The following is a 131,661-nucleotide window of genomic DNA, read 5'->3' on the forward strand; positions in this document are numbered from 1 at the left end:
TCTGCTGCTGCTGGGGAAGCTGGAGTGGGTGGACGCCCGTCCGGCGGTGTTGGCTGCGGCCATGACGGCGGCCTGGGCGGCTATCTGGGCGGCGCTCATGCTGGTGGCCGTGGCCTGGCCCTTGTACGCCGGGCTGGAGTTTATCCCAGGGCTGTGCTGGCCGAAGGAGTTGACTGGCGGAGCCTGGCTGGACCCGGTGTTGGGGATACTGCTCGCGCCCTGCGGCGGCATCCCGTACCCTCCCCCGGCGAAGTTCCCACCGCTCGACGGCGGCACTCGGTTCATCCCCATGTTGTACTGGGGCCCGGGACCGTGCATGCCGCTCCCGCCGCTACTGCTCCCCTGCATGTGGGGAGTCTGCATGCCCATTCCGGGGTTGTAGCCTGAGCTGTTGGGCATGTTTCCATACCCCTGCATGCCCTGCGACCTGGAATAGTTACCTGTGATGAAGAAGAAAAATAATCATTACAGAAACCGGAACTGTCAGATGTCTCTACTTCTTCAGTAATGCACGTAGACAGAATGTACTGCATCTGTGCAAAACCCATAATGTATTGTGCATAGCACTTCAGCAGAATGTCTTAACATTGTATTCATGTACTTAACGAAAACATGTCCACAGTTTTCAAATGCATCAGAAAGAAAAATATTTTTTGCAATAGCCAAAAGTCTGATGCAATGTTGAATAGAAACCACGAAAAATCACACAGGTGCAGTACATTCTGCCAATGTGCTGTTCAGTGACATTCAAACATGCATCAGTAACAACATTCAAAACAATTTGCCTGATAATTGACAGAAAAGCCTGTCAGAAAACAATGAAACACTACAGCAGTGATGTGGCGAATACTAACACATCACGTAGGTTCCTAGACACTGCCTTTTATGACCCTACTTCAAGGTCTGATACACAAAACGTATGGTGTCGCTTAGCAACAAAATGCGCTGCAGGACATATCATACATCAATAAATCATACATGTATGCCTTGTGTTACTCACTTGACTGGGGGTACTGCCCGTAACCCTGGCTGGGGGGACCCCCCTGCTGGTAGGGGGGCATCTGGTGACCCCCTCCGCCCATCCCAGGATGCATCTGTCCGGATGGCCTGGGAGACATGGGTGACATCTGTGCCTTCCCCTGTTGGGGGCCATAGGGTGACATGGGAGAACCCATCTGGTGCCCCCCTTGCATTCCAGGAGGGGGCATCTGCTGGTGGTACCCCCCTGTAACAGAGATGACAAGCATAAACATCAAGTATTACTCAACTGAATGGCACCATAGTGGCAATGATATAATATTTTAACTAAAACAAGAAAACTATTACAATGTTTCATCTTACAACTTGAAGCATTGTGGACCTCTAAAACTGTGTCTTAACTGGTCTAAAACATCAAAATAATTATCAAATTTCTTCCTAATTATCTAGCATTTTATTGTCTTGGTAAGTTAGTTCATCATAATTTCAACAGTACTGTTGCAATGCCACATTACTATGGTACAGTGTACAGACACAGTTGTTCTAATGCTTCAAACTGAAGGTACACCCGGGCCTTCCATGCTCCTAACAATGCTCTTATTTCACATCTCTGACCGGAGTCCTGACACGTTGGCACTAGTAACCTCAGGGGGACACTCGACCCCATATAGCAGCCCTCCTGTCAAACCACGATTTATAACCTGCCGTAAAATATGGCCTCTCCACAGCCCAAGATTACTTTCCAATACAGGAGCGGACCCGGCCATATTTCACGACAAGTCCGTCCCTACGTCTTTATACATTTCCCCACACTCGCCCTAACCCCGCGGTCCTTGTATTGAAGTGGAAATTAATAGCTGCCACAGTGCATTATTGCTTTATTTCACCTCGGTAACGTGTTGCCAATTTACGGGGCCGTACCGTCGTAGGTACACGCCGTAAATGGCTCCGGGCGTAATACACAGCCTCAGAAGGGATTCTAAAACGCAGGGGTGAAAATGAATGACATTCTTACGCGAAATTGGGTCACGTCGGTAATTATGTTCCCCGCATGCCACTTTGATATGGTGAGACTGATGCACGCCGCCTTGTTGCCACGGTGATATGTATATCAAAATGGCTGCCCACATTCACGGATGTCAAACTTTGGGAAAAGGGATTACTGTGCACTTCTGCGGCACTGCTTGTTTTATTGAATCAAAAACCCGGTCTTGCAGGTTGACCGTAGTCCATGAATGTCAAATTTAACCTACACACTGAATTTGATCATGATTTAAGGTACCAGTGCAGTTTTTAGGCTTGGAAACCAGATTTTTCAAAGACAGTATTCTAGTCACTTATCTACATAGTAATACTCAGTTGAAACAACACTATGCCAATGTATATCGACATCTACAGAGCAAAAGTGACAAATAGTGTGACAGAAAACGGTGACTGATTTTTTAGGGTCCCACCCAGAAAGTAAAGGACTCATCTTGTGGCTTGTTTCTGCACTGTTTTAAATCCCCTAAGTATGAAATTCTGATGCAAATGTGCTAACATTACCGGAAATAAGCACACAGTGCATCTACTGCAAATAGTCTTTAACAGGATGCTTGAATGCATAAATTGAGACACAGGATAAACAATGAAGCTGTATGTAGTGTACGTTATGTTGATTTTAACCCCCGGCTGTAATGGAGAGGTCGAAATAACTACCTCGTAAGGAGAAGGGCTTTGATTCGGCGACCAATTTGCCAGGTCCAGCTTTCATTTGCCAGCGAGGGTTCAGGCAGTGAGATTGGAATAACGAATTGCGCGGGAGGTTATTGAGATGCGACACGCGGGCCGACCTCTCTTATCACGCCGGCCTTGCCGTTATTGACGATATTGGATTTTCTGTCAGTATGTCACGTCCCTTCTCTCCTTCGGCGTCGCCCTGCAACCCGGGCCATATACGAGGAACGATTGACCAAGTGTTGTCCCTCCCAACCCCAATAAATGCCGGCCCATCTGATCCAATCTCCATCCGACAGGGCTCTTCCGCGCTGATAATTCTCTATATTTTGGCACCGACGGAGTCCCCCGCCAGCGGTAATGGGCACTTTTATCTCTGCGCCGGGGAAACGCAATGAAGCCGTCAGCCAACCGAATCTCGTTCTGGGGAAATTCTCCCTGAATGATGCATTACAGAGAACTGGTGATTTCCCCAGGGCCGCCCGGGCTTGCCTAATAAAAGCATATGGAGAGTCAGCAGAGGAAAGGGCAGGCTTGGCAGAGTGGCTGCATGCATAATGAAGGCTCCCTTCGATTCTGCTTTAATCAGGGATGGTCTCAAACCTGCCTTGTTTCCCCTAGACAATATCTTATTGTATAGTGTCAACATAAGAGCTTTATGGAATGAACAGGAAAGAGAGGTAAAGGTGGTCTTCTGAGAATCATGTAAACAACGAGCAAGTCTAATTATTTAGTGCCTAATGAACGACCAATCACGTACCTCGTTCCTGAGGCCCCATTGGTGACTGGTTCATTTGGTTATGTGACATGCTGTCTGATTGGCTGGTTGGTGGTGGCATTTGTGACGTTCCTGGATGATGAAAAAACAAACAACAGAATTGTCAGTTAAAAATATTCACATCAAGTTAATGAACAGTTTCCTTGGTCTTTAACAAATAAAATGCATAAAACAAGCTTAAGTACACAGTACCAAAGGTAAATGGTTTTTTTGCATTACAATTAAAATTCATCTGACATGTTCTATTCTGTTTGTTTATGGTGTTAATAGTTATGCTAATATATCAGATACAAGTATTCAAGACTAAGGGGTCCCAATGGGTTAGTTACATTTGCTTGTCTTTCCCTTGTCAAAGAGTCAAATAGTGGAACTGGAACAGCCAAACACAAGGTCAAGGGAGACAACCAGCCCTTCATAATAATCAGTGCTGAACACACTATTCCTAAACCTGCGCCCTTTCTGAATGCCAGAGGCGAATCACTCATAACAACCATAACACACTCAACACACTCATCCTGTACAGCACATCAGTGACCTATAACAAGCATTTAATGGTCCTCCACCGACTTACAAATTGCTTTTATACACAGTTGTGTAAAGATACCATGAAAATTGCATAACACGCAGGCATAGTAATCTGCCTTGCCTGCGCGGGATTCTAAACCGGAGTTTATTACATGTAACAGTTAATTCATCACAATCATCGTAACTTCATTGTTGTGTGTCACTGCATTATTCTAACCATAGATTCATCTTAACATTTTGCGTCACTTATGGCAACCTTGTTTGCTTAGCAACACAAGTAAGAGATCATCAAAATGTTCTTCATATTTACTGCTAATGTGTTATGTCCTAACCTCTTTAAACTATCCTTGTTTTTTTAAAAATCAGACACAAGTTTTCTTGTTCTTTCATCTAGGCCCTTGGTTACTTTTCATACAGTGTTTTATAATATGGTGTGGCAAGCTTTAGAAACAGCGTTAACCCCAGGGGCTCTTGTATAATTTGCTGCGGACATTTGCATAACGCGGCTGGCGGGAGATAGAAGGGCTGTAACTAAGATAACACAGAAACTGGGTAGAGGTTGGGACTGTAATCATCATTTATCAGCAGCTGGGCCCGACGGAGGCCTTCTGAAAGCCGTTACGTGTTTCTAGGACTCCTTTAAAGGCATCCAGTGCAGTTTTTAGGGCTTGGAAACCCCGACTTTTCAAAGTCAATATTCTAGTCATTTATCTACATACTGAGCTGATACCACACTATCCTAATGCATATTGACCCTCATGGAGCAAAAATGTCCCAACATTCTGACATTCTGAAAATGGTTACTGGGCCCTGGGCTGATTCTAGGGTACCACCCAGAAAATAAAGGACTCATCTTAGGGCTTTTTTAAATGCCCTAAGTATGAAATGCTGATTTAAATGTGCTAATGTGAAGCAGTATGTATCAATATCACAAAGATTGCCTTTTTTACCAGTAGAACATTCCGGTTCTGCTGCCCTGAAATCGCACTGGATGCCTTTAAACATTACTGACTTTTAGGGTACCACACAGAAAAAAAGGACTCATTTTAGAGCTTATTTCGGCACTGTTTTAAACGCCAAAAGTGTGAAATTCTGATGCAAATGCAACAACATTGCTGGCATTAAGCACATAGAATCATTAAGCACTGGTTTCATGTAAGCAACGCAGCATAATGTTATAAAATCTCTACCCATACTTGTTATCATTGTGACTTGATTGATAAGAAAGTCTCTGTTCGTAGGAGGCTTGCTAATACTTTGCAATAGCAAAAAATCATTTAGAAATTTTCTAAATCATCCATTGGATAAAGATTTTTTTGAAAAATTTCAGAACGATTTTCAGATAAAACTGACCCCGCATAAAAAGAAGGACGAAAAATAAAATCAATTTTAAAACCAACCAACAAATACGCTGGTAAAAACAGAATGCCCTTGGCAAAGGTAATAACATCACAGCTGAAGGCGTGATTTATGTATCTGATTCGAGCACGTTCGCTGCCTCATGATTCAAACATGAAGGTTATACTGTAAAGCTCACTATTTCAGGGCACCAAATATTACCTGAACTCCCGCCTTGGGCTATTCTAGCATTATGTAATATTTCATCAATACAGCTTTAAAGATTATGAAGGATTAACCAAAATATACGCCTATCGGATGGCAACTAGGAGAATTTATTAATAGTTTGGCAGTGATTCACAGTTCTACAGTATTGATTCTCTGCATAGCACGCACTTAATATGAGCTTATCACTTACTATAGGGAGGAAATACACGGGTTATAAAAGTCTATTACTTTCATTCATCTTCTGGTAGGAAAACGTAGCTGGAAACTACACTGTTGGAATAGGGAATATTTAACATTGTGAGCTCGTCTATGTTGCCTAATAGCTTTTTTTTGGTGTAAAGAAAATTAGGGTTTAATCAATGGATCTGATTTTGACCAAAGTCATTTTTTTTAATTCTCAGATTTGAATGGTTCTAATATATTGAATTGTTTCCTTACACAGGGCTTACATACCTCTTACAAACAACTCACAATTGGGTAGGTTTTGCATTGTAGTGCAATGTAGAAAACTCACTGCCCTGAATACAAAATCATTTGCTACGACACAGTTAAGCAAAATAAATTTAGCAAGTTTGTGGTTAGACAATATTTTGGAAATCATTCAGAAACTGCAGAGCGTAGGAAAACTTATTGATGTACGACAAAGCAGGCCGATTTACACAGAAGAAAAATTCAACACGTGCAGTTTTCTAAACGTCAGTTTTTTTCCCATTGTGTAAATAGGGTCTTACTCTTAGCAGGGCTCGAAATACTGGGTGCATGTGCACCTTAGTGCGCCCATATTTGGAGCTGTGCACCCAATTTTTTTCTGTGGGTGCACTAGTGCACCCAAATACTTTTGCAGGTATTTTTGTACATATCAAATGTGTAATAGTATACAGGATATTCCAGGCATCTAAGTGTCAGAAAAATAATAAAAACTTTGTTGTAATACTTAAGACTTTGAAGTTAGCTCCCATTTCAGATTTAAGCTCAGCAGATGAGCAGTAAGATAATTGTAATTATAGGTTTTACTTCATATGGTGCACCCAAAAAAATTTAGTGCACCTAATTTTGTAGATTGGGTGCACCAGGTATATATTGCCAAAAGTGAATTTTGAGCCCTGCACACTCAGGCCCTTTGTCCCCACACACTAACACCTGTAACCTTGTCAGACCAAGTGGCCCTTTTGTTTGCCTGAGGGCAGGGTCAAGGGCTTCACAAAGAGCTTTTCATGTGTAAATAATGTGTAAACTGGCAGAGACACCCCCTCTCACATGGCCCACTCTAGCAACTACTTTTCTCACTATTGCAAAACCCTGTAGAAAATTGAGAGAATGACAGGGAAACCAGGAATGGTTTCTTTCTAATACTCCTGGCCAAAAACATGATTACCCTCGGATGCATATGAATTATAATATATAATGTTCACAGACAAAAGGCTGGAGCAGGAAAAGCATTGCTTTGTTTAAAAGTTTTCTTTTTTTGGTCACAGCACAATAAAAGTTGTGTGGGGAAAAGTCCTTCTAAGGCCACACCAATTTATTTCCTTGGTTAACGGATTCGCCGCTTCGTTTTTTTGCCAAAATGAAATAAAAATAAAAACAGAACAAAAATCCATACTCTCGGGTCCCGAATTGGGGCCCCAAAATCCACCCCGTACGTTGTAATTTTTCAAAATTTGGGCATAGTTAACAGCGTTAAAAATACATTGCTTCAAGGCAGAAACATTTTTCTGAGTGCAATTTGTTCGGAAAGCCAGGTTGCCTCTTCAAAAGTTCGTCAAAAAAAATTCTTTTGATATAGAACTCGCCCCCCACCCCCTTTGCACATGTCACCATTCATGGGACAAAACTTCACTGACGACAGTCCAACGTACGGCAGATTTACTAAGTCACCTGTAACAACATATCATCTCCCTTTTAGATATATTATATTTCATTTAGAAACACGTATTGTGTCGGAAACATGTGCTAGTAACGGGCGTTAAAAGAGTAATCGGCCGAACGTATAAATTCGGCCTGGGCGGCACATGCACACACACCTTCAAAACGATCTTTTTTCCAGGGAATATGTAAAAATAACACGGCATAACAATGTATTCTGGCATCACAAACTGTATTACTCTCAAAAAGTACAAAATCCTACCACAAACATGGGAATTTGGCAAAGTAAAAAGTCCTCCATGCACGTAAGTCCATTCACTAAAGCAACTTCCTCACGGTCGGAAGAGTCCACTTCGAGTAGGGGGAAATAGGATCTTTTAATTATAGAAATTACTCTGTGAAAAGCACTACATGTGCATGTGGCATTCTAACAAAGTTACATCTTAATTAGATACCTATAAACAGGAGTACAATTGCAAATAATGCATCAATTATTACATCTAAATTTTTTAATAAAATGGTTCCCCCTACAAATAAAAATCCCCATACATCAAAGACTTTATAGTGAAACCCTAGACCATTGAATTTGTGGCAACTTGAAGAGTGTGTCAATGTGGCTATTTGTTTGAATGATGGCTATGTATAATGTAAATGGGAAATATAAAATGTATTTGGGAATTGGGGAAAGAAATAAAATATCTGTAAAAGTAGTTAATTCTTTTTCCAATAACTTTTACACATTCCTGGAAATTTGTCTAAAGCATATATTTAGGATATTGTAAATTTCAAGCTCTAAATAGCTTCCATATCAGCCAGACACAACAGAATGCCCAGCCCAGTGGTAAGCTGTGTGCCCTGAACTAAGAAAACAATGGGATCTGAACAGAGCACCCTGATTTAAACCACTCTTTGGAACTTTGAAAGATGAATAAAAGTGAAACCAGTTGGATGGGTGTCTTGTCAACTGACAGTTTGTTGTTCATACAGTAAAGATGTGTATCTTGCAAAATAATACAAATAGTTGTAAAGGGATGTAAGAGAAGTTGCTCATACATGTAGTAATGGTCCTTTCAGTTCAATAAGTGTCTAATATAATGTCTTATATCATTTTGTAACTTAACTTACTGGATTGCTTACTACATGGCTGTATGGCAGGTGGTCTCAAATTTTTATTTTTATTTTTTTTTCGCCCGCCCGCTCCATTTTTTTTCTAGAAAAATCCGTTAACCAAGAAATTAAATTGGTGTGGCCTAAGTAAAGATATTCCAGACTGTAGTCTGTTTTATGTAAGTAATGCTAACACACTGACCTGAATAAAGCCATCCCCTTGAATGATAACACAAATACAGATGTTATGGAAATGAGCCATCTGTTACATAACTACATATAAATACTGTTAATCCCTCTGTGTCTTCTTTGCAACCTAACCCAAATGATGACATCCCAAATCTGGAGTTTGATACACTCCAAGCAGAGATTTGGCCTTCGGTTTATTTTTGACAAGTTTAGCCGTTTTTATCAGCCTTTCTCTCTTGTACTGGTATCTTTTATTATGCCAGCCCGGTGGCAAATGATAACTACCTGGCAAATGGATACTGCCACGCCAATTTGAGACTGTCTTTGTAGCCACCAAGAGATCTGCTTGGAGATTTGAACGGTCTGATCACTTAACAGTTTGACACATGATACAGGTTGTGGCATTCTAAAGAGCACATTTACTACTCGGTGGGTTCAATGTTATACCGCTCAATTTCAATTCTAATCCCTTTATGCCACTTGCGACAAGCTTTTCATTGCAGTTGGAATACTGGGGAACATCAAAATAATGGAGAGAGAGAAAAGGTACCAAAGGGCCACTACAGATTGAAGTTTATGAGCTGTGGTGCCATTTATGCCTGCCAGGGAGCAGCAACAACCAAATGTAATGTTAGTTGCAATGACACAGGATAGTAACTTTTATGCTGCATTATGTAACATATACGTATATGTACATTTTTAGTTTTAGGTAGAGATAGAAAATTAGATAAGTAGAATGTAGAACTTCATGTTAGTATATATGTTTTTATTTTACATTGCTCAATACATTCTGTACTCATTGTTCTTGTCAATGTCTGTTTGCAATTAACCTTGGGCATGAACTTGCAAGAAAGCTGTTACTTATTCAGAATTCTTATGTAACATATAAAAAAAGCCAATTTAGAAAGGAAGTTGAATCAACCTTACTCCAAGGTAATAAAGTGGCTTTCAGGAGGTGGTGGTGCCAAAATATTACACTGTACGAGTGTGTTTAAAAGCTAGAAACGTGCTGTCAGTCAAGATTGTTTACATTCTGGTATTTTGTGGTGGTGACACAAACTGAGTGTGCCTCCTGTCGGCTGTTTTACTGCCAACCATAAATGTCAGAAATTTGAAATACAAATGTATTTTAGCACAAATATGTTGAAAAGTTGAAGTAAATGACAATCAAATGAAGATTTCTTAAAATAAAATGTAGTTCAATTTTTGGTGCAAAAATGTTACATAATGCTCCTTTAAGACATTTTGGATGCGACCCCTCTACTACAAATGTATTTCATTGGTACAGTAATACCAGTGATGAGCCAAGTCTTTGGTCTGGGGCACGTCTTGACCCAGAGTAGAAGACGTTCTCCCTTCTTGAAGTAAACAGTCTTGACACTTCCGTGTGCCACTTATCCCACAATACTCTGGGAGTCCCTTTTACAAGCACATGGCTCCAGGCTTTAAACAAGCTCCGCCTCCGCAATTAGCACCCCTCTAAGAACCAAGTGTGACCCTTCCAACAGCACATGTCGCCCCTCTGGGGTGAACCGAGGTCAGACTGGGAGACTGATAGATCCCAGTCAAACCAGAGGTTTCATCCACAGTTCCAGGTAATAAATGAGATGTGGCAGCATAGAACGATGTGCCAACTTACAAGGCCCAATCCCATAACTTCACACTTCTAACTCACCCCGGGGGCATTAAATCTTACATTGGAGTGTCAATATGGGTAAAGATGGATTTCTTTTGAAAGTAGCACATGGCAATTGGTAGACATTAACTGCTGAGAGAGCTGTCTGTTGGAAGAACAAGGTAGGCAATGCTGTATCTTATGTTGTAACAAGGGTACAGTAAAAATTTCCCAAGACCACTGAAGGGACTGATATATATAATCTGGTCTATGTGGACAGGTGGTCACTATATAGGGGATTCTTAATGCTTGTGTCAATGGGAAAGATTATCTAAGGGATCACCAAAAAGTGGCCACGAGGTCCTTTTGTAGAGGTGGTCACTTGTACAGGTTTGACTGTAGTACTTGAAGCTCAGTGTATAAAAAAGGAAAATTAATTTTTCTTCGCAAATGTCAATGGCAATTTTAGCCTCTTTACAAACGGAAAACTGAAATAGTTTCTTTTCTCAATTTTTCCTTACAATACTAGAGGGTACAATGCCCTTTTCTTTTGATGTAGACAGGCTAGGCAGACACAACAAGTTTTTCTTGTACAATCCATTCCACAAGTCTCAAGTTTCCACCTATGAAAATACAGGATCTACAGTTGAACGATTGTCGATAGATCTGTTTTTCTTTAATCACTAGTTACCTAGGCATGATATTAGTCCCATCAGGGAATGTATGTTATGTCCTTGTAAGTTTCCTATCCTATTTTAAGTTGGTATACACCACAACCATATTTGCTAAGGTTAAGTAACCAGAATCTAGTCTGTGAGAATCTTCAAACTTGCAGAAAATATGTCTTAGTTTCCTTAGGATATTTCTTCTTCTGTGTTAACTTCAAGTTAAAATAAGAATGGTACGTTCTGAAGCCTGTGCAATACAGTTTTTCACAGCAATGGTTTTCACTTCACAGCTTTTATCAAGAACCTCCTCCTCAAACTGCTAGCTAGTTTGTTTGGTGGGGACACCTATCAGTTCTTCACTGAACAGCAGTTTATTTTAGACCCCTAATGTACCCAGTCCATATATTTCCCCATTCAGTATTTTTAGGAGGTAAACATTTACACCAACATTACTGTTGTCAATATCAGTAAATATAAACACAAACCTCAGTTGAAGTTTATGCATGTATTATTTATCATTTTACAAGTATGCAAATTTCATAAAAGCTATTTATGAGGTTCATAAACCAAATCAAGCCACAGAAAAAACATAAACCTTCATAAACTCAATTACATTTGTACAACCTTTGATGTAAAAACCACTGATGTTCCCACATGGAGAGATACTATCAATATTACAAAAGAAAAATTGAGCAACCTGTAATTTTGCACACTGAAAAAACAGGCAAGAGATTCAATGGTGGCTATTCAATGGTGTCGGCCTATGTGGATATGAGGCACAGTTTTGCCCAGACGTGCCATGCAAGCAACCTTTATCGTTGGACTCGAATCTGAACCTGAACTGGAATGCAAGTTTAACAACACTTCTCTTGTTGATAATAATGTTGATGTTGATAATATATAGGCATTATTAGGTTGAGAAGGTTGAGGTGGCTTTTGTATATGCAAATTGCAGAACAAACCTTGCACTGTGTAAATAGTGTAGTCTAAATCGCAATTTTTTGCAATAAATGTACTTTAATATTCGCAGTTTTCGTGGTCACTTCTGTACTGCAAACTTATCATTACTGTTAACAAATAATTTGCCGACTTTGTATTTCCTGCAACTGCTACCACCTTGAGCATATAGTTCAGTGAACACCTCAATTTTTCTCAGACCGTAAACATTTGATACCGTGAACAAGAAGTGAATTACAGTATATCTAGTAAATTCTTCCAAGTGAACCAAGTTAAACTCAGTTCTTATCACATACCTGGTCCACTGGCAGGTGACATGGGCGACCTGCTCTGTGCACTCAGGTGTCCAGGGGACCCCACCGGTGAGGGTGACGGTCTCAGCCCGGCCACACCAGGGTGGGGGTGGGGGGAAGCCACCCCGGGGTGGGGAGACGCCACCCCAGGGTGTGGGGAGGTCACCCCAGGGTGTGGGGAGAGCTGTGCTTCGGGAGGCTGATTGTATTTGTCGTTCTGGTTGTTGAGTTGTGGGGTGGAGTTGTTCTGTGTTCCCTCATTGCCAGTTGGCAGGTCGTCAATTGCACCAGAAAGATCCTGGAATAAAAACGTTATCATTAGAATAATGAACTACCAAGTCATCAGGCTACTTATATGTACATACACATTGTATAACCACACTCCCAAAAAGAGGAGGAGTAACCAAGCATTTCACATAATTTTTCTGATGGAGACCAAACATTTATTTTCTGGAACATAAGATGTATGATCTGGGATAGAATTTATTAACAGTAATATCATATCACTGTAGTTCTGTCAGGTTATTAAAATGAAATGCAGTAGAACAAAAATCATATAACCTTTCAGAAATTTACTCAGAGATAGCTTGCAAACATTTTGATATAGACAGGCATCTTCAGTTTTTCTTCTGCATTTTTTTTCATAAGAATCAAGATTGTCATAATTTGGACAAAACATTGCATCATATAACGTAAACCAACAGACGTAAAAATTCAACAGTGAATATTCTCAAAGAATCACAGAGGAAGCAGCTGAGGTTTTAAGAGCACATGTCCTGTCTTCTGAATAAATCAATACTATAAATAAACCCATGGTAAAACCCCCCCAACCTCCAAAGCCAAATCCATAATTGGGGTCGTGACCTCGACATTCTTGACCCATGAGGCAATGGCAGTTTCATCACCCCTGGCAACCACATCAAACAAAAACAGGAAGTACACCTGGGTAGAATAGAGAAGCAGCCCCACACAGAAATAAAAATCCATACAACGTTCGCCTTTGTTGATTAAACCCTCGACGCTGATGGTATGTTTGAAATTCTGTTGCCAATAGCGATGGTTATGCCTGAAGGCTGGTTGGATGATTATAATGTGTAGAGTCATGCATATTAACTGATCTTCAATGTTGTCAGCTGTCTTTTGATATGAGGTTTCAAAGCTACCTTGCTTGGACCACGTGTAAGACTCTCAGCAGATGCATGTGGTACAAACTACATTTGTGGTTTTCCTTACCATTGTATTTGCCAGAATTTGCTTGGGTTCACAAAAGAAACTACATTTGAACTGTCAATGTATAATTTACTACCGTATTTCTGGATTTTGAAACTAGGGGTGAGTGGTTAAGTACCCTGGCTCTCGGGAATCGAACCCAGGCCACCAGTTTGCGCACTGTTTCAATATATATTGTGCCAAAAGGATAGAAAGGAAACATCCAAATTCAAAAGAATTGCGGCAGCATTATGTCTGTTGAATGATTAATCTTCAGTTTAAAAAAAAAATACCCTAAGTACGACAAAAAACCTTAAAACCCTAAGTATGACAAAAAATAAGAAGCTTTTTGGAATATGCTGAGGAAATCTGACAAGTGTTATCACCCTGGATTCACTGACATTAGCCAGCTTGACAACACAATTATGCAAGGATCAACACAAGAATGTGATCAAAGATAAGGTCTGAAGAAATATGTTTACACTTATTTTCTTTTTATTCAAATTACTACAGAAACATTTACACATATTTCCTCTATTTTGTTTCCATTATTCTAAGACAGGTAACATTTTTTAATTGCAGTTTTCTTGCCTTCTGACAACCTTTGTTAATCTTGAAGTTGAAGAGATAAAAGATGTTTTATTCATTTTGTTTTTAAAAAGATTATGATGAAACAACTACAGAAAACCCAACTACGTTCTAGTCGAATAGAACGCAGCAAAATAAAATATAATGTGTAATAACTAAATTCTGTCATCGCTAGTATAATAAATAGACTCAAATGTTTCATAAACAAATGTCACAACCTTTAACTTTCTACTAATTCTAGCTGTCTGGACTTCCATATTGTATTACTGAGTCAAAAACATACAGTCATTTAGACAATGTTGTCATTTTAATTTCTGAAATATCACACAATTAAAAATAGCTCTAGTATGCTACACATATCTAACGTTTGTGAGAACATCCACTTGTTATTCTGCACATGTACTAGGAAAGAAAAATGCAGCACGCAAAATAAAAATTTAAAAACAATCATTTGATATCATCAACTGCAGTGTAGTTCACATACATTTGGTGATTCTGGAAGGATAACATATTATCAACATAGCTTTATTTGCAGAACACATTTTCTTTGACTGGATTAATTACGTATGTTTGTTAGGATTAATTCTTGTGATTAAAACTAAAATAACAAACAGCCAAAATGTTTCCCACTTCTCAAAATGTTTTATTTTCAAACCTGACGGCAAGAAATACATTCTCGTATAAACAGAGGGCCGATTCTAGATCAGAACTGCGAACGCAGCTTTTATCTGGACCTATAAAGTTGCCCAGCTCGCCAGCCTGGCTACTCCCAGTCACAGCCTCTATATTAAACCTCATTTGCAACGAAACTCAATACACCAGAGCCTCTCGCCTCTGACCCAATACACAGGATCCAATAAACGAAGCCCCTTCCCCCAGTTTCTTCCAGGGTAATAAACACTACTGCTTTTGCTGGCATCTTACCGTGAAAATATTTTGGAATAATAAATATGTATGAAAGAAAATGTTTGTGAAAATCCGAGCAGTGATGTATTTGTGTGTGGTGTTTAATCACGACTCGAGTATGCAAAAAAACTGGCAGTATCGATCGCCGCTCTGTATTCTGTGTTGTAAAGGGCATTTGCGTTCTATCCCAGAACTCCCAGCTCCAATTTGTCACTTTTGCCTCGGAAAATGGGACAACATCCGCGGTAATTAAAACCGAAGATGAGAAGCGGGGAGCCTCCGTCCCTGCTTCCCTTTGTCCGCCCGAGGATTGGTTCAATCCGACGGTAGAGCGTGCGCGGACCAGCGCACAGGACGCCCGTCCAGAGGTCGCCACATTATTTAACAAACCAATCTCGCCCTGCGCCTGCCAGCGGCACCATTAATTCAAGAGCGGGGTCCAGAGGATAATATATTCAAGCACCACTGAGCAGGAGCCGGCAAGCCAAGTGCGGCAAAATTAAAAAGAAAACGGATGCATGTCAGGCGTGCCTCAGGTGGCACACACCAGTGTGGCTGGGCACTGTCATGCCAACAATAAAACACACCAGCACGACTTGACTAGGAAAAAAAAGCCCCCTTTCTAGCCCCCCATGTTGACTGCTTTCTTCCAAACCTACACGTTCGCACAGCAATCGAACCTGGCAAAAAATGGCATAAGAACAGGACACAATGTGTATGATTTCAGGACAGATATCCCTATCTGACACGGTTCTGGATAAAGGACAGGTTGTGCTAGTTGGCCTCCTAGACAAAAAGAGGGTTTCAAGTCTAAAAAAAAAACCCAGTCAACCTTGCATGAAAAATTCAGTCTGAAAGATTTCTCCTACACCTTCAAAAAGTCCTGTTTTTTAACTGTTGAATTGAGAAACTACTATGTTTTACAAAGATAAGAATCTGGTGGAAAGAAAGCCCAGAAACTCCATGTGAACACTGTATACACATGGGGCCCCAATTTGCATACTGCCTGCCCTCATTTACCGGGCTGACACAATGCGTTTGGGTTTTCTTTCCCACATCTGCTGGGAGGGGCGAACGTTCCCTTGGCCTGCCAACAACTGGCTCAGCCCCTTTTCCCTTTTAACCATCCACCAATGACATGGAACCCTCCTCATGTTTACATCTTTTTCTGACAAAATTTGTCAATTTTCAGGTTTCAGGGATCAACAACAACTACTGAAAGTGCCCTGTTATCATGCACACCATTGTTCCCTGCCATTAGGCTGAAAGCATAATGGTTTATTTATAAGTCTCCTCATTTGCATGAAAAGTAGTCCCGGGTATGGCCTTTGTAGAACAGAAGGGCAAACGGCTGCCTATCAATTCCACTCTGGCTGCCGACAATTTTCGCTCCCAGATGAAAAACGGTGATGAAATGACGACAAAGGAGACCAAGTTTAAGATCCTTGGTATTTCCTGGACACGATGACAACAATTTGGGGGAGAATTATCCGGTTTAGAAGGAGTTAGAATTTTGGGCAAATAATGTGTCCTTCACTGGCAGACATGTATGCATGCTATCAGCAGTGGCAGACTGGGGGAGGGCCATTGACACACGAGTATGGGGTGCACAGGCCAGGATTAGAACCAACTAAACTTTAGTCCAGCCATACACGGAAACATTTACCACAGCTAACATTGAAATTAAACATTTTTTCGTCCAATTTGTGAGGCAAACTCAACAAAATGGGCTGAAAATTTCAAATCATGTGACCAGCATCTCATGTGTGCTTGCATGTGACATGGGCCCCATGACTATAAGGCAGTGCTGCACTACTGATGCAGAAAATAACCTAAAATTCCCCTTTCTCTCACAAAATTACCACTATCCTGCTACTTCTACAACAAAATTTGACCTACATATCCTTTCCCCCTGATATTTTCACATCATTTGTTTCAATTAGTTGCAAAATTATAAATTCAACTGACATAAAAAACATCACTTTTGTAACAGATGTGTCATAAATCAGATAAAACAACAGGAAGAAAATAAGCTGTGGCAATCGGGCTCTAGTATAATGAACGCGTGTGGACTACTTTTCGCGGGCTGGTCTGTGAACGTGACAGCTGGGTTGCGTGGAATTATCCGCGTGTGAATCAGGTGGATGTAGAATTGAATAGCCAGCCCCCAGGACATTTTACTTCCCTCTGCACCATGTGTCTGTGGCGTTCTTAACCCCAGGGGAGCCAATCACCACAAACAAAGAACATATCCTTCCACACCAAAACTTGGGCTGTTATCTGAGAGTCAACTTCTAATTCTGATGTCACAATAGAAAGTGGCTACAAAATATACACGTGAAGCAACTAGATTTTTCAGTGAAGTTAAAAATTAATATTTGCTACAGGCACCCAAAGCTATGTATTTACTTGATACAGTGGTCGAAATACTTTTTTTCAGTGCTCTGCAATATTGCAGAAGAGTCAAAATTTCGTCCTGCAATTTGGAAATACTTTCTGCAAATACACAAGCCCCCATATTACAACCTTCTGAAACCAATAATGCCTATTTTTGCATCATATATATATATAGCTTTGTAAATCTGTAGCATAACTGAAATTCTTACAAAATATCACTATTTTAAATATGTTTGGACCGTAAAAATTTTATCGGTCCGGTCCAAAAAAACCGAAACGTCGGTGGACCGTTTTTTTGGGCCGGAACAAAAATCCATACTTGTTGTTACTGATGGTCACTACATGCAAGGAAGCCTGCCAGGAAAATCAAAATCCAGCCTTCAAATAAACGAAGTTTACCTTAGTCTCCGTCTCTCTCATTTTGCAACAATATTATCCCGTTTTTTCGGTACCGATAGTCATCTAGAAATCACAAAGCACAAGTTTACGGGCCGTGTTTGGTTCGGATCGAGCCGAAAATCACTGATATTTTACACCACATGGTCACAAATTGTGACGCACGTAAATTTTCACTCCAAATGAGAAATTACCGCCCAACAAAACGGACCATTAGGTTCCCAATGCTGTATTTCTCTTTTGTTCATGTGATCAACTTGTTTTCTTTCCTTGAATCATGCAAAATACCAAGGAAAAACATCGAAACTTCGGCAAATTATCGCCGAGGCGAGTGTGCTTCTTCGGAGAAGCCATGTTTCCTTTGCCGTGTTGCCTGCTGGGAAATGCTCGGCGGAAACTGCCGAAAATTGCCGAGGCAGTTGTCGGGTCCTCCCGGGTGACGAAATCTAACATCGGAAAATGCCGAGGGCCCATATTTGGTTATCGTCGCCTTTCGTCGCCTTGTCGAAATCGTTCAACTTTGACCCCAAATTCCCTTATATGGGACCATTACAGTCTGCTGGAAAACGCCGGCGGCAGGTTCGTGCGGCGCAGGTTTTCAATCTATTCACAGCGCCGCTACTTTGCTAATATTGAAATCTATTGAATCCGGAGCCTATATTTTTTCCTTCTGCAAAATTGCAGATTGTAAGATTTTTTCTTCTGCAATCTTGAAAGTCTATCTGCAAATTGCAGACTGCAGACGGGTATTTCGAACACTGTGATATCTATCATTTAAATACGAGTATTAATGGCATTTTACGTGGTCTAAAATGCAGAAAATTATACTTTGTTTGTGCAGTGTGAACACACAAACACCATCAGCTTTGTGGGGATTCAAGCATTAAACTCATTCCCTTTCCAAAGAGTGCAATAAACGTGACAGATTACTGTTTTACCTGGTACGAAGAAAATTTCCAAAACATAAAAACAGAAGAAACATGTAATATAGAAAATATGAAGCAAAATGTGCCATTTTCTTCAGAGAAGTGTGTTTCTGATTAATTTAAACAAAGGATCAGTGTTCTAGCCAGCACCCATCTTTCCGTTACTAGATGAAATTTTGCTGCTCACGACAGTCAAAAATTTGCTAATCTGTCATCTCTGAATGGATTTAAAAATCTACATCTTCAGATTTGAAAAGAGATGTCATTAAACTAAGGTTAGGCCCCCCAAAATGCAAAAATAGTGTTTCCCAGGGTCAAGATTTCAACGTTTTCCTGGGGGAGCACGCCTCCGGACCCCCTAGGATCGTCGTGCCTCCGTAGTGACATTTCGTGCCTACAGCGCTCAACATGATGTTACATCAAACAAAATTGAGATGACAGGGAAAAAAATCCAGGCTGGCTCGAACACTGACCAACACAAAGGATGGAAAAACAGTGTGAATGGGAAGAGTGAGAGATAGCGGTGGTAAAACGAAAGAGGTACGAAAAATAAATGAAATGGACGAACCGGCAGACTGGGAGGGCGCGTGATCTGGCTAGCGAGGACGCCCTCGTCGGGAGCGGGCACCGGTTTGGGGACAACGGTCGGGGGAGACCGCACTCCGGGAAAACCCTGGTGACAACCAAAAACGCACCAAACGTAAAGAAAACAGTTCAAAATGGTTCGATGGCAACAAAACGTAACAAACAGAGAAATGATGTGTACAGTTAATGGTGAGAACAAAACATGGTAATAATTATTTCCATGGCAATAAAATAATTATGAAAACAATTGTTTTATTTCATTAGGTGTTATAATAATAAATATACAAACAGAGACAGTCAGGTCTCACAACCAAACATGAAATAATATGTTTTTCTTATGATGATAACAACGAAAATTGTTTCCATAACTGAATTGTTGTGATTGCCAAATAGGAGAAATGTCTTTTTGCTCTTTGCTTCGATGACAACCAAATGTGAAAAAAAAACAGTTCTCACGCTCGGTTGTGATGACATCTAAACATAAAGAAATTGTTAGCATGGTTATGTTCAAAATGGCCGTTAGTTTGTTTATAAACACAGAAGACAGCACAAAAAAGGGAACATTCAATAAACAAATGTTGCCAGGTATTCTATTCTTATTAAGGCCAGTATCAAAATGCCAATTATAGAACTGTAGAATGTACTCCTCTTCAGTTATTTCATTAAACCTATATGCAATAAATCATCATATAACAGTCATTTTGTTGCTTTAGGGCATGCTTTGAAGTTCACCATGCCTATCAAATATCATATTACTAAAGTAAACATGAAAAACCGGTCCCTTTTTCACAATCGTCGGCACACGATAACAGCAATTTCCCAATGATACTTTTAAGCTCTTGATGCTGTTGTTAGGGTATGAGTACATGAGGAAATAGCTGCATATATAACGCCCACACAGGCCATGCTTTAGTACAGAGTTCACGGTAAGCAGGGCAACGGTTTTGGGGCTAGCATTATACCTTGTTTTGCATCAGAGTTGACATATCCCCCTTATCACCAAGAAGCTGAAATATCAGAAATTGTGTTCATCGTCAATACATGGAGGAAGTCTAGTACTTGAATAAAACATAAAACTGCCATGCGGCTAACGAACTTCCTTATTTTTCTTCGGTCAAAAAAAGAGGAACAAAGGGACCGATCACAAAATACTCATGGGTGATGACAATGTATTCACCACCTTACAGCAATCTTTTTTTGCCCCAATTGTTTGCAATTGTGACAGCATTTTTATCCTTTATCATTACTACATTTGGTCTTTCCATTATGACAATTTCCTGATTTATTCCCCCCTCCCCCTACCTGAAACTACCATTGAACCATAATAATGCTATATAGCAAGCATAATGCTCTTTTCTATCTCTCCCGTTCTTGGAACAATTCTTAACAGAAATAAAGTAGAATTCTAGACGACAGCGCAAAGAAGCAGGGCAGGAATGAACAGTACCAGAGATTCATGTGTCACTTGGGGCCTAGGAAAAAAAAAATTTGTGTTTCCTGTTTCAGTGCTGAAAAAAGTAGGGTCGGTAGGTCGGGATTATCTTTTTTTTTTTCTTTGTTCTTTTTATTAGACTTTGGCAATCTCTAGTGATATGATCCAACTTGTACAATACAGTTTATCTAAGTAAAACTTGCATGAGCACACTTCTACTTTCAATGTCAATGTTGGAAAACCGATTGTACAATGTATTTTGTCACTCTCACTCAGGTGTAAGATCATGGTCCATGGAGCTATAGAAATGGTAGAACTATGTGTCCCTTGAAAAGGCTTGAGTAGGCAGTTTTTCTAGGGTCGGTCGGGAAACAGGAAACACAACATTATTTTTCCACGGCCTTACATATACCACTGCCATTGTACCAATGACATTTAGATGCCAGACATGGGGTGACTTTTGACTGACCTTTCCATGTATGCTTCACATCATAATAGCTGATAAAGGCACTTATTTGTAAGGGGATTTTTCCTCCAATTTGGAACAATCGTGAATGTCACTAAACCTAACAAAACCCATACTTAATTCAAGAGTCGTGTTGATCAAGTAGGTGAATGGATATAGATAAGGCTTTCATGTTCTAACACATTATCATGGCTTGTATGTTTTTGCAAAAGTGTTTGAGCACTTGATTATGTATCCACTATATGCAGGACAAGTTCAACTTTCTTTTCTGTCTCTTTGTGTGTTTGTCACCTATTTCATGTGCTGAAATGGATTGAAGACAGAAATATCATTTTTCTAGCTTTCAGAGGTAGTGTGACAAAAAATGTCTGTGCATATAACACACTCTAGCCAGGGCTTGAAATACTTATTCTGCATTGGTGCTGGTAACATTTAAAATTACCTGCACCAGACAAATTTTACCTGCATCACTCATTCAAGAGGTTGTTCAAAAACCATTGCCAATATTTCTTTCAAACTTAAAAGGTGGCAACAATTAATGAAGCAACTAAAAATCCACATACACCTACATTCATATATAAACCAAGAACATGGTCCAAGTGCAGGTTAGGTGCAGGTGAACATCAGAAATCCATGCAGAGCTCCAATTTTACCTGCATACACCCAGTACATGGACCAGTGCAGGTTAGGTGCAGGTAGACATCAGAAATACCTGCACAGCTCCAATTTCACCTGCAGTTACCTGCATATGCAGGTGGTATTTTCTGCCCTGAATATTGGCTATTTTCTGTCCGAATCATTGCAGACCGAGTATTTTTGAACCAGAATGAAAATCTAAATATACTTCAATAATATATCAGGTACACTTGAACGAACCGAACAGTACTAGCCTTGTTAAACTTTCCCTTGCTGCGAGAGCAATGCCACTTAAATCCTCCCACGTTCTAGCCATTTATCTATGTAGTGCCTACCACTATCCTGTCCAGAGTGCCCTCCACAGTAATGCTACAGAAGGATCCGCATGTGTACCATACTATCAGCCATGTGGAGTTTGTGGAACATTACAGTGGTAAGGGCACTTCAGAGAGGATAGTAGTGGGCACTACATAGATTAATGTGTTAGATGGGGTGAGATGCACTGCTTGGCTGTATAGACAAGTGATCCTTTTTTTACATTTAAAGGTTAACCAAAAAAGAACTGTTTTTGTTGAAGCACGCAGAAAAGGCAGGTACATTGTATATCTATAAACTTTCAAGGCATCAAATGCAATTTCAGGACAGCAATGCAAAAATTTTGGATGACATTGACTGCCATTTTCTTAACACATTTTTGTCATCATTTTGTGCTTAAATAAAAGATATCCGAATTTGTTGAAGCACACAGAAAAGGCAGGTATATTGTATATCTACAAACTTTGAAAGCATCAAATGCAATTTCAGGGCAGCAATGAGAAAAATTCTGGATGATATTGACAGTAAGTGCCATTTTTTTTGCACATTTTTGTAATCATTTCATGCTTGAATCTTTTCAAACTGCCACAAAACAAGCTAAGTGAGGGGTACCTTTATTTTTTGGTGCCACCAATAAATAGCTAGAAAACTAAGATACAAAACAAGCAACCGTTTTTCCGTCAGTGACATCACATTTTTGTCATATCAATATGCTATGACATAGGGTTGATTCAGTTTAATACATTAAAACATGACCAGGAAATTAACTGAAAATCCAGCTGTGCTGCCCTGAAATCGCGTTTTGTGCCTTTAAGTTAAGCCATGTATCCCAGGGTACTGTGCATGCGCAGAGCTGGCCAGGCAAGCAAACAAGGTCAAGGGTTACCTTGTTTTTGAGAAGGGTAGCGATGTCACTCTTTTCAGTCAGAAGCTGCAGCATCAGAGATTGAGGGAATAAATGATACATTGAAAGAAAGGAAACAAAGAGACCATCACATTAAATCGTTACTCTATTATTTCCAAGGTTTTTTCTTGTCACATTTTCACATTGCGTTTGGATGCTATCAATGAGAAAGCAGCCAAACGTGACTACCTTGCCAGAAATAGCATGAAGGCATCCAATCCTATAAAAACTATACCCCAGACTATATAACTTGTTACTTTTGCTCATGGACTTCACAAGTGACCCGTATACAAGGTGGTATACCGATACACTATCTGTCCACAGCAAGAGAAGCTGCATTTGAGAACAGAAGAATAAAAATTATTCTGGCCAATTGTAACAATCCATATCTCTTTGGGATAGAAATCTTAAAATTGCAAAGAGGTGGAATTTTGAATTGTTAAGTATCTAGATTTGCTGCAAAGAAAAAAGGAGGATAGTTGACCAAATAGGGGGAAAGGAGACCGAATATATGGAAGGCAAAGGATTGTTCATGTTGGTCCTTTCTGGTGCACATACTGACAGGTTGAAATGTGTATAGAGCAAAGGAAATATCAAACAAAATGTGGGCGAATGGGAGGAACTGTAGATCTAAAATAATATCAAAAATATAAAACGCCAATAGTTTTTAATCAAGGTTTTATCCTTGTGTATTTGTCAACCACTAGCACCTCAGCATCTGATATTACCTCCTTTCTGTTCATCTCTGCTGTTACCCAATACAACAAATACACCCAAATTGTTTGAAGCAAAAAAGCATGCTTTTGACCAAAATGTCAAATCCAGTCATTTTTAGGTTGTGCAAGTTTCGACCACCCCAAATCAAACTAAGATTATTTCCATGCAAATCAGATATCCTCCATTGACACCAGTCTTCCAGCCAGCCTGTATCTTTTTTCTCCAGGAAAATTTTGAAATCTTGACCCTCTGAAACACTATTTCCTGCATTAGACTAAGCTTAATTTAATGATATTCTATATCTTTGCACGCCAACATTTGTCCGTCACAGACGCCAATTTTTGTCCGTCAAAGATGTTGGATTGGGCAAATTTTTGGTCTCTCACGAGCAGCAAAATTCTGTCAAATGATGGAAAGACTGGCTAGAACAAGTTGTTCCATACAAATCAGATTTTCTCCGTTGACATATCACTCCCCCAGTGCTGCCTATGCTCCTGTGAGCACTAATGCCGGCTTGGGACGGAAATCCTCTAACATATGCAGGTCTACCCCAACTGTGACAACTACTAATGTGAGTAATCAACCACAACTGATTAGAGTTGTTCTAACAAAATTACTGCTCCGAGGGATGTATTTCAGCATTAATTTCAGCTAAGACTTCTTAAAGTTGCCATTCCTTTGCCCTGGTGGGGGTCCATGTATCTTATTAGATAGAAATTATGTAGAAAATACATACTACCGACTTCGCAAATTTGATTTCTGAGACATGAGGAATGTCTATGTTACGGGATGCTTGAGATACCAGGAAAATCACGAACCAGGGCTCGAAATAATTCACACCTGTACTGGTGCATGTAACACTGGAAATTACCTGCACGACTCAGAATTTACGAAGTATGGATCATATGACAAACTGTTCAGAAACCATTGCATAAAATCTTTTTTATTTCATAGGTGGCAATGACAAAAACCTACATGTACATATAAACCCAGTACAAGGACCAGTACAGGTTAGGGGCAGGTAGACACAAGAAATACCTGCACAGCTCCAATTTCAGCTGCACTATTCAGGGTATTTTGAGCCCTGCAGGTACAGTGTGCCTTAGCAAGCTTAGTAGGTGTACAAATCATCATAATAACTTCATGGAGAAACACAGGGAGCTCCTTGGCTAGTTCTACATTTGAGGCTCAAAATAGCATACATGTAGATGTATAATATTGTAGTAGCACCACCATCAGATACTAAAATACCAGACCTGGAGATATGCAAGATGATTATCAAAGGAAAGGACAACAAAAATTCTGAAAAATCAAGATTAGGCCACACCAATTCAACCAGTTGGTTCTCACATTTGCCTGCTTCATCTTTTTTAATGTGTAAAAAAAAAATAAAGGTTCTGAATCAACTCCAAATGCTAATATTTTTGCCCCAGCAGTTGAAAAAAATCCTTGTCTTTCCTGTATTTACTGTTTTTCCATTTGTCAATCCAGTAATTTCAATTTCAAAATAGCCTGGTATGTTGACTTCATCAAGTTCATGGCTCCTATCTAAGTTTCTGGGGCTATCTTGGGATGCCTATGCCAGTTTTTTTACCCTTGCTTCATATTTTTCTGTAAAAATCCAAGAACCAACAAATAAAATTGGTGTGTCAAGATTGACAGTTATATTTGAAAAAAAAAAAGGTGACCAATCACACACCTGCTGCATCTGTGATGGCATCTGCTGACCCTGGGGGTACCCTCCCTGCTGCTGGTATCCCATCTGCCCCTGCTGCTGTGGGTAGTAGGGAGGTTGTTGTTGGTTGTACCCTCCCATCCCCTGCTGTCCAGACTGGTTGTACTGAGGAGGCATCTAGGGTGGAAATAATCAACTGTTAGATTTGGTAGAGACAACTTTAGGCTATACCAGCGATTGCTGTTATTGTTGACATCATATAACTTTGCAAATTATTTGAAGACATATGCAAATTATCAGTAGGCAAATATCGCACCAAAATATGCATCTTTCCACCTTGATATTTTTACTTACAAATATTTTGATATGCATAGTACACATATTAAAAATAAAATTTAAAAGCTCCTTTCATATTTCTAAGTCACAACAGGGAACAGTGTGTAAAATAGATCAATGCTGAATGTCCATCATGATTTGCAGTTCAACCAATGAGAGGATAACAATTAGCGGTTCCACCAATGAGAGAGCGGCTGCATGAACATCAAATATTTGCATTTCTACATTTTGACAGAGATGGTAAGGGCTTTAAGACCAATCTATAGCTTTAACTTTGAGGCTATTTCACTGAAAAAAAAATGTCTGTGGCCATAATGTAGAAGTCTGCTAGTGTAAATTTTGTTGGCAACATCAACCCATAGGACAGAGGCAAAAGGTGGGCTGCCATCAAGCCTCAGCACCTATGTGCAAGCATGTCTAACCCTTGGAAGACTGGGAACAACAGACGATAAACCGGGTACAAGTGTGTGTTCTCCATGCATACCTGCTGCCTGCCGTACTGAGGCGGCTGCCCCTGCATGCTGGCCATCCTGCCCTGAGGAGGGCCGGGGTAGCGGGGCGGCGAGCCCTGGCCGTACGGCTGTCCCCCGTACCCCTGCTGCTGCGAGTATGGGTTGGCGTTAGCGTAGGGGGCGCCGTAAGGCTGCGGCCGCTTCTGGCCCATCTGCGGATTCATCTCATGCATCGGGCCCTGCGTGAAAACAAACAAACACAAGCGGTGAGTCCACTGGCCAAGGGGGGGATACATGCAGTACAGGGCCTGAGTGTATGTGCAGTTTCATGCATATTCTGTTCAGTTTGTTGTCCACCTACATATTATTATATTACGTTATGCACAATAAGGCAGCACTGGATGGGACAATTTTCAATACAAAAACATAAAATGGCAACTGTGTCTCAGGCAATTACTTCTTGGCATGGCCACAGGCCATATAAAGAATACAAAAGTCAACATGCTTTGGGTAAAAACTTGCAGTATTCCGTTATAACCATCGTTAAGTTTAAACATACATTAGCACAAACATACTATATCTCTGTCAGAAATTCAAGCGCATTTGTTGTTTCGTCTAGATGCCAGAATATTTACACAGACTTCCAGTCCGCATTTATATTACCATTGAGCTAAATAAAGCAAAAGCTCTGTGTAAACCATGTGCACTGATGAGCTACAAGACATAGCAATATACAATTTCACGCATTTTACATGAGAAACAAACACATTTCAAACGACAGGGGCAAGGCTTTTGCACGCTTGTTAATTGAGAAATGCACAGATTTTAATTGTGTTCTGTACAACTTCTGATCGCAAGCTGCACGCCTGTAGATTCAAGTTATTCAACATCTGCACTGTAGCTCCAAGAGTTACGCATGAGAGCACGTCTTGTCATGTTGGGCTGTCCTCCCGAGCATCCCAACCACGTGGCAGGTGAAACAAGCCTCCCATTCAAGCCCTCCGCGCAGCCCTAAATTATTCACCGCCAAAATGTTTTTATGAAGAGGGGAGTTCCCCTTGACATTATCCGCTGAATTGCCAAACGAGGCATTTCATTTCTGCCGGGGGGATTTCCCCCTCCAGCCCGCTGACAACAATTACATCAAAGGGAAGTCGATGGTTATTACGGAGGTGATCCACTTTTCAGTGGGGTCAAGTCAGTTCAGGTTGGGAAGGCCGCGCCACTCTTCTCTTGTAATTGAGCCTGAAGCGTTTTTGGTGGCCGTCAAGACCCCGTTATCAATCGAGTCTGATCGGGGCAATAATAGGCTAATTTGTCGGCAGGGTTATTCTTTCTGCGCGGAGATTCCCCCAAGGCTCTTCATCCCCACGTGCTTAGAGCGGGATTAAAAATACACGTGGGCTCGCGAATTAATGAGGGACGCCTACGGCTACGATTCCTTCTCGTCCAGGCTAGAACTGGGTGGGATGAGTGAAATGGGAGAGAGATACTGACATCCTTCAACCAAACCTACTAGTACATCAGGGTTCTGACTAGGCCCCTAAGCTGTGATTTGGATACCCTATGCTGTGATTTAGCCCCTTACACTGTCTTTTAACGTGTGTGTGGGTGTTTCTTTTTGGGGAGAACCTTGTGACACTTTCTAATTTTCAGTAAAAAAAGTATCGAAACCATGGAATTTGTCCCTCGATACTCACTATCTGGGACCAGCAGAATATATATTATATATTATATCTGGGTGTTGGGAGTTGTAAAAATTTTTGGGGGAAAATACCAGGTCCTTCACTGGACTCTATGTGCAGCTTGCATCACGAAAAGTTGCCCTTCTGTACCTGACCCCTACGCTGTGAAAATATTCTGGTGAGAACCCTGTACATTCTACTTATGTGGAGCACATTTTTTTTAACAGAAAAAGCTTCAACTGGTCATCAGAAGCCCTCAAACTGAAATGTTGACTGCCAATTCTGCTGTGCAACTTTTCAGGCCTTCTACTAAGCCATAGCCTTCCACTCGAGACTCCTACATGTTGGCACATCCCTCACTCCAAAAGTGTCAGGAGCCCTTACCAACTGCCTCTGTAATTAAGTCCCAGACCACCTTATTTGCATGTCTGCGTGAAGATCAGGTCAGGGCGACCCCAAAACCACCAGGTTGCCATGCCAACCATGGTGGACATCCCCCCAGTGGGCCAGACAGACATGTGTGGTTGCAAGAGCCACAAAAAAGGGGCGGAGCCAAGCTTCTGATTAGCAAATATTGAGTCTGTGCATGTATCAACCCACCTAGGCTAGTTGACAGATAGCCTTACCCACTTGGCGTGGATCAACAAAGACCTGGTTGTTGATGATATGTCAAACATTGTGTGGGGAGAACAATGCAAACGTGCTGTGGCGATCCAAGCAACCCTTCACACACCCCTTTACACGGTTATCGCCCTGAGAGATCTTTTCAGCCAGGGAAACAAAAAACCCTGGGCGATTATTGGGGAAGCCCGGGAGGAAACAATCCAGGGCTCCGCGGGTCATAATCATTGTTTGAACAGGGCATTTGTATACAGCGGTAATTTGATGAATGGAGGCATCCTTATGACGTAAGGCCATCCTCCCGGGCACATGGCTAATCTGCATAACGCCCACGTGTCAAAACAAGGTGAGGGCCAACCCCTGGTCCAGATCTCAACACCAAGGCCTGGTGATTATACACAACAACCTTGTAATGTCACTACAAAACTAATAATACAACATGCCACCATCAACAAGTTTAGACTGTCAACAATAAACTTACACGGGAACTCTTGATACCAGGCTACCCTTTTTCCGTTCAATCTTTTCGTCAGTTGCAAAGGAAATTTTATTCATCTTCAATCGTTACTTTCAGTCATTCTCGTGTCAAATATGAAAAGATGAAGTTCAAGTAGATTTATATCATGTTACAGGGCTCGAAATACAGTACTTTTTCTGCATACCAGCACTGTTGCAGATAACACTCAAAATCACCTGCTCCAGACAAATTTTACCTGCATTGCACAAATATTGGGAAATATGGATCATAATAAAACTGTTCAGGACCCATTGCTATTATTTCTTTCATACTTCATAGGTAATAACAGTCAATGCAGAAAATAAAAAATCCCCATACAACAACATTTGTATACTAGTATATACCCAGTACATGGACCAGTGCAGGTAGACATCAGAAATACCTGCACAGCTCCAATTTTGCCACCACTAACCTACATATACCCAGTACATGGACCAGTGCAGGTTAGGTGCAGGTAGACATCAGAAATACCTGCACAGCTCCAATTTTGCCAGCACTAACCTGCATATACCCAGTACATGGACCAGTGCAGGTTAGGTGCAGGTAGACATCAGAAATACCTGCACAGCTCCAATTTTACCTGCAATAACCTGTCCAGGCCTCTTCTAGTATGACTGTTGACGCCATTTGAATATCAAAGAAAACTAGGTGTTTGCTTGTTATTTCGGATTTCTGTGATGTTTCGCCAATCATTCAGTCCAACTTAAATGGACTGAAACCATGGAAGAAGTTTGCAGTATCCAGTTTCCAGCACATTGAACCTTCTCACTGCTTTCTAATCATTAAACTAACACCGACATGGCAGTTATCAGGTACATTAGTACTTCATCAGTAGGGAGAACGTGAAAGAAAAACAGTGATACTTTGATTGAAAAAACGGGTTAAAATTTCAGTATGCCTTTTGTTCTAAGAAACCATGGCCGTAGACTTAGACCTTAAGCAATCTTTCTCAAATGTTTGAATTGAATTAGAAGCATAACATAGTAGTTTAAGGTAAAGAAATTATTGTACATTTTTGATTTGCTGCATTAACTGTATTACCAGGTACGAAGTATGCAAACAATAATGGTAATGATTTCTGAACAGTTTTAAGTATGATCCATACTTCATAAATTCTGAGTGGTGCAGGTAAAATTTTGTCTGGTGCAGGTTATTTTCAATGTTACCTGGAGAAAAAAAGGATTTTTAACCCTGGCAGTTCGTGGGTCACGTACCAAGCCAAACATGAAAAATCAGCATCTCTTACCACTGACAGCCATACACAGGGCCCTGTAGATAACCATTCCGACTAGATAATACTATCTCCAATCGTTACACCTTCCCACACACAAATCTTCTTTACTCCCACCTGCTCCTTAACAGACAGACACAGAGACCTCTCCGCTTGCCTAACTCTTCCAACCTCCCATGGCATCAATATCCCAATTATCAATGGACAAACATGAATGAACAAGCCACCAAGCCATGTGGGGATATATTTAGAAAGTTGGCCTTTGGACATGATTGCGGTGGACGTTCCTATCTGTCAAGCCTGGCAGAAGAAGGTAGTTCCCTCACAAGTATTAACCCATCGTGTCGGGACACGCTCGACCTTATGACTGGGACGGTAGTTATTTAACCCGTAACAACAGGTTTATATAGGTGTGATGGCAAGAAGGGGCCAGATTTGTCTAAATCAAAAGCGGCGGCACAAGACAGATGACCCATGCTAGGGACAGTGGATGTGGATATGAGGGCTACGCTATAACTACAAGTGGAGTTCATATAGACAGGATATTGCCAAAAGCATTAGAGTTGAATAACTTGTATGGCTGCCTGTCCATTGAACTGAACAAATCTCTTCAAATATATACGAAATTGAAACATTTCATCTAAACTTGGTGAAATAAAGCGAGATTATTAATGGAAAGATACAAGCCTTAAAGTAAGATTACGCTTATTACACTGTTATTGTATCACATTGCTAACTGCCACTGATCTACAATACCAAAACCCAGAAAATTCCATAATACACTACTTTTCTGACATCTTTTAATATCTGCTGTCTTCATTTTCCTCATAAATACCATGAACTGCTAAGTACAGAGTTTGAGTTAAAGAATACATATCAGAATTGTTAAAAAAATGATAAGATGTATTGATGTTTATTTGCCAATTTCCATCTTTGATACTAAAATTTCTGAAAACCTGAGAAGGGATAGTGGATACACCATTCCTAGTCTCAAAAATGTATTCCTCAAATTATTTCTCAAATTAGCCATTAAAAAATGTATTTCTCGAATCAGCCATTCAGAAATGTATTTCTTAAACTAGGCTTTCAAACATGCTAAAAATCTGTATCCACCAAATATTTTCAAAGGCTGTTAATGTTATGAAAATATAGCAAGATTTTCAAACAAATTTGCTATCTGTGTAGGGCATGTCTATTCTGACATTTGACAAATAGCTTGAGGAAATAGAAAAGCCGAAAAAAGATCATTTCAATTTCACGTGACGTGAGCATAATTAATTACACCTATGAAAAGCATTCAAGGTTACGGAAGGTTGTCATTTTTTGAGGTGGTGCTTAATTGAATTACTTCGATAAAATGAAAAAAAATGTCATTTCAACTCTTATTCTAATTCACCTGTCATAATCATAATAGACCTGTTTACACGTTCCAAGCTTGGATTTTAGGAGCTGCAAAAAGCAAAGGTACAGACTTGTAAGTTGTATGAGTGCCATAGGTACCCCCCTCTATACATGTAGGTCTTGTATACCTTACTGCATGTATATACATGTATTTGATATTTCATTCTGTACTCAGGGTTCTAGTTAGCGCGAAGTAGCGTAGGGGCCCCCTACGCAATAATTTTGACCCCCTTTTCAATACAGCGTAGGGGCATTGTGACTGTATTTCTTTGTTCAAGAATGCCAGATCAAATGCGAAAAATTACCAATCAAGGATACATTGTAGATACCTTAGAAATAACATTTTCCCTTATTTGGGTATCCCTTCGCTTCCTCGACATACAGCCAGTGCCACTACACTGAAATGAAATCCTAGCTAGAACTCATTACCATACAAAGGAAAATTTCCTTGTAAAATATATGCTAACGTTCAAATATAGAAATGTATCAAGGCTTTCTGTGTTTTTTCTTTTTTAATGAGGGATTCACTGAACAAGTAACTGAATACAAGAGGCCTGACTAAGAATGAATATTACTTCCTGGCTAGGAAAACATAGCACGGTTACCAGACACATGTAATGAGGAAGTGAGTCACTGACTGACTGACTGGCTGAACACACGACAGGAAAAACACTTGAAGACAGACTGGCTGATTCAATGTATTACAATTTATAGGAGAAATAATTGAAGACAGTTCTATTTTGATCCATATAGCTCTGATGGAGTGTTGCAGCCAGTGTCTGTCTTTCTGTTTTTGATGGAATTTTGATGCTCACAACAAAAATTTTGTCCAATCTTGATGGACAAAAATCGGTGTGTAAAGATATCTAGGAAAGAGACGCAATCAAACCTAGTTTAGCAAAATTTGCCCCTCAAAATGTAGGATACCATTTCAGTGGGTCAAGATTTCAAAATTTTCCCTGGGCGCATGCTTTGAACAGCATTCAACATCATGTTACATCAAATAAAATTGACATGACGGAAAAAAATTTCAAGCTGATTAGAAGTTTTGGAATATGCTTACCATGACAGCAATATTATAACAACGCAATCTGAGCAGTTCAATGTCGATAATGATCTATTCTAAAATTGCATTTACTTCATAATTTCGCTACCATTTCGTGTTTGTGCCTTTGTTTAATGAATCACACTCTGTAAACACCTGTGACATTTTTTTTACCAGAATCAACCTGACCCCAGATAGCAAACCAGGGGTCCCCAGTTTACAAAGGGGCTGTCTTGATGAATGGGACAGGTTAAAGGTCACTCGGGTTCATCGACCCCTGCACCTTACATCCCCATTAACAGCAGGTGGATGGGTCTATTGTCATTTGATTCATGGCTGCCTAACTAGTAAGTGATCCCGAGGGGGCCAAGGGGAGCCCAAACACTCCAGCACGGGGGTCAAAGGTGACAAGGCATCAGCTGTTCATCCTGACAATAACACAGCCACATGACAGCAGGGCTGGGAGTGCTTCAGCGTGGCACAGCTCCGCAAAACCTGGCTTCATGCTACTGTGCATAGAACAGATTCTACTTACACTACTCGTAATGGTTAACGTTTAGAAACTCACTACCCACAAAATAAAACGATCACAAGATGTTGCTTTGAGTTACCAAAACAAGTCGCCAGGTGACCCAAAATCTAATCTTTTCAAGCTCCCATCAAAGGCCTACCCACATACCAAATACCATGACAATTCACCTTAGCCTTCTTGAGTTACATGTATCATGTTCGATGTTGACAGACACAGACACGAGCGCTAGCGAAAACATAACCTCCTTGACGAAGGTAAATATCACGACACAGGTGATGGGCTGGCTGTAAATTGTCCTCGGATGAAATTTGAGTGTCTTGGATCCAACAAACTCTAGTTCTCTTCTTAAGTTGTTTGCTGAAAGTCATGAAAACTGTGCCCATGTTAAACTTGTTTCAGAACATTTCTGAAAATCTTGATATGACAGTGAATCTTTGACAAAATAAATTACATCTATCTAGTTATATTAAAAGCTGCAAAGGCCAAACATATTGTTTCTATGGCACATTATACCGCATCACTACAACCAGGTAGATACCTGTCAGAAACTGCTGTTGCTGAACTTTCACCCTTGACCTACTGGTAATGCTGAACTTTCACCCTTGACCTTAGATCAGACTGGCCTGTCAAGCTGCCTTTGCAAAATTGTGCCTAGTTTAAGATCACAGTGTATAAAATAAAGTTCTGTTCTCCAAATTTTAAAAAACCTTATAAAATATTATCACAAAAACAACTTCCCCCTCCCTTATAGTAGAAGAAATATCATGCATGAAATCATATATTATGTGACTGAGTTCTTCTATTTAATATAAAACCATGCTTTTGTGGCCTTGTGTATTTACAAAATGAAACTAAAATACATATCCATGAGAGGTATATTCCCAACGGGTGACATACAAAAATATGAAGGAGAATTCCACAAGGATAGAACCTGGGTGGTAAAACTACAAATTCTGTCAATTGTGTCATTTTTAAATCATTTTTCTATTGATTTTCTGGAATGACATGAGTTTTCTATGGCTTCCCTTCAAGTAAACTCACCTAACAATTTACCTTGTTTTGCTGACATAATGTACATTCTTGCTTAAACTGTCAGGGCTCAAAATACCACCAGTATATGCAGCTTTGTGCAGGTATTTCTGATGTCTACCTGTATCTAACCTGCACAGGGCCATGTATTGGGTTTGCATGACTGTATGATATTTATTCGCTACATAAGCCTACATTGACTGTTACCACCTACCATATTTCCTAAATTTTTTAGTGGTGCAGGTAAAATTTGTCTTTTCTTTTGCAGTTTATTTTCAATGTAATCTGCACCAGTGCAGGTATGCAGATTTATTTTTTCTCTGACTGCAGAATACTATCCTTACTGTTATGCAATTTTTTACCACTGTAAAAATTTATCCCTCAATGATAGTTGCTGATATACGACTTATAAATGATGCTGAAAAACAAAAATATTATTATCTTGTGATTTCATACAATACCAACTATGAAGCTAGCTCGAGGTGACTTTAGATGACAAAGAAATCATAAGAGATTTTTTTTTTTCCATTCAGTTCACTCAACCTTGCAATCCAGTCAAGCCTTCCCCTGCTGTCTGAACGTAGTAGTGACATTGGATTAGTTAGGCAGGAATCATCAATAGGTATTCCCTTTCTCCTGACACCTAGCTTATGAGTCTCCGAGGGGGAAACCCCCAACACTTACTGGCAACAGGTGCATGATTACAGTTACCAACTTTTCAACACCAAAACATGAATCTCCAAGCAGATCTTTTGGTGGCTGCAAAAAAAAGCATCAAATTCGCAAGACAGCATCAAATTGGCCAGCCAGTATCCAATACACTGCCCATAGAAAAAGATATCATTAAAAGAAAAGAAAAAGATAAAAATTCAAAGCCTAAACCTCTTGGAGAGCACCAAAACATGGTGTAAGTAACCATTCAAAACACTAGGAAAATACTTGACAATGACAATACCTCTGTAAGAGTTTGTTGTACACATCTACTTTCTAGACCAACTGCTCAAATCCTTGTAAGCTGTAATACTTCAGATTCTGTCAACAGAGTTACAAGAAGTCTTTAACTTGATTATCCCATGAAACAAAATGTTTAGCAGTTATAGCTGCCACCATACATTCTGATATTGCCCTTTCTTCCAATGTGGCTTCAAAGCTTGGGATCAATCCTCAGAAAAACAAATTTTAATTTCAATATTGTTTTTTCCTCCTTTCTTTGTCAGCTGGCAAGCTTGGTGTGGTAAAACGTCTCCACATTTAGTTTCAAATTTCTAGTCTCCATATGTGCTTTTCCAACACAAATACACCATGAGAAGTAAGCTACAGCTGACGATTGCCACATCTTTTGCGGAACATCTAATAAGACAATTTTGCTCCAGCGACGAAATTAGAAAGCCTTTCTTTCTCTCAGACATTCAAGAAAATTAGAAATATGACAGCCAAGAAATTTCAACCCCTGAAAGACCAACTTTTACACTACTATCACCTAACTACCATGACTATACTAGTGGTCATGACGAAAACCATCTATTCAGTCACTGGAACAATATCAAGACAGATGTCAGTCAAATATCAAAATGCTTCAAAATTCCTTTGAACACACAACTGGTCAGCAGAATGTTAAAAGTGTTAAAAACGAGAAGTGTAAAATGCAATAATAAGTGTAACATGAGATAGTGCCAATACAGCAAGCAACAACTTCAAGATATTGAGTATGATGGTGTCAAAATCTGAAAAGAAGTAGTTATTTAGATTTTAGGACATCAAGATCATAAAGGTAAAATGCAGAGTTTGTTATATACTACTACTATTGCATTCTACAATCCAATAGTAAATTGAGTGCATTTGCACCTGATCAAATACCAATGCCAGGTCATGTATGTCTTGGGACTCTGTGTCCAGAGAAGCCAAATTTACAGGAATTTAGGAAGAAAATGATCATTCTGCATCCCAGTAGTGTAGCAAGGGGCAAGTTTATAGTTTCTATTTCCCTCTTCCAAGAAACTCAACACCCTCCAGCCCAATCAGCGTGTTCTAATGAATAGTATCATTATGACAGGGGGTGATTAATGGTTTGTTTGACAAGTGGGATGAGCCAATCAGCGCGCAGATCGGGCTCAGAATGCCCAGCTGTCCTCTAACTATCAGGATTTACCTCCACAATTCAAAAACTTGAGTCAATTTCATGCACTCTGGCGGGCCGCCGGCGCCCGTCCAGCGCGTTCAACGGGCTCTGGAGCCGCGAAAACAGACGCTATCTCCCCGCTACCGCCCGCGATCGGGCCCTTGTTTACCCGATCGGCTCATTATGTATGCAGGGCGCGAACACAGCGCTCTCTGTACAAAATAACCTGGCGAAATATATGGCACTTGGTACGCCACGGTGACGGGCAATCACGTACGGCACAAGGACGGGTGTCGGTGGCCTACCTGTGTCCTGCCGATGGTCTGGTTGGGCGGGGGCGCCGGGCCCATCGAGCCTTGTCCCGGGTGCGTTCTTTGTTGCGATCCCCACGTCTGATTAGGATATTGCCCGCTGCCCATCATATTTCCACCGTCGGGCCCCTTGCCCATGTTATAGTCCCCTCCAGCGGCTGAGGGAGGGTAGGAGTTCCCGTAGCGTGAAGTGGCAGGGCTGGGACTCTGTAGAAGCTGGTTTAGTGTCGGAGTTGGCCCTGAATGTTGGCTGGTGGAAGGGCCGCTCATAAATCGGTGCTGTTGCTGCGGACCCGTATTATAATTAGGCATCATCTGAGCCCCAGCCGAGCTCAAGCTAGTCCTGCTTACCGGCATGTTCATAGGCTTGGAGGCGGGAGGGTACGGGCCTTGCCTGGGCCCGGACATCCCGGCCATGCCGTCGTAGTTGCCGTACTGGTTGTACTGAGGGTTCTGTGGTCCCATGCCGGGATTCGAACCCGGGTTATATGGGCCGTTTCCTGCACCAGGTCCGCCATGTTGCTGTGGGTCTGCACTGTTGTATCCACCACGGAAGTTGTTGCTGTAGCCTGGCATGTTACCGGACATCGGTCCTGGGTGTCCAGGTGGCCCACTTGGGGCCCCGTCCACCTGGTTTGGCCCGCCTGGGCCAGGGTGAGGGTAGCTGCCCTGTCTGGAAGGGTCTATATCCACGCCGGAGTCGTCGTTGTTCATAGACCCGCTATTGCCTGTTCCTCCATCTTGAGCGTTGTGCTGAGCAGCCGCAGCAGAGTTTGAGTCGGCGGCGCTGCTTTGTTCGTTCGGCGATTTCAACTTGCCGCTCGGGGGCCCGCCGTCGGGAGCTACGCCGTCAGGACCGTGGGGAGCGTCGCCGTTGCCGTCAGGGACATGATCCACAGAGTTGGCGGCCACCTCAGTACTCTGCCCAATGTCGTTCCCATCACAATGGACATTCGCAGCCACTTGAGCTGCCATGGCCAGAACGACAATACACCACGAGTTACATCAAGTTGAAGGTACGATCGAGGTCACAGAGGTGGTCAATGGTAGAAAGGTGACCCTGGCGCATCTGTGGGGTTACCTGTGCGGTGTTTGACGCCGATGCACACACGTGTTTTGAGTCAGCAAGAGGAGAATAACAGAGAACTCAGGCCCGGTGGCAGCATGGCCTTATCTCACGCTACACCATTATGGCGCACCCCTGCCTCAGACGACATACAGGCTCCTACCAAACGATCACTCCGCCACCCAAAAAACTTCAACATCCTCAAAAACAACATATTCTCCCCAAAACCACACTTCTCTCGACAAAATAATCAACAAGATATAATTTTCTAACAATATGAGTGTTTAGGGAATCGAGTTGACGGGAAAGAAGAAAATGTGTTGATCTACTTTTTGTAAGCGATCTGCCTGAATACATATTGCGCCAAATTCCACGGCGGTGATGCGTCTGAGGCATCGCTTTTCAAACCCGTTTTTCCTATTAGCCATTCCAGCAACCTCCCTCCGGAAGAGGTCATGCAAGACAAGCCTTGCCGGCCAGTGCCGCCGGTGTTTTTGGCGGGGGACACCTCGTAACAGCATCACGGAAGCCTGCTATTATCCCCGCTGCCATAGCAACCCAGCATTTTACACATATTTGCCTTTCTGTCCGTTTTAAGCCCGAAACTCGGGTTTTCCGGCGGGAGGGGGACGCCATGACTCGAACCGCCTAATTGGCAGACTGCAATTCGCAATGACGTCAGCCGGTAAAATTATCTGGAAAGCTTTCAGGGAGATGTGTCCCCTGGAAAAACGCGTCCACCTTTTCATATTTGAGCGCCCTCTATAAAAACCCAACCCATTGGTGCAGTAATAAATGAATGCGCGCAGTTCCTGAGATATCGCCTGGCTCCCTCAAGCCGCCGGTTGGCGCTGGGAGGACCCAGCAAAAATCGATTTTAATCCCGTGGAATCTGAAATTCGATCCTTTCTCCCAGCCGTGTGGCCCCAGCACCGTGCAGTTAAGATCAATAAACGGAGCACCAGGCGCGCCGGCGTTCCGCTCTTTTTCCTTGCCTCAGGAGCTAAAACTCCACCAAACAATTCGATTCGTAATTTTTCCCCACTCCTAGGCGAACTAGCCATCTAACCTTTGTACTATCCTTGGTTCATTTTTGTTTTTACGGTTCAGGGAAGAAAAATATCGCCTGTGCCCCTTTGTCCTACAAAGTCTGTTGCACAAACCATTCTGGGCCCCACCGCTCGCTCCGTTTCAAAACATCGCGTTGGCAGCGTATTTTCTACGCGAGATGAAATAATTCATGGAGACACTTTTCCACATGGTAAAATATCACAGGAGACGACAACATTCCATGCATCCTGAAAATCATGCAAACTTTTCGTATTTACGGAGAGTAATTTTGTTGAAGTTTCTTTTTCCCCTTGAACCATTTGCCCACACGTGATTGATAACAAGGGCGCCCAGAAATTGGACGATTCCATCGAGATAATTGCCGTGGCACGCAGGGGGAGCAGGTCCTCAGTTCAAGGATTTCTGACAATTCGTATAAATGTTTCCATGGGGGGAAATCAAGCAATTTTACTTGCAGTAAAGGTTGAGACGAATTTTTTATTTACTATAGATTGTTTTAACATCGAGATCCAAATATTATCTGGGATCAAACAATTTTTGTCCAAATATTTATGTTATATATATTTCGAGGATTCCGTATTTTTTTGGCTACACACAGGCACACATATATGGGTAGGCGACAGGGCATGTAAAATAAATTCACATTCTATCTTTTGATCTGGTATATTTTGGAATTAGACCGCCACATTGTTAAATAAAACAAGTTTCACCAAGAAATATTATACATCCTTTATAAAATACTAGTATCATACTGATTTATATACTAGTAGGCACAATCTAACTGTCGAGTCCTTGTAAATTTACTCTTGCATAACTCCAGAAGAATGTTGCAAATGACTGGAGACAGTTCTAATCACCAAAAGAATCGGTTTAGTGACAGAGATGTACACATTCTCAATTTTACTGAACTGTGCAGAAAGGGCGTACAAGAAACAAGCGCCCTCATACTGAACATCTGTGTACTGCAAGAGAGTAATACAGATCATATCAGAAACTAGAGTTCCCCAACCTCATACCTTCGCCAAATGATGTTAATCTTTATGACTGACAAAGTTTAGATTAGATTATTCCCCCCTGATTAAAGAAATAGGAACCTAATTTTTATGAATTATATCATTTTATCATAATCTCAACCAAAAGACAGTCTTATATTAACAAACAATGCATTCTAGCATTTCCTAATAAATTATGCAAATGAGGTCCTGATTTGAATAAATTATGTTTAATGATGTTCACCTCAATTTAACTTTCAAATACCGCAAGTATGAAATTCCAGGCAGTTATCATTACATAATTATAAAATTTTCTCATTAATTATGCAAATTAAGTCATTATTAACATAATCAACATCTTCCTGTGTTTCTCTCGTTGTCAATTACCAATGTCACAAGCTTCAATTGTCCTATTATGGAATGCAGCTGATTTATAGAATTTCCCCATAAATTATGCAAATTACATCCATATTTGCATAATTGTCACATAATTATATTAAGCATCACGTAAGCTACCTACATACCAAAAATCACGACGATCTGTCAACCGGTTCTTGAGTTATCCCCTTTTGAATATTTTCAAGAATTTATCCCTGCAGTTCCAGAGCAAGCCGCTAGGGGGCCTAAACTCACGTCACTTTTTTCCCAGCACAAGAGCTACCTACCATCTAAATTTCATCACCATAGCATGTCTAGATCATGAGATATCAAAACCGGAAGTTCAGCTGCAGTACCATAACAAGCTGCTAGGGGGTCCAAAATCTAATCATTTTGAGGTCTCATCAAGACCTACCCACCTACCAAGTATCAAGACAATCCATCAAGGCCTTCTCAAGTTATCGTGTTTACAGACAGACAGACAGACACACACACACACACACATACACGAACGCCCCTGAAAACATAACCTTCTTGGCGAAGGTAATTACTTGGCGTTGGAACACAGTCGGTTATTCCAAGTTCAGGGTGTACCAATACCACCCTGCATCGTAATACCATTTTTACTAAATAATCATTGCATTCTGTTGAAACTTGTTAAACACATAATTGCAATTGAAATACAAGAATTGTCCATGTACAGTTGCAATCCTGAAGTGGAAACAATATGTATCAGTTGTAGTACAATTTTCCCGGATTATTGTCGGGAGAAAGTGAAGTCAAAGGTCTATGGAACTCGGAATCAAAAGGTCCCGGGTTCGAGTCCTGACATACCACATGTGCCCGTTGGAAAGGCACTTTACACGACTGTCCTCACTTCGCTCAGGTGAAAGTGAGCATATATGTATTGTCCCCTGTGTTGGTGGCGGCAGTTGAAAATAATTGAGTGTGCCGTCACCTTGTGATTAGATGTTGGAATATATATAAAAAAAAGCTCTATGGAACAGGTTGTGCGAAATATTGAGCTAAAAACAACAGTGGTTAGTGGTTACTATAGTAAAATAATGGTTTATTGTCGACGTCAAGCTCCGTTGTGAATTTACTTCAAATTTGATTAGGTTACAATTTGTAATTAATGAATTTTTGTGCTGTTTTTGTACACACTTTTATTTGTTTGTAACAAAGGATTTTCAAAACTGTATGGCGTTTTTGTCGAAAATGCAAAATACACGTACACATGTTAAGGAAATCGTTACTCAAGCAACTGGATAGATTTTGATGACTATCAGACGTTTCAAGCCGAGCAGGTCTACTTTTTTGTCAGTGACCGCAAAATAGATTGCACAGAACGAAAAACTGGCCGAATTCATGTACAAAATGTACAAGTATATGTTTTCAAACCCGGGTGCCATTCTCCGGATTTCTCTTTACGTTCTCTTAACCTACACTAAACAGTGGGCCTCACTGGAAGAAAAATGTCCAGACTATGCATGATGACTAATAAACTGGTGGACGTCCCAAATACTAAGTACCTAATTCCAGGCCAGAAGAGAACAAGAAATAGCCATACCTTCAAGTACTAGAGTTATCAACCAAGGATTGAGGTGTTCAAGAATTCATTCTTTTCTAGAACTATCTCAGAGTGGAACTCGCTGTCACCAAGTACAGTAGGGACATTGTCCGATTTAGATAGCTTTAAACAATATCTAGAGTTAGAAGTTCAAGGGTTATGTGTAACAAGTCGATCGCACCGCGTACCTGCGAAGCGGGTATGTTGTAAAGGCGGTTATTACCGGCTATCATACAGATACAGACGTTGGCTCAGTGTTGGGCAATTGAAAAGAGAGAGCGGTGGTAACTACGAAAGATGGTACCCGGGCGTAGTAAAACTGGCAGTAGTATACTAGCATAAGTGCACTAATCATCCTCCCGAGGCAGGGGTGCTTCCTTACTAACTAACTAACGTATTTGCCGCGGCATAGCTCTGCCGTTGGAGAATGACACTAATATGCAGCGGAGGGTCTCACAGCGACACCTTTCTCGTCTAATCAGTACTGCAATATCCTGATCGTCTGACGTTTCTTACTCCACCCGCTTCTGTGCATATTGACGCGATTTTGTCAAGTGAATGGAACCGTCATGGGATCAAACATGGATCCCATGGAACCGTCAGTGCTTCAGTACCAAGTGCAATCAGATTTAGTTGCGTGCACCCAAGCAGCTGCACAGAAAGCGACCTCTATTAATCTTTATCAGTACTGCAAAAAAGGCCAATCAATGCAACACCCTTTCACCTGCCTGCATACTAGCAATGAGGATTGCAACAGGGGCCACCACTACACAGACTGGCCAGTCGTGTACCAACTGGCCAGTCGGTACAACCCTATCTATATGTCAGGTAAAATACCACACTGCTAAGAGTATTACATAGAAAACAGGAGACACAGCCTTTATTTCATGTATGCATATAGGGATTATTAATTCAGTACTTTTTCCATCTCATTCAACTTTAAGTGAGTGCATGATTACTTAGTTCCAAAACACATAATATACAACCTTGATATGTTCAGATACTGTACAGACTTTCCCTCTTAGTCGCAATTGTGAAAAGCACTAAATTACGTGTATACTGGAAAATATTTGCCATTTCTACAAAATTACTTGGACTTTAATATCAAGGCATATCAATAGAGATGTGTCAAATCATAACATTCTACAGCTTCAACTGTACATATATATATATTTCAAAGAGACTGATGTGTATAAATCACATCATTCTACAGCTTTTCACTGTGCGTATGTATCTTTCGAACACAATGAGTCAGACTTTACAAAACTAGTTCTTGAATGTACAGATTGAAATAGAATAATGGTCAATTTGTTTTTAAAAATTCTGTGCTTAAAGTGCGGAGTGGGTTCTTGTACATGATGAGATATTCTCCCATAGTCAGTCACTTTTAAAAACCACAGTGCTTGATAGAGTATGGATATGGCTACATATAGACTTCTCTAAAAATGGCAATAATCTGGCTCAAGGTAGCTGTTGTTTTATATCATAGGTGTCCGGAGAAGGGTGAGGGGTGGTGGTCCATTCCCCTGGGTGGGGTAGGGGGCTGATGCTCAGTATGCCTCAGGTTCAGGTGTACCAGGGGTTGGTCTGGAGGGGGGGAGGGAGTCCATACACCCTGGGTGGGAGTAGGGGGGCTGGTGTTCAGTATGCCTCAGGTTCAGGTGTGCCAGGGGTGGGTCTGGAGGGGGGGTGGGAGTCCATACCCCCTGGGTGGGGGGACTGGTGCTTACTCTGTGCGCCGGACACACGGGAGCCCTTCGGCGTATCTATGAGGTGTGCTACAGACGAGAGCGCGAAGGCTGCAGGGTCTGCTGAGATGATATCTGTAACAACAACAAAATCATGACAAATGAGAGATCCAACAATGTTGAAGAAAATTTGTCTTCAAGTAGATTCTTCAGATTTAACAGTCTGTCAATATTGGCTGCATGTAATCATTAGCCATCGGCCCATCGCAATGGGTGGCAAATTGGGTATGTTGATGTATGTTAATATATTGTGTATGTTGATGTATACATGTACATGTTGACGTATTGTTACATTTATGTGTATACTCTCTCCTGGATGAATAGCTGTGACCCTCGGGTGGGCAGCTAAAGGAGAGTTTTATCTCAATAAACTCAATATTAGTACTGCTCAACAAATTTGATACTGTCTTACCAATCTGAATTAATTTATTGCGCCACCCAAAGATCTGTTTTGAGATTAGAGGAACGTGTTGTTTGCTCTGAACAGAAAACACCGTCCAAGATCTGACTTCCTATATAAGAGCACAAATTACACAAGTTGCAAACATGGGCTAAAACCAGTGATTGAGCCCGTCTGAATTTTTTTTTCATAATGGCTAATGGTTAAAGAAATCAGGTTTTGTACTTACTTATCTGTCTCTCTGATGCAGCACTTGTTCCAATCTCCTTCCATGTGTCCATATACCTGTTATGGGCAACAGAACTGTTATAAAAACTGCCACATTTTGAATTCAAATTTATAAACAAGACCATTATCATTACTTCTGCATGCATAGAGTCACTTGAATATTCCTTCATTGAAAAAACAGAAAATTATGGATAAATTCATTTTGTAATGATATGGGAAAATTACAGTTGCTTGACAGGAGATTTCATTGTCCAAACTTGTCTAATCTAATACCTGTCAATAATGTCATCAAGTTGGTGAATGATTGAATAACAAAGTTCTAAATTATCCACAACCACAACCACAAGAGCCAACATTTTGATGATCGTCTGTTATCTAATCTTATCTATCTAAAACTTACTCATCAAAGTTCAGCCCATTGGTCCAGTCCAAGAGTTCGTCGACCTCCCAGTCCTGGATGGAGTCGGGTCCCTTCTCCTGCGCCACGCGTACAATCCCGTTGGCAGCGTCCTGAATCAGCGTTGACGTGTGGGAGTCTGTCGACTTGGAGCGCAACATGCCTTCCTTATACCTGGGAAAGTAAAAAACAGAGTAATTAGGTTATTGGTATACAATGGCTTAGACCATACTGTAAATAACAATTTTTTCCCAGTACATGTACTTTTTATATTTGCGGTTTTCGTGAGCATGTCTACTTTTCTCAAACTGCGAACTTCTGAAGAAAAATCTGAAGAAAAAATTGAAAAATAAAAAATCCTGGAGGAAAGTACACGGGTACAAAAATGGACACTTTACCCTGTTAACTATGAGTCTCATCTACTGGTACACTTTTGTTGAAAAATGAAAAACATGAAACAAATGAATAATATGATTGTACTCACATTTTCATCATCCATTCCACTTTTTTCTTCTTTCTCTTCTTCTCCACATCTTGTTTTCTCCTCAGCTGAATAAAGAAAACATTCAATTGATAGATGTTGATTGTTGAGTTAACTTAGCAAGCAAGCGTACCTACTATTTACATGTACATAAAACAAGCAAGCATACCAACTATTTACATAAAACAAGCAAGCATACCTACTATTTACATAAAACAAATGACATAACACTTCATTTGGCCTGGGCCCCTCTATTACATGTATTTTATTTTAATATACATGTTTTATGGGCAAGCTTACAAATAACACAATGACAACTGCTGTGTAAGGTATCAATGAACAAATACCATCACACAACACACAACAGCGACGGGGGCTGACATCGTCTACCAGATAAAAGAAAAAATGCTTCAAGGTCTCAATCCCTCTAAAGCATCCGGACCAGACCAAATACCACCGTGGTTCCTCAAGTTGACAGCTAGTGAAATCGCGCCTGTTCTAACCAATATTTTCCAACACTCGCTAAACACTGCAGAAATCCCTAAAGATTGGAGGGATGCAAATATATGCGCCATCTTTAAAAAAGGAGATAGAGCGGTCCCCAGCAACTACAGACCTGTTTCACTGACCTGCATATCCTGCAAACTACTTGAACATATTATCCATAGCCAAATCATGAAGCACCTAGAAAGTTACAGTATATTAACGGATTACCAGCATGGATTCAGAGCCAAACGATCCACAGAAACACAGCTTATACTAACAGTCCATGACATAGCTGGCGCACTAAACAGTAAACGGCAGGTAGATTTAGCAATACTTGATTTCACTAAAGCCTTTGATAAAGTCCCCCATGGCAGGCTCATCTCAAAACTGGAGTATTATGGAATCCAAGGCCCTACGCTGAATTGGTTAAAGGCTTTCCTGACCAACAGGGAGCAAACAGTAGTGGTTGAAGGGAAGGCGTCGGCTCCAGTTAAAGTAGCGTCTGGGGTCACTCAAGGAACCGTCCTGGGGCCATTGCTCTTTCTCTTGTATATAAATGACCTACCAGATCGGCTTGACTCAAATGTGAGGTTATTTGCCGATGACTGTCTATTGTATGTAGAGCTTTCTACACAGACCGACTCACAACTTCTCCAAAAAGACCTGAACACCCTGGAAGAATGGCAAAGCAAATGGCTCATGCAGTTTAATCCCGAAAAATGCTACATTATGCACATAACAAACAAACGAACACCACATGCAACTAGCTACCAGTTTTGTGGTCAGGCTTTAGCAACCACAAAATCCATCCGTATCTGGGCGTCACGCTGACAAGCGGACTGAAGTGGGGTACACATGTTAATAATATCACAACTAAGGCGAAACAGACATTGGGAGTGATTAAACGTAATCTGTGGGCATGTCCAACTAGAGTAAAATCACTTGCATACACGTCACTTGTAAGACCGAACCTAGAATACGCTGCGACAGTATGGGATCCATATACAAAGAAAGACAAAGACAAATTGGAAAGGGTACAGAATCAAGCTGCAAGATTCTGTATGAACAACTATGTAAGAGGTGCTAGTGTCACGGAAATGAAAAGAAACCTACAGTGGACTTCACTGGAAGACAGAAGAAAGATGTCTAGACTATGCATGATGTACAAAATGACTAATAAACTGGTGGATGTCCCAACTACTAAGTACCTAATACCAGCCCAGAAGAGAACAAGAAATAGCCACGCATTCAAGTACCAGAGTTATCAACCAAGGATTGAGGTGTTCAAGAATTCATTCTTTCCTAGAACTATCGCAGAGTGGAACTCACTGTCACCAAGTACAGTAGGGGCATTGTCAATAGATAGCTTTAAACAATGTCTAGAGCTAGAAGTTCAAGGGTTAGGTGTAACAAGTCGATCGGTGTAATATAGCCAGCTGCCGCCGCGCCGCGTGCCTGCGAAGCTGGTGTGTTACGCCGAAAGGCGGTTATACCGGCTATACAGATACAGATACAGATACAGATACTTCACCCGGTGTTAATGTTACACTTCAGAGAAGCCACGTGACTCAAGTCTCCCTGGGTCAGTCTATTGAGGAAGACCAGAGTGACTGGTCAAAAGTTCTAGATCACTGAGAGCAATCTTTAGTTTATTATATAAGGCCATGTTGATTTTATTATATGGATGGCATCCGCGCGCGCATGAATTTTCGGCCGTTTCCAAAAAAAAAAAGTTTTCAACCATACTGTAAATCGTACAAAACAGTTGCAAAATGAGCAAAAATATACCGTAAGTTACAAAAAACCATACCAATGTCGTAGAATGCCAAAATCAAATGAAAAAAGACGAAATTGTAAAGAAATGAACTTGAAGACTAGATTATTCGCCAAACCATATTCTGTCCCATTTGTTCAACACTCATGACCACGTAGATTTCATAATGAAAACAACTTTTTTTTTTTGCAAAACTTTTTTTTTATTAGCACGCGCGCATCAATTTTGGGGCTCCCGGAGGATGTCATCCATATAATCAAATCAACATGGCCTAAACACAAACACAAACCTTGTTGTGGTGAAACTCCACTTTCTTCCTGGATGACTCCCATGTAATTATGTCCTGCTGGGCATTCTGTAGTAACTGGGGGTGAAATAATGGAAAATATTTAACAACTCATATCATTCTGTATGAAGGTGCTAAATATTTAGCATGGAAAGGAGACATTTTTACCTTACCTAATATTGCAACTTCCCTGGACAACATAGAAAGCACGGTACTGGTATTGCATAGTGATGCATACCTATTGCATGCTCGAAAATATGGATTTGTTTCCATATTTTCATGGAAAATACTTCTATGTGAATGTCTTTATGTTCATGCAACATAACACACTTTAATTTTATGGTACAGCATTACACAATATAGCTACACCTATGGCATAGGTTCTATGGATATACCGGTACATTATCATCCAATGAGGCTTACTCTGTCTGACACCAGTCTCCACCCATTGTTCTCTATTCTCTCATACCAGCCAGTCTTGTCTGTATGGAAACAAAAAGACAGAAAAAGCTGAAACATAGATTATATAATATTAAGTAATGCCAAATGCAGTGTACTTATTACATGCAATGTCATCTAAGTCCCCGCTCTAGATGGTTAACCGTCGCCTGTCACACATTCACGAATTTGACCTCCCGAGCACTACCCGAATGCCCTAGGACTATGGTTAGGAATACTATTAGTAGATTGGAGCATTTCTTTTTTTCTACCTCCATGGTTGGAGCAAAGTTGGTTGCTGTTCGGTGAGGTCAGCTACTATTTTGCTGCACCAGCTGAATGTTTCAAAATGTGAAAAAAGATTCAGGGCTTTGTCGGGAGGTTATGACATGGTTGACTGGTGTTTGGCTGTAAAACAGCAGAGCACCTGCCAACAGAGCACCTGCCATGCAGCAGAGCACCTGCCAGCAGAGCATCTGCCAGCACCTGCCATGCAACGGTATACTGTCACCAGTCGAAAGCAGCCAAAAGAAAAAAAAAAGCTTGAGTGCAGGAAAGGTACTGTAGAACTTCTTAAATCCAGCACAAGAAGACTTTCTTTTACTTCATGCATATTGAGCTTAACACTAAAAGCCAAAAAATGTCTTTCCTTACCATCCACCAAAGGCTTGTGTACTGTCCTGTTGTGTCTCTGTTTGGCCTCTACTCGCAGGATGGCAGCTTTAGTGTAGTCCTTGGGACTGTTGGCACACAGATCGATAATGGTACGATGGGTGAAGATCTTGTAGTAGATGTTGGGTGGGAATCTGTCCTGTAAACACACAAACACAGAAGAGTGAACCCTTGAATGAAAACTCAGAAATAGTGTTCTATAGCCAGAATCTGTTTTTATGTCATTTGATGGAATTTGACTGCTCGTGATGGACAAATTTTGATAGTTCAACATCTTTGGCCAACAAAAATTGTTGTGTAAAGATTATGGAAAGAGATGACATGCTCACTGAATAAAAATGTCATACAATTTGAGATTAACAACAGTGAATCTCTCTAGATGGAAATTTGATGCATGATGCGATAACGTTATTCTGGCCCATGTAATAACTTTTTCCAAATGTTCTATACAGTAATAAATTGAATGTGTTTTGTGTGCACAGAGTGCACAACTTTTGAAATTTTGAAAACCAGATTTGGATGATGTTACAATTTTTTAAAGAACACAAAATTTCCACACATTTCGCATTGAAATGTGTGTATCCTCAGGTGGGTATTACATGGATGAAATATATTTTTTTCTTATAGGCCACACCAATTTGATTTGTAGGTTCTTGGATTTTTTCAGAAAAAATATGAAGCAACAGGACAAAAAAAACCAAATAGACCAAGGCATCCTATGATGGCCCCAAATGGCATGATAGAAGCCATGAAGTCAACATACCAGGCTAGTTTGTAATTCAAACAATGAATTTCAAACCTTTAATCAAACCACTGCATTGATAGATGAGAAACCTGTAACAACTCTGAAGAGATTAGGGACCTTTTTTTGCAATCAGGAAAAATGAAGCGGGCGAATCCATGAACCAACAAATTAAATTGGTTTGGCCTAAATAAAGCAAAAAAGAGTGAAAAAAGATGGTGTAGTAACCCTCATTTTCCCTTACCCCAGCCAGCCTAAACTTGACATGAGCCCCCATAGCTGAGTCTAGGAGTTTGGCCTCGTTGGGGTTGATACATCTGAGCATCATGGACGGGTCTCCCTTCCCCTTGAAGTTAATGAGGTCTCTGTAATATCTGTACACCTGGACATCCTGTGGGAGAGAAAATGCTCGTGTAAGACCAGTGGTAGAATATGTACGCATAAATACATGGTCGGGTGGTCTTATGGCATAACAGCGGAGTGCTCGACTCAGAACCAAGAGTTCAAGTCCTGACATGCCACCAATCTTGTGCCCTTGGGAAATGTACTTAGCACAACTTTCCTCACTTAACTCAAGTGAAAATGAGTATTGTCTGTCCTGTATTTATGGGTTCACCACACCACGAAGTGGTGTGTGGTGAACCCATATTGCTTTTTCTGGTGTTTCTTCTTCTCCTCCTTCTTCTCCTGCCATTTTTTAAATGGATTCAGCTTCTTCATTTTAGGGCCTAAGGTCCTGAAATTTGGTATGGAGGTACAGTGGGCAAATACCCCTAGGCGTTTTTTAAATTTTTGTGATACAGGCTTTTAGAATGGTTTTATTTGAGTTTTTTGGCTGTGTTATAGCAAATGTATTACTGTGTTAGTGTGCCAGCCCTGTTTACCACGTTTGAGCATGAGTCATCACAATGGAATGCAGGGCATCAACCAATAGGCATGCAGCTTTCCTCTATTCTTCTTGCTGATTGGCTGTTGGGATTTAACTTGATTAACACCTGCACAGAGCATTTCCACCTGCACAGAGCATTTCTTGCTGATTGGCTGTTGGGATTTAACTTGATTAACACCTGCACAGAGCATTTCCATACTAACAGTATGTCTGTATTCAAGTGTTTTGGTAGGTATTTCAAGCTTTCCTGCTCCAGCATTGGAATGCGGGGCATGAACGTTTTTTTTTTTTTGAAAATCAACAGTTTGCATTATGCAATTAAAAATCCTAACCAATAAAGTAGGGAATAACTATCCAACTGTTGTTTTAGTTGTATGTTACTTCATATTATAGTTATATCAATGTAAATCATTGTTTTCCCTTGTGTTTCTCATTCTTTCCCTGCCATGTCGTAAAATGTGGTGAACCCATCGCTGTATTTGCTCCAAAGCAAATATTGGCCTTTCTAGTTGTTTCTAGTTATGTGTGGGACACAACACCAGCAACAGCTGCCTTTGTTCCACGTGTTATTATTGCACTGTTGCAATTTCAATAAATCAAAAATCAAATACATGTATAACAGGAACTGATGTAATTTATGATATTACAGAAAAGTTGGGGGACAAAACATAAGGGGAACACTGCACTGCAACACAACTAATATTACTAGTAGTAAGCACATCAGCAGAACGTACTGTGCTTGTGCAAAACCCATAGTGTATCATTCAAAGATCTATGGCAGAACATCTCAATTATGGTCAGGTTTGTGTGTGACATCCTGTCTATAGTTTTCAAACATTGTGTCTGCAAAGAAATTGTCTGCAAAGAGCAAAATTTTGATACAACGTTAACCAGACATCCAACGAAAACCATGAAAAGTCCAGGTTTCATGCGGATGCAGTATGTTCTGCCAACATGATCACCCAGTCACTGGTACATGCTTCAATTATCCCCATTTCAGAAACCTGAGCATCATAATGATCAATGCATTTTTCTTGCTTGAAAGTGATGTGATTTTATACACATCTTTATTATCTTTACAACAGGCAAAATTCTGATGCAACGTTGACCAAAAATCGAGGAAGAATTGTGAAAAATTCAGATTTTGTGCAGGCACAGTATGTTCTGTCACATATAACTCACAATGTGTCTTCTCCAGGCCCGCTGAATCTTCATGGCAGCTTTCCTCTCGCTGATTGGTTCAGTTTTCCCCTCGTCCTTCAGGAAGGACATCCCGCTGGACATGGCGCTGAGAGGCTTACTGATGACACGACCCTTATTGGACCTCCGCCATGCCTTCTGGATCTCTGATGCACAGAAGTCATTGAACCTGAGAAGGGCCACAAAACTAAGTTATAGATTGAAAATCATAAATACACAGGTTAGGGAAACTTCCCAAGGACACAGCAATTGTAACGGGGCAAGGTGGTCTAGATCTTGTTAAGGGTTTATGACTCAGAATCTGAAGGTTCTGAGTTTGAATCCCTGCATGGCAGACCCCATTGTTGTGTTCTTGGGAAAGGCACTTCACACATATTTCCTCACTTGACTCAGGTGCAAGTGAGTACCAAGCTTTGGTTAGGGACATCCTTTTCCATAGGATATAAAGCCACTCTGAGGCCCCATGTTTGAAGCCAGCCACACCTTGAGCACGTTAAAGATCCCACCACACTTATCGAAAAGAGTAGAAGAATTCCTGGTGTGAGTGGTTCAAACCTTACAGTCCAGTCTGAAGTAGTAAACTTACTGTACAAACGGTTTCATGGTTATCCAAAACAAACAAGCAACTAGCATGAGTATGTTTTGCACATACATGAAATCAATGATGGTAAAGCTGATATGATTTTTGGAAGATTAATCTGTTCAAACTTACGAGAAGATCTCAGCTCTGTCCAGGTTCCTCCCTTGTCTCACCATCTCTTCCACGTAGTTTTTATACGCTGTTTCCAACTTCATCCTCTGCAATGATTTATCCTACAGAAGATAGAAGAAATTGAAATTTAGTAACAGTCACTTCTGAACTACTGTTTTAGTTCGTGCAACTTGGTAACGGGTGCAATGGCCAAGTGGGTAGAGTTCACCTTGCATTTTTGGTATGTTGTGAGTTTGATTCCCAGCCAAGTCATACCAAAAAATGGTACATATGCTTTCTCTGCTTAGGACTCAGTATTTGGGAAAGAGTATGGGAGTTAAGTACACACCACTATGACGAGTGAGGCACCTGCTATAGTAATTTTGGGACTGTGTGGCCCAAGGGCTATAGAGACAGAGATGGGCACCACCCTATACACCATATACAGTACGAGAAGGAACACTGAATAAAATGTTCTTGCAGTTGCAGATGCATGTTCTGGGGTATCAAATGAAAAGTGATGAAAAAAGCGTAACAATATACGTCAAAAGTAGGTCTGCATTTTGTCAGTTGGTGGAAACACAGTACTTTGGAGAGAAAAGTGTGAAATCTTTTTGAGGTGCTTTAGAAGTAGCCTAATGTTTTTTGATTTTAAAGTGCACATGTGCATCTCCCCATGGATGACTTTGCTGCTGCACCTCTTCATGCTCCTGTGATGTTAGCTGATGCTGGAGTTCTGGAGAAGAGTCTGTTGTCTTCAGACTATGCGATGATGATGCTGTGGTGCTCTCATCCTTGTTGCCATGGCAATTTGAGGAGCGGACTTTTTTCACCATCACAACAACCTCATAACCATTGTTGTCATCACCATCATCATCATCATCGTCATCATCATCATCATCGTTATCATCATCATCATTACTATCATCATCATTGTCGTCATCATCATCACCATTACCATCATCACTGTCATCTTCATCTGTGCTACTGTCAGTGTCATCATCTGTAGTAACAGCAGTTTCTTCTCTCTCATCTTTACGAGAACTTCCATTTAGTTCCTCCACTTCTTTCTTTTCATCTCCAGTATCTTTTTCTCCCATCTCTGGCTGTTGTTTAGACAGTGGGCTCACAGTCCCACTACTTGAACTGTGATCTGTTGTATCTGGTGTGTGTTTTGTGATGGGAAGGCTGGGGTACACGTCAAGTTCCATGTGCAACTTTGGGCCAACCGGGGTTGATGGAGAACTCTTGGCTGGAGACTGTATTATCATTAAAGCATTCAAAGTACTTATGCCATCTTATCTCCACACAAATCACAAAAAGGGAAAGAAAAACAAAGTACAAGTACATGTAATGTACATGTAGTGTCATTCAAAATCCCTATACAACTCCAACTGTGTAGAAAAGTTCATTCATGATTCTATGTAGAAAATGAAGGGCCATTCATAATTCTTTTATAGGTACCCTGAATTTAGAAACACAAAACTACCAGTCCAACTATGCAGCTAGTAAAATATAAGCTACTTGTATGTATAATGGCATCCTATGAAACATTATACATCAAAGACTCTGTGAGCTGATAGACTATACACCTGTTTTAAGAAAAGGGAAGAGAGATTAAATGACACATTTAATGATAGCAATAACCTTAAATGTATAGATTTAGAGTGGTAGATAGCAGCTGACCTCTTTCACCCATGGCCAGTGTTAACGTCACACTTCATAGAAGCTACTAGTACATGAAATCTCACTGGGTCAGTCTATTGATTTAGAGGAAGACCAGTGTGACTGGTCAAAAGCTCTGGGTGAGAATTATCTTTTGTGTTGGAACAAAAGTTTGAACTTCCATGATAAAAGTTTTAACTGTAAACATATAACTACCAACACAGATGAACTTTCAAGCATATGATAGTGTTAGACTGACCCTTTTGGGTACGTCCGGCTGTGGAGGTGTCCTGACGTCCCTGAGCCCCTGCTCACTGTGCTGGAACCTGCTGCCCTGGTACTCACACTTCCTACTCTCATCAGGGTGGGTGATCGCAAAGTACTTACACCTGAAACACAGAGCAGAATATTTATGGGCAACTGGTCTGTACAGAAGAAAGTCTGGCAGGATAACATCAAGGACTGCACGTCCCTCACCTTCCCACAACTCCTGACAGCAGCCCAAGATATGAAGACCTGGCTGCACCTCTGCTGCAAGGTCTGCCTTGTCCCCCTGACAACCAGTGTCGGTCATGGGACTAGGTAGGTAGGTAGGCAGGGTAGGTTTGTACAGGGTCCTTTGGTATATCTCACACACAATGAGCACTGACACAAAACAATCCAGGGGGGGTCTGGGGACATGGTCCGACATTTTGAAATCTTGACCACCTGAAATGCTAGTTCTTGCATTTTGAGGGGCAAATTTTAATGGTAGTCTAAGCTTAGTTTAATGATATCCCTTTATAAGTCTTTACACATCAATATTCACTGGAAACTACACAATCTACTAGCAGTTTATTTGCTATTAGACGTATCCTCCTTCGCAAACTTCTTAAAGTGACAGAATTGATCTTTTTGAGGGAGCGACACTTAACCACTGCCCCATTAAAAGTCTGTCCAGGTTGCTAACAAGCTATACCTACGGTAAAATAAAAATACTAAAATCTTTTAATGTTATATATCACGTGACAAATCTCAGATGCAAATCAGCTCACCTGACAAAATGTCCCCTCCACACTCTCTGGATCTCCACTGCTGCCGCCACAAGGGCATCATCACTGACAACTTTTAACCTGATGAGGGCCTGGAAAATGGTAATAATTGAAGTTAATCCCTTCGTTTATTTTACCAATTTATTACTTTGCGTCATAAGCCAAAAGTCCACACAAATTTACATTGACAAATGGATGTTACAACAATTTAAAGTCAATCAAATATAATGTTGAAAACACTGCATTATAATTCACATGTTGGTAGAATGTACTGCACCTGCACAAAAACTGTTAATGTATTGTGCACAGCACTTCGGAAAAACGTTTCATTTAACTTAATTTTAAGATCATAACTGCATATTTGAGGATGGCATCCCATCAATAATTTTTAAATGTTGCAATTGCACACAGCATTTGGGCAAAATTCTGGTGCAACCAAACCACTAAAAAACATGAAAAATCAGTGTTTCGTGCAGGCACAGTATGTTCCATGACGCTTACTGACTTTTACTAAGTTTTAGATCTATCACACCACATACAAACACTAAATGTTTTCTTGTTTCCTCACCTGTCTTTCAGACTTGGGTAGTCTGGAAATCTGTCCTTGTGGATCATCTTTGAGAAAAAAACAACAACATTCACTTAATAATACTAATCCCAAATGTTGGCATTTGCAAACTTTGGAAGCAGACGTACGTATGTGATAATCATAAGAACCCTGTGTGATATGGCTAGTTATCGCATTGACCTGAACACCTGTATCAAACGTTATCATTGCCCAGGTATAACATAAAGAGTTAACTATATGCTCACTGCCCGACCCATTATAATTAGGTTTATTATGTGTTATAGTACTGTGAACTTGTATATTTTACTTGCGTTGCCTTACGAGTTGTGTTGTACGAGTTGTGTTGAGTAACAACCCAATAGATTACAAAACAAGGAACTCTTACTATGCTAGTACATTCCTTAAATCTTTGGACTGTCTTACCTGGAAGATCCACTTGGTCGACTATCTTCTGTGCTTCCTTAGAACTCAACATTGTTCATCTCATGCACAAGCAAATTACTCCAAGAAGTAGCAACAAGCCTCATGCAAGTATTTGAAGTAAAGTGAAGTGTACTGTAACGAAAATATGTTATGGTTATAATATATTTTAATATAACTGGGGAAGAAACATGCCGTCATGAGCTGTTCCATACTTTTTATTTCATGAAGAGAAAATTCTTTGTTATAAGATCATCAAATCGTTGTTTTTCTGTAATTTGTTACTTCGCTTCATAGCTAACGTTATTTTGGTCCGCCATGTTTGTTTATATGCAGTTGCCAAGGAAATTAAATAGGGATTGTCCCTACAAACTTGGTTCGGTTACGTCCCCATTGTAACTAAATTGATCATGCGATCTTAGTTAATAATCTTACCTTTTAATAATTTCAGATTTGTGGCCGCAACGTCTGAAAATTTGTTGTTTTCTTGAGAAAACTTCAGAGATTTGCAGTCGCCGATGACCCAGTGTGACCTCTGCAAGAAAGAGTTTGCAGTGCACTGTGGGATGTGAGAATGTACCACTAAATGGAAGGGGTGTTTGTTAAACACCGAGGTTGGTTTGAAATATCTTTTTGAATATCGCCCGGAATTCAGGATACTACAAACCTTTGACGGATTCCAGTACGACTACCCGAACAATAGTGAACACCGTTCAACTGCCTAACCTGATTTACCTTTTCGCAATGGTGCGTATGCTGTTGCTCCCCCTAGGAAATATATTTTGAGCGAGATAAGTTGCTAGCTTCTAAGATGTGTCTCAAGTATAAACCGCTAGATGTCGCTGCAAGCACAATAACGTACACCAGTAGAATGATATGCTTAAGTATAACGTTACTTGTAATACTTGATCATACTTTATTTGGCTTGATAGTGATACGACACGCGGTCAAGTAGATGAACTTTTTAGTGTGATAATTGTTTGTCACACAGATTAGTGGACACTAAATGTGTGCTCATGCAGGATAGAGAGATCATTATGGATTCTTATCAATTTCATTATCATCACCCACCAACACTTTCTTTTATGTGAGACATAACAATCATGAATTTTTAATGCCTGTATGCATTGTTAATTCTTACATGTCTATATTTTCGTCACACTGGAAACACCCAGACATATTAGCGATGGACAACATCATCATGAAAACATAACAACTTTATCTAGACATTATTGAAAAAAGTTTGAATTCCAACGACCAATGGCATTGCAAGGAACCTCGGAGAACAGTGCTGTTTCATCAATATAACGGTACAGTCCAGTGCAGTTTTTAGGGCTTGGAAACCCGATTTTTCAAAGCCAATATTCTGGTCATGTATCTACATACTGAGTTCAAACCACATCATCCCAGGATCATGTAATATTGACCCTCATGGAGCAAAAGTTCCCAAAATTCTGACAGAAAATTGTTGGGCCCTGGGCTGATAATTTTCAGGATACCACCCAGAAAATAAAGGACTCATCTTGCGGCTTTTTTCTGCAGTTTTAAAAGTATTTAAATGCTGATTTAAATGTGCTAAAATGTGAAGCAGTATGTGTCAATATCACAAAGATTGTCTTATTCATAATATTTTCAGTTTTGCTGCCCTGTAGTCGCATTGGATGGCCCTTTTTCTGTCACTTTGCGTGCCTTAACATTCTGCATCTTTGTACATTGTATTCCCAAGGCCAAGAGGATCATCTACTAATACCACCTCACGTGACTTCTAGATCTTACAGACCACCAGTTGGCTCTTATCACATTTGGAGGCATGCACTATGCATCATGTTCCTATCAAGTGGTGTAGTGTTTTGCGACCTGTCAAGAGCGTTTGACACCCTAGATCACGATATACTGCTGCTAAAACTGAAATGCTACGGTGTGGACGACTCGGCTTGTGACTGGTTCAAGTCATACTTAACTGACAGACAGCAATGTACAGGGTTGGGCTCAGTTTTGTCCTCCGCAACGCGCGTTACCTGTGGTGTCCCTCAGGGATCCATCTTGGGACCACTTATGTTTATCATTTACATCAATGACCTACCAAATTGTGTCCAGTCGTGCAAAGTCTCCATGTATGCCGACGACACTATCTTATATTTCGCAGCAAGGAGCATTTCAACACTTGAGAAGACATTACAAAAGGACTCAACTCGGATCTCTCAGTGGTTTGCAGCAAACAAGCTTTCCCTAAATCCTAGTAAATGTAAGACAATGCTTATAGGGTCAGCAGGTATGAATGTGGCGAATACCAAGCTTAATGTTATATTAGACGGGGCTAAACTCGAACAGGTGACTAGTTTTAAATATCTTGGGGTCACTATTGATTGCCTTCTCAAATGGAACGAACATTTCAAACATATGTACAAGAAACTTGCTCAGACCATTGGCATTATTAAGCACTTGAAACCCTACCTAAACAGACAAGCCCTAGATGTAATGTACACAACGTTATTCATTCCGCACATACAGTACTGTAGCACTGTCTGGGACACGGCAGGGAAGGGATACATTGAAAATTTGCAAAAGCTACAAAACAGGGTGGGTCGGGTGATTCTGGGCTGTGACAGGCGAACTTCTACCTCAACCCTTCTAAACACACTAAAATGGGCCCCAGTGGTTGAAATACATAAGAAAAGCAAAGCTACTCTCGTCTATAAAGCTATTAACGGTTTGACTCCTTCCTACATCACTTCAATGTTCACTCAATTATCACACGTGCATACTCACAACACTCGCCTCAGGGCGCAAGGAGGTCTTCAGTTGCCAATGACTAAGTTAGAATACAGAAGACGTGCCTTTTCTTCGTCTGGGGCGGTATTGTGGAACACACTACCACATCACCTAAAAGCAGCCAGGACCCTAGCAGCCTTCAAGCAATCTTATGTACTGGGTAATCATTGATATGCAAATTCCAAGCCTGATTTTGATCTTGATTTCTTTTTGTCCTACCTTGGTTCTATGTTATATGATGGTCAGGCTTCACTTTTGTTTCACTTATTTTGGTATTATGATTTCATGCGCAATGTATGCTACTTAAGTTACCTTGCTTTTGTATTATTTAGTAACTTTTGTAACTTTATAAGTTACTTTTGTTTGATTATTTGTGTTAGTTTGTAGTTTGTATGTTTTTGTTTTGGGGTTCGTTTCCCCAGGCCCAGGGCTCATTGAAAAGCGCCCCACGGGCGATATGTATCCCCCTGGTTAAATAAATAAAAACAAACAAACAAACAAGTGCATCAAAAAGAAGTAAATACGTAACAAAAACTAGAAAGGTAACATTTGCAAGCAAATGCAATATGTTTACCTCAGGATGGTCTTGCCTACGATTTAGCGTTATACCTTTATTGGGAAAGGATGGGTAGAAGGATATTTTGCTTATATTACTGACTTTTATGTACTGTTATTATAGAGTAACATTAACGTTATAACTGGGGAATTTCAATGTTTTTGCCGTTGTAAGGCCAAGTTTAAAATCTGCCGGTCACTTTAATCAATGACATTCTCTGCAGACTGCAAGTAAACTTCAAGTCTTTTTGACAGCTTTAATTACAAAGGACATTGTTGAGCTCGTCTCATCCTTATTACATTTTTGTAAATAGGAAACAGGACGTAGGCTGAAATAATGATAATAAGTTAATTATATTAGTAATATTACAAATACATGGCAGAAGGCTCATAGTAAGTACGTATATCATATACATATAATGAAATGATATACAATGATATGAAGAACTAATTCCTACAGTACACTTTAGTCTTTATACTACAGTACATAAGATATATATCAAGCCAGTTTTGTTGGGTTTTACTTGTTCTTTTGATTGCCGAGCCAGTGAATTATACCCACTTCTATAATAAGTGTTCTTTGAACTTTTATATGAAAATCATTGCAAATGATGATGAAAATCTACAGTTGTGTAAAATATTGGAACTACACACTCTATAAAACCATACATACATACTTAAAAAGCTATACATGACTTACATATATTATGCAACTTAACATACATATTTACTGGCTAAATTGGAGTTATAATGTGTTTCTAGAAATGGTTGTGATGTGTTGTATCCTTCTGTGGATGGCTGGGTTCAGCTCTGTTGGGTTCCTCTCCAGTTTCTCATGGACCAAGTTCTGCTTCCTTTCCTAGCAGAGGTCCAATCATAAGAGGATACAAAAAGGAGAGTAAACATTTCAAAAGTGAGCAGAAACTGATAATATATGTCTAAGTCATTGAACCACAAAAGGAAAGCATAATACATATGTATACAACGTATAACTATATCAGGTGGGTTCCAAGAGGGTATATAATATATGTCAAAGGGGGTATGATATATATTCAAATTTTACAGCAGACCAATTTGTTAATACAGAGAACACTGTTGTCTGTATGCAATTGAAGAATAACAACGCAAGCATAAGACTCAAGTTACAAATTTAGTGAAACCAGACGTTCACATATTTCTTCATATACATTGAAGCCCCAACACTATTTCTTCTGTCAAATTCCTATAGGCAATTATCCTTATTATGAGAGATAACTTCACAGGATATGCATCATCGGGATGTGGAATTTTTCGGGATAGGCGTCCCAATAAATCCCGCGAGATATCCGCGTGTCCTGCGGAGCGAAAAAAACTTGATGCGAGATCTCCAAGTCTACTGCGGGTCCTATTACGGATGACGGCGTCGAAATGTCCTGCTTCCGGCCAATGGAGCACCCTGACGTCAGTCAACTATGCCATAATTGTGTATATTGTGTATAACGCGTTCCTCAAGCGGTCATAGTTGAACTGCTAAATTTTTACAAAGCTTTTGTGCAGCGAAAAACTCACAAAAACTGTAAGAAAATGAATGAATTTGTAGTAACCCCTTCGTCTCCAGTGAATTTTTCGGCAAGTTTATAAACAATCAATCTGTCAAGTTTATAAAGTTAAACCATCAAATAAAATGGGGCGTACCGGCTGGAGTTGTTGTGTTTCATTGTGACATCTCGTGAGCGTCAAGTAGTCTCTGTATTACGAAAATTAGGAAAGTTTGCCCATCAAAAGCCCGGGGCGTGCGTCTCACCCCTCCCCAAACACGTACACATAAATAAACCCTTGCGTCAACAACCGATCCGGCTACGTCCATTCACGTACGTATTACCCTGAAAGCAAGTACTTCCACGCGGCTGGTAAAAATTCTTCCGGTGGAAAAAGCATTCTAGTTCTCGATGTCACTTGTGAAAAACGTTTTGGGATCGAGAATCGAGAATTGAAATCGGGATGAGAAAAATAGAATGCCGCGTGCAGGGCTGAGGCGGAAAATCGCTACAAAACGTCAGGCGGTTGGAGTAGCTGGGGCGGAGCATCGAGCCTTTGAGTTTGAAATCTTACCGCCCAGCCAGTGGGCGGGTCCCCGTCTGTGCGCTATGATTGGGTGCCCGCGGTCTGCTAGCTATCCTGCGTGCCGTTTCTATGGCAACGTTGCCCAGTCACAGTAACACGAAATCAATTCTTGATCGTCGGAAACAAAGCCAAGGGCGTAAAGAACCTTTGAATTATGCTTCGCCCCCTCTTTTGTATAATGTTTAATCTCTCTTCCGCAACTCCGTGCGTAGACCTCCCATATCTAGGAGAAGAACTTCTCGAGTGGCTGTGTTAGATTTTATATCTGAGATAGCGCGGGTCGGGTGACATCAAAAGCAGTACTTAGCGGGCCGTCCACATCGCAAGGTCAGACAAAAATTCTCGTACCAAGACGGTTGTATTATTTTGTTATCGTTCTAAACATTATTAAGCCACTAAAATTTTCGATATTAAAAAAAAAACATTTGATTAAAAACACTATTCGTTTGTGCTACTGTTATCATCATGCATAATTTGGAAACAAACATGCGCTGCACCGTCTGTCTGTAAAAATCTTAGTCAACATGGTTCCCGAAAAATCCCGCGGGATATCGCCATGAATCCCGATTTGATGCTTATCCCGTGTACTGTACTGTGTTATCCCGAAAAAAGATTGAAACTGTCTGACAAAACGACAAAATGTAATGTTATACTAGTATCCATGTTAATTGTTATATCATGAGTAATAAACGTAAACAAACGCCCCCCTCCCCCTGCCCCGCACCTACATAATTACAAAGTCGACAATAGTTACGGATGAACACAATTCTGTTTAATTTATTTTCAAAACAGCAACAAGCCTAAATCGCTAAACATACGAGATTCTATCAAGTCAGGAGCTAGTAAATTACTAGAGCTTTATTTTTAGATTTGAGCCGGCTAGTTAATTGCTAGTGGTTTTTTTTTTTTTTGAGCCGGCGATGACATGCAAAAAGTTAAACAAAGTCTCCCGCGTTCTGTGGAAATCTGCAGTCCTAATTGTGAATATTGAACCCAAAATCCCAATGCAATATTCTCTACTCGAGACTGGTATTCATATGACCGTATTTTACGAAGAAAAATGAAACTTACCGCTACATTGGTCCACTGATGTCTTCTCGTGTCATACAAGGGCGGATGCCCATATTTGGAAAGCTCGGGTGTTCCGTGCGTAGCGCTAGGGTCAATGACCCGCGGTTATCGAACACGCTGTTCCATTGTTCCATGGTTGTTCGAATGTTCCAAACGCGTTCTTTTTGTTCGATTTTTGGCTTAAAATGCAACTTTTTTCACCCATTTTTTGCCAATAAAATCATTTTCTGACATCTATGTTGGCCAAAATGACCAAGGTTCAATGTCTAACGTATCAACCTACTAGCATGCTGAATTTCATTTTCCTCCAGGCTCTAATTACGAAAATATCTACGATTTTTAGGTGTTTGGAGAAGAGGAAGAGGAGGAGGAGGAAATGAGCAAATATAATATGTTTTCCTTCGGTAAACATAATGAATGCGCTGTTCTGCAATACTAATATTTCTTTTCAGATTAACCCCAGCGTAACAGGATTTAGAGACTAGTAATTGACACCCCTATCTATCTAATAGACTCGTCCCAAAATGGCGGTATAAGACACGGGGGTGCGCCTGGCAACATCAATCGTAGGGTTTTTCTCTGTTTACCAGAAATATTTCTTCTAATATTACTTTCTTCAGACATATTTAAACTGTACGTAGTAATCTGAGAGCTTCTGGGCTTCGGAAAACGCAGATCTAACTCGAAAACCGTCGGTAAACTTCTGCTTCTTGGATGTGTAACGTTGGCGCTTTTCCGCATTCTTGACCGAAAGGTCACTGTGCGTACGCACGCAATACTGTACGTACGCAATACTTCCTAAAAATTCAATGCGACAAGTAGAACTGCTGACTGTCTACTGACAGTGACTCAGCACTGGTTTTCTTCCTTGTCTGCGATTTCGGAGACCTTAGATAGAAGTGGTAGGTAATTTCGGGGTTCACACATACCACGGTTGCCCCCCGTCAGGGCAACACGTAACCTTACGTGCCCGTATACCCGTACTGCAGACGTGAGTTTTCCGGCTCCCATCATGGCGTCCGCCCGTGTGTTTGTGGCCGTGTTTGTTCTGCTGATGTTGGGCGGACGGACAGGGTCTGTCCATGACGGGCCGCTCCTGCTGCTGGTCTCGTTTGACGGGTTCCGGTACGACTACCTGGACAGGAGTCCGGACAGGGTGCAGCTGCCCAACTTCAAGTATCTCGTCCAAACAGGTGTGTGTCGTAAAATTTTTCGTCTAAAGGCACCCAGAGTAATTTCAGGGCAGTAGAATATTCAAAGTCCATTTAAATTTTAAGTAGTGGTCATGTTTTGCTAATGTAATAAGTTGAATCAACGCTAGTCCATAGCATACTGATACCTGTGACGTAAAAATGTGATGTCGCTGCCAGAAAAAGGTTGATTGTATTGTATCATTTCGTTGGCTGGTTCTGGCTACCAGTATTTATTGGTGGTACCAAAAAATAAAAGGACTCTTCATGTAGCTTGTTTCTGGGCTTTTCAAGTGCCATATAATATGATGATGAAAATCATGTGCTAAGAAATGGCAGTACTAGATGAATATATTAGTTGGATTTCCTCATCCAGAATATTGTTGTTTTGGTGCCCTGAAATTGCATTGGATACCTTTACGATAAGCAGTGGTTTTCACGTTATATTTGTAATTTTCTTGTATGATCATCTTGTATTGCTGTCATGAAGACTTAAGTTTGATCTTTTAGTTGTTGTATAATCTTCATAGGCAGATGACAAGATAAAAGAATGTCCAGGAAAAGGTACTGGGGGAAAAGCCACAGAACGTGTATCTTTCCTTTCTTAACAATCATAAGGATAATTCCTGTACAAGTACTTGACACATGCCGTATAATTTGAGATTTTCCTTGCCTCAATAATTGAAAAGGAATCAAATTATACTGATATCTTTGGCATAAAATAATCCCTTATTAATATTAGCATAATCCCTTGGGAATACCTGTTCCAGGGAATTGGCCATGTTCAGTAATCCACAAGCTTTTAATGGATTAAAGTTGGTCCCTTTTGTCGTAAGCTTCTATTATGTTTTCATGTGATATTTCGTGACTACAATAGTGTAGGTCAACCATAAAGTAATGTGGTTTGCTGGAGGCTAGCCAGATTTGGTACATAGAATTTGAAAGATGAGCCAAACTTAAATTTCATGTTAATGTTGTGTGTTGTTAGCCCTCCAGACTGCTTCCATTTTAGGAGCACAATTACTCCCCAAAATTAAGCCGTGTGCCTACTAGTAGAAATTTTTCATAGGAGCACTCATCAAAACTTGAATTCATCATGGACTGCAAAATTTAACAGTCATGATATCATGACATGTATTTGCTTTCTTGTTTGTGTTCTATGATCATGGTAGTTCCACTTTTACATGTTTCTATGTACATTGTACATTGTACCCCCCAAAAATATCAATATTTGTGTGATGTCCTGCAAACTAATGTTCAATAGGATGATCTACCTTCAGACTCAGAGTAGTGTGCCCAGATTTTTGCTGGCATGCCCAAATTTTTGTTCCTGGGAGCACACGTGCTCCTAAGTCAAAAAGTTAGCCTGGAGCCTTGAGTTGGATTCAAATTAGTAAGACAAGAAATTAAAGTGATAACACTTTTCTGTGCTTTTCACAGGTGTTCGTGCAAAATGGGTCCACAACAGCTTCATCACCAAAACATTCCCCAACCATTTCACCATCGCGACGGGCATGTTTGAAGAAAACCATGGGATCGTCGCCAACACTATGTACGACCCCGAACTGCGCGAAATGTTCCATCTCAACACCACCGATCCAAAATGGTGGGACGTCGGCGGCCAGCCCATCTGGATAACCAATCAGAACCACCCTGGCGGTAAGAGCGGGGTTCTAAACTGGCCCGGCATGGAAGTCAAGTTCAACAACACCCTACCATTCAGACACCTTCCTATCTACAACAAAACCATGCCCTACCACGAAAGAATAGACACTGTGATCGGTTGGTTCAAAGACTCGGAAAGTCCCATCAACATGGGCGTCCTCTACTTTGAAGAACCGGATCATACCGGTCACTTGTCTGGCCCAGAGTCCAAGGAGATGGACGAGACATTAGACATGGTGGACAAGACCGTAGGGTACCTCATCGATGGGTTGAAGGCAGCAGGACTGTTTGAGAGAGTGAACTTGATCATCACGAGTGACCATGGTATGACAGAGGTGTCCCAGGACAGAGTGATTGAGCTGGACCGTTACCTGGACCCCAGTACTTACCTGTGGGTGGATAAAACACCTGTGACGGCCATCTGGCCACATGACGGTGAGTGGACTTATTTCTATATGTTGTCAGAGTCTGTGACACATTTTCTCGGTTACTGTACCAGTAATTCACTTTTTAAAGGTATCTTCGTGGCAGCAAAATATCACTGTCTGAGAAATTGTACAATCATGTGTATATGTTCATGGTGGCGGCAGGTACAGAAAAAAGAAAGTTGGTGATTTATTCAATTAACGTAATGATATTTATAAGTTTACGATCCAGAAGTCACAAAAAAAACTGTCAACATAAAACCTCACGAGTACCGTGAAAAAAACCAAGAATTACGTACATACAGTACTGGTAGGGTATATTTTTCTTATTTGTGTTAAATGTTTGGTAGACAAAGTTAACGCAATTTATTTATAAGTTCCAACTTAGAGCAATGAGCATGAGCAATCTCAGGACTTCAATCCCTATTGCTATTAATTCTTAGGTGGGAAATATTATCTTTTTGTCGTTAGTGACTCCCATTCTTATTCTGAAGGTACTATAACATTGTAACCCCCTCCTTTTCTTTCAAGAGAATTCAATTATAATTGTGGCAGGCCTGACCCAAATTCCATTACCTTACAACAATACATAGAGCCATACAAAGGGGTACAATTACTTGTATTATGCCTTTGTTGACAGAGGAGCCAAAATACTGGTAATAGTATTAAACCTTTAGTAGTAGTAGTAGTAGTAGTAGTAGTAGTAGTAGTACTAGTAAGCCTTTATTTAAACTCGAAAGCTTGTTCGGTTAAAATTTTATAGAAACAAAAATCTGAGAGCCTAAAAAAGGCAACATACTGGAAAATTTTATCATCTTAGGAGAAGGAAAAAGTTAAAAGTGTATAAAATGTGCAGTTGAAACAGTTGTGCAGTACTACTGCAGCTGCAGTACAATGGAAACACCTATTCGTGGTGTCATGAATTCACAATGGCGAGGTCACCACAAAAACCACGAAAATAAAACAACCGTGTCGAAGTGCCTTAATATTTTGTCCTTTCACACTGTATAATTCTGTGTATGTTAGTTCGTCTATAATTCCTTTTGGTTGAAGTGTTTGTGTTACTGTATACAACAGTTGACTACGGCAATCCTTGACTACGAATACAGTAGCCACTGGCACAATGAATCATGTTCAAAAGGACTCTAGATCTATTGAAAGGTTTTGTTGGGCTATCAGCCATGTCCCAAGGCTACTAGTATTGTTCCAAGGGACAATCAATGTTAATGTGGCAGAACATCAGATTGTGGAAAACCTCATGCTTCCTGTTTACCCACTTGTTTTAGTGCCCAAATTAAGCGTACACCTAAGATTAAAACCAAGGCAATGTTTGTACTAGTAGGTGTACTTAGTGACTGGGATTAGTTAAGAAATTGGAATGACAGCATTTATACAATGTACTACTAGTAGACCTGTGTGTATAGGGTTGTATTCTACTAGCTTGTACAGGGATCTTGCACATGTTGGGTGGCTAAGGTAATTGGACTTTGAAAATGTTATCAGTTTGGTCCCATAAAAGTCTGTACCTATAGCATTTTGCCTGCAGTAACTGTGTACACATATGTTGAAAACCTGTTTTACTGGTTAATCTGTCAACAGAATATAGCTATAGGCAGGGACACAAGTTATAAGCTTTTAAATGGGGCACAGATCTGGAGTTACATGTAGGTGTACATTGCATGTATGTTGATTTTTATTTGCTCCATTGACTGTTGACAGTGTTGCCTCCTACGAAGTATAAGAAATAATATAATGGCAATGGTATTTTCTTAACATTTTTTTGTGTCATAATGATAGATATTCTCCGTGTTGCAGGTATAATTTGTCTGGCAAAGGTAATTTTCAATGCTACCTACACCAGTGCAACTATGCAGAAAAGAAGTATTTCAGCCTTGTATATATAAAACTCTTAACCTGATGAATTAATTTGTTGTTATCCTCAGAAGTGACCAGGGAACACATCTACACAGCGCTGCACAATGCTCATCCGAAGATGCACGTGTACTACAAGGAGGACATCCCAGCCCAGTACCACTACAGACACAACCGGAGGATCATGCCTGTCATCGCAGTGGCAGATCCTGGATGGACAATTGCACAGAACCATACGTCTAGCAGGGAGTGGAACTTGTACAAAGGTTAGGGTGATTTTGTATCTTAAGCCGATGTTACACATAGCCATATAAGGCCTCCCAAATCAAACACTGACGAAATCCCCAAACCATGGGTAGGAGTAGGTTGGCTAGAGCTAGTGGCCAAGTGCTGTGGGTAGTTTGTGTTCAGCAAGGTGGGCTACTGTTCGACTGTGCCAGCTAAATGATTCAAAATGTTTCAAACATTTGGAAGAGATGGGAGGTTCGGCCATGTTTGGCTGGTGTATGGTAGTACAAAAAATATAAGTTAGCAGTGTTCTGGATGGGGTGTGTTGTTTACAGGTCAAATTTGACTCAAATGTAATTCAAATTTGATTCATATAGAAAGGTAGGCATGCTGAAGTTCCCAAACTTCAGCTAACTTTGGTTGGTTGGGGGTTGGGGGATAGTTCTGAATTTGTGACGGGCTTTAACTACTAGACATGAAAATTAAAATCAAATTATTATGTTATGACAAATGCTACTAACATACCATCCATAGAATCTGTAACAGTAAGTGTACAGGTATGTGAAAAGAAGGTAAAGATTGTACCAAATTTTTTATTCCGAAATTTCAAGTCATTTGTACATTTTCTTACAATTCGTATTTTCAACAATTTGACAATCCCATCACCAGGTAACCATGGTTACAACAACAGCTACCTTCCCATGAACCCCCTCTTCGTGGCCCACGGACCAGCCTTCCGCACCAACCTCCTGTCTGAACCCTTCAACAACGTGGACATCTACCCGCTCATGTGTCACATCCTGGGTCTGGACCCACATCAGAACAACGGCAGTTTCGACAACGTGGCCCACCTGGTGAAGAAACCTACCAGTTGGGGGCCGCCACCCTCCACACCAGAAATCATAGGTAAGTACACATACACAGACATTTATTTGTTGTTGAAACTGTTGACTAACACTGTTTACTACATGCTTAGGGTACAGTCTAATTCTCTAAATATGGTTTTAGGTGGCTGTAGGTTTGTGTTTCAGTGTCCAGACAGATGAGCTAGGTTGATAGCACATGGGGGGGGATTGAATGCCAAGAAGCAAAAAAATTTAAATCTGGTCGGGAGCCAGCAGGACGTATGGGCTGACATGAGAGAATTCAGGATTGTGTTCTTCCCTCAAGTCTGAAATCTCTATCTGAATTCTTGTTGTTGATGTTATAACCTATAAGATGTTTGAAAATCTACACTATTGTTCCTGCCATACTCATCTTTGTGTTGTATACTCACAGTGCCAGGGCTCGAAATTCTTTTTTCTGCACCTCTCAAAATTTCAGGAGATATTATATGGATCATAGTAAAAACTTCTTAGAAACTATGGTAGTACCATCATTTGTTTTATACGTCAAAGGTGGAAACGGTCAAGGCAGCGAATAAAAAACACATATGTGGACTGGTGCAGGTTAGGTGCAGGTAGACATGAGAAATACCTGTACAGCTCCAATTTTACCTGCACTAACCTGCATATGCAGGTGGTATTTCGAGCCCTGCAATGCCCTTCTGAAAGCTTATGTGACGTGTAGCTATATTCACATTTCTGTCTGTTGTATGCCTCACTTCTCTTTGCCTGTGGTGTTGGGACACCTCCTTTTGTGCCCCTCCCTATCTCTCAGTGCCTGATGGAGTTCCTGCCTTCCTCTGTACTTACAAACTTGGTAAGTTGTAACTTTTTCAATGTGAACTCACTTCTCACACCTTTCAGTAACACTCTGTGCCACTGTGACTGTTATTGTCAATGAATGCCTGAATGACTTACTAGTGCAGATTGACTTCATTCATACAGAACCAATCATGGTTGATGTTTATGTGTGTAGGACACATAAATATTTTTGTTCCAACTACAATAAACTGGTTGCTTTATATTCATACAGTACAGATCTCGATTAACTACGGATCTCTTTCCATTGGTTTTACATGCGGTCCACACGAGGCACACCCCTTTCGTGACACCAACACTAAATACATGAAAATGTATAGAATTTAAACACACGTTTGGCAACTCCTCTCCCTGAATGGCACTATGCAATGCTGTACTGTTGATTCAACTTTTTTTGTAAAAAAAGGAACTTTTTGTGTTGTCCTAATGTTACATAATGCAGCTTTAGAAATATTGTAGAATGTGCCAACCTTATGTAAAATATAATTTGCATCTTGATAACCTATAATTTGTCTACGTACAGGGGTTGCCATTGGTCTCCTGCTAGTGTTGGGTGGCTGTATAATTGGCTGTGGGATCTACATGCAGAGATTAGAGAGGAGTGAGTCCATTAAACAGGCCCACTACACCAACCTAGGCAAGGCCCACTCAGAGGAGGACGGTGACCTGGCTGACAAGGAACCTTTACTAGAGGCTGAGGGGGATGTGTAGGGAACTTAAAATATGTAGTCAGTATGTCGGTAGAATGTACTGCACCTGCGCGAAACCCGTAATGTATTGTGCATAGCACTTTGGCAGAATGGCTCCTGTAAGGTCGTATTTGCAAGGTTAATACTTCTTTAGACTCTGTAGTTTCCAAATGTTAAAAAAGTATCCTCTGCAACAGGCCTTCTGATGCAATGTTGACCAAAACTCCAATGAAAACCGTGAAAAATCAGGGTTTTGCAGAGGTGCAGTACGTTCTGGCGATGTGCTTACATCAGTGAAGGTAATAAGATACGCCAAAAATATTGCTAGATGCAACATTGACCAAACATCCAACGAAAACCATGAAAAATCCTTTTTTTTGTGCGGGTGCAGTACGTTCTGCCAAGGTTCTACTTCATTAGCTCAAAATCACATTGTTTTCCATAATAATTTTGCTTTATGACAATTGGCTGTGAAAAAATTGTTAGGTTGCTCAGATGTCCTTTTTTTATTTTATATTAACTGTTGTGTATTGCACATATTCTCCTCAAGGTATGAAGATGTATTTGAATAATTTTTGGGAAGACATCATGGTGAAAACTTACTATATATATAGGTACCCAAACTTGTTTTTCTAGAAGACAGGATTCAGTATTTCACCATGAAGATACATTTTTGTGTACCAGGCAGTGTGTAATACAGTATGTTTCACAAATTTGATAATCAAATAACTTATATAATTATAATTTATAGAATTGAGAATGAAATATTGTGCCCTTATCTTGGCAACAATCAATAGTAGATATTATATTGTGATCATTGCCTTTGTAGATAGTTCAGGTGTAATTGCAACAATTGTCTTTTAGAGTGTACATGTACAATTGTTTATTTTTGCCAGAGTACCCATTCAAGGGAATCTGACAAGAAGTTAACGCACTGTACCTAAAGCCTGGGCATGAGCTCTGGATTGATCAAATTGTACAAAATACTTCTGTAAAAGATTAATATAATTTGGAGCATGGTATTGGTGCCTTAGAATCACAACATTCAATGCATCTGGGTAAAGCAAAAAATTTGTGAAGAAGCAATGAAAAGTGTGAGAAAAGCATATCAGTATATGAAAAGCCACAAAACATTTTGCTCCTGAATTTTGATGTTCCAAGTACTGGGAAAACTATATCCTAGATTTGAAGAATGTAATTAATCTCCAAGAAGATCCTAGGGTGGCATAAGACAGTATCAAATTGGCCAGGCAGTATCCATTGGCCTGAGAGGGTTCAATACACCACCCAAGGCGTGTTGAACCCTCTCTGGCCAATGGATACTGCCTGGCCGATTTGATATTGTCTTATGCTACCCTAGGATCTGCTTGGAGATTAGAATGTAATTATATTGGAACTATGATGAACCATGTCTGTATAACAATTATAAACATATCACATAATTATATATGATGGCTCAAATCTGTCAGAAATGGGGAAAGGGATATGGTAGAAAAAGAACATAACAGAACCACTGAAAGAGATGTAACATATCGCATATATTGAAAAACAAAATAATATATCAACTTTATGTTAATGAAGTGTCTCAATTGTCCTAAGCATAAGTTGCAATTTTTATGTTGCTTCCAAACACACAAATAATCTTTACAACTTTGCAACTCATCATCTACATGAAAATAGCTGTGTAAATTATATATGTATAGATTATATTTTGTTTTTGTCTTTTTTATGTTTTTGTCAGTTAAAGGTGTTACAGTTTATGTCTTTTTTTGTTTGCTTTATGATGATATTGAAGATACCTGTTACAGTAGTAGAGAAGAATAATTTGCTGGTGTGTTAATTTTTTTTTAAAACATAAGTCTTTTATGTTTGGTCACTAGCTATAGTGATTTCTTCCAGTGCGGTTTTGTGATCTCAGTAGAGTTAACAGTTGGACATAGAGTAATGCTTTGATATGTATGTGTAACATCTGTGTCCATAATATCACCAGGGTCCATAATATCGCCACCTTGAGAAATAGTGCGCTTAAAGATATTTTTACTGCAACATACCGTAGGTATGTACATTTGATGTGTGAAGGAGTGCATACCAGAAGTATGTTGCAGCAAAAATATCTTTAAGCACATTGTTTCTCAAGGTGGTGATATTATGGACCCTGGTGATACATGTATTATGGACACAGATGTTACACCAGTTCTGGGAAGTTTAATGTTTTGTGTAGTGCAATGAACTGGAATACACTCTACTTAAGGAGAAAAATTGAATGTGAAAAAAAGATGTAATGAATATAAAAGCGGGACCAACCAAGGGTCAGCAATAGCCTCTAAGTTTAGAATCGCCAATAAGTGCCTATTTCAACCAACCAAATATGTACTGTACAATCATGTATAATTGTCATAGTTTCCAGTGATACTAAATGTACAGGTGTAGTGATGTAGTTAGCAACGAAGTACAAAATGGATGGAATCTGGTGTACAGGTTTGGCTTGATGTACATCTCTTGTTATGTATTAAGTGAAGGTTTCACTCCTTTGGAGTTTCTTACTTAGCAAATACATTGTATGTCCTTGTTACGGCCTAAATCTCCACTATAAGGCCACGCCAATTTATTTTGTTGGTTCTCGGATTCGCGTCTTCATTTGTTTCTGATTTGCAAAAAAAAGTTTCTGGTTCTGAATCAACTAATAAATGCTCATATTTTCTCTCAACGGTTGAGAAAAGCCCCTTTCTTTCTAGTTGTTACAGCATTTCCATCTATCAATGCAGTGGCTTGATTAAAAGTTCAAAAATTCATTCTTTAAATTTTAACCCATCCTTTTGTGTTGACTTCATGGCTCCTATCGAAGCATTGTGGCTATAATAGGATGCCTAGACCTGTTTTTAATTATTTTTTTGCCCTGTTGCATCAGATTTTTTCTGAAAAAATCTGAGAACCAACAAATTACATTGGTGTAGCCTAAGGTGTTGCTACATGGCTTATCTCATTGCTGCCTCTCCAAATCACCTTTGGTTTGTTGAGCTGATCATCATTCTTTGTTATCATTCAACATTGTTGTATCATCACTTGTGTTTGGCATCATTGAAATAAATCGTAAATTATGTTCCAGTGTGCTCTGTTATGATTTGAACCACTCGCTTAAGGGGCATTTAACACAATGATTTTTGTACGAATTGAAATATTTTGATTGAAAAAGTCTTATTGTGACTGTAATTCACTTCCACTTTCAATATATTTCTGCAACTATCTCATATTTCTGACATTTATGGTTGGCACCACCACAAACTACCAGAATGTGAACAAACATGACTGACAGATGTGTTTCCAGCTTTTTTTTAAACACACTGCTATATGGTGTAGTATTTGGGCACCTCCTCGTCCTGAAGGGCACTGCTATGGCTGTTATAATATAGTTAACTTACTAAAAATCCCTAAACCCCTCAGTCATATATCTAAATCTTACATATATAACTTACTTATATATATGTATAAATCTTAATGTCCACATTTAAAATGCAGTTATCTGAATTTGAGAAGTTTTTTTTCCATTGAGAATTCTTCCTTAACACCGACATTCCTCTTATTTTATGTCATTTCATTTTGCCAGTACACATGATTCCGAGACAAGAATTCGACATAAGAACGCCATTGCATTATGTACAGTGAAGAATGATCCGACAGACATTATTTCAGTTATTGCACAACATGTGTTAATATCTGGTTTTGCAGGTCCTTTTCAGTCCAATTTTAAGCCTTTTCTGTGATGCAGCGAAAAGGTCCTTGCTCAGAACACCTGTTTCTTTAACAAGTGTACCTGCCCATTGTCACATCCCATCACCGCCGACTTCCTGTCCCCCGATAGGCCAAACGAAGTCACGTGTGTTGACGTCATGGCGAACGCCATCTTCTCTCCACCAAGTTCCAGGCTGTGGAACACGCCATGTCTATCCAGCCCTACGAGATGCCAGCCCGCCAACCGGTGGCCGCCCTTCAACACCCCAGTCATGTCCATAACTTCTAACATAGTGGTGTAATAACCAGTATCCCTATACTGTAGCTCTAGTTCCGATGGCTGATTTCCCTGCATTCGTATCACCGCAAACGTCTCGTTCTTTGAAGGGGTTGACGTTTTGGGCTGTCTTTTCTCCAACATGTAGACCACGGCCTTGGAGCCCGAGAACAGTATGTTGTGGTGTGCAGTCAGTCCACTGGGAAGCTCGATACTTTGGGAGATTTCTTGAGACCTTACATTCCACAGGACAACAACGGGGCTGGACGGAACAAAAGTCTTGTTGGCTCTCTCGGATCTTTTGAACGAGTCAAGAGCAACTTGCATAGTCCCCAGTGTGTCGCCTCTTCTAGAAATAGCTGCAGCAGTTATCTATAAAGGAACAATATTCTTCTAAGTATTTATACATACAAACACAACCAAATGCGCAGTTTAATATCACAATATGCATACATGTAGTTCTGCGACAGTCTGAATGAAAGTTCTAAATACGAACTATGCAGCTCTAGATGTCTATCTGAGGGACGACTGGTGTGATAGATGTCGGTTAGCTTGAGGAATGAATCCACTCTACGTGGCACTGTGAGTTAGTATGTTGGTAAGAGATTTATTGTTTTGTAGAAGCGGAGTACAAACTACAGTGCTCTAACCTTGACGTTTTCTCCATGATCAAACTCAGTTGTAGTGAAGGTCTGTGTGTCTGGACCAGGTTCACTCTTGCCTGATCTCCAGTCCTCCAGTTCATCGGAGGACAGGATCGGATAGAACACCACCACTCCAGGTTTGGCCTCTGTTGTGAAGCAGGCCATCATACCACTCGCACCAAACGTCACGAAGAGATGATCCAGGTTCACGAAGGGTATCGTCCTGTATCGTATAAAAATAGCTTGTTATGGAACTGTCAAGTATTTCCTTTACTTTAAATTCTTGGAAACTAACAACACATCAGTACACCGTCACGGGTCAATAAGGCAGTCGAAACTTTAGATTTCCTTAAGATACAACAATCCAAAACCATCCAGAGTCATATTCAGGGAAACTGTATTCTAAATGGTAATTGGTAGCATGACCATTGTGACAGATATGCACTGCACGGTTAACCAACGATGCAGAGCATATCTGTCACAATGGTCATGTACATGTAGCTTCATTCTTTGCTCCCGTATCGTCCAACTCATGAGACAATGCTCCAGGAAGTACAACTGACAACCATTCTTTCTAGCATCTTCCAGTTCAGATTTACCGTTTGGAGGTACCGATACCTGTACATGTATGCTGTGGCATAGGATTGCGTCAGGCTTTGCAATTGCACTGTACAAAATTGACCAATTGAAGATGTAGAATGACATCTTATTCGTTTTCAAGACACACAAAGGCAGAATTTCGTACCTGTGGACCCCTAAACGTGTGTTTGGCACCTGGTGATGCCCCCTGAGGTACCACACGTCCACACCCAGGTAGCAGTAACAGCACGCAAAGTCACCATCCAGGGAAAAGCAAGCAACTTTGTGCTCCTCTGTATAACAGTACCAGAAAGCAGAAAAACAATCATTATCAGAAGGTGGACTGAGATATAAGTGATAAGTAAAATATAGTAAAAGATGGATGTAATAAATCCATACATATACCAGAGAGTATGCAATACTAACAGCCTCGTGCTATTGAATTCTTTCTGAACAGTTTTTAGTTTAATCAAATTCTAAATGGTGCAAGTAAAATTTGTCTGGTGCAGGTAATTTTCAATGTTACCTGCACCAGTGCAGGTATGCAGAAAATATTTTTCATACTTACTGCACAACTTTGGGGTGCTTAATGTTGAATTCAGCTCGGGTTCTCCAGTGAACAAGTCCCACAGATATGTGGTGTCCGCAGAGCACGATATCATGGAGTCACTGAGCGTGGAGAAACCACAGGAAGTAACGGACGTCTGATGACACTAGAGAGGTGAAAAACAATGTGTCCAAATGTAAGATTCTATATAATTATAAACTAGAAAGGTAACATTTTCAAAGCAAATGCATAATGTTTACCTTCGCATATGGTCTGCTCTGTTAATTCTTACTCAAACACATTCATATATATGGTTCAGACAGGAGTCTAAATCCCTCATGCTGTAAAATTGCAACATGATATAACCGAACACTAGTTACCATGGCAACAGACAGTCTGGTTCAGGTCATTGACATTTTTGGTTTGGAGAAGAAGAAGAGGAAACGTAGCAAAAACTTTTAAATTATGTTTTCCTTCGGTAAACATAATTTATATTAATCAACATAGTATCATCATATTTTCTGAAATATTTCATGACCTATAAAAACGGTTATGGTGTAAACAAAAAAAAAAGATAAAATGAGTCATGAGTTACATACAGCTGCGAATGAACGGACAGTTACGGACTGATTCGATTTCAATACTCATGGAGTAACAAATAGGTAATTAAAGACTTACCACCATATCCCTGTGGTTCTGAGACTGTGCTGATGTTAGCAGTGAGGAGTCCCAGACCCTGACAGTGTTGTCCTTCCCACCGCTGCAGATAGGCAGACTCTCCTGAGGTCCGGCACTGCCGAAGCTGCAGCAGGTTATCGGTTCGGTGTGACCCTTCAGCTTGGACCAACCGGAACCAGTTGGCTTCAAAGAGAAAACCTGTAATGGGTAAGAATGATGTGACAATTAGGATGATTCTAGAACAGCATGTGACACCATCCCTACCCTTGGTACTGAAAAGCACCACCATCCAAGGTAATATACTAAAACACGCATGTCCCTGTCCATGGTGCTGAAATGCACCACCATCCAAGGTAATGAACTAAAACACGTCTGTCCCTGTTCATGGTACCGAAAAGCACCACCATCCAAGGTAATATACTAAAACACGCATGTCCCTGTCCATGGTACTGAAAAGCACCGCAATCCAAGGTAATGAACTAAAACACGTCTGTCCCTGTTCATGGTACCGAAAAGCACCACCATCCAAGGTAATATACTAAAACACGCATGTCCCTGTCCATGGTGCTGAAAAGCACCGCAATCCAAGGTAATGAACTAAAACACGCATGTCCCTGTCCATGGTACCGAAAAGCACCACCATCCAAGGAAATGAACTGACACATATGTCCCTGTCCATGGTACTGAAAAGCACCGCCATCCAAGATAATAAACTAAAACAAATCTGTCGCTGTCCATGGTACTGAAAAGCATCACCATCCAAGGTAATGAACTAAAACACGTCTGCCCCTGTCCATGGTACTGAAAAGCACCGCCATCCAAGGTAATGAACTAAAACACGTCTGTCCCTGTCCATGGTACCGAAAAGCACCACCATCCAAGGTAATGAACTAAAACACGTCTGTCCCTGTCCTTGGTGCTGAAAAGCACCACCATCCAAGGTAATGAACTAAAACACATCTGATCATCCAAGATGGCGGTCGTCGTGCAGTAGGTGGATTTTCTGCGCTCAGACCCTTTGCTTACGATCCGTTTATTTGACGCTTACCGACGTTTAAAGACCCTGTCAATGTCCCTAGACGGATGGTTAATGGTTAAGACACGGTCTAAAAAACGTCAACGTCGCTCAGGGTCCGGTAGTGACGATTTGAACAGTTCTACACGTTTGACCGGAGAAGACGCTATGGCGGACAAGCTTCTAGACGAGTTAAAAGCCACAATCGAAGCCGCGCTTCAACCCGTTCACGAAAAGCTGAATGACATGGCTACAGCGAGAGACGTACAGTCTCTACGGGAAGATGTGGAACGGGTGCTACAGCGACAGGGAGTACTGGAGTCCAGGATAGAACAAGTTGAAGAGAAAATTCAAAACATGGAGGATACCCCCCTCCCACCTAAGGTTGCGAGTAACTCCGTCTCGATTAACGCTCTGGAACAGTATACCCGGAGGAACAGTTTACGCATTCGTGGCATCCCTGAGGTTAACAAAGAAACTGGGGAGATGTGTGTGCATAAAGTTGTTAATTTCTGCAGAGTTAAACTCGGCCTGGATTTACAGCCGCAGTGCATCGATCGCGCACACCGAGTCGGCACTAGGAAGGAGAACGCTACGCGGCTGATGCTGGTCAAGTTTGTATCCTGGCAAGACCGTAACCGCGTGTTTCGTGCACGGAGCAAGCTGAAAAGGCAAGCGCGATGAGCAAGACAAGCCTCTCCTGGTCCTGGCGGATTTAACCAGACAGAACATGAGTATCTTCTCAGCGGCGCTTTCTGCCAAGAACAAAGGTCGGATCAGAGACACATGGGTGGATGCTAACTGCAGGATCATGATAACTCTGATGGACAAGACAACCAAGAACATTGACTGTGTTGAGGACCTGCCTTAGTTTTCACAGATTAGTTAGATGACTGTGTGTGTAGAAGAAACTGTTTTGATCATTCTAGAACATGCAATTTCTGTATCGACATGTTTGTGTTTTCCATATGAAGAATTCTCACCTGTTCAAAGCGCGCCCATTATTATTATGCTAATGTATGATCTTCTTCCTTGTAGACTTTTTGTTTTGGCCGATTGTTTTACATGTGACTTCTCTGAAAGTCTGTATTGAAGACCTGCCTTAGTTTTTACAGCTTAGTTAGATGACGGTGTGTAGAAGCCCTTTTTGATCTTTTGTAGAACATGCGATTTCCGTATCGAAAGGTCTGTATTCTACACATGAAGAATTCTCACCTGTTCAGAGCGCGCCCATTATTATTATGCTAATGTGATGGTCTTCTTCTTGTGGACACTGTTTTTGAATTGGCAGTGTGTTTTTCATGGGACTCATTTTCCGTATTAAACATATGTATCTGATGAACTCTCAGAAATATGGATCTTTATTTAGTATAGATTGCGTGTTTTGTTAATTGTAAGCTTAGGAGTAGCGCTGTCCTTTACGTGCCTGGTTGATGGTTCAGCCAAACAATTTTCTTGTTTTATTTTCGTTTTTGTGTTACAGTTGTTGTTATAGAGCCCTCCCTGATTCACGTGTATATTCAGCCACAGAAATTGATATGATGATGAAATATTGTCAATACATTGAGGCAGTTTTTGATTTAAGCATAATTTTGAACAAAATGAAGGATTTACTTGATCTTTTTGATTATCCTCTGTTAACAATCAGTTTGGATTTTGTAACAGATTACTATTATGTTCCATCTTATTTTGTTATCTTATTTAATTACTATATAGAATTTTTGTGTTCAAAATATCATTATATAAGTTATGATTCTGTTGATATGATTTTGTATCTGAATTACCGTAATCACTCAATTGAATTATCATATGAATTATTTTGTTACTTTGTCAAGCTATATGATTCTGTTACTCTAAAAAAATATTCAGATTTATGGCTAAAATTTCAAGATTCCAGACATGTTTGATCAATACGTACCTTGTACGTAATTCTTGTTTGAGTACATGTCTAACCTTATTTTCAAGTGCTTTTTGCTTTATACTATTTAATTTTTGCTTTGACACTTACTTTGATTATTTGAATCATTTTGATTTGAACTCAGTGTTATGGCAAATTGTTCCCCAAGTTTATTTCCTTTGTAGATCATCAACATCAAACTCAATCCGACGCCCCGATGACCTCTCCTGGCTTTCCTCTCCGAGACGTTTATTTTCCCAGAAGTCATGTCTAAGGTAGAGTGTCATATTTCTAGTTATAATTGTAATGGACTGGGAGATGCTTATAAACGGAGGGGACTTTTTACTTGGTTAAGGGACAAACCTTACAACATTTATTGTTTACAAGAGACACATACAACCTTAAGAGATGAACAAATATGGCAGAACGAATGGGGTGGTAAAATATACTTCTCGCATGGTACCTCTAATCAAAGAGGTGTGGCTATTTTAGTTAAGAATAACGCCAGCGCTCAGGTTCATCAGGTCAAGACTGATGAAAGTGGGCGCTGGATCATTTTAGATATTGAGATAGATGGACTACAATTTTGTCTTGTTAATTTATATGCACCAAATGACGACTCACCTGCCTTTTTTAAGGAACTTGAGCAAGTCATAGATACTTTTGAGATAAGTGATGAACGTTTGATTGTTGTTGGGGATTTCAACACTGTGCAAAATACATCAATGGACAGATCGGGTGTTCGACATCGTAATTATCACCCTAATGCACTGGAAGCGATCTCTGAGTTAAAAGGAAAATTTGATTTGCATGATATATGGCGGTTCAGAAATCCAAATGTTGTTCGTTACACCTGGCGTCGCGGCCTCCACGCTAGTAGATTAGACTATTTTCTGATTTCTTTTTCGTTGTTAAATAGAGTAACAAAATGTTGTATTGCGGACAAATTTAAATCTGACCATAATCTAATTACACTATCCTTTGTAACCATGGATTTCCCACGAGGACCTGGTTACTGGCAGTTTAATCAGTCTCTTCTTCAGGACAGAACTTTTATTTTACATACAAAGCAAGTTATGACTGAATTTTTTGAAAACAACGTTAATACTGCAAACCCACAAGTTGTATGGGATGCAGCAAAGTGTTTCTTGCGGGGACACTGTATTAAGTTCTCAAGTTGGAAAAAGAAGCGATACCTGATTAAGGAAAAAGAACTCATTAATGAAATCAATAATTTGCAAGCTCAGATCGACAACACCACCTCTCCCTCACCTGACCAGCTGGATGAATTAGCATGTAAACAAAAGCTTCTGGAATCTTTATACAACGAACGTTTAAATGGTATCTTGTTAAGATCTAAATCGCGCTGGATGGAGTTGGGGGAAAGGTGTACGAAATATTTTATGAATTTGGTCCGTCGTAATTATACTAGAAAAAATATCCGAAGACTCAAGAGGCCCTCTGGTGAGGTTGTTTCTAATCCAAAAGATATTCTTTCTGATCAGGTCGGTTTTTATTCTGCATTATATTCCTTTGAAGAAATACCAGTGTCCCTTACTGGAACAAATTGTGACGGCTTTTTTCCTTTGAACTATGGCAAACGCTTATCAAATGAGCAACAACAGGCTTGTGAAGGGTTAATAAATGAAGACGAGTTAAAAAACGACAATTTTTTCTATTTCAAGCTGGAAAATCACCAGGGTTAGATGGTATTCCTATTGAAATATATAAGGAGTTTTTTGATGTTTTTAAAGGTCCTATGTTACAGTGTTTTAATCATTCCTTTGTCTATGGGTGTCTATCAGACACACAGAGACAAGGTCTCATTTCATTGCTTTTAAAAAAAGACAGTAAAGGTGTTGACAAGGACCCAACTGATATTACAAATTGGCGCCCTCTTACTCTCCTCTGTTGTGATTCCAGAATTTTATCAAAATGTATTGCGCTTAGAATTAAACAGGTTATTTCATGTATAATTGAACAAGATCAAACTGGATTTATTAAGGGCAGATACATCGGGGACAATATTAGAAGACTTTTAGATACAATTGAACATTATGACAATGACGGAAAACCGGGATTAATATTTATTGCAGATTTTAAAAAAGCATTCGACACTTTAAGATGGGATTTTATGTTTAAGTGTTTGGATTTTTCAACTTTGGTCCACAACTAAAAACGTGGATAAAAGTTCTATATGAGAAATCAACAAGTTCAATTATTAATAATGGATATATTTCAAATCCATTCAAGTTAAATCGCGGTGTACGCCAAGGTTGTCCTCTTTCCCCATACCTTTTTATAATAGCAGTTGAAGTCCTTGCCATCAAAATTAGATCCAATCATTCCATTAGTGGGTTAAAAGTTCATGAAAAAATTACTAAAGTCTCCCAATATGCTGACGATTCGAATTTCCCCTTCGAACCAAATTTGGCTTCATTTTATGCACTTTTATCTGATCTAGAACGCTTTTCCAAGATATCGGGATTAGATTTAAATCCTGAAAAATGTAAAATTTTACGCTTAGGACCTTTAAAGTTTTCCAATTTTTGTTTGCCCACCCACCTACCATTTCAATTGGTAGATGGTGGTGTAGACGTATTAGGAATTCATATTCCTACTGACATGGATACACTTGTTGATGTAAATATTGAACCCCGTTTAGAACGTTTAGATAGGTTATTGCGCCCTTGGAAAGGCAAATCATTATCCTTGTACGGAAAAATTACTGTTGTTAATTCCCTGGTGGTTCCCCAGTTCACAAATTTATTTCAAGTTTTACCTTCGCCAAATGAATTATTTTTCAAAATATACGAGAAGAAGATCTTCTCATTCATTTGGGATGACGGGCCGGAAAGAGTAGCTAGAAAAGTATTGTACAATTCGGTGGAAAATGGTGGTTTAAAGTTAATTAATTTACGTGCCTATAATTTAACTATTAAAGCTTCGTGGATACCCAAGATATTCTTTCACCCTGAGTGGTTTACTTCAATGGCCATCGCTTCTCATCCTCGTCTCAGTCTGAGTCTATTTCCCTTCATGCAGCTATCTTCTGCGCATGCCCTGAATCTTAAGAGTTTTCTCTTTGAAGCACTTGATGCATGGTACAAATTTCAGTACGTGGAGTCCGCGACACCAACAAACGTACGACAACAAATAGTTTGGAATAACTCCAGTATTACTGTTGATAGTAAGCCTATTTTTATAACTGCTTTGTTTAATAGAAATATAATGTTTGTAAATGACTTGTTAGGTACAGATGGAAACCTTATGTCGTATGCTGAATTTTGTGAACTGTATCCAAATAGTTGTGAACAATTTCGATATCAACAACTTATATATGCAATACCTAAAAGATGGAAAACTTTACTTACTAGTAATCAGTTAAAAGAGCTTGTATGTTTACCATTACAAAAAAATTATATGTGGTTAAAAAATACTAAAATTAATAAGTTTTTGTATAATTTCTTTCCGGCTTATACAAATGATGTTATAATTGCCCATAAAGTAAGGTTATCATGGTTTTATTATTTTGATAGGCCCATACCATGGCGAGAAGTATTTATAACATTAACTAAATGTACTATAGATCCTAACGCCCGATATTTTCAGTACCGTTTACTTTATAAATTTTTACCATGTAACAAAGTATTACAAACTTGGAATTTAATCGAATCCAGTACCTGTTCCTTCTGCCATAGTGATGAAGAATCTTACATACATATCTTCTGGGAATGTCCTCATGTGATAGCTTTTTGGAATAACGTACAAAATTGGTTAAAACAAGAAATTCGTGCAAATTTAGAATTAAATTCTTTTGTTGTTATGTTTGGGATATTTCTACAAATGCATCCCCTTTAAATAATATCATTATATTATTAGGTAAGATTTTCATTTTCCGATCCCGACGTTTCAATACTTTAAACTTCCAGTCTTTTAAAATATTAACATCTGTCTTTCAAAAGACAGAAGGTCTTATTGCATCTCGGAGGGGAAAGCTGGAGAAGCATCGGGGTAAGTGGGGAACTCTGTGTTCATTATAATTTCTGTTATTGTTATTATGTCATTGTTAAGATTATTTTCATTTCGTCAAGCTCGAAAGTAATGGCTTTATGGGAGGCTTTTCCGTTCTTTATGTTATTTTCTATTTGTACAAGCCGTCTTGGCTTTTCAGTTTACTTTTGTATTATGTACAGTTATTTTGTTGAATAAAAAAAAAAAAAAACACATCTGTTCCTGTCCATGGTACTGAAAAGCACCACCATCCAAGGTAATGAACTAAAACACATCTGTCCCTGTACATGGTATTGAAAAGCACCACCATCCAAAGTAAATGAAATAAAACACATCTGTCCCTGTCCATGGTGCTGAATGCACCGTCATCCAAAGTAATGAACTGACACACATCTGTTCCTGTCCATGGTACTGAAAAACACCACTTTCCAAGGTATATGATAACCTGGCACATCTGTCTCTGTCCTTGGTACTGAAAAGCACCACCTTCCAAGGTATATAATAACTGGCACATGGCTAACAGTTGCCTGAGCTTTTTTTTAGGTGTCTAAGGTAAATGTCTTTGTCTTTTTTATGTGTACTTTCATTCTTACCCGAAGATCGTTCCGCTCAGGCGTGGCCAGGAAGTCCAGATGGGGGCTGAAGGCTGCCCACCCCGACAGGCTGTTGGTCAGCAGTTTTCTGATCGGCTTAGCTGGAGCATTTAGGAGGTAAAAGACTTGGTTTCGATATATTCACCTCCGGGAAGGATATATCCTTCCGCGGAAGGGTACTGTTTTCGGTCATATTTGTGTGTTCGCAGTGTGTTTGACGGATTTCCTAGCGAGTTGATTTTCATTGTATCTGTACTTTTGCTTCATCGCAGATATTAGTTACAAAGAATCATTACCTTGCATGCAATATGCCAGACAGAAATGAAAATTCAAACACAACCAAAATTATAGAATATCACACATTTTAAACATCACGTGTATGCTCTCTAGAGTAAACTCTTACAATATTTATACACATATACGACTGTCATATTTGTTTTCTCTGTTGTTTGGATGAAAACGTCGCTTCATCTACTTTGTCCCCATCATCATCAGCACCTAAGTAAGTCTAAACACAACTCAACGTACAAGATGTCCCCGGAACATTCCACAGGTAGGTCCCGATAGCGAGAACTGCAAGAACTCTTCTGCCGTCCCGAGAGAAAGCTATGTAAGCCTGCTTGGCGTCACCGAGCTTCTTGTCTGTGTGAAGGACCTTTAGATCCTACAGATGGTCGAAGAAAATTCCAATGGGAATCAAATTAATGTTCTGTGTTCAAGTGCATGTGCTTCAGTCACGCTGATCTCCTAGTCTCCACCAAACTCCTTTGCAGGCCAATTGGACCCTCTATGGCTGGCTAACTCCCCTGGCCAGTTTACATTCCTTTTCAGGTCAATTTCTCTATGAATTACTCAACCTGCAAAGGAGGCTGATAAATTTAAAGGTCCACTATACACACTTGGTCCACATATATCAATCGGCATAAAACAATAAAAAAAGAAAAAGATAAGGTTTCCAATCAGCCATTGTGATGATGTTACTTTATGAACCTCTACTTTGAGACTTGCATTCCATTAAGTTTCTTTTTCAAAAGTGATTGAATACTAGCAGTGTTCCTGTACTTACTTTATCCATGTTATAGTCCCAGAGGAGGACCTCGTTGCCCACAACGGCTAGACTTGTGGCAGTAGGAGAGAATGCAACAGCTTTTGGTCGACACTGGGAAGAACGAAATAACTTCGTATTAAATTTGTTGAATTATGTTGGACATAAGATAGCTCTTCCTAAGGCTAGTATACAAAGATTCCTTGATCATTGAACATCAGTGAATGATTTACAAATATCTATATGACTTATTTCATAAAATTGATATTTCAAGTAAACAATTTTAAACTTTGTAGAGATGATGATGATGATGAATGGTTTATTTATTGAAATACAAATCCATCGCAGCCCGCAGGCTGAATTGCGGATTTCGATTACAAATATTTTCAGAGCTCAATTCAAAATAAAACAATGGGTCAATTATCATATATATAAGTATAAAAAGAAATAACGAAATGCTCATGTATAAGGAAAGAAAAAAAATAAAAACAGAGTTAGTCTTACACGAAGATTCTTTTTCTGGGACTGTTCCCCTGTTTGCACGTTGAAGATAAGGAACTGTCCGAAGGTCACCAGTCTCAGCTCATGAAAAAAAGAGAAACGTTTTTTAACACATGCATATTCATGAAGTGATGAATCAATATTGCAAGAAAAGGAACGTACTACTCATACCAAGTGACGTAAAGTTATTAGTAGTCAAAATATAAAAGAGTTCTTGCTTCTCAACCAAAGGCACCTATATTTATCGATAATCATGTGTTCTTGGCATTAGCTCTAATAAGACTACCTATTATGTAATTGCATGTATAAAGAAACTAAAAACGTACCCTTCTGGCAAAGGCAATTAGCTTACCTCTCTGTTCGTCTGAGGAACGTACAGGACGGTGCAGTAGTCACACTGTAGCCCAAGCTTTATATTTTGTAATACTGTGCCTGTCAGAAGGGAACACCAAGCGTTGGCAACATTATTATTAGTTGATCACTACGTACGAATGAACTTTACAGTCAGGCATAGATAGGGATAAAGGGAATAATAGTCTTTGAAAGTCTACAAAGCAAACCTACAACGTTAATGTTGAGACCGTACAGTTGCACGACGAGTTAGATACCCCTTTCTCATTCATCTTCATCACCAAATATTTTCCCAATATTTCATTGATTCGAACCTTCTGCATTTCCTCCGATCCCGAGACCAAATATTTTGATGTTCTTCGCCTCACACACAGCCAGCCAGAGGTTCTGCCGGTGGAAAGCCATGGCGAGGGGCGTGGCCTTCACACTGAACACAGGGGCTCCAGTGGCGACCTATGGAAATGTCAGACAGACGTTGGAAACATCATAATCTAATTTCAATAGCCTTGAATTACAATGACACAGATAGAGATAATTTCGTCTTTGTTTTCCCTTACGTATTCTATGTTTGTTGTCATTTTGAACAGTTCTAGTCTTACTGTATATTGTACTGAATTATAGTTTACTTGTCATACATTTTCATCTAGATTGACTGATTGTGTTTGCGTTGAGCATCATGTTCGATGGTTGCGTGGTTATGTGTTCGACAGTTGTCTGGCAAGAAGTTGTACTTGCATCAGGGCTTAGGCTCACTGACATGCCCGTTCTGTGCTCCAGGCCTGTCTAGCACCTAGAGCTGTTTTCACCTGACCCTATTGCAACGTTTCCGCCCTAACGTTAGAATTAGTCCGATTCACGACGGTGACCAATTATTTGAGTCACTCATCATCTTCAACGCCACCAAAACAGCTATTCCCATCTTGGCCTCTGGTCAGTTTTCAAAAAGCACTTCTTCATCAATTCATAAATCCCTTTTCGGACTCTTACCTTCCAGACATTCAGTGACCCTCCGTCAGAAGCCACGGTCAGGTAGGCGTTATCCGGAGAGAACAAACAGAGCCTGGCGGCGCCAGGATGTTTCAGGACCAGCAGCTCCGGCCGCGGGGACTGGTCCTTGGTCCGGTCTATCCAATGTACAGCTGAGTATCACATCATGTAAAAATATGAACTCAGGTTAGCAAAGTTCGTTTGAGTTGGTAAATTGCATAGTGAAAATTAAACAGTTCTCCGACTCAAAAAGACTTTGACTCATAAATTTTCGACCCATTGTCTGAAAACCGAGCTCGAAGGATTCGGTTGAGATGGATAGCAGTTCAATGTCTATGACGTATTCAGAGTATTGCGGTGTACACAAAAGTACTTACAGCTAATATATAATCAAGGATTACCTCTGAACATCGGGAATGTGGTGGTCTAACCTGCAGCTTTTCTTCTCTGTGGAGTTTAAATCTCTTCAAAAGAGCTTACTGAAAACTGTGCATTTTAGATTTATTGCAAGAAAGGGTTAGATGTATCAGCAAATTTAATCAACAGTTTTTTTTTTACCTTTTGTTCCCTTCAAGTGATTCCTTGCAGAAGATACAACACTGGACGACTTGTGCTCATTCAGAGCCTGTTGACAAAGGACATCCGGGTTCTCGTGCAAGATCCGCGCGTTTGCCAAGATGAAGCGATGGCAGTCAGAAACCCCCGGGCATTCTTTGGCGGCCTGTTGTCAGATGACACAAAGAGATTCGATATTTTTCATTGTGCAGAATACATGTTGTATCGATATCAAACGCAACATGGACTACAGAACAATTGACACACCAGTGACCCATCATGAGACAGCAGGCTGTGGTGTGGCGGTTGGAGCAGAGGTCGGGAGGGACCTGGTGACGTCTGTGTGTCAGATCAGCCCCCCGTTCACCATATACAAACATTGGACCGATTTTCATAGTGATAGAGAATTATATGCAGTGTTCTGAAGAATGTTGGACTGTGGACTCTGACAAATAAGATGTTCCTGAAGCTAAAGAAACTGCTTGTGCTGTACACGCCACTATTGGTATTTGGACAGCTTTAGAGCCGGCAATGGCAGCAGATTCTCACCTGCGACAACTCTGACGTCAGCTCGTACACACGGCCTGTCCTGCACTTAGCCTCCATCCAAGGGATGCTGCACATTACCTGTAAGGTATCATCATCATAACTCATTGTATATACCGGGATCACAGGGCACCCAGGTTACTTAGTATCACATTGAATATCGTTCATAGCCGCTGATAAACTATTACAAAATATCTCTTCTCTGATAGAACGAGCTCATGATACATTACAATTGTTCATCTAAGTCCAGTCTTATTACAAATGGTCCAATTCAGATCACCAAGGTGACCAATTATTTGAGTAACACATCGTCATCACACTTACAAGCTATTCCCATTTTGGCCCCGCCAACTTTCAAAAACAATTTTTGTTTAATTAGTCAGTAACCAATAATGCATTTCTGTAACATATGAAGGCATCATTCCAATTGCACGGATGTAACAGTGATGACCAAGAATCGATTCCATGTCTATTTTCCCCTGAGGTATCGATGTTGATATATAGCTTTAGTTTATACCGTTTCTGCTGTTGTCCACATCTTCGCTTTGATGATATGATGCGGTAGTTCAGTCAGCTTCCGCTGGTTATATATTGTCTCACTTCCATCCGCCTTCCCATCTGACAGAACCAGGTCTTGAGGATACACTCCGCGACCCTTAAGGTGCAGTAGTCTATCGTCCTTGGACAGAAACGGTTTGGGCTCATGCGCCCATCTGTAAATATATAGTAAGATTTTTTATGAAGTTGTTGTGTGCGATTTCAGGGCGGTAGATCTGGCTGTTCAAAGTCAATTTTCTGGTCATTTTAATATATATATGATAATAGTAAGTTGAATCAAAATGATGATGAAGTTGAATCAACCCTGTCCCATAGCATATTTATATTTGTGGGGAAAGATACGATGCTGCTGATGGAAAACAGTTGCTTGTATCACATGCAAGGCTGGCCATTCTTGCTTTTTATTGTTGGTAACAGACATAGAAGGATCAGGACTCTTCGCGTAGCTTGTCTCGCTATTGCAAATGCTTCGAGTATGAAGGAGGACGAAAAATGTGCTGAGAAATAGCAGTAAATGTCAATATCAGACAGATTTCCTCATCCACAATTTTCTGCTTTAATTGTCGCCCTAAAAATGTATGGATGTCTCTAAATGAATCTTACCTGCCCATGAAGTAGTCCGCCAGGTCTCTGTGGATGTGGTCCGCCATGTGGGACAGGTACATCTCTCGTGCCACCTCAGCAAACAGTCTGTGATACCATCTGTACACCACAGCTCCTTCTACTCCGTTCTCTACGAGATAGTCATCTGGAAAATATTTCAAATCAGCTATGCGAAACTTATGACTAGTTTATACCAACTTACTATAACCCTGGACTGAGAGAGAGAGATAATATAATACCAAGGCTTATACCAAATTCCATGGAAATAACTGAGTGTCTATTGGTGTATAACAATCTATTGTTATGAGTTTGGTATGTGTTATTATATTTCCTTTGCAAATATTTCAATGAATGTCTGCAGCAGTAGTATCGGCTTCTCTTTAATTTGAATGATAATTATTTATTATAATTTATCATATTATAAAGATTAGTGTCAATCATTCGGTCATGTACATGACCTGTTGCCGGTCATGTACATGTATTTATTGGATATTGTATATAATAAAAATAATAAGTATAACAACAATTTATATGAAAGGGAATAGCAAGTTTTGTGACGGAGATTGTTGATACAGGTATCAGGTGACACGTCATATCTTATGAGTTCTTACCTAGATCGTTCCTCAAACGCGTCCAGAGTAACGTGGGCAGTCTCCTGACCGGCGGCATGTGGTACTGGAACACGTCATCAAGAACGGACTCGTCACATGACAGGACATCCAGAAGCTCATTGGTGGACAGCCCCGATTTTGACGCCGTGATGTAGGACAGCGTGTGGCTGACCAGTTTTTCTCCGTGCGTCTTTTCAAGCCTGGAAACACACACAAGTCTCAGTCATCCTGTTTCATTCTTTTAGCTTTTTCTGGTTCGTCACCAAATAACATCTTATGCTAAGGTCACATTTTGAGCCGTTTGGCTTATATCATAATTTTTCGTTCCCGGAAGCTGCCCCGGGTGAGGCCCCGGGCTGGGAATTGTTACATTACCTTTAAATTGTAGCATCAGTAATAACATCTTCAAAGACATTGCAACGAATGGGTTCTTTATAGTCAACTGTCAAAGTAACTCATGTTCTGGTGTTACAACAAACCTTCTTATAAGCACCTCCTGTATGGTAGTGTCTGCACCAAAGCCTCTAGGCTTCAGAAGCTGCTGGAAAAAGGAGAAATTGACCAAATAGACAGATAATGTTGCCCGAGAGTTGGTCGACTAGGTATACAGTTTGCCACTTCCGAAGCTTTCTGATCTTTCCAACCGCTTCTGAAGCCTGGAAGAAGCTATATGCATGTACCATCCAAATGATGTATTATGATGAATGTGTATGATACGAAAACATGTAGAGTGAGAGATGCTCCTGTTCAACTCACTGCCTGAAAAACTGCTTGATGAGTGTGGTGGTCGATGAGGCCAGGTCACACCGTTCTAACGGGGTGTAGGACTTCCACTTGGCCGCCATGTCACTAGCGATGCGGACGTACAGCGGCGTTAGCTGGCCCTTCTGATGGGACGTCAGTAACTTATCCAGCTGGTCAGGCGCTAGGGTTCTGCAATAGCAGGTCACAGAGTATTCTACTGCAATATTTATGATGATGAAAGATACTTGTAATTGCTTCTGCTCTATGTATGTCTAGACGGCTGATGCTGGTATCTTTACATATTTTAGATGGTATTTATTTGAGTCCTGTATGTGGAATGACAAAAAAAAAACAACTAACCTTCCAAGTCGAGCCAGCCGCGAAGTTACCATGTGCTTTGACTGAGTAGAATCCAGTGGTAAGACCTGTAACATAAGAAACAATACATAAATAATTTGTAAAGTAACAACTGAAGTTCAGCTCATCTGAAAGAATATTTACTTCACTGAGGACTGTTGCAGACGTTTGATTATCTTGTGGACAATCCTACCTGTAGAAAGCTGTCATCTCCGTAGCCCATGCTCTTGAGGATACCGAGGGTCTCTCCCCGAGTTAGGGTGCTGAGCACCAGGTGGACGTTAGGGGGCAGTGCTGTCGGCAGCCATGTCAAGTCGTCCCCCTCGTCTCCTCCCTCCAACTGGTCCAGAGAATCTATGAACAATACTGGACAAGGGAGCAGGATTTTGGCTGTTAACAGGCAGATCTATACTGTTATATTACAAAGTACTATCAAAAATTCGTCTTCACCTATTTGCATATCAATCAATAGTTCGTGCTTAAGTTATAAACCTGACTTTATGAGAAGTTCACAGTGTCAATAACGAAAGGTCTGGCTGTTTAAAAAATCATGAAAGATTTAAAAAATTCAAGGTTCAAAAAAATCATATCCAGTTGCTGTTTTTGGTTTACTACATCGATCTTTTTTCTTTAGACCTAATCAGCCAGATTTGCTGATGAATTTCACATTGGTCTAATGTGAGAAGTATTTGAATGTGGTAAACGGCGATAAACATTACGTTCCAACTACAGACGTCGATAGAGCAGAGCAACGTTCGTTCGTAATGCACATTTAGATCGTGCCGTACGAAATGGTCAGCCGTGCCCGGGTGTCCAATTAGCACAACTAAAAAGAATAGAATGTACATAAAATTTTACATCAGTACCTAAAGGTTTCTCTTCGGTCGCCCTGTAGAGAAGTTCTAAGAACCTGGCAGAAAGACCCCGGTAGTCTGGTGGTAAAGGCTTACGACAGTTGTAACACAGGCTCAGCTGTAAGGCAAAAACACGTATTATTATTATTATTATTTGGACATGAAAACATTTGTTGTAAATAGCAACGAGAATATACAGCAAGGGAAATCAGAAAGTCCAAGCTTTATCGAGGGTTTCCTCTAAAAGAAGATTAATTACTTATTCACAATCGCAGATCCTGATAACACACACACATAAGTAGATAACATGAAACGAAAGAAAATAAGCAAATCATTGTAACACATAAAAATGACAACAATAACACTGAGCGTAATATTCACGTCACAATCAGAACTTTTACAGCTCAACTGAATCTTTAAAAAAACTGCTGTGTAATATTATCAACAAGGACTGGACCAACATTGATAGTGAGCTTGGAAATGAAAGTTTATTTCATCCATCCAAGTTCATTTGTCGGATGTCTATACTATAACGTTACCTAAACCATGCTTGAACATACCTGGCTACAAATACTTTGCAAAAGTTTCTTGGCGTTGGACGATTCTGGAGAAGTTCCCGTGAACCGGATGACATGAATTGGTCTGTAAAACAATATTGAGAGTTTTAAGGGTTAGGATCCTTGTACGTATATCTTCCATACGACATGGTAACTACACATTCAATGAAACAGAACATCATTTAAGCATGAATTGGAACACAGTTATAGAAAACATATAGCATGTATTCAATACCTAACCACCCAACGTGATACTCAACACAAAACCCAGTAAAAAAAAACAAGTAAGGGTATAAACAACCATCTGAAACGACATAGCCCGACCATACAAAATGACATCAACAGGATATGTTCCCAACGTTGAACATAATCTATTATAACGTGTGTCGAATCCTGAAAGATATGTAAGTACACTGACCGTCCAACACCAATTCCATCGTTCTTCTCCAGTGACAAACTGAAGGCCTTTGACAGGAGAGAAGTCTTCCCAGATCCACCCATACCGTGAACTATCATCGGCTGGAAGCATTAAGGTACAACAGTAATATCAAAATTACTGCACAACAGCAAAACACCAAGGGTACCATCTTTGCAACCTTCTACAACACCTATGCATGTTCCTGTTTAGAGTTTTATAACCAAATTGCGCAGTGGAATCTATGGAAAGGATGCTTAGACTAGTGTTTAAAGAAATTGTACACAACTCACCGTTCTAGGGCTCGCCTCAGACAAATACGCCAGTATCTGAAATGTTAATGCACGTTGTTTTAGTGTTTGGCTGCGTCAGCCGAATGTTGGTTGGGCCATGGTTGGGAACTGGTTGATTGGTGGTTGGGATTAGGTCGAGGCATGGTTGCGAATTAAAATAGACTTAAATTTAACTCAAATTTGATTTGATTCCTACAGAAAGGGATAAATCTGATCCCGAACTTCAGCCAACAAAATTTATATATATATAGCGTTGGTGATGGTGATGGGGGTGGGGGGTGGGGTGATAACGTGTGACAGGGACTGAACGTACAAAAAGGACACACACCTTGTTAAAATAGTCCTCCCTGCCCACAAACGTCTGAAGTCTCTGTCGGCACATCTCTGCGTGATGCACAAGCTCGTCATATAGCGGGTGATCCGCGGAGTGTCCGTTGACAACCCCTGTAAAAATTCAACGTTGTCTCAGGAAAGTTAGGATGCTATTGACAATGTTAGTATGTCCCTGAAGATGTTATGAAGCATTTAACCAAAGAGTTTGAATGGTACCATTTCTTAAAAAAAAAACTGAGGTAAAAGTACAGCCTCACAGCCTTTTTCAGGCCGTAGGGGCAGTACGTTGTTAATTTACGGTGTGTTATGTGTAGCCCTGATGATGTTGGTGTTATGTGTAGACTTTATGATGTTGGTGTTATGTGTAACCCTTGTAATGTCGCTGTTTTGTGTATACCTTACGATGTTAGTGTTATGTGTAGCCCTTACGATGTTGGTGTTATGTGTAGCCCTTACGATGTTGGTGTTATGTGTAGCCCATACGATGTTGGTGTTATGTGTAGCCCTTACGATGTTAGTGTTATGTGTAGCCCTTACGATGTTAATGTTCAATATGTGCAGCCCGTATAAACGATGTTGGCGTTATGCGTTGCCCTTACGATTGATGTTATGTGTAGCCCGTACGATGTTTGTGTTTGTATCTGTAGCCCACGCACCTTTCACAATGGATGAGATCAGCTGCGTGCAGAACTCGTCACAAAACTCCTGCACGTTCCGAACATTATTGAGCGCGGTCAGTCCTGACTCAGGCTCCCATGTCATGTGGTAACTGGATTGGCAAGAATGCATGTAAAATACGGGTATTTAGTGGCGTTCTTGCGTGTTGTGTGTACTAAGCTACTAAGCATTAGAGTGAATAGCTTGATTTTGGATGGTTACGTATCAGCCCGTGTGACCCATTTATTTCTACCGTTAAGCATGACCTGGATAGCTATACCTGGCTTGGAACATTTAAAAATTTGCAAGATTAAACGGTCAAAGATTTAATCCAAACTATTTTAGTAACCAGGTGTAGGGATATTTAGAACCAGGTTTACTGCATGCCAAACTTCAAATATAATGGTCAATTTGATTCACATAATGTGTAGCTAGACTATTGGAACGTTTATAGCTCTTAGATCGTCCAACACATTACATTGTGTTGGACGATCATATCCAGCGCTAATCGTATGTACATGTATCTTAGTGCTACATCAGTACCTTAACATGGCTCGGTCTCCCATCCTTTCCTTCACACGTTCTCTGAGCGTGGTCAGTTTCTGCTGCGATTCGTTGTCGACGTTTCCCTCAGAACACACGTCTGTGTAGTACCTGGGGACGTATAAAAATTGTAACATGATGTAATAACTAAAATAAAATCACACAAACGTCTTTTGATGCAGCTTATTTTCCAAAGCATGGGTTTACGTTATCTTTTTTTTATAAATGAAAAAAAATCCTATTTAACTTCAAAATGCATGTACCTTGCATTCTGATCAGACGCGTTGAATCCATCAATTGTCCTACTGAAGAAGAAACATCTTTCCTGTAGACGACCATCCGATTCTCCAAGATCGAGAGCTTTTAGAATTTCACCTAGAACAGAAAAGCACACATTATTAGTAGAGTACTAGTAAATGATTCAAGAAGTTGTGCGCTTGCAGAAAGCGAGAAGATTTTGAAAGCATGACAGAGCTTTAGGTTAGCACTTCGGTCATATCATCTTTTTTTTCTACTCCAATATTTATTACAAGACATGGCGACGGCATACTCAAGTTTCCTCAATTTATTTTCATGCCGCCACCAACGCAGGCAAACGCATGAACGGACAACAGACATACTCATTTGCACCTGAGTAAAGTGAGGAAATTCGTGTAAAGTGTCTTTTTCCCCAAGGGCACAAGATCGGTGGCATGACAGGATTCGAACCCGGGACCTCTTGGTTCCGAGCCGAACGCCACACGATCGCGACAACATATCATCTCTCACCTTCAGTTACTGAATTGTGATACTTGTCGATGTCGTCTTCCTCCAGACCGGCTAACCTCGCCGCACCGCGCATGGCAATCTGCATGGCACCGTATTCTTGTGACCAGGACCTTCCGTCATCAGACTTACTACCCAGGATCACGTACCCAGGGTAATGCGTGGAGATTGGTTGTAGGATGTAGACTGGGTCTGTAAAACGCAGGCAACTTTGAAAGTTTCGCATTCGTAACTGTTCCGATCTAAAAGCTTTTACACGATGAATCTACACGGATGGCGAGTCGCCATATATCTATCGTTTGGTTAAAGAATCACATATTGGTTACGTAAAAAGATTTCAGGCACATAATTATTTGAAGTCCGAAATGCACAGTGACACCTAGATTCAGTGCACAGTGAATCAGTCATAATTGCATGCCCTGATGAAGATGGCAGACGGTCATCGAAACGTTGTTTCTTGTTAAAAACATGGTTGTGAATAAAGAAACTTGGTGTTCTATCTAAAATGTCAAATACAACAAAATGTGTTTTAGGCTTTAGCATGAAAGTTCGTCTGTGTTGGTATACTTCATTATGACATAAGGGTTAAACGTTCTTGTCAACACTGAGTATAAATTGGGACAAATTTTCGGGCGACTCCGTCAGCCTTGTTCACGGAATGGACCCTTCTACTGCAGCTTCCGGGACGTGACGTCGGAAACACGTGATTGCAGCAGAGGGTCGTACGTGTCAGATAACCTGTGTCGCCCCCCGTCTCTGTTCAATGTTTGTGTGTTTGACATGATAAATAACCTCCTTACCGAGTGCGTTTCTATCCAGTTGGAACCATTTCTTCAGCAGATGTGCGGCGAACTCGTTGGTGTGTTGGATCTGCTCCATCAGTTTTTCAAACGTCAGCTGCGGGATTTCCGGCGGGAATGGCCGCCAGCCGTACTTGTGGCTCAGGATGCCCACAAAGAACGGACCAATGGACGTTTCCCTGTAGCAAAGACAAACCTTTAATTTGTTGTATTACTTTTAGATATCGACCCCCTTTTACCATCGCCTACCAGATACCTTTGACCCAGTGTTGACGTCACACTTCAAAGAAGCCACGTGACAAGCTTCACTGGGTCAGTCTACTGAGGAAGACCAGAGTGACTGGTCGAAAGATCCAGGAGAGAGAATTTTTTTGTTGGACCAAAAGTTTTAACTTTAAACATGTAACTACCAACGCAGATGAACTTTCATGACAGTACTTTTCAAATTTTTGATTCATCTTTTTAAACATTGGCAGATATTACTTATGTAAATGAAAACCTAATGCATGATTAACGAGATCACGCCATAGTGGTAACTGCCTAGAATTTCATACTTGGAATTCAAAGTTACGTGAAGGTGAACATCATCATACATAGCTTATTTAAATCATGACCTAATTTGCATGATTTCTAAAGAAATACTTGAATGGTCTTCTCTAGATCTGCTACATGATAAGACTATCATTGTGGGTGGAAAATATGGTCAGCTGATATAATACGCACAATTTTTTTAGCCCTACCTGAAATGACGGGGTTAGACCACAATTTGTCAGGATGCCGTGTACGGTATTGTTTGCTTAGAATGTGTATATCAATTTTTTTTTCATTTTATGTAGTATTATATCTTTATTAATTTTTTTTATGTTTTGTATATATATATATGTATATAGTTCTTTTTTTTTTCGCTTTAATGAAAAAAAAATCGTATCTGTATAACAGGTATACATAGCCGTCCTTCTTCATAACTCAGCACCAGATTCCTAAACGATATTGATCTGTTTTACACTTTGTATTTGGGTTAAAATGGTGGAGGGAAGCATGACGACCGTCCGCACAAGCTATATTATATATTTTCTAACCTGCATCTCAGGATCTCCTTCAGACAGATCTTCACCGTCTGGTGCTCGTCCGTGGCCTCGTCCCGCACCCCCCATCTCAGGTCAACCTCGTTAAAGTTACAGCCAATCCGGCGGCAGTACTCCCTCAGGAAGGGGTAGGCGTCCTCCATCAGCAGGTTTCTCTCGACCTTGGTGTCCGTGAACGTGGAACTGATGAACACCCATACCTGGGAGGTGGGTAAAATCGTACGGCATATCTTTTTTTTATTCCAACGTTTCATGACTAGACATGGTGACGTTACACTTAAGTTATATCAACTTATTTTATGCCGCCACCAACGCAGAGGACAAATACAGGACGGGACAATACTCATTTTCACTTGAGTTAAGTGAGGAAATCCGTACCTTTCCCAAGGGCACAAGATCGGTGGCATATCAGGATTCGACCCGGGCTCGACTCGACTCGGACCCGGGAACCCTTGGTTCCGAGTCGAGCACTCTGCCGTTATTACACCACACCTTACCGGTACGGCATTACTGCTGTCGCTGTAGAGTTTTATAAATTGAACAAAGGCGAAATCTGGTCCCAATGCTGATTTCCGTCTCGTATATGGCCATTGTCATTGAAACGGTCAATGCCATATCGCAAAAAAGGTAAACTCCAAGTGCATGAGAACGCTTCCTCAACCCTCAACACCGTGATGTTTCGTGGCGTAAATGATTAGGGTTTTGGGATAGGGCTTTGTGACCCCCGGCTCCAATCCGAGCTTGATGTCTGTCTTTTTTTACGAATGTGTTTCCATTTTACACGATGCTGGTATACATTTGCAATTGAAATGTTGTTTTTTGTATGTTTTGAAATGTATTTCCCCTAAAGAAATTATGATTCGCTTAAATATGGCATCGATCATTCAGTAAAACGACATCGACCGTCACAAAATAGCAACGACCGTTGACGAGATCAAACTTTATGTACCACTGCATGCGCACGAAAAGTTGGATTTACCAAAGGTTGTAAATTCATGTAATGTTTACTATGTACACAGTATCTGGCTTTACAATTGCAGTAATTTCCTTTACAACCCTTGTTAAGTCCAGTATCACCGTACTTGGCTTTTATTTACTGCTATTGTAGAAGAAACAAAGTAAACATTACCCAACTCGACTGGTATCTGTAAATCTACGTTTTCGTGCAGTATATATTGTATTAGTCAAACTACTAGATATTACCTCTTTCGTACTGTTGGGCGGTGGTTCAGCAGGAATTTTACCCTCCAACAAGGCCTGGAACTCTTGTAAGAACGTCTTGTTGTTGGCCTGTTTCCCTTTCAGCTGCTCCTGTAGGTTGTTTGCGGCGTTGGCCAGTAGAGTCTTCCAAGGTTCCCGCTCTCTCCGAGGCTGCTGCCAAACACCCTGGGCGTACCTGGGTTTAATGGTATCTCAATGGATTAATATCAAATTACAAATGTATATCTAAAGTAGCATTAGCATTACTTATTATCATTTTACTGTTAATTGTTGTTATCATGTTATTGCAATTAGCCCTTGGGCAAGAATTTGCAATAAACTTTCAATATCGTCTATAATCTTATACAAAATAAGTATCCTAGTTTTCGGTATTTAGATGGAATAGGAAAATTCGTATTCCTTATGGAACTAGAAACGCCATGGATTATAAGCTCCATGTGTTCATACATCTACAACTGCATAGTCTGTATGTGTACTAAGATATCACTGTAATTCTGCTTCTGTTTCGTGCATGACCTGTACTTAGCTTGTAAGCATAAGCGTAGAAGAAAGGTCTTTCATTCATTACATTGTAAGACCATAAATGTATAGGAAATGTATTTTATTCATTCACTAATAATTCATTTATTCCTTGTTTTACTAGAATAGTAGTCCAGCGGCATAGCTGAGAAATTGTGCACAATTTGGGTTCTTTAAAGACGTTTAAAGGACCCAAGGGGCGAACATGTATTCATGTAATGTTCATACGAAGATTAAAAGAATTTAACCCGTTTATCAATTATCGTACAAATTAAGTGGTCGGTTTAATCTAACTTCCCTTCAAAAATGAAAGTAAAAACAAAGGAATAAACAGATTGTTTTAAACATATGTTTTGCTTTTACAGGCCCAAAGAACTTACAAATTTGCAATGGATTATTTTCCCCATAACCGCACGGAGGTCCGATTCTACATCACCTGGGATGCGAATGACTTCATGTTGACAAATGTGTAGGAGAAAAAAATGAAGTCTAAACGTATATAAAACCTACCGTTCCGGGATGGTTCTACTGACGGTGTGCAGGGTGAGTTTGGTGCGGATGTTACTCCACACAGACGGCCTCCTGCCGCCACCAGCCTGGTTTGCAGGTCCCCTCACAGACGCACCGATCCCCATGGTCGTTCTTTTACGGGTTCATCCCACAGAAAGTTTATCTATGTTGCGATTTCCACCTATCATAGACAAAGAGAGTGCATCGTGTTATTCTATTCCAACATTTATCGCAAAACATGGCGACGGCAAGCTCATTTTTTTCAACGCAGAGAAACGCACGGACAATAGACATTCACTTGAGTTCAGTGAGCAAAGTGAAGTGCCTTTCCCAAGGGTACAAGGCCGGTGGCATGGCAGGATTCGAACTCGGGACCACTCGGTTCCGAGCTGAACGCTCTGACGTATACGCCATACGACACCGCCTCGTGTTTCAAATATCATCTAGTGTTTCTGCCTGTATATGAGTGTGAATGAATGAATTAATGAATGAACGTTGTTTCTTGACAGCTGTACACAGTACAACGTATAACAACAATGACAAAGCAATCAATACAATACTACTATAGTCTGTATTCTAAAAACCATGGCTCCAGGAATATGGACGGAGTATTAACATATAATGTACGATACGTACAAAGATTAATGATAAAATGCGAACGTTTAAACAAATGAATCACTGAGTAATTTCTGTTCTTGTGACGGTCCCTGCAGCTGTTTCAATTCAATTTTCTCAGTAACCAAAACAGCATTTTACGGACGGCCAATGTTTTTTTTTTTTCAAACTGCACTCTGGATCCATCAGTATGTAACAGTGTGTGTTGAATTTTCCGTTGCTGTAACAGTTCCCTAGCAATGCGATTACAACACTGTAAACAGACAACTAATAGTATGAAAGACTAATTAACCGTAACTGTTCTATTGTGAAACTACGACATGGTTTCCTCGTGTAACGTTTCGTACAAGGGAAGTTTTGTATATAAGACCGCAGTAGAACTTGGTACTCTTTTATTTTTCTAATTCACTTAGGCCATGATAATTTCATTAAATGGATGGCATCCGCGCGTATGAATTTTAGTCCGTTTCCCCCAAAAAATCGTTTTCGACCATACTGTAAATCGTACAAAACGTAATAAACAGGAATTTGTTCGATCGAAAATGGTGTATACAAATATTTGGCTCGTGCCAAAATACGTTTGTTATATAGACTTTCAGTTGACCAAGTGGCTGTTGAAGCTATATTGTAAGAAAATGCTCTGTGTATATATTGTTGCATGTCGCCGAATTATGTCTACAGCAAAGTCCACGTTGGTTAGATTTTTCAAACATTCGTGTGTGGACTTTTGGGTTAGGCCATGGTTGTCTAGTGGTTAGCTAGTGTTCGGTAGTAGGTCAGCAGTGTTCGATTGTCAAATTTGACCCATATTTAAGTCAAATTTAACTCGATTGGTATAGAAAGGTAGGCTTGGCCTAAATCTGATCATACTGCTGCCGAACTTCATCCAACCTTGGTTGGTTGGTGATCGGGGGAAGGTTCTGAATGTGTGACAGGGGCTTGTTGATTATATTAATGCTCGTTAGCTGTAGACAATCACAACACAACACTTTTACAATACACACCAACCCCCATTCGGTCAGTACAGTATACTGAAGACTTTCTACGTGTATGTGACTGCTTGTTTCTTTTTCACAGAACAACAACATTCTGTTTTCACAGAATTACTGAAACTAATCATTTTGAATGGTTTTACTTCCTCTTTGTTCAGAGGTCGAAACGAAAGACAACACAAATTTTGTACCACCTTGCCTAGCAATCTAAGCTTACATGAATAGCACTAAACGTCTGTGAATAGTATTAAGCCGGAAACTGTCCGTTATTAAACTGACTAAGACTAGGGTATCAAGTAGGATCAGTGTCATTTTTGAGGCTTTACAGATCACAGGTGTATCACATGCATATGTGGGCTAGCCGTTACCACACTCCAATGGTGGGATAAGACACCTGAATTATGTATGTATGCTTTCACAGGTGACCTAATTCCAGGTAAACATATAGTCTCACCTGCACGAGTTACCACCCAATCTCAGGGAAACATCAAACGTCGAGTTGTCGAACGTCTAGCGCTAGTTCCGTGACCATGTACATGTATGTAGGTAGGGTGTCTGTGACCTTAGACCTGTTAGGTTGACCTTTGAGCTGACGTCACGTGTTTAGGCTTCGTTGCCCAGGCAACGCACCCGGCGGGAAGGGGATCAGTGTAATGGCGGCGACCGTACACCTGTTCAACAAGTATCAGACGACTTTTTATTTTCGTGTCAGTGCTGAGGGGAACGCTCTGATTTAGTTCGCCTTTGTGAATAGAAGAAGAAGAACTCAACTGCGCGTAGCGGGTACATCGTATGGCAAAATACACATACACAGTTGGTGATGATAACGTACATACATAGTTGGTAAAGCTAAAAATATCTAACAGTTCTACCAACTGTACTAAGAATATGCTTGCAGGATTCACAAGGGTGTGTTTGAGTAAGTAAAAGGAAGGTTTTGGATTTGCATAACGTCACGAAGCTAACCTCTGTGTTTGAGGGCGCACCTGTAAGGGCACCGATCTGATTTCTAGGATTTGTTACGTTGTTCTGTGTAGGCTACACAGAAACCTAATGCAGTTACGAACAATGCAGCGTTCTTTCAGGCCGACTAGAATTTCGGATTCTATTTTCAGCTCAATGGGCGGGGGAAAGTTACACATACCTATAAAAAAACATACAGACATACAAAAATGGGAGACATATTTTAAAGTTTTAACTTGCTGACCAGACACGTCGATTGGCTTTAAAGTATTAATATTGTTATGTATACTAAGTATATAAAGGTCACCATGCAATGATAACTACTGAATTTAGATTCCACCAAATACTATGATGATACATCACAGAATTCAGATCCCAACCAAATAATAATAAGTAGTTTTTAATAGATTCTACATTCAGCAGGTATCATGGCATGGTGACCTAGATCCGGTACAAAAATGTGATAGTGGGCCGTGGGCAATCAGTTCCCCGATTTCGCTTTCTCTGAGTCAGTCTGACACTGTATTACATTGTACTTTAAAGAGTTAACATCATTCGCCGAAGGTATGAGATCCTGGGACTCTAATTGACAATATTATACAAACATATAAGATGACTTGCCATAGAAGTGCATTGTTGTGATATCATAAATAACTTTTGATAAGTTGACTCTCGTTGAGGAAACAAACCAAGCACACAAATTTCAATTATGTCATCAAGTTAATTAGCTAGTAAATGTGCACTCAATGTTTTGACAGCGCACAAAAAGATGGCAACAAGACATCGTTTTTTAGGCCGACTAGAACTACAATTTTGCGGCCACAGTCGATTAAATTTATGGATTTTGGTTGCGCAAAATATTTCTTCCGTCGGATGTTTTCTGGTAAAAAAAATTGACATATAGATTAGAGATCAGACGCAAAAACAGGAGACTCGTTTAAAAGTATAAGCTCATTGTTTCTTTAATTATGTGCCCGGTACCATTACAATTCAAGTTTACTACTTTTACGATAATCGATGAAAAACCATGATATTGCATGCTGTAAGCTGCAGAGGCTTCTGTGTGGAGAATGCTGTAAAATAAAATAAAAAATGACAGTAACTCATTTCTTAAATTAAACTCTGTATATACACAACAAAATTTTTTTATATTAAACTAAGAAATGGCAATATCGGTATATGTACTTGAGGAACAGCCATGTTATAGTATATGTTGAATTGCAGAATTGTAAGTTTAGTGAACCACTTTAGAAACAAAATAGACTATAATAACATCATTACTCTATATAACTCAAAGATATGAAGCAAACTTAAGAAGGACAAAGCTGTGAAACATGTGATAACCTAGCTAAGTGTGCACATATTAATGATATTTTATTTATCTATCATACTGTTTTTGAAGTAGATCTTTTTACTTTGACATAAAGTGGCACTTAAAAAACTAATTTATAATGTTTCTTCTTGTTTAATAGCTTGCCATTGTAAAGCTTTAGTAGTCTTAGTAGTTTTATCATTACATTTATAGTAAAAACTATTGTGCAAGTCTTATCATTCCTTGGGGAAGAATTCGATTTCTATCTTCGCATCTCAATAAAACATCACCAGGGTTTATTCATCAATTTCTGGCCTAGAAATGTCTCCATGGACTGCTGAAATGTTGCCCACCCCTAACAAATGAGTTCCAGTTTTTTTCTTAAATGTCGTGTATTTTAGGTGCCTGTGACTTTCTTTGGGATTCTTGGGACAGGCTTGAATTAAAGCGGGTTTTATGTTCATTTAGTGCAGACGACACAGGTGAGTTCCCTCCCTTCCACGTAGCGGGGACACGGCAGGGACCCACAGCGGGCTTCCACGGGGTAGAACAGCGCTCCGTTATGGTTAACGTGTCCGCCCGGTACGGCCTCAGGCTGCTCATCCACACAGACGTACTCTTTAGACCCGACGTGAGTGTAGTCACCAGCCATGAGGTAGCCATGGTACTCGCGGGTCCAGCCGCTATAACAGGTGTTACGGGCGGGGATCATTAACTTACTGCCGCGGGTTGGGACGTAGCAGACCGCACACGGGACGTCGTCATCGTGAAGGGAGGTGGAGCCGAACGGGGCGTTTGTGTTCAACTCGTACTCAGCGCCGTACATGAAAGCCCTCCCGTGGTTCTGTTGGACTCCATCTTGGTACCGTCCCCACTGTGGGTCGGTCGGCAGACACTGGTAGTTGGTTCCGCCGCCGTGGTGGCTGTAATGTGTGCCTCCTGCATACCCTGGTGTAAAAGGGCCTAATTACGACAAACGTTCATACCGGACATCTCTTACATTACCTTAGTACTCCAGTTGTATCGTGGCCGTGACTAAAGAAGTTGTTATCTTAATCCATCTGATAATAAACAATGCATTTCTTAACCCTTGTCCTTTTTACACAATATTTTTTCAATAATTTCATATCTTAACAAGTAAAATCTGAGATTTCATGCCTCCGGGCTTTTTATTGTATTTTTTTTAAATATAGGGTTTTAAACAAAGAATTTGTCGAGACCGGACACCCCTCTGAGTGAGGGGTCATATACGTGGACCAGACCGAGAATATCTTAAACACGCCAAAGGTCAACGGTCGCGACCACTTTCACGCTCAAAGGGGTGTTTTGGGGCCACCAAAAGGCACTATTTCCACGCCCGAAAACACATATACAATAAAAACAAAAGTACGTGCATCATCTTCAGCCTAATAGTAAAACATAAACCGAGTCTCAAAAGAATCCATCCACCCAAACGCGAGAAACAGCTGCGAACATGAAAATCTAAATCTCTCACAAAACCCTTCCGCGGAAGGATGTCTCCTCCCCCGGAGGTAATTAGGAGATCCCCGACTTTTTTAGCCCTGTGGTGGCGTAGTCACTTCCATATTCATTGCGTTTCGCTGCGGTGCGATGCGTTGCAAGAGAAGTACCCCCAAATCGTACCTATACAGAGTGCTGTATAAATTGTACTTTTGTGTAAAACAACAATTGTTGGACTCCACAGGACAAGGGATGTGATTCAAGATTGACGAAATGCAAGTACCATTAGATAACCGAGCACTTACTACCATACTATACACTGTATAGAGCGTATCTTACCATTGTAGACTTTTGTTGCTCCTGAGGGACAAGTCGTCCTACCCCAGCGAACATAAACAGCGCCTCCTGTAGAAAAACAAAACCATGACAACCTGTAACAAATAACTGATAACAGGGTAGATGTTACATTGGTTTTATGAATCGTATCAGATCGACGTCTGGAATCTCTGACAGACAATAGCTGTAGCGCTTGTAATCTTCCATCTGACGTCGACCTACGTCGAAGCTATAAGCTTCTTTATTCCCATGTTGAAAGATGGAAGAACCTTTGCATAATTAATCAGCATCTTGTGATAACATAGACAACATAACACCAGACAACATGAACCTTTTCGTATAGTTTTTATAGTCTGGAATCCATCCCTACAAACTACTTGCTGGTACGTAGGCAGTGACTACTAGAACCATGTAAATAGCTCGTGGGGATGGATTTCTGGCTATCGTTTGTACCTGGTCCTTTAGGACCTGTGGATCCTGTGGTTCCTTTCACGCCTTTAGAGCCCTGCAGACCGGTGGAGCCTCTGTCTCCTTTTTGGCCTTTAGAGCCCTGCAGACCGGTGGAGCCTCTGTCTCCTTTTTGGCCTTTAGAACCCTGCAGACCGGTGGAACCCCTGTCTCCTTTCGGTCCCTGCAGGCCTCGCACACCGATGTCTCCCTTGCCTCCTTTCGGACCCTGTAGGCCTCGTACACCGATGTCACCCTTGCCTCCTTTCGGACCCTGTAGGCCTCGTACACCGATGTCACCCTTGCCTCCTTTCGGACCCTGCAGGCCTCGCACACCGATGTCACCCTTGCCTCCTTTCGGACCCTGTAGGCCTCGTACACCGATGTCTCCCTTGTCTCCTTTCGGACCCTGTAGGCCTCGCACACCGATGTAACCCTTGGCTCCTTTCTGGCCCTCAGGACCTTGTGCACCGACGGATCCCATGTCTCCCTTCTGGCCTTTGAGAAAAAATGGACCTTCATATAGATGTCTTGGGTGTTAATATTTTAATATATTAATATTTTGATATCCCTTTGATGTTAATATTTTAATTTGATTGAAGACTAAGGAACAGGAGTTTGAAAAGGGAAGAAAAACTGACGACACTGGTACTGGCAGCAGACAAAACAAAGAAGATCTGGACCAACGGCTTCTTAAGCAATCTTTGTATTTTTTTGAGGTAGTTACGAAGCAAAACATACCATGGATAGCATTAAGTTGGAAGATCATCGGTCAATCATAGCAAACTTCCTTATATATGAAAATAGTGAGAAACACAGGTGCCGTGTTATTACCTATACCAGGCTCCCCCTTAGGTCCTGGTGGCCCAGCAGCACCCTGTTAAGATGTCGAATGAATGTGTGAAAGACACATGCTCTGCAAAAACAGATTTATTTATTTATTTCCTTCTCAACTGTCAATAGTTTAAGTTGGTAACCACCTATTTGTCATTTCGCCTCGATGAAAATCATCGCAGTTTGCCCTGCAAGATCTTTAAAATCTGATCATCCTCAAAGTTTTCCATGATGAAGACGACAAAGAGGTTGTCGAAACGTCGGCACAGTAAAATGTGTCATAGTCTTACTAAGAAAACAATGTAAAATATTATTTACCCTATTTACCACATACTATTAAGTAAAAGATAATCTACTTTTGTGTTGTTGGAGAGGAACAAATACTGCCAAGCCACTGTTCCTCATGCAAGAACCAAACGGCTGCAACAGTCGTTCCTGCACCACACCATTAGACTCTACAATAACCTACCTTGAACCTACATTGGAACTTGTATAGCCTGACCAAGCAACTTTGTGCATATCTGTTGTAAATAATTTTATATGTGTCTTTTGTATATATGTTTGATTAGATGTATTATTTTCAATGTGAACGTTGTTTTTTTAAATAATGTGACATATTGTACCTAATTCAGGGGGATGCGCTTCTGCTCCCCCTGCTGTTGTACATTTGTAAAATGATGAGCAATAAATAAAATAAATTTCACTTGCAAGCCATGCTGTAGCATACATACGGGAATGCCAGCGGCACCAGGTATTCCATCGCGTCCGTCTCGTCCGGACTGACAGCCTGGATGGGAGGGAAACACGATAGACTGAAACAGTGAGAACAGATTTTCCCCGTCCCTTCTTGTCACATACATTGGTAATTGTAGTAATACTAATACTGTGAAATTGATGTGGTGTTTGTACCAAAACAATTAAAGCTACCAAACTGACAGTGATCGATCCTGACTCGCAAACATACTTATCAATCGGGTCTATGCTGGTGGCCGACGAAGAATTTGTATGTTATATACCTTATGAAAGTTGTTATACTTTTGTTGTGTCAGTTAAGTTCCTGAAAGAGGCATTATGTGACATTTTTGAAACAAAAATTGAAATATTTTTATTGACAAAATCTTCGTTTGATTGTAATCTACTTCTACTTTCCAACATATTTGCGCAATTTTCTAACATTTCTGACTTTAATGGTTGGCGTCAAAACCTACCCACACGAGGCACCACCACAAACAACAAGAATGTGAACAAATATAGCTGACAGCTGTATTTTCAGCTTTTAAAAACACTCATAAGCCATCATATCTTGGCACCTCTAATTCCTTAACAGCATTATTTGCAATGGAGTAGGGTTGATTTAACTTACTTTGTAAGAAATGACCAGCAAACTAATTTGTAATTTTTTGTATCGCTCTAATGTTATGTTAATGAATGCAGGTATAAAAGAAGTAAGACTAACCCGAAGGTCCAATGGGAACTCGAACCCAATTTGGAGTGGACACGGCTCTCTTGCGTCTGCGCAGAAGTCCCCCCACACTGTCGTTCTTACTCGGCAGCTCGCTGTCAACAACAGTGACGTCATCAGCCTGGGGGTTCAGCACAGAACCGGTCTGGTTGGGTCAGACAGAACACATCATTTGGCAATGTTAAAATTGGTTTACTTGGGTTTTTGGATTTTTCTTATAAAACTACCAAAGAAATTAAGATAAAACGTCCCTACATGTATTGCGTAGTACCTCAATCTTACTCCTGATGTGACATTGTGCTACGACTTCTTCAGTGGGTTCAATTTATTTTTTTTAAATAGCTTCAATAGTTAGTTTAGGAGAAAAGGTTGTATTCTTACATGAGTTCAAAATATTAACTTACATTAGTTTGTTGCTCTTGGAGGTCTGGTTGGAAATTCATGGCACGATTCTGTGATTCCAGCACGGCCACCCTCTCCCTCAGGGCTACGGTCTCCTGTTGATCTCTTTCAGCTCTTGCTTTTAGATTCCCCACTTCTATCATCATGTTGCTGATCTCCTTCTCATGTCGTGCGTTGCTATTCGCTATCTCATGCTCCATGTTGCTCATCTCCTTTTCATGTCGTGCGTTGCTGTTCGCTATCTCATGCTCCAAGTTGGTAATCTTCTCCACCATGCTGTTAAAATTTTGGACCTTGTCGGCCATGTTGTTGATCTGTTGGTGCATGTTGTGAAAGACCACTGCCAGCACCACAGCGGAGGCGAACACCGCAGTCGCCCCCACCACACCCAGGACCGACCCGAGCTGGCCGGCCGCGCGCTCACGGCGGGAGACTCTCTCAGACACCGGCGAGCCGTACGGCATGCGCACCTTCTCAGAACTCATTTTAGATCTGCTGCAGGTACTCTGACTATTGACAGACAAGACGTACGGTTGGTAACAGAGCAGAGGTGAGTATGAACTAAGTACAGGACAAAGTTCTGTTATGTACTGTGGACAGCACACTCTTTCAAGGACAAATTAAGTCGGGACTTTCCCGCGACAGAAAATTTCTCGGAAGCCAATTAAGGCTACATTACTTCTGTACTGTGGTTCATATCTACGTTTCTGTTAGAATCTCTGTAAAGAAAAATCTGGGTGTTCTTGAATCAATAGATTTAGTATGTTTTATTGTGCGTCCTTTGAAAACAGACTTGTGGTTGTTTGTCACCAACTCTTGTGCACGTGCCTATTATATTTGAAGTCTGTCATCTTTCTCAACTGTAACTTTGGCAGACGTCCGGGTAATCTACATTGGACCTTTGTAGTTGTTGCATTATCCTTGGTAATGTTAGACAAATATATACTATGAGTTGGCCCAAGAAATGTACTGTGTGGACAGACTCTTTCAAGGACAAATTAAGTCGGGACGTTCCCGCGACAGAAAATTTCTCGGAAGCCAATTAAGGCTACATCACTTCAGATCTGTATTGTGGTTCATCATTCATGTCTACATTACTGTTAGAATCCCTGCAAAGATGAGATTGAATCACCGATTTTAGCCTATTTTATTGCGTGTCATCTAAAAAAAGACTTTTTTTTAATTCCAACATGTAATCACCAGACGTGGTGACGACACACTCAAGTTTTTTCAACTTATATTAATGCCGCCACCAACACAGGGGACAAATACATGACAGGACAATACTCATTTACACCTGAGCTAAGTGAGGAAAGCCGTATAAAGTGCCTTTAGTTTGTTGGTGGTGTTGAGGTCTTTCTCGATTGTAACTCAAGCAGACGCCTGGTATCTTTTAGAAAACCTTTTTGTCGTTTGACAAATGTTTAACATGACTTGGCCCAAGAAATGTACCCGGCATACGTACACTGGTACTAATAGGCTTGTGACGTCGTCCTGCACCTGATGACTATCTTGGCATAGGGGCTCACAATAAATCAGTTCTGCGTCCTTTCGTAATGGTGAATTCTACATGTATTTCCTATAACGTTGAAGTCGTTAATGGTAAATACAACTCAACACAAACTGTCGCAACCCGGTTAAACAGTGCGACTCGCAACGAGGAAACGAATTTAGTTGGCAGGAACTAGGTGTAGATAATATCAAGTCAATGAACTCGAACAAATGCACTCCGTCTATTGTTGTAGTTAGGTAACTTGCAACACCCCGAGGGCACGTGGCTTTAAAAATGTTGTTGTCATTTGCAATTGATATCTTTGTGGGCTTGGTGATGATATTATGACACCGTTTTTGTAAGGGATTGTCTCTACACAATCACTTTGGGAATAAACAAGATGTACAACGTTGGAAGCTTCTTATTCTTGCCCCGGCGACTCTGGGAGAAAGACGTATTTATTTGTATATTCTAGTACAGTAGGGGTATTGTCATTAGATAGCTTTAAACAATGCCTAGATTTAGATGTTCAAGGGTTAGGTGTAACAAGTCGATTGGTGTAATGTAGCCAGCTGCCGCCGCGCCGCGTGCCTGTGAAGCTGGTGTGTTACGCCAAAAGGCGGTTATACTGGCTATACAGATACAGATATTATATGTTATCTGTTGGAGGACCGCCGTGCCATGGCTGGAGTTCCACCTGTTTTCACCAAGTGGCGCTGCTGCACTGTCCGGTCGGGAAGAAAGATCAGTCTTGGTGTCCTTTAGTCTTGTGTTGATTTTAGCTCTAAAATGTTTGTGTACCTCTGACGAAATCCGCAAGATGGCATCACTTTAGTGACAGTGCTCTGTGGCAAAGTGTGTGTGTGTGTGATGTTTATGTGTTTCTTTCAGTCTCTCTCTCTGTGATGTTTATGTGTTTCTCTCTCTTTCTCTCTCTCTCTCTCTCTCTCTCTCTCTCTCTCTCTCGTGTGTGTGTGTGTGTGTGTATGTGAGTGTGCGTGCGTGCGCGGAAAATATTCTCATATATAATCGAACATTGATCCCCAATCAGCACAAGTGACATAGGTGGTAGACAAAGCATATATCACAGTTGCTTCAAAGGCATGTCTCATCTATCCCATATGGGCGGAAAAGCAGTGTGACTATTTATCCCACTGGAGATTATTATGACAAAAGATGACAGATTACGTTATTCACGGGACAGGTGGGGGATTAGGTTAATCCAGACGAGTCAAATCGTATAGATACAACACAGGAAACTCGACCAGTGTAGCGCTGGTTCGTCATAACAACAGTATATAACGATCGGCATGCTTGTGTGCATTTTTGCTGGCGGCGTTTGTTCTGTTTTGAACAGGTCTTTCTGTGTACAGTATGTCCCTGCCTTAGGCGGTATCGCCTAGGTACCAAACCCCGTGCACATCCGACCGATAAACGACAACACTACAAACAGAATCATCGGCGTTGGTTACATACAGTAGCCACCGTCTTGTCGTGTTTTACAATTGCCTGACAGAGCGGCACAGCTATGGATGTTCCACCGGTAAGTGGCTTGAGTTATCTGATTAGTCATGTACATGTAATCCAGTCAGATTTCAGACTTGTTTTGTTGGTATGGCCCGAGTAAGTCTCGTTGCTTGGTAACGACTTTGCTTCTTTTGCACAAGGCAAGAAGAAACAAGCCAGGTAAAAATGATAAGACCGCTAATTTCAAAATCCAGCCTACAAAAGATTACATCAACCTTTTTTTTGGATCCAACAATAAACACTGAAATAACTTTAGAAGAAAAAAAACTTTGTGCCCCCCTCCCACGAGCATTCATTATACACTTATACAGGTAAACAATGCATGATATACGATAATCAAAGAATTTCGGGACAAATCTACATGAAAAAGGTTTAGAGTCTCTATACTTAATGTATTATTATTACTATGCTTATATAAGTGTAATATATATAATATATGTACATGTTGTATGATTGTCTTGAACCTTCTATTATTCTACATTTCAAAGTCAGCAGTATATCGAGGACATTGTTGACTACATAATCTATACGTTCTGTGTATGACGAAGCTAATTTCAGATTTAACATTCGAGTCCACGTTGGTTTGTAGATGTTCAGTACTAGATGTCTAGTGAAGTAGTGGCGTTTCAATGTGTGAAATAGGAACCAGGGTGAGTAGCCTAGCTAGTACCCGTAGTGTGTACCCCTGGGTATCATAAACAGATTGCTGAAAGCTATGTTGATACAAGGTGGGAAATACACACCTTATTGCCCACAGAATCACATAATGCTCCATTGTATCTGTACACGCAAAGTCACACAAGAATGCTATGCTTTTAAGTTTGTAGAACTGAATTATAGCAACCTATATATGGCATTCGACAGCTAATGCCATTCAACTGTGTGTGGTTCATTTTAAAGACACGGTGAATCATCTAAACTGTAATAACTCGCAATTTTGATAAGTTTTTGGTAGGCTTAAAATATCCCTTGTTCCACAATGTCTAATATCTTGCCACTACTGTAGCAACCTAGCGTACTTGGTAAGTTAGGTGTGTTCTTCTCTCTCTCTCTCTCTCTCTCTCTCTCTCTCTCTCTCTCTCTCTCGCTCGCTCGCTCGCTCTGTATATCTTTGTCGAGGGTGGTTTTCTTCGAATCAATTTGTATCGCCCTTAAGATGACCATTGTGGGTATTTAACACCTTCTGGCACAATTGCAACCAATCGACCCACACTTTGCCCAGAATAAGATTCACCGACTCATTTGTTCGCCATGTAGGATATTTATGCCCTTTGTCAAAATGGATGACAAGGGATCTTCAGTCTTTTCTTTCCTTCCCATTTTCTCTCGTCGCGCTGTATTAAGTTACGAGCAAATCTTTAACGTTGATAGGAAGCGCCCAAATGTCTGAGACATCGAGTCAGTGAAGTCACGGCATTTCGTATCCCGGAGGTGACTCTCACGAGATGTGCGTGGTCCCGCGAGACTTCGTCTCCATGGTGATACAGGATTCCGATCAAAGGCTATTAGAATCAGCATGGCTGGTAAACCCGCTGTGGTGGGCTTTGCACGGAGACATTGTCTGGACATTACAATGTCTGAAGAATAGTTGTCCGGAAACATAATCCTACCCACATTCACGTTTTATGAACTCCCGTTCCTTCGGAATGCCAGAGGGATAAACTTGGATATATCATTTTCATTGACAGTACAAACAGGCATTCCACAAATCCATTTAGATCTTAACAAAAGTGTACAGGCGAGTCAGGAGAAGATCTGTCAGTTATGAATGTATATTTTATATTAAATTGTATATATGGAAGACCTTCCTTGCATATTTTTGCAACACTGGGCTAAGTACAGGTCACAATAGTTAACAGATACAAAATAAAACTAACTTATCTTTAGATGAATTTAACTTCTCGTCGCTTTTCAGTTACATTAGATATAACAGATCATGTTTTTTACAGAAGCCTTGTCTAGTTGCACAAGGAGTTTTTCTACCGTTTTTAGATAAGGGTATGACATAGGGAAATAGGTTTTGTATAAACCTAATACTAGTACATAGTATATAGTTTATTTCTGTCTTTGCTATACACATTCTACTATAAAATGGAATCCGTCCTCTGTTTAAATTACAATATTTGTTCCAGAGGGATGCCGACATGTCTTCCTTTCATTACTGTTTTGCAAACCAGCTATCCAGTCATTCTGCTGGTTTATCAAACAATCTATACTCATCCCCGCTTATCAGATTGTCATCCTGTACTGGACCTGTTAGTCATTTAGGCTACAGCAAGTAAATTTTATGGATGACATCCTCGGCAGACTCCAAATCTAATGCGATAGGGCAAAAACAAAACAAGGCGGGCCAAAAAAAACAAGGTTCCTACATTTTCAAATTTTGATATATAATAATCTTTGTTAAACAAGAATGCTACCTATATCGTACTAAGTTTACTACCAACTATTACAACATCCATTTGTCACTGATACAACTTTTAAAAATAAAATTTTTCCAATAATCATTGTACACATGCTTTTGATACAGTGGGGACATATAAAAGAAATGAAATACATCACTGCATTAAAGTAAAAGTCAAAACAATAAATCAGAGCGTCGTTTTGTCTTCTCTCTTCATCCACGTTTCGGCATGGCAAGGCATGCCATTTTCCCCATTTTCGGCATGTTGACCACTGTCAGAGGGCAACAAAATTTCTTTTTTTCCCCGAAATTAGGCGAAAAATAATGCGCGCATTGATGTCATCCATAAATATTAATTACTGTGGCCTTATCAGTCAAAGCTGCATGACCTGTTTGTGGGTGGATAATCGAATTTACCAGGTGATCAGAGAATTAAGCTCTTTTCTTTCTTTCCTTACCAGCAGTGATAGAATCAGTCCACAAGATGTGAAGAGCCGGGTATGTCCTCGTCGTAACTGCTGTAGGTTATCGCTGTCTAAGGTATGTTTCAAACGTTATTCTGTATATATCTTAGAATCAGATATTATATGTAATTACGATGTAGAAAAGGGGAAAGAGTGTGTAAAGGTGAACTACTATTCACCTAAAGAAGCTACTATTCACCTAAAGAAACTACTATTCACCTAAAGAAAAAAGAATCAGAAAGTCATTCTGTGACCCAACAAAACGGGCATTCTTTCCCCCCTTCCCCCACCCGTCTTCTTTATTCCATCATTTATATGCGGCGAATTTTAGGGCTACATCCAACAAATGATTTGGCTTATGACGATAGATTCAGTATTAGCATGCAGCAAGTAGATCTATTTGGCCGTATTCCATCGACCACAGTGTCTGTTACAGAGCTTAACATATTATGGTTTAAGTCAGCGTCAGCAAACAATGACTTCCATGACTCGACGGTCAATTTATGCTAGGCGCTTGTGCATCACGGTCAAAATGACGGAAATCTTTAATGGTTCGCGAATGGTTTGCATCAGAAATGACAACAGATAAAAAATAGAACAAACATGTGGTGTTTGAACCTATTGATAATGAATGAATGAAGATCTTTATTGTACGCAAATACCCACTGGGTTCAGTACAGGACAGACGTCACAGTTTGCAATGAATATATACAATGTACAAGCTAGCGCTAATTCTATGTACTATGGACATATAGTGTAATAATTACGATAATTTGGCTTCTTCTCGATTCTTAGTAACGATGTAGATATAATTTATAATCGAAGGTTTGTCTAAAGCCATTACATGTAGAAATATGGACTTATCTGTGTTGCTAAGATAATGTAACGTCAAAGCAAACTGTCCCAGGATAGTGGAAAAATATATCGCATTCATTGTTCCATACGTCAGAATGTGTTTCTTGTAAACCTGATATGCATGTAAGCGGACATTTGCAGGGTACGATGTTGGTATGGATAAACTGCAGTGGATGTACATCTCTCTAGTCGGCCTTTTAAGGTAATTCAACAAAATTTGAGGGTAAGTTTGCAAATCTAGCTAGCCACACGTCCACGACTAGTAAATAATCACCTTGCTTAAAACATGAGCAATTATCAGAGAAAAGTGTTCCCTAGCTTTTCAACTGTGAGAAAACAACGCATTGTTTAATATTCTGTAAAACCAGGGAGATTAAACAATGTATAGGTAAATCTTGAAATACAGAATTCTAAACGTACTAGCTGATCAACGTACACAAAAAAATGTCAGTTGAGAAAACTAGCCATTAGCCAACTCTAGTGGTGCTTTCACAGTGAAGTCGCTTTGCTAGGCAAGCATAATGATGTCTGATTACAACATGATGTAAACTAATTTTCATGAATCCTACTGATGATTTTAGATGACATACATGAACTATAATTGTATAATAATTATATGACCTTTAAGGCTTGTCTTATCATTGACCTGGATTCTAATTACTCATTTCTAAGGAAAACCTTTTACTGAATGTAAAATGATTCTATGTGTATAATCGGTGAATTGCATATCAATCAATGTGTAATTATCACCTCAGACAGGTGGTTAAGCGATTACAAAAGTCCATTTTCTCGATTGGAAAACGATTGAATTGTCTGTTGCAAGAGTAATCAGGGTGGGGCTGTTATTACTATTGACACTTCTGAACAAATGGTAGTTATCATTTATATGTGTTAAATATAATATGAAGTTCCCTGAGTATGATAAACTTGTGTTTGCAAGGCAGCGGTTGTATGAAGTCTTTATTTGACTCGACAAAAGTACAGGGACTTTCGTATGGTCTACTACATCTAAGATCGAACAAAACAAATATATGTACTATTATATGTGTGCGGCAAACTACGTGCCCAGAATACATGTCAGCAGCAAAATTCCTTAATGCATTTCTCTATTTTCACACTGTATGGATTATCGATGCTTAACATGTTAATTGGTAGTTTCTATCCAGTTGCTTCAGTTAAAGTTTTCTTGTGTAGCGGTATATGTATTCAAGCAAGAAACTCAGACTACTGATACCGGCAGATATACAATTAAAGTAACGCCCTCCTTTCTCAGCACTGGAAGACCAGAGCTAAAGTGGTATTCAGCACTGGAATTCCAGTAGTACTGAGGCGGCTTCAGCTCCGGATACGGTGCCACATGTCCTAAAAACTCATATCGATATAGTCTGTATGATTGTTTTGGTTGCATTGCATTCCGAAGCGAACTAACGTGTATCTTTGTGTCTTGTTGGCATTAGGCGTAACCATGTTGCCAAGGAAACCAGGGTCACGTGGCATGCAGAGGGACGAGTCGTTTGACTTCGACTCTCGGGCGGGCATCAAGAACCACATAGAAGAAAGACTGCTCAAGACCAGACTGGATCATCTGAGACGAGAGCAGCAAATCCGCTTCAACGCCTTGACCTATGAAACGAACAAAGTTCGACAGCTATTGAGGCAAATGCCTCCTCCACTCAGCTTGTCTAGGGGCGTCCCGAGTGGACCTTCGCGCCATGTTGATGATGAAAGTGTACCTTCCCACGAAGGTAAAAATTCCAGTGAGTCACAACAGACCAAGAGACTGAATACTGCATGGCGTAAATCTAGTTGTAATTTCACAGAAGATCTATCACAACACCACAGCACATCTAGTATAATTGCCAACGATATGAAGTCACACAAAAATAATGGCGGACATTCCCATCATGCTTTGGGCGGATGGATGGCGGAGAAACAGAACTCAGGTGCATTATTTGAGAGGCAGAGATGCAGAGGCTTGAAAAATAGCGGACTGGGCCGTGCTCAGACAAGCCTCGATGACGCTACACATAGCAGAGATCTAGAAAGCACGGAAGTCTCTCGTCAGAGGGCCAGAACTTGTGTTCCACTACTGAGTAGGAGGTTGGACGGCGAGAACAGTCCCAGACAACGGCAAAGAAGTAACACCATGCCGTCAGTTAGAACTGGACACCACGCCCTGACGATGTCTCGCTGTCTTACGAAGAACATGCAACAGAATACAAGACGCTGTCGGTCATTCCAAGTTCTGAAAACCGTGCAGATGTCACAGCAGTCGGCTGTCAAGAGAACTTGGCCGGTGCGAGAGGAGATCAGCACAAAATTGTTAAGGAGTAGAAAATGGTGGAATGTGCAAGAGGCTATTAAACAGAAAGTGCAGGCTTTTCTCACGAAAGATCTACCGCCTTCAGGAGTGCATTGGGCAGATGTGTCTGATAGTTCAGATGATGACTATGATGACGAATTGCAGTAGTATTAGTGTAGGAATTTTGAATTAGCTGGGGGCGACGAACGTTTCCCAGACACAACTATTAATATACAGAAAAATTCACATTTTTAATGTTATACAAACCTCTGATCTTAAAACAATATCCGTCCTTACCCTTATCTATCTATCCCGCCGATTGAATAAATGTTTTCTTGTCATTGTATGAATGTCGAACATTAATCGGCGTAATTGGCTGAAGTGTATGCAACGACATCTAGCGAAATGTATAGGAACGTCAGTAGACATGTGTACTATATATATGGCCACTTCGCCGATGTATGCACCGTGTTATTTCACAAGCTGTATGTAATGCAATAACGCACTGCTGTCTAATGTAAACTACAGCAAATAAAAGCCAACGTTACGCACCTTATACATAATTACTGTGTGTGTATAATGTCCTTGCTCTGACTTAGTATAGCCCCTGTAACGCATTCAGAACCTTTCCCGATCACCAACCAACAAACTTGAAGGTTGGCTACAGTCTGGGAGCATTCTGACTAGCCTGACTAAATCTGCGCTCCTAGCGGCCGGCCCGGAGTTACACCCCCTCTGGGGGGCGGCTGGTGTAATTCCGGGCCGGCCGCTAGGAGCGCAGATTTAGTCAGGCTACATTCTGACTATATTTAGCCAAATCCTACCTATACAGACACAATACGAAGACAAAGGAACCAACTTAGTACTAAGTTTTATTTATAACAAAAATACACTTGAAGAACAGCTTGTACATTTTCATAGTATTACATAAGTTACAAAAATAACATAATTTAAGAGGTGCGCCCTGACCTGACACCAGCACGAGTAATGAACTAAATTAATATAAGTGCACGTGCATAGTACTTAATTTTATGATAATGATAAAATAAAAGGTCCTTCATAATGATAGAATGATATCTTGTATGTTGACATGTTGTATAGTTCCACATGCATTGAAGAAAATCTTACTCAATTGGTAACGACCATTATTGCTTAACTGTACATGTTTACTAATAGTTTATATTTGATATTTTGTCATAGTATGTACGTTATTTTTGTAATCTCTGCACAGATTCAGCTTTGATATGTGATGTCTGCCATAGTACTGTCAGTGGTAAAAAAAAACATTCATTCGTTTATTTTAATAAGACTTTTGATTTTGTTCATATTTTCCAATATTAACCAATCAGATTGCAGGATTAAACATGCCAATACCATGGGAACACCAGGACAGGAATACATACAAATATAGTCTTTAAGTTACAATATTCTTTAATAACTCTTTACGTATTTAGAAAAATTTCAAATATTTATTTACTGTTCACTGAAGCTGCCACGCCACATGCACTGCAACCCAATGTACCGACTTTCCTATATCTGAACTAGCAAAATACAGTTGCTCAAAAGTGGGACGCCAGAAGAAACTTTGAATATATCAAAGCGATGACATTTGTGTTAGAAAATCTGATTTCAATCGCTTCAGCATCTTAGAGAAGTTTAAGATATTCTGAGCTCCTTGTGGTCCGATGTGCTTGGCTACGCTAAGGCGCACTGAAAAAAAAAGAAAAACAAGTTTTTAATACCAATAGTCTTCACACAATGATCCATTTTTACATGTTAAAGCCTCACCGACTTAATTTTATGGATGACATCCTCTGAAGACCCCCAAACTAGTGCGCGCGGGCGAATAAGAATAATTCCGGCCAAAAATAAAACTGCTACTAAACCGGCAGTACATAGTGACGTATACGTCAAGCCGATACATGCTGGCTTTTTGCGGATTTTACGAATCGGCACTGTACGCATGTACTCTTGAGTCGTGGAGCTTAGGCAGCCTGGGTACCGTCCTCCAAAGTTACCACCGGCCCCGTATTGACGCTAGCAACCATGAACTAACCAGGCATAGAGGCAGGTCAGAGCCTCGGAGGACGTAATGTTTTTTTAGGGAAAATCAATGCGCGCGCGGATGTCGTCCATAAAATTAAGTCAGTGTGACCTAACCTTGTATTTTGGAACACATATTTGCTGTTTTGTTATTTGTTATTGATTGTATTTTTATTTACTCAAAATTGTGACACAGCAATACGAGGTGTGCATTAGGCAGTGAGTATGTTGATAGCGTGCACACCAACAAGTACATACATTACTTTTAACATAGAGGCAATAATAAGCAGTTGAAAGTAAAGCATATACATAAATAAAATCATCTCGTATATTTTATGATGATTGATTGTATTCTTCTTTGGCAGTGGCGAGGCTAGCAAATTATGTGCTACAGTTGTCCACCGCTGTGTACCGTACTTTGTATGCTGTTTAACAAGAAAAGAATACTAGTAGCAACCATATTCTACTGGAATGCGTTGTTACAATCACAAATTTCGATACAAACTACTAGTAAGTTAAATACTAGTAAGTAGTACCACTGGGGGCAATGACCTATTGAGCCATGTATTTTTTCAAAGCATTCGAGCGGATCTAAAATTGAGTCATCCTGTTTGACAGGATCAAATTTTCCTGTTCACAGACCCGTATGCCCTATTGTCTAGCTAATTACATAGAAGAATTCTGCTTTAGCTGGGGGCGACACCTGAGCTATATCCAAAGACGTTATACCTTGCTTTATCTAAAACCCGTCACAAAGGCTATATTTGTCATCATATCACCGAAAACATTTGTCATAAGCTGTCAAATTTTACGTAAGCTATCAAAAAGAGAGAAGAGAAAATGTCAACTAGACCACACGTAGTGGGACAAATTGAGCAACTAAACTGTTTTTGGATGTATCATGTAATAATGCATAAGGCCACACCGACTTAATATTATGGAAGACCCCCAAACTAGCGCGCGCGGGCGAATAAAAAAAACCCGGCCAAAAATAAAAAATGCTACTAAACCACAGGAATGTAACAAAGCTGGTATATTAAATTTGCGGCAGTACATATATCGATGTAGCCTGAGGCTATTGACAGGATCGTCCTGTCAACAGCAGGAAATACTGCACTGCTGACAGGATCGTCCTGTCAATAGCAGAAAATACTGCACTGCTGACAGGACGATCCTGCCAATAGCAGAAAATATTGCACTGCTGACAGGACGATCCTGTCAATAACAGGAAATACTGCATTGCTGACAGGATCGTCCTGTCAGCAGTGCCATTTTTGACACTGTTGACAGGATCGTCCTGTCAGCAGTGCCATTTTTGGCACTATTGACAGGATTTTTAAATCTTCCATTTTGGGCTCTATTGACATGATTTCTTCTTTGTTTTCATTTTTTTAACCAGTCAGAAGGCATATGCTACTGTACTGCAGATTAGGCGTTTCACGATGGCGGCTATCATCACGTTAACTGAGTTATCAATACAGAGTACTCCAGCAGATATATGTCAAAACTAGACATGTTCAAAATATAAATACAAGCGAATTTCATGCATAAGCTGTCTGAAATACGAAGGCAGTTACATAAGATGAAGACAATAAAAAAGACAAAAAGAAGTTGATCTCTATCCATTATTTATTCTTTCAACAACTTTGAAATCAAATGGAACAAATCCAGGAAAATACCGCTGGTGTGGCATTTCAGCTAGCCGGCCTGCTAACAACAACAGCCCCCTGGCGCGCGTATCCAGCTGGCCACCGAATTTTACCGGCCCCACTGGGCCCCACACTGCCACAGTACCGGCAAAGGCACGCTGCAGGGCCTGGCACGCTTGTTAGTGTTACTGGGGGGGCGGGTTGTTGTGTTGCTGTTAGCACGCCTGACGGTTAACCCTGGGTGCCCCAGAGTCCGGCGTTTATTTGGCGATAGATTTCGGGAGAAACCGTATTTGTCCGCTACCATTATCCACCCAAACCCCTTCGTCCACGCGAAGCCCTCTAACGCCTCATGCGCGAGGAGATAATTAGACCCAGTGTGCCAAGTAGGTCTGCCGGGAGTTATATTATGGCTTCCCATGACTTTTACTTAGGTAGTTAGGAGATAGACACTCGCGCGCGGGGTGGCACCCAGGCCTGGTGGCACCCAGGCTAGCCCGACGGGTACCCGCCGGTGGACCGCTGTGTCATTCCCGCGGCGCCGGCTGTAACAGGCCTGGGCTGTAATGGCTAGCGCTTACTGTCGCCCCGACTAGCCTCTACCAGGCACCGTGGATCGCTGGAAAAATAATAGAAATTGGCCGAAATAAAGGGAATATATACCAAGGGAGTTAGCCGGCCAGAGAAGCTCCAATTGGCGACCTTGGTATATATACCCTTGGTATATATCGGCCAATTTCTACTATTTTTCCAGCGATCCGCGGTGCCTGGTAGAGGCTAGTCGGGGCGACAGGCACGCACTGCCGCCGCATTGCTTACGGGAGGCCAGGCGCGCGCTACCGAGCGGGGGATCAATGTATGCACGACGATCTGCAGGGGCCGCAGCGCAGGATCGTAAAAAATGGCCTAATAGCATACATAATAACACCTACATAAGACCTACACGAACCAGCGCCCACCCCAAAATTTCCAGTATGAAATAAAAATACCAAAATTTTATCGATCCTGTCAGCAGTGCAATATTTTCTGCTATTGACAGGACGATCCTGTCAGCAGTGCAATATTTTCTGCTATTGACAGGACGATCCTGTCAGCAGTGCAGTATTTTCTGCTATTGACAGGACGATCCTGTCAGCAGTGCAATATTTTCTGCTATTGACAGGACGATCCTGTCAGCAGTGCAATATTTTCTGCTATTGACAGGACGATCCTGTCAATAGCCACAGGCATCGATGTATACGACAAGCCGGCACATGGTGCCTTTTTGCGGATTTTATGAATCGGCGCTGTACGTATGAGTCGTGGAGCCACGGTAGCCTGGGTGCCATCCTCCAGAGTTAACACCGGCTCCGTATTGTCGCTAGCTACCATGGACTATCCAGGCCTAGAGCCAGGCCAGAGCCTCGGAGGACTCGAAGGATTTTTTTTTGAGAACAGGCGAAAATCAATGAGCGCGAGGATGCCATCCATAAAGTTGAGTCGGTGTTGCCTAATTGTGAATAATGACTGAAGATGGCGCGGGACTCACTGTTTTGTCGCTCGGCAGGTGTCATGTCTTTTACCGCACGTCTGATTCTGTCTAAAGTTTCTCCCGCTTCTTTTTGAAAGCCAGCATCTGTGGGATACAATCAATCAATCAATCAATCAATCAATCAATCAATCAATCAATCAATCAATCAATCAATCAATCAATCAATCAATCAATCACGTTCAACCTACATGTACACACACAATCAATCAATCGTCCTCAGGCATCAGGAGCTGGTGCATGGCGGCTGCAGACATGCACAGGTCCCGCCATGTTGATCTATAAACACACAGTACGATTCAAAATCCATTTGAAGAATATATTGAAAGACCTAATGTTTATATCATTAAACCCCTGTCACACAATTAGAACCTTCCCCCGTCCACCAATCGAGCAGGGTTCATTTGGCTGCATTTCGGGATATAGACAACGCCTACCTTTCTATATGAATCTAGTCGAATTCGAGTTAAATTAGAGTAAAATTTGACCCCCAAACACTACCCAATGCTTACACTACCTACACCCGAACACCAGTCAACCATTGCCTATCTTCCAGTCCACATCCGAATGTTTTGAATACTTTGAAACGTTCGACTGGCGCAGCCGAGCAGAAGCCAACCTTGCCGAAAACTGTCAGCCAACCCCACCCGATCCTCCTCACGACCTATTCCCAACCCTGTTTTGGAGGAGTTCGGCAGTGTTCGGGACGGTATATTTGGGTAAGTGTGACAGGGGCTAAATAATGATAGAACAGAACTTCTACTTCTGGGAAGATGCTGAAGAATGAACCATAATTTTACCAAACATTTGAGGAATGTAATCGATGCTGCTAGATCAATTATTGGACAACATAGACTCATCACAAAAACCGGAGGCTATGTAAGCTATGACACATATGCATAAAATCAGATGTGCATTTATTGTCCAACTTACCAGCGTACAGTGTCTTGTCGCCACTTGCAATATTTTTCAGCATTTCCAAGTCTTTCCATGATTTTAACAAGTCAGTTTCTGCAAGGAGTCGAAGCAACCAGTTATGTTTCAAAATTCCTTCTATGATATTGTGATATTGCAGAAATGGTTTGCAGTTTTACGATATATTTTTCTCGTATTCTAACCTAAATGACACGGAATGTTGTCCCCTGGTCGAGAATTGCGTATTTAGTATATTTCAATGTAATACACACATTCCAAAATGGCAGTAATAAGATAGCACACGATAGACAACTCTTCCTGATGTTGTAATAGGGGGTGACAGTAAGGAGTGACAAATTCTCATGGGACATGTGTATCTGCCTTTTTTAACTAGGGAATATACACTCAGACCATATATCCAAACGTCCACTATCCCCGATATTCACACCGGTACCAATTTAGCGACAAATTTCGATACACACTAAGTTAAATACTAGTAAATAGTAGTACTGGGGGCAATGACCTATTGAGCCATGTATTGTTCCAAAGCATTCGAGCGAATCTAAAACTGTGCCACCTGCTTTTCTTCTTCTTTCTACGGAATATACACTCAGACCATGCACCGATATTCACACCGCCACAAATTTAGGGACACCAAAAAGTGACAGTGACGCGACCTAAACGTCGTGCCGTCAAATTTATGGTGTTGTCCCTGTCTTCATTAGGGATTACAAAGTAGATACGTACGTATGCCCTCCCCTGCTTCCACAAACACCAACAGAAGAGCCAGGAGCAGCAGTAGGGCCATAGGTGTAGTCTTCATGTTTCAGTCACTAAAGTACGCGGTCTTACACCGAGATACAACGTCAACAAGTAGTTTGAAGGATAGAATGTCTCTCGCTAAGACAAAATGGTCGCTCTGATGTTATTGTGACGTCCAACCCTTTTGTTTGTGTGGTGTCCTGTGGTGGAGCTAATTGGTCCAGAGTTTCTTTCAAAGGGTAAATAATTCCCGACAAGACGTCACGAGGGAACAGATTTAATAAAAGGGCTAGGCGCTGATCCATGCAGGTCTGACAGGTTGCACAGCTTAGCCTGGGGCCGGAATCTTTCGAGAAGAAAGCTTTGGAGAGGATCCCGGAGCACACACAGCTATAGGTGCATGCAACACAGAATCACAATCGACACGAACAGCAAAACTAATAAACTTAAGAAAAAAAATTATAGCAATTTTTAATTTTGTTGGTTCGTTTGGTATACGTAGAAATCCCGATCAAAGTGTACTGTCAACAGAAACTCCCAATTGGAGTCTCTTTCGGTAGAGATCTCGACAGGAGTCTCTGCTGATAAATGCCAGACCCATAGCTGGGTGCACACATAGCAATCATAGAAGAGGTGTAAAATTGCTTCCTGTTGCTCAATAGGTGGGGCCTACGTTTAATCCCTGAGCGTGCGACTGAAAGGTCTATGTTACCCTACCAGACCCCTGCACACTGGGATATTACTTTGGGCCCAGTATGCATGGGTCTGGCATTCAGGCTACTGCTGCATGGTACGATCTGGAATTTATGTTTAGTATAATTTGTACAGCATTAACTAATATATTTATGTGTAATGACTATGCCATGAAAAGCACATACTATTTAGATGATGTCAGGAGCTACTGTAAAATCGGCGCCCCATCAACATTACTTCGCCAAACTTTACTTCAATATCTGGAGACTACCTTTCATAATGGTGAACCTATCCGTACACTAATATAGGAATTTTCTATAATATACATGTTCCTCATTTGCTCCGAATGTGAACTGGTATCATTTTTGTGTCATAACTGAGGACCATTAACTTGTTATGTTTGCTCAAGAAAACAAAAGAAGTGGCAACAATACGATGTCGAACTTTATGAAGCTTTATTTGACTGTCACATGGCCATGGATCAACTTTGTAAATTAGGATCCAACTACGTACCCAAGAAAAAAAAACAGACACAAACTACTCTCTAAACATCATGTGAAGTTGATCTAAACCAGGAGCTATTGTAGTGGTTGATTTGGTATCATAATGGCTTCATATTTGTAGTATGTATATTTCACCCTCGTATTTTGACGAAACATGTTCATGCTAAATTCGAAATGAAACATTATCTTATATCGGTGCCATTTTATCGATCTGTGAACAGTATGTATGGATATGTATATTGAAGGCGTTTACAATTGTTTAAAAATTGATCCGAGTTGTTTGTTTTCCAATAAAATGTTAGCAAGAATTACCTATAAATATGTTGCTAGTCAGAGATAGTCTGTGTCTAGTTCACCACCACAAATGTTAGAACGAAATAAAGCTAGCGTGTTAGTTTCGGCCATGTCGTCGCATCTATGTCAGCGCGGCTTTCGTCCAACCTGTGGAAACAGACGTACAGAGACACTGGTTAGTCCAAAGTTGCAGACGTCGTTCATTTTAGCCCGTTCTATTCAAAGTGATGCCTTTAGAACATACGTGTAGAGGTGTACTAGCTCTTAGATAGTTCTACTCAACATTTTGCCAGACATGACACCCGTTGAACTTATACATAGAATCTTGATAGACTCATATACCAGCTAGTAATCTTATTATGATCTGCCATACATTATACCTGTTACAATCGTCAATAAACTTTGACTTGACAAGACTATTTAATTATATTCAATCACGCAAAGCCATGTGAATCTGGTGCGTACATCATTGCATGCACAAAAGCGAAGTTTTATTTTGGACCGAAAAACAATTTAACAGCTTTAAAACATTTGGTCATGATTAGAAAACCAACAAAACAAATCAGAAATAACACACTGTCGTGTATTGGCATGCTTTCTATGAAGAGTACTAAATAGTGACAGCAATTATCTAGCAATACTTTTGATGTTTATTTGATGTATTTGTATGAATATATTTCTGTCAATGTTGTCAACACACACCGATGCCTCTCTCTACTTCTTGTGGTGCATCTTGCCCATGAGCTTCTTGGCCATGTTCTTGTTGAGATGCAGGTCCGAGCCCAGTTTCTTGGCCGCTGTAACATATAGAAATGGTTTGGGTATCAGACCACATTCACAGTGAAGAAGGTAGCACTCTCATATTGATTGTTTTAGATTAAGATGTATCATTAGTCCATATCCATTAAGTGAAGTTGTAAATACACAGTTAAAGAATCTGTTTCAAAACAAATGATGCTCCTAGGCCCACTCAGCTCGTCCATAGACATCAGTAGTGCAACGAAATTAGTAAGAGAATCAAATCTTTGCTTTTGCAGATGCATTTGCTTTCCGGATCCGTTTCTACATTTTTGATGGGGTAGGGTGAGTGGGTGGGGCTTTGAGCTAGGCCTATTGACGATTGGTCTGTAGAGTGTCCAAATGACGCCCGTCCGGACAAACCTACATGATCATGTTTGTCTCCGTACGAAGTTATTTCCAAATGTCTTAAATAGTTAATCCGGTTCAAGAACTAACAAATTAATCTGGTTCAAGAACTAACAACAAATCCTGTGCCGAGAAACTATTTTTTTGGCGATTGTACTTATACATGTACTAGTATCAAGGGGCCTTTTTTAGTCTATGCGTCCATGAATGTTATACATACATGTAACGTTACTAGTAATGAGATACACAAGATTATTGTAACTCAAGCAACTGGATTTCAAAATCTATCCAGTTGCTTGACTAAAAATTTCTGGCGCTTGTAGTCTATGATTATATGTAATCTCTAGACTTTTCACTCGATCAGTGTTCCCAAGGAGTTAGACTAACAATTGAGAAAATACAGCTACAGAACCAGTTGAACCACTACACAGGAATGTGAAAGGGGCAAATTAAGACACGAAACACACATTCGGCCTCCGAGTAATTATACCGCAGTGTGTACACAGATGATGGCGTAATACGTACCTCCCCTCTTCTGCCCATGGTTCATCTTCCCGACTGCCCTCTTGGCCATCCCCAGCTCTTTACGAACATGAGAATCTGTGGTATGGGAAATAAAAAGGAATATGCGTCACGATATGGCATTTCTAAAACCTGCTTTCGTATCTACTTTGACCACATCTAATTGATTAATTTTCTGCTAACGTGAGAATGAAGACATGAAGGGATTATAGAGGTTGGGTCAGCTGAACAATTGAGCAAATTAAGCCTCTACGAATCCAGATCGTCGACACAACTGGAACAAACTATACATGTAGTACTGCAGTCTTCTGGCTCCCGGGATTCGAACCCGAGCCACTAGCTCACGAAACCAAACGCAGGACTAAAAGGCCCGGATCCTTTGGAACAGCTTGAACCCCTACGTCCAATTTTCTTTTTAGATTCGTTCTCATTGAAACATAAAGGGACAAGTAGTACAGTCTCCTCTCTCCTGGCTCCCGGGATTCGAACCCGGCAGGTCGCCAACAGCTCACGAACCCAACGCACTAACCGCGAGGCTAAAAGGTCCTGGCGCGCTGGACTAGTCGCGCTTGAACATCACACTGTTAAACAATGACACCTCTGTTTACTTACCGTGGACCAGGTTATGGTCTCCGCGAACTTTCTTCAAGGTGCCTTCCAACTCAGTCAAAGCCTTCCCCGCGGCCGCTGAAAAAAAGATTGTTTGGAATTCGCTTTTAGTGCTGATCTCGGCCGTATTATCATAATCAACAGGTATCAATCAACATGCCTCGGATCGAGCGAGCATGTTAAAAAGAATCTGTGCTACTTTGACTAAACAAGCGCCGTGAGTTATACAAGGAATGTGACATTTTTTGGGTTAACTCTTCAAACAACAAGACAGTTGAAAAAGGGAGGGCTACCATGATTATATCAATAGGCAAGAATTGTAATTTATGGTGTCTACTTACCACGCTTGTTTCTCGATTTGCTTGCTGCAGCTTCAGCTGTAAGGAAGGAATAAGTAGATATTTTAAATCAACCATCTTTTTAGAATCGCTTTTAAAGTTGTCAACTTATATACCTAGTCCGTGCGGACTTTGTGGCCAAGAATTTCCTTAGCCAAAAAGTTATTGGTTTCAAAATTGGAACATGCTATTCGCAATCGATCTCGATGAAGACCCTTACTTCAGTAGTCGCGGTGTGGCAGATGAGTTCAATTCTTTAGTTTTAGAATATAGCACATGAGACCAAGTTGTCGTCTATGTGGTATAAATACTTACCGTCCACGGCAGCGGAGTGCACTATGGCCACCAGAAGAGCCAGGCACACCAGCACGGCTGTAGTCTTCATGATTCCCGTTTGATTCAACAAGTACTTCACACCAAGGATCGAATCAGGACGTACGTGTGTGTTCCTGAGAGAGTTCGGTGGTCTTGTGATCACCGTGACAACTTGTCTGACTTTTTCTTTGTGATTTCGGTTCTGCGCATGCGGTCTTTTGTTTTTTCATACGTAATAAGTAATTGGAGTGTCCATAGCCTACACGTCAATGAAAACCATACATCCAAGACCATACGTCAGACCAAACATCCAAACATCCACTATCCAGCGATATTCACAGCGCCGTCAATTTAGGGACACAAAAAATGACACTATTGTAAGGCGACCTAAAAGTCATGCTCTCAAATTTATGCTTGTCCCTGTCTTCATTAGGGATTACAAAGTAGATAAGTACGTATGCCCCCTCCCCCCTCTTGCACAAACATCAGCAGAAGAGCCAGAGGCAGCAGTAAGGCCATAGGTGTAGTCTTCATGTTTCTGTCACTAAAGTACGCAGCCTTACACAGAGATACAACGTCAACAAGTAGTTTAAACAGAATGTCTCTTGCTAAGACAAAATGGTCGCTCTGATTTTATTGTGACGTCCAACCCTTTTTTTTCGGTGTCCACTGGTTGAACTAATTGGTCCAGAGTTTCTTTCAAAAGGTAGTAAATAGGTCGCTTCAAATTCTCCACAAGACGTCACGAGGGAACAGATTAAAAGAGCTAGGCGCTAATCCATGCAGGTCTGACAGGTTGCACAGCTTAGCCTGGGGCGGGAATCTTTCGAGAAGAAATCTTTGGAGAGGATCACAGACAGCTATAGGTGCATGCAACACAGAAATCACAATCGACACGAACAGACAAAACTAAATAAAATTCAGAAAAAAAAATAGTTGGTTCTTTTGGTATACGTAGAAATCCCGATCAAAGTGTTCTGTCAACAGAAACTCCCAATTAGAGTCTCTTTCGGTAGAGATCCCGATAGGGGTCTCTGCTTATATATGCCAGACCCATAGCTGGGTGCACACATAGCAATCATAGCAGAGGTGTAAAATTGCTTCCTGTTGCTCAATAGGTGACGCCTACGCTTAATCACTGAGCGTGCGACTGAAAGGTCCATGTTACCCTACCACTATACCAGACGCCTGCACACAGGGATATTACTTTGGGCCCAGTGTGCCATGTGTCTGGCATCCAGGCTACTGCTGCATGGTACGATCTGGAATTTATGTTTAGTATAATTTGTACAGCACTAATTAATATATTTATGTGTAATGACTATGTCATGGAAAGCTCATACTATTTAGATGATGTCAGGAGCTACTGTAAAATCGGCGCCCCATCAACATTACTTCGCCAAGCTTTACTTCAATATCTGGTGAAAACCTTTCATAATGGTGAACCTACATGTATAGGAATTTTCCATAGTATACATGTTCCTCATTTGCTCCGAATGTGAACTGGTATCATTTTTTTCATAAATGAGGACCCTTAACTTGTTATATTTGCTCAAGAAAACAAAAGAATTGGCAACAATACGTTGTCGAACTTAATCAAGCTTTATTTGACTGTCACATGGCCATGGATCAACTTTGTAAATCAGGATCTAACTACGTACCCAAGAAAAAAAACAGACACAAACTACTCTCTAAACATCATGTGAAGTTTATCTAAATCAGGAGCTATTGTAGTGGTTGATTTTGTATCATAATGACTTCATATTTGTAGTATGTATATTTACCCTCGTATTTTGACGAAGAATGTTCATGCTAAATTCGAAATGAAACATTATCTTATATCGGTGCCATTTTATCGATCTATGAACAGTATGCATGGATATGTATATTGAAGGCTTTTACAATTGTTTAAAATTGATTCGTTTTACAATAAAATGTTAGCAAGAATTAGCTATAAATATACTGCTAGTCAGAGGTAACCTTTGTCTAGAAGTTCTCAGTTCACCACCACAAAAGTTAGAACGAATTAAAACTAGCGTGTTAGTTTCGGCCATGTCGTCGCATCTATGTCAGCACGGCTTTCGTCCAACCTGTAGAAACAGAAGTACAGAGATACTGGTTAGTCCAAAGTTGCAGACGTCGTTCATTTTAGCCCGTTCTAGTCAACGTGTTGCCCCTAATGATTAATTTCATTCCATCTCGCAAAGCAATGTGAATCTGTTGCGTACATCATTGCATGCACAAAAGCGAAGTCTTATGTTGGACAGAAAAACAATTTAACAGCTTGAAAACATTTGGTCATGATTAGAAAACCAATGAAACAAATCAGAAATACAACTCTGTCGTGTATTGGAATGCTTTCTATGAAGAGTAATATATTGACAGTAGTTATTTAAAAATACGTTTTGACGTTTATTTGATGTATTTGTATGAATATATTTCTGTCAATGTTGTCAACACACACCGATGCCTCTCTCTACTTCTTGCCGTGCATCTTGCCCATGAGCTCCTTGGCCATCTTCTTGTTGAGATGCAGGTCCGAGCCCAGTTTCTTGGCAGCTGTAACATAAAAAGAAACATTTTGAATATCGGTCCACAACCACAGTGGAGAAGGTAGCACTCTCATGTTAATTGTTTTGGATTTAGAAGAAATTTCAGTCCATATCATCGTTGAGTGTGATTGTTAATACACAGTTAAAGAATCTGTTTCGATACATATACATAGCGCTCCTAGACCCTCTCAGTTTGTCCATAGACATCAGTAGCGGCAACCAACTTAGTACGAGAATCAGATCTTTGCTTTTGCAGATGCATTTGCATTTTGGGCGGCGGCGTTTTTTTTTCGGTGAGCGACACAAGTTATTCCGCGGAGGGCCGATTTTGCCGCCGAGGGAGTTTGCCGGGGAGAGGAGAAAAGGTTTCGCGCCCCCAACAAATC

General features: G+C 40.5%; 9 protein-coding genes across 11 annotated transcripts in view; 2 read left to right on the plus strand and 7 right to left on the minus strand.

The window, feature by feature from the left end:
- The window catches only part of LOC109464545 (AT-rich interactive domain-containing protein 1B-like), a 52,869-nt gene extending 14,963 nt beyond the window's left edge, over positions 1-37,906 (minus strand). Inside the window, 10 exon segments of the mRNA XM_019761548.1 lie at positions 6-440; positions 1,001-1,225; positions 3,455-3,544; positions 12,262-12,556; positions 19,249-19,353; positions 20,228-20,272; positions 23,001-23,045; positions 25,435-25,587; positions 26,231-26,437; positions 36,684-37,906. Of these exon segments, the coding sequence (XP_019617107.1) occupies positions 6-440; positions 1,001-1,225; positions 3,455-3,544; positions 12,262-12,556; positions 19,249-19,353; positions 20,228-20,272; positions 23,001-23,045; positions 25,435-25,587; positions 26,231-26,437; positions 36,684-37,664 (2,581 nt within the window). The 5' untranslated portion in view covers positions 37,665-37,906.
- A 5,470-nt stretch (positions 37,907-43,376) lies between these two features.
- LOC109464739 (uncharacterized protein C11orf65-like) lies at positions 43,377-56,440 on the minus strand. The gene is made up of 15 exons (XM_019761815.1): positions 56,318-56,440; positions 55,886-56,017; positions 55,463-55,509; positions 54,898-54,986; positions 54,123-54,252; positions 52,220-52,320; positions 51,490-51,676; positions 49,663-49,809; positions 48,659-48,815; positions 47,990-48,048; positions 47,570-47,644; positions 45,024-45,088; positions 44,543-44,713; positions 44,144-44,199; positions 43,377-43,589 (listed from the first exon to the last, which is right to left on the minus strand). The coding sequence occupies exons 2-15, from the start codon at positions 55,935-55,937 to the stop codon at positions 43,408-43,410; spliced, it is 1,518 nt and encodes a 505-aa protein (XP_019617374.1). The 5' UTR covers positions 55,938-56,017; positions 56,318-56,440; the 3' UTR covers positions 43,377-43,407.
- A 6,453-nt stretch (positions 56,441-62,893) lies between these two features.
- On the plus strand, positions 62,894-70,317 carry LOC109464727 (ectonucleotide pyrophosphatase/phosphodiesterase family member 5-like). Of its 2 annotated transcripts, none has more exons than XM_019761795.1 (6): positions 62,894-62,949; positions 63,373-63,576; positions 65,014-65,673; positions 67,607-67,801; positions 68,433-68,669; positions 69,990-70,317. In XM_019761795.1, the coding sequence occupies exons 2-6, from the start codon at positions 63,396-63,398 to the stop codon at positions 70,175-70,177; spliced, it is 1,461 nt and encodes a 486-aa protein (XP_019617354.1). In that variant the 5' UTR covers positions 62,894-62,949; positions 63,373-63,395; the 3' UTR covers positions 70,178-70,317. The 2 variants fall into 2 exon arrangements, with proteins under 2 accessions (XP_019617354.1, XP_019617355.1); XM_019761796.1 differs by having other exon boundaries at positions 62,901-62,949; positions 63,332-63,576.
- A 3,174-nt stretch (positions 70,318-73,491) lies between these two features.
- Positions 73,492-101,695, minus strand: LOC109464718. The gene is made up of 31 exons (XM_019761783.1): positions 101,600-101,695; positions 99,539-99,719; positions 98,492-98,684; positions 97,283-97,488; positions 96,204-96,382; positions 95,407-95,595; positions 94,902-95,013; positions 94,639-94,749; positions 94,095-94,207; positions 93,434-93,549; positions 91,853-91,958; positions 91,180-91,352; positions 90,990-91,054; positions 90,642-90,818; positions 89,886-90,085; positions 89,275-89,419; positions 88,631-88,826; positions 88,117-88,194; positions 87,571-87,733; positions 87,013-87,164; positions 86,340-86,478; positions 86,027-86,106; positions 85,678-85,755; positions 85,195-85,287; positions 84,657-84,792; positions 84,129-84,229; positions 76,610-76,807; positions 75,953-76,097; positions 75,551-75,677; positions 74,812-75,028; positions 73,492-74,533 (listed from the first exon to the last, which is right to left on the minus strand). Exons 2-31 carry the CDS (start codon positions 99,661-99,663, stop codon positions 73,937-73,939), a joined length of 4,710 nt encoding a protein of 1,569 aa, XP_019617342.1. The 5' UTR covers positions 99,664-99,719; positions 101,600-101,695; the 3' UTR covers positions 73,492-73,936.
- A 1,894-nt stretch (positions 101,696-103,589) lies between these two features.
- On the minus strand, positions 103,590-108,918 carry LOC109464738 (collagen alpha-2(I) chain-like). 2 transcript variants are annotated; one of them, XM_019761814.1, is made up of 8 exons: positions 108,690-108,918; positions 108,365-108,638; positions 107,955-108,105; positions 107,230-107,285; positions 106,499-106,541; positions 105,671-106,162; positions 105,221-105,286; positions 103,590-104,368 (listed from the first exon to the last, which is right to left on the minus strand). In XM_019761814.1, exons 1-8 carry the CDS (start codon positions 108,845-108,847, stop codon positions 103,881-103,883), a joined length of 1,728 nt encoding a protein of 575 aa, XP_019617373.1. In that variant the 5' UTR covers positions 108,848-108,918; the 3' UTR covers positions 103,590-103,880. The 2 variants fall into 2 exon arrangements, with proteins under 2 accessions (XP_019617373.1, XP_019617372.1); XM_019761813.1 differs by having other exon boundaries at positions 108,365-108,918.
- Positions 108,919-114,251: 5,333 nt separating this feature from the next.
- LOC109464583 lies at positions 114,252-117,687 on the plus strand. Its single transcript, XM_019761590.1, has 2 exons — positions 114,252-114,325; positions 116,562-117,687. Exon 2 carries the CDS (start codon positions 116,570-116,572, stop codon positions 117,572-117,574), a length of 1,005 nt encoding a protein of 334 aa, XP_019617149.1. The 5' UTR covers positions 114,252-114,325; positions 116,562-116,569; the 3' UTR covers positions 117,575-117,687.
- Positions 117,688-118,741: 1,054 nt separating this feature from the next.
- Positions 118,742-124,518, minus strand: LOC109464745. The gene is made up of 4 exons (XM_019761821.1): positions 124,289-124,518; positions 123,560-123,637; positions 122,627-122,713; positions 118,742-119,116 (listed from the first exon to the last, which is right to left on the minus strand). Exons 1-4 carry the CDS (start codon positions 124,362-124,364, stop codon positions 119,001-119,003), a joined length of 357 nt encoding a protein of 118 aa, XP_019617380.1. The 5' UTR covers positions 124,365-124,518; the 3' UTR covers positions 118,742-119,000.
- A 918-nt stretch (positions 124,519-125,436) lies between these two features.
- Positions 125,437-128,897, minus strand: LOC109464712. Its single transcript, XM_019761773.1, has 6 exons — positions 128,724-128,897; positions 128,412-128,447; positions 128,074-128,148; positions 127,465-127,539; positions 126,496-126,590; positions 125,437-125,940 (listed from the first exon to the last, which is right to left on the minus strand). Exons 1-5 carry the CDS (start codon positions 128,791-128,793, stop codon positions 126,508-126,510), a joined length of 339 nt encoding a protein of 112 aa, XP_019617332.1. The 5' UTR covers positions 128,794-128,897; the 3' UTR covers positions 125,437-125,940; positions 126,496-126,507.
- Positions 128,898-130,306: 1,409 nt separating this feature from the next.
- LOC109464711 overlaps positions 130,307-131,661 on the minus strand; it is a 4,238-nt gene continuing 2,883 nt past the window's right edge. Inside the window, exons 5-6 of the mRNA XM_019761772.1 lie at positions 131,188-131,282; positions 130,307-130,813 (exon numbers count right to left, since the gene is read on the minus strand). Coding sequence (XP_019617331.1) covers positions 131,200-131,282 — 83 coding nt within the window. The 3' untranslated portion in view covers positions 130,307-130,813; positions 131,188-131,199. The remainder of the gene's footprint in view (positions 130,814-131,187; positions 131,283-131,661) is intronic.

This window comes from Branchiostoma belcheri, unplaced genomic scaffold (assembly GCF_001625305.1).
Source record: "Branchiostoma belcheri isolate BF01 breed outbred unplaced genomic scaffold, Haploidv18h27 scaffold14, whole genome shotgun sequence".
NCBI lineage: Eukaryota > Metazoa > Chordata > Leptocardii > Amphioxiformes > Branchiostomatidae > Branchiostoma > Branchiostoma belcheri.

Excerpts from the sequence above, each read along its gene's own strand:
- LOC109464583 (XM_019761590.1), top strand. The coding sequence starts at position 116,570 with ATGTTGCCAAGGAAACCAGGGTCACGTGGCATGCAGAGGGACGAGTCG.
- LOC109464738 (XM_019761813.1), bottom strand. The coding sequence starts at position 108,847 with ATGAGTTCTGAGAAGGTGCGCATGCCGTACGGCTCGCCGGTGTCTGAG. Across the intron at positions 107,286-107,954 it reads AGTTCCCATTGGACCTTCGG|GCTGTCAGTCCGGACGAGAC; the intron begins GTTAGTCTTACT and ends CCTCCCATCCAG. Across the intron at positions 104,369-105,220 it reads AGCAACAAAAGTCTACAATG|GGTATGCAGGAGGCACACAT; the intron begins GTAAGATACGCT and ends CTTTTACACCAG.
- LOC109464718 (XM_019761783.1), bottom strand. The coding sequence starts at position 99,663 with ATGGGGATCGGTGCGTCTGTGAGGGGACCTGCAAACCAGGCTGGTGGC. Across the intron at positions 94,208-94,638 it reads GGAGACCGAGCCATGTTAAG|TTACCACATGACATGGGAGC; the intron begins GTACTGATGTAG and ends TTGCCAATCCAG. Across the intron at positions 91,959-93,433 it reads GGGAGGACTATTTTAACAAG|CTGAGCCTGTGTTACAACTG; the intron begins GTGTGTGTCCTT and ends TTTGCCTTACAG.
- LOC109464739 (XM_019761815.1), bottom strand. The coding sequence starts at position 55,937 with ATGTTGAGTTCTAAGGAAGCACAGAAGATAGTCGACCAAGTGGATCTT. Across the intron at positions 47,645-47,989 it reads GGAGACTGGTGTCAGACAGA|TTACTACAGAATGCCCAGCA; the intron begins GTAAGCCTCATT and ends TTTCACCCCCAG. Across the intron at positions 44,714-45,023 it reads GTGGAATGGATGATGAAAAT|GTATAAGGAAGGCATGTTGC; the intron begins GTGAGTACAATC and ends TTACTTTCCCAG.
- LOC109464745 (XM_019761821.1), bottom strand. The coding sequence starts at position 124,364 with ATGAAGACTACACCTATGGCCCTACTGCTGCTCCTGGCTCTTCTGTTG. Across the intron at positions 122,714-123,559 it reads CGACAAGACACTGTACGCTG|ATGCTGGCTTTCAAAAAGAA; the intron begins GTAAGTTGGACA and ends TGTATCCCACAG. Across the intron at positions 119,117-122,626 it reads ACCTGCCGAGCGACAAAACA|TGCGCCTTAGCGTAGCCAAG; the intron begins GTGAGTCCCGCG and ends TTTTTTTTTCAG.
- LOC109464712 (XM_019761773.1), bottom strand. The coding sequence starts at position 128,793 with ATGAAGACTACAGCCGTGCTGGTGTGCCTGGCTCTTCTGGTGGCCATA. Across the intron at positions 128,149-128,411 it reads CAAATCGAGAAACAAGCGTG|CGGCCGCGGGGAAGGCTTTG; the intron begins GTAAGTAGACAC and ends TCTTTTTTTCAG. Across the intron at positions 127,540-128,073 it reads AGACCATAACCTGGTCCACG|ATTCTCATGTTCGTAAAGAG; the intron begins GTAAGTAAACAG and ends CCCATACCACAG.
- LOC109464727 (XM_019761795.1), top strand. The coding sequence starts at position 63,396 with ATGGCGTCCGCCCGTGTGTTTGTGGCCGTGTTTGTTCTGCTGATGTTG. Across the intron at positions 63,577-65,013 it reads CAAGTATCTCGTCCAAACAG|GTGTTCGTGCAAAATGGGTC; the intron begins GTGTGTGTCGTA and ends TGCTTTTCACAG. Across the intron at positions 67,802-68,432 it reads GGAGTGGAACTTGTACAAAG|GTAACCATGGTTACAACAAC; the intron begins GTTAGGGTGATT and ends TCCCATCACCAG.